The sequence below is a fragment of the Vicugna pacos genome, chromosome 8, assembly GCF_048564905.1.
Source record: "Vicugna pacos chromosome 8, VicPac4, whole genome shotgun sequence".
NCBI lineage: Eukaryota > Metazoa > Chordata > Mammalia > Artiodactyla > Camelidae > Vicugna > Vicugna pacos.
The window spans coordinates 51,696,778-51,840,956 of NC_132994.1; the positions used below are offsets into that span (position 1 = coordinate 51,696,778).

The 144,179-nt window shown below is 38.4% G+C and overlaps 4 protein-coding genes and 3 non-coding genes across 19 annotated transcripts in view; 4 read left to right on the forward strand and 3 right to left on the reverse strand.

Annotated features, from left to right (window-relative positions):
* The window catches only part of VNN3 (vascular non-inflammatory molecule 3), a 10,912-nt gene extending 8,839 nt beyond the window's left edge, over window positions 1-2,073 (reverse strand). For all 3 annotated transcript variants that reach the window (XM_072965886.1, XM_031680047.2, XM_031680048.2), the window contains exons 1-2: window positions 1,797-2,073; window positions 1,554-1,684 (exon numbers count right to left, since the gene is read on the reverse strand). In XM_072965886.1, the coding sequence (XP_072821987.1) occupies window positions 1,554-1,684; window positions 1,797-2,009 (344 nt within the window). In that variant the 5' untranslated portion in view covers window positions 2,010-2,073. The remainder of the gene's footprint in view (window positions 1-1,553; window positions 1,685-1,796) is intronic.
* Window positions 2,074-12,812: 10,739 nt separating this feature from the next.
* On the reverse strand, window positions 12,813-28,923 carry LOC102540292 (pantetheine hydrolase VNN2). 2 transcript variants are annotated; one of them, XM_006200067.4, is made up of 8 exons: window positions 28,850-28,923; window positions 23,184-23,415; window positions 22,932-23,062; window positions 19,191-19,383; window positions 17,699-17,987; window positions 16,091-16,464; window positions 15,213-15,383; window positions 12,813-13,433 (listed from the first exon to the last, which is right to left on the reverse strand). In XM_006200067.4, the coding sequence occupies exons 2-8, from the start codon at window positions 23,394-23,396 to the stop codon at window positions 13,242-13,244; spliced, it is 1,563 nt and encodes a 520-aa protein (XP_006200129.1). In that variant the 5' UTR covers window positions 23,397-23,415; window positions 28,850-28,923; the 3' UTR covers window positions 12,813-13,241. The 2 variants fall into 2 exon arrangements, with proteins under 2 accessions (XP_006200129.1, XP_072822417.1); XM_072966316.1 differs by lacking the exon at window positions 28,850-28,923 and adding an exon at window positions 23,900-23,980.
* Window positions 28,924-31,413: 2,490 nt separating this feature from the next.
* Window positions 31,414-65,908, reverse strand: SLC18B1 (solute carrier family 18 member B1). Of its 10 annotated transcripts, XM_072965888.1 has the most exons (16): window positions 65,714-65,908; window positions 60,013-61,044; window positions 58,577-58,611; window positions 56,776-56,915; window positions 49,499-49,594; window positions 49,082-49,155; window positions 48,190-48,337; window positions 46,296-46,452; window positions 42,509-42,645; window positions 40,467-40,568; window positions 39,097-39,188; window positions 37,527-37,622; window positions 35,723-35,797; window positions 34,932-35,025; window positions 34,783-34,835; window positions 31,414-34,544 (listed from the first exon to the last, which is right to left on the reverse strand). In XM_072965888.1, the coding sequence occupies exons 4-16, from the start codon at window positions 56,815-56,817 to the stop codon at window positions 34,478-34,480; spliced, it is 1,233 nt and encodes a 410-aa protein (XP_072821989.1). In that variant the 5' UTR covers window positions 56,818-56,915; window positions 58,577-58,611; window positions 60,013-61,044; window positions 65,714-65,908; the 3' UTR covers window positions 31,414-34,477. The 10 variants fall into 10 exon arrangements, with proteins under 10 accessions (XP_072821989.1, XP_072821991.1, XP_072821988.1 ...); XM_072965890.1 differs by lacking the exon at window positions 60,013-61,044 and having other exon boundaries at window positions 65,731-65,908; XM_072965887.1 differs by lacking the exon at window positions 60,013-61,044.
* A 202-nt stretch (window positions 65,909-66,110) lies between these two features.
* RPS12 (ribosomal protein S12) lies at window positions 66,111-68,788 on the forward strand. The gene is made up of 6 exons (XM_006200069.4): window positions 66,111-66,251; window positions 66,385-66,435; window positions 66,635-66,751; window positions 67,699-67,801; window positions 68,175-68,276; window positions 68,700-68,788. The coding sequence occupies exons 2-6, from the start codon at window positions 66,422-66,424 to the stop codon at window positions 68,760-68,762; spliced, it is 399 nt and encodes a 132-aa protein (XP_006200131.1). The 5' UTR covers window positions 66,111-66,251; window positions 66,385-66,421; the 3' UTR covers window positions 68,763-68,788.
* Window positions 66,966-67,038, forward strand: LOC116281689 (small nucleolar RNA SNORD101). The gene has a single exon (XR_004191146.1). It is a non-coding gene; the product is annotated as a small nucleolar RNA SNORD101 (small nucleolar RNA).
* Window positions 68,016-68,092, forward strand: LOC116281697 (small nucleolar RNA SNORD100). Its single transcript, XR_004191153.1, has one exon. It is a non-coding gene; the product is annotated as a small nucleolar RNA SNORD100 (small nucleolar RNA).
* On the forward strand, window positions 68,441-68,570 carry LOC116281696 (small nucleolar RNA SNORA33). Its single transcript, XR_004191152.1, has one exon. It is a non-coding gene; the product is annotated as a small nucleolar RNA SNORA33 (small nucleolar RNA).
* Window positions 68,789-144,179: the final 75,391 nt, after the last annotated feature.

A 144,179-nucleotide genomic window follows, 5' to 3' on the forward strand; every position in this document is an offset into this window, starting at 1 on the left:
ACAAATAGTGTACAGATTCTATGTGTACTACTTCACTTGACATTCATGTCCACTCTGTAAAGGGAAGCAGGAGAGGAAATTTTACTATGCTTGCTTTACACATAGAGAAACAGAGATGTCAAGTGTTTAGGTTGTCTGCCCCACGTCACTCAGCCAGGAAGTGGCAGAATGTGGTCTCAGAAAAGTGCCTCCTTTTTCAAGTTCTATACAATTTCCATTCACCACACTGAGTACATCACATGCCAGTATGAAAGTCCTCTGGAAACATAAACCCATTCATTTTCTTACCATCCCTACAAGGGAGGCAGATGTTCATGGGTGAACCAACTTACTTATATTTGGGAATACAAGTCCTAGATATCACAACTTTCTCACTTTGTTGAAACTCAGTTATGCACATCTATTATAAAAACTGTGTGTATACATACTATTAATTAAAGAAAACTACAATAAATAACCAACCAAACATCATCATCTCAAGTCATTTACCAAACAGGAGGCATGCCAGATGGTACACATTTGAAGAATTAAAGGGGTCTAAGTCCAATGGCATGGACTGATTATTTATCAGGAAGAATACTAGTCAAGCTTACTGAATTTGCCATTTTACAATATCACAAATTTTGTTTAAAGATCAAAGGGTCACAAAGACCTAAATAGACATTTCTCCAAAGAAGACATACAGACAGCCAATAGGTACATGAAAGGATGCTCAACATCACTAATTATCAGGTAAATGCAGATGAAAATTGCAGTGAGGTATCACCTTACACCAGTCAGAATGGCCACCATTTAAAAGTCCACAAAAGATAAATGCCAGAGAGGGTGTGGAGAAAAGGGAACATTCCTACACTGTTAATGGGAATGTAGTTTTGTGCAGCTAATGTGGAGCTAAAAAACTAAAATAGACTTACCATATGATCCAGCAATCCCACTCTTGGGCATTTATCTGGAGGAAACTCTATTTCAAAAAGATGTGTGCACCCCAGTGTTCATAACAGCACTACTTACAAAGCTGAGACAGGGAAGCAACCTAAACGTCCATCAACAGATGCTTGAATAAAGAAGATGTGATATACATATACAGTGGAATACTACTCAGCCATAAAAAAGAATGGAAATAATGCTATATGCAGCAACCTGGATGGAATTAGAGATTATCATACTAAGTGAAGTAAATCAGACAGAGAAAGAGAAATACCATGTGATATCACTTATATGTGGAATCTAAAAAATTACATAAATGAATCTATTTACAAAACAGAAATAGACTCACAGACATAGAAAATAAACTTATAGTTACCAAAGGGGAAACAGGGGAGGGATAAATTAGAAGTTTGGGATTAGCAGATACAAACTACTATATATAAAATAGATAAACAAGGTCCTACTGTATAGCACAGGGAACTATATTCAATATCTTGTAATAAAATTTAATGAAAAAGAACATATGTATGTTCAACTGAATCACTATGCTGTACACCAGAAACTTACACAACATTGTAAATCAACTCTACGTCAAATAAAAAAAAATCAAAAGGTCATGACATTACCTCTGGGGGTCTCTACATGGAATCCAGTTCACTTCAGGGTCTGGGATATCCTCCAGATAGGGATAAATGGTCTCTCTTGTGAAGACCCAGCCATAAATTCCATCTTCTGGGGTCACGATGATATGTGCGCCCTGCTCAAAACAAGTAGGAGCAAAAAAGTTTCTCCTAAATTCCAAACATTCACATTCTTAGCACGTTTCAAATTTTCTTTCCAACATCCCAGTCAAGGTCAAAAGGCAATACCTTCCTGGCTGCCAATTTAATTGCTTTCTCTAAAACATCGATGTTCTTGCTCATCAGGAGCAAAGTTTCTTCTTTTGACACAGGTGTTTCTGTTCTGTTTGGTAAAATAACAGCATGTTCATATACTGCTGCAATGAAAGTGTCCAGCGCACTGACACTCAGGACAAAGAGGGCCAAAACTGCCACATATTTTGGAAAATATGATATAATCATAGCTAAAGTTGAGTGTACTTTGAGAAAACAAACTCAGATTTTTTATATTTTGTATCACTGGAAAAACTTTCATGTTAAAAAATCTGTCTGTCTGCTACCAGCTATTTATACTTTCTCATGAATCTATTACACAACACAGGGTTAAGAAAGGATGTTGTGTAAGCAGTACCTAATCAGGTTGACTCAAGTGTGCTGTGTTGTTGTTGGCATTGTTCAGAGGTCCACCCAACTCTAAAATTAATGAGCCAACCTGTTAAATCCACCTCGTTCCTAAACACAGTGGCTGTTGAACTTTTTTCTTTTAATAAAATGTATTTTCCTGGTAGTTCAGTAGTTCCACTAATAGGGCCAATGTGGGATCATTGTAGTAGGAGCTGTTACCCCAAAAGGGGAGGCAAAAACCTAGGAAAGAGAAGAATTCAGATGGGAGACAAAAGCATTGTGTAGCAAAAGATTTTAAAGATTTTATTAGCAAAGCAAAAGTACACTTCCAAGAGCAGAAGGCAGGCTGATCCAAGGGAGCATAGTAGTGGTTTCTGTTTCTCCCTTCTCTTATACCTTGCTTAGAGGTGGTCTCTTGGTTGACGGCTCTTGCCTCTGGAGTGCTTAGTCACGTCCATCCCCTTTTGCTCATGTCCTTACCCATGATGCCCACAGAAAAAACCCATGGAGGTGGGGGTGGGGGGCAAAACCACAATGCTAATTATATTACGATGAGCACTGGGTCATGTCCAGTTAGGTCCGTGTGGATACCTAGCAGTCCCAGAGGTCAGGTTCTAAGTGGTTTCTTGCTGGCGCTCATTTAGAGAAGGTAAAGCCTCTTATGCCGAAAGCAGGCATATTGCCATCTTCTGGACCATCCTCCCTCTCCTCCACCTTATCTGGCCAGTGCCCCCACTTATCCAAATGCCTAACAAAGCTATCATAACAACAGTTTGTGAAAACTTACGTATTTGGCTGTGACAGATAAAACAGGGTCTAAGCAAGTCCTGGTTTTAATAAAACTCACAAAATGGAGAGAGAGAACAGTTATATATATGGTAATGACTGGGCTCACTGTTCATGACCAGTGGCCCCCAGTGTCTGCATCTTAAGACGCTATCAGCAGAAACCACAGTCGCCAGTTTTTCTTGGAAAGACTGCCTATAGTCTGAAATACTGGAACTTTACCTGAACAGTGTGTAAAACATAGATGCTAACATGGTCGATGATGGTGAGTGTCCACCAGGTCGAGTTCCTGGGCCTCTCTGAAATCCGGCTGATGCTAAGGAGTTTATGTGCAGAAAACCAAGAAGCTAGGCTTCAGGGCCATACAGTACAGATTCTTCATCATAACAAAATCTGCTCGTTTTTCAAGTGACGCCCTCTTTCATAAATATTTATACTAGCACATCACCCAAAATCTAATTTTCAGAAGATTGTCTCCTTGTGCTTTGTCTGATATAAGGAAACTGGTAGATTTTGGAATATTTGTGTCTTTTTTTTTTTTAGTTAGTAGGTTTGGGTCTATAATTTAAAAAACACTTAATCCCAGTAAACTTTTTCCATTATCTGAATATGCCTTCCTTCTCCCAGGCCCCCTGGTGAGACTCCATGTGTCCTTATGCCCTGAAATGATATTCAGGAGACATAAATTCATTTCAGAAAAAAAAATATATGAGGACAAGATGAGACCTGTGTAAGAGATGAATTGCTTTGTGATGAAAAGGAACTTACTTTCATATGTCAAGCTGAAATTCTACCTGTCATTTTGGTTGACCTGACTCTCTGAATAGAATCAAAAAGAAACAAGGGAATTTCCCTTCTCTCTCTGTAGTTCCAGGAAGTGTACCAAGTTTTTATTACGTTGAAATTGATGGAAACATGCACTGAATACTTCATAACCAAATGTGGTTAGTAATGCCTTTGCCTCAGATGCATGTAAGGAATAGGGGTTGTGGATGCAAATTATTCAAACTAGCTTTTAATTTAAACATTCAAGTAGATAACTTGAATGACAGTTTGAAATTATTGTGGGATTAGGAAGTTTAGAATCTTCAGTTTTATATTAAAAAAATGTAATTCTTCTTTTAAATATGTAAGGCACAAATTTTAAAGGAAAGCAGGGCTCCTAGAATAAAATCTCTAAGATTTCATCAGCCCTTCCCAGGTCTTTAATCCCAATATCCATTATAAAATCTGCTCTCTATTTCCATTGTCACAGTCCTGACTCTGCAGCCAAGAATTACTCTTACAGGCTCTCTATCAGCCTTTCTGACCTCATACCCCCCAACCTAACCTTCAGGCAATACTGCAAACCATTTAGTTCCCTTAACCCTGGCTCTCATTAACTAAAATGCTTCTAGTGTGTATATCAAATCAAGGCAGACACTCAGAGCCCTCTCCCACTTGGTCTCATCTTGTATTTCCTGTTTAGCTAAGACCATACTATTTATTATATTTTAATACACTCACTACTGCTCTGATCCTGGATTGATTCCTCACTAATCCTGCCCCTCCAGCTCAGCTTTCTCACCTCTCCAGTCCTTGTTGCTGTTCACTTCTCTGAACCCTGAATGCATTTATGGTCAGTAGCCACACTGTCAATCAGTTTTGATTCCTTCTCCTACTGTCTTGCCCCTATAGCAGATCCTTTTCTACTTCATACCTTTAACTACCTTCTATGAACTGATAACTATTGTGTCTCTACCTTTGGCTCAAAATTCTCTCCTGAATTGCAGAGGTGTTTATCCAACTAAGTGGACTTGTACAAGCTCCTACAAAGCATCAGTCCATTTGCCATTTTCCGTACCTATCGACACCACCTCCTCGTCTCCCACTGTGAATGACTGTTCATGCCTCTCTCTAAGTCTGTCCCCTATCTTTGTCCACCAGATCTCAAAGACATTGCTGTAAAAATTCTTCTCTCCCATTCCTTATCAATTTTTCTTTGTCTGTTGAGTTAATTCCATCAGCATACAAACACCCTGCTATGTCTCCTATCTTAAAAACAAAACAAAACAAAACACCCTCAATCTGACATCCCTTGCAGTTCCTGCCTCATTTCTCTGCTCCATTTCACAACAAAATTCTTTTACATTGTTGTGTATTTCTCTGTCTTAATTCTTTTCCTCCCTTCGGGATTTTGCCCCCATGACCACCTTGCCAAGGTCACCACTGATCTCCATATTACTAAATCAGTTGGTCAGTTCTCAAGCCCTACTTAGTTGACATGTTGGCAGCATTCAACACAGCTGCCACTACCTCATTCTCAATGTGCTTTCTTCCCCCACAATCTCCTGGTTTTCCTCCTTCTTCTTTCTTGGTTTTTATATGTATTTACTTTTGGAGATTTGTTGTATTTTGTTGTGTGTGTGTGTGTATGTGTGTGAGCTTCTCATTTTTTCTAGTTCCTTCTCATCACCCCTGACGTCTTAACATCGTTTTCCTTGGAGCCCAACTCAGAAATCTTCTGTCCTATGTGTGCTCACCCCCTAGGTGGTTTCATCTATTTCATGCCTTTAAACACCATTTACATGCTGATGACTCAGAGATTTACATCGCTAGCTCAGACCTCTCCTCTGAACTTCAGGCTCCTGCGTCCCAAAGATTTTGTCTGCTCAAAATCTCCAGTTGGATATATAAAGTCCTATCAAGTCAACATGAACAGAACTGAGATTTTGACCCTTCCCTCCCGACGTTCCTGCAGTCAGTCCTTCAGATCTCAGCTAACGGCCTCTTTAAACTTCCAGCTGTTCAGGCCAAAGCCCTTGGAGTTATCCCAACTTCTGTCTTTGTCTCTCACTCTACACATGTTTAATCAGGTCTCTCACTACTGCAGCGCTGGTCTAAGCCTCGGGCCTGGATTATTCCAACAGTCTATTACCTGGTTCTGGTACCACTACTTCTACTTTTGCACCGCAGTAGTCACAGTCACAGTGATCCTATTAAAATGTAAAACTAGTTGTGTCAATCTGCTCAAAAACTTTCAGTGGCATCCGACTTCATTCAGAGTGAAGAGCCAAGTTCTTGCAGTGCCTACAAGACCTTCAGTGATCCAGCCTTCTGCTACTTCTAACATCAACTCCTAGTAATTTCCCCCTTGCTCACTTGGCTCCAGTTATATTGGCCTCCTTCTTGCTGTTTCTCAAGCTTTTGTCCAGGTGCTATTCTGCCACCACTACCCAGGGGAGATTATTAAAATCTCCCCTGTCTCCTATGTGACTACCCAACATTTAGAATTTTCCCTTCTTCTCCATCTTCCAAACCACTATCAAAGTAATTTTTTAAAACTATTTAGTTCATTATGATACTTGACTCTAAAATCCTTAATGTGTCTTTTAGCTTCAGGATGAAGTCCAGACTTCATTTGTGCTTCAACAATCTGGCCCTTGCCTATCTTTCTGGCCTCATATTTTTCATCGTCTCTCCTAACCTTTCCTCCTTTACCCTCCGCCTGCCTCAATACATTGGGCTCCGCTTGCAGAATACTATTCTTTCATGTCTTTGCACGCATGACTAACTCTACCTAGAATGCTCTGCTTGACTTACCCAACTGGTCTTTGAAAACTCTCTTGTTTTGCAAGATGAAACTGACTCATTCTGGTCTTTATATTGAGCATGGCATTATCACACTCTGTGACTTTTATTCCACGTGTTAGATGAGATGCTTGGAAATTCACAGCACAATGGGAGGCACATTCTACTTGCTCAGCATTTGATTACTGTGGTAACAAATGATAATGATGACACTGATGCTTTGTCTCCTCATATAGACTGAGATTCTTAGAAAACAAATTTTGTTATTCATTATCACCATCCAGCAGAAGACCTTCCTGACCAGTGGTAGGAATACAAAAAGTTGCTGGACTTCTTAGGAATTCTACAAGAATTCTTGGAGAAGCTTTATTTATAACATGAAATAATATTAATGTTAAGTATAATAAGTAAACAGCCCAAGGGAAGGAGGGTGATAGCTCAGCCGTAGAGCGCGTGCTTAGCAGGCACAAGGTCCTAGTTCAATCCCCAGTACCTCCATTTAAAAAAAAAAAGTAAATAATCCAAAAGTAAAAAAAAAAAAGCCTAAGTTTCCATTGAGCTGGACTAAACCACAAAAACAAATCCAGGGACAAAGACTGCTGAAAATGATGACTCAAAGTCATCTACTATTACCTTTCGGTTTAGCTTGTTACTGAGGAACCACATAAGTCCCACAAGGTAAGTGTTCAAGATCAAAGATAAAAGTGGCCACAAAGCCTGTGTTCTCACCCAGGTGCACCTAAAGTTTATGGTTTTAGCAGCCCTCTTGTAGTGAAGAACATGGCAGGTCAGGGGAAGTCAGACAACAGGCCTGCTTCTTTTTTTCACTGGTGGTGGGATAAGAGGCCATGATAACATGCCTGGGACCACCACTGCACCACCTTTGAATGCTTCCACATTTTGCTCTCTACTACATCATCAGGCTTACCTAAGATTTCATCCTAGCAGGTTCGGTCATGCTCACTATATCCCTCAGTAGGGGAGAGGACAAATTAAAGTTGTTTTATCCGTTGTCTCAGGCAAGAAGCAACCAGGATAACAGAAATCCATATCAGTTATTTTAAGAGAATTTAACATAGGGATTTGGTTAAACAGGTATTTGATGAATGAAGGACAAAAATGGAACACTGGAGTAACACAGATGTACAACTGCAGAAAGCTGCTACCACTCCTAGTACTTGCAAACAATGGGAAGAGGAGCGTACCCCTCTAGCGCCCTCTATTCGCACAACCTAATAAAGAGCCAAGTGGCAAAGGAGAGCTATGTCTAGTTCCAGCCTCATCATCACAATGAATACAGAAAGGTGGGTTTGGAGCTGAGAGATAACAGCTGAATAACTGGCACATTCATATAACTGTACACTGTACGCCAGAGAAAGTGCATAAAATAGAGCGATGCTTATTTGCCTGGATTAAGCTCACAATTTCTTATATTAAAAGATAAGAAACATGCAGAATGGTATGTTTAATTTGATGCCATATATACAAAGTTTTAAAAGATGCAAAATAATACTAAGATATTTATGTACATATGTAATAAACTACCAAAGATTCATGAGAATGATCTAGAAAAATCTTAGGATAAAGATTTCCTCTAATAAAAGCAAACAGGGAAAGGAGAAGAATGCAATTGGAAGGAAATACAGAAGGTGCCCACTCTATTCATGACAACTCATGCCTAAACTGGGCAATGGGTATATGGGCTTTCATTCCACTTTCTCATCTTTTCTAATATATTTGGATTCCTTTCAAATCAGTGAGATGTTTAGTCAATGAATTGGTTCCTGGCCACAATGCATGATTTAGGAGTTACTAGTAAGGCACACACCTGCCCTTCATCTACACACTTGCTACTTCTATTTTCATGTAGTCAAGAGCATATATATCCTGGATATCTCCCAGCAGGAGTAAATTATAAGCAATTGCTTTTATGTTATGTCCAAATGACAGTGCTCTCACTAATTCACTGATATGCTCTAGACATCACTAAGATACTTAAATTTGAATTCATACATGGCCATATAGGAGGCATGATCTGGTCAATGAAATATTTTCATCTCATTCTGTAGGATCTGTAGAACTATCATGACCCAAATACAAACAGACACTCATTCTGGGAACCCATTCTCCCTTTTCTTAGAAATTTTTTTTGGTTCATTCTGCACCTTTGTTTCAGGCACTGGGATACACATTAGAAACACATCAAGGGAAATAAACATGATTTCTGTCCTTGAGAAGCTCATTGCAGTGGTAAATACATCAAATGGGATGATGTTTCTATCGTGGTGTACAGTGTTCCACAGGAGCACAAAGATAGTTATTTTCCATTTGTCTGTGTATAGTAATGGGTGTTGGATAAGTGTCAGGTTATTGAGTGAGTGGGACTTAGGCAAATAATTAGTTAATAAATAGTTCTCTACTTATGAATTGTATCAACCTTTGGGAACTTACCTTGCCCTGAACTTCAGTGTCCTCATCTGTAAAGTGAATTTACTAGAACTCACCAATGCTATGAAGGTTATAAGAATTTGTAATGGGTGTAAAGTCTTGCAGAAATAATTCATTTTAGGCTTCATATTCTTTGCTTTAACATCTACCATTTCCTGTATTTTTAATTAAATCTTAAATTTCTGTAGCTCTGGCTTTTCAGTTCTAGCAAATGGAACCTTACTTATAATTCTGAAGTTGCTACAGTAGACTTCTTAATCATTACTTAACAGAAGGGCAGGCTAAACGCAGGTGGGTGGGTGATGCAAGTCAAACCAAAAAAACACTTGATATGTATTTTATGTAAAGTCTGATACCAAAAATACTAAATTCCTGTCCTATAATTGGTAACCATGTGCATGTCCTTATAAAGTTGTCCATAAAAACCCTTATTTCAGCCTTCTGGAATTCAAATATTTTATGTTTGTTATTTCTGCTCCTGAGTTCTAAAGCGTTTTTGGCTCACTGGTCATCATGGGTAACTGTATTCAAATTTGCACTTCTAATTCTGGAGGATATGTAAACTACCATTTTTCCTTATCATAAAAAAGAGTATCGGCCTCCTTCTTTTGCCTTGTTTCTCTTTGTTTATAAAGGGTTTAAAAAAAATCGTTGACTGTTAGAAACCTCATCTTCAAACAGTATTTGTGAGATACTGAAAATCAGCAATCTCATAAAATGTTCTTATTATTTATTATGCATTTATTTAAAAGATTAAAATTATAATGTAAAATGACCTTAGCATAAGAATTCCTAGTCTCCAGCTCATGGATTGAACCTCAAGAGTTCAACAAGAATAAATGAAGGGTATAATTTTTTTTTAAATTAACATCTGAGATAAAAAATGAAAAGTACATAAGAGGAACAGGGGAGCAAAGGCTTCCAACTCATAACTGATCAAAGGTATCACCAAGATTGTTCGATTTGCATTTACAGAAGATGTCACAAGATTCTTTTTTAGGGGGGGTGGATAATTAGATTTTTTTAAATTTATTTATTTTAACAGAGGCACTGGGAATTGAACCCAGGGCCTCGTGCATGCTAAGCACACACTCTGCCACTGAGCTCTACCCACCCCCACAAGATTCTAGAAGACAGGTACGTTGATGTCACTCAGTTCATTCCTATTATTTTTCTCCCTTGACTTATTTTCAAGTGGGGTGGAAATTCTGTATCAGAATTATTGAAATATCTTCTTTCCTACTCTAAGTACTACTTCATGTCTCCAGATCTGGTAAGTCAAGAAGTCCTCTTCACAGTTATCACTGTTTCTACATCTAAATGTCTTTTCAAGAATGCTTTTGGGGGATGGGGGTATAGCTCAGTGGTGGAGCTCCTGCTTAGCATGCACGAGGTCCTGGGTTCAATCCCAAGTACCTTCACTGGGAAAAAAAAAAGAATGCCTTTGTTAGAGTATCTGTGTGTGGCTGCATGTGTGAGTGTGTGTACCTGTGTTCTAAGCATATTTACTTCAGCAGGCATCAGGCCTAAGATGCCATCATCTATGAAATACCTAGGAAAGATGGTCAGAATGGAGTTAGAGAAGGTGAATGGAATTTATGAAAGAGGTCAAAACAGAAAAAATGTCACTGGAAATCACTTATGTATATGATTGAGCTGACACCTTGAGGGTGGGTCAGAATGCAAAGAAAGAATAAAAAAGTAGAAAGTAGAGGCAGTGATCACGGCAGAGTAGGTGGATATATCACAGAATTACTAGACTAGATCATATCACAGGGGCAATGTCACCTAGAGCCAGGAGAATGCGCAGACAGTGTCCCAGGACCTAGTGCCTGGAACATGGTATGAGTTAAAGAACCAAGGACCGAGAGGTGCGCCGAGGGAAAGCTGAAGCTAAAGGAACAGTTTTGTAACACAGAAGCCCGTGACTGGAAAATTGTAATAGTGCATTTCAGGAAAAAAGCCTGGCAAAAGCCAGGGTAGGTAGAAACCAGGGCCTTGTTTACTCCCCCCAGACCTACAGGAACTCAAAAACTCACATGAAATCTTAAGGTGAGACAGGAAGATGTTTATCAAAGAAACTGGGTTCTGACCTAAGATTTTTTAGAAACAAAAGAGCTACTCCCTCAGGTGCATTTCCCTGAATCAAGGCCAAGTCAAACTACGCTTGAGTTGTTCAGCAAAATAAAACGTGTGTGTGAAAATCACTGGACAAGAGATGAGTTAAAACGTTGTGATGTGAACAATTTTTTACCACTGAGTTAAATACTCTTTATTTTCCTTAGGACTTGCTGCTTTTTGGTTTTTAGTTTTGTTTTTTGTTTTTAATGAACTGAAGCACAGCTGACAGGTCTGAGTGTGAGTCAGGGGAAGAACTGTCCTTTAGCAGGCGGGCGGTGTGCTGGTCCTGGAACGCCCCCTGCTTATCGAGACCTATGCGGGGCTGATGTCCTTTGTCAACAACGAGGCCAAGCTGGGCTACTCCATGGCCCGCGGCAAGGTCGGCTTCTAGGTGCCCTGCTCGAGCCCGTCCTGGGGAGCCGGGCAGGCGGGACTCGGGGCTTCGGGGCAGCTCCCCTGCCGCTGGCAGGCTCGGGGCCCTCACATAGGGGTCTGGGTGCGATTGGCGGAGTCAAATGAACTGTGTACTTCAGCCGGATATTGGACATCTGGGAACGCGAGCTACAGGCAAAGCAAGGTGAATCGGGCCGTCCGCGTCCTGGCCAGCGCCTGTTTCCTAGAACCTCACTTCTCCTGTTTGTCCTGGTGTCTCCATCCAGCTTCCTGCTGTCCTCCTACCCCAGCCCCCGAGCATGTTAGTGATAAACATTGGTGATCCCACTAGGACCCCCCCCCGCTGGCACCTCAGCTGCGTAGACGATCACACCCAGGGAGGTAGCGAGTACCCCAGTGCCTGTAGTTGCAAATATGTTTATAGTTGGTGTCAAATTTTGTATCTTGAGATTTAATCCATCTTCTTCAAGCAAATACAAAAGAAGCCAACGGACGTGAGCTCGGCAAGAGAGTCTGCCTGTCAGCTCCTGAATGAGCAGTTGCTTTTGTGTAAATATGTGTTTGACCTAAAGTCACACTTTTCCTAAAATTAATCTACATTGTGTTAATAATACTCACAGTATCTTCCCCAGGCCCAAAAAGGTTTGCAGAAAATCATTTTAAAACCAGTTATTAGTTTGAAAGAGTAAAAAAAAAAAAAAGAACTGTCCCTTAGAATCTATGAGGAGATCCTTGCTTGTATCTCCCTCACACCAGTTGTTTAGAGTCAGGAGTTGATAGTCAATCAACACTGAAACTTCTGGAAGTGAACTGTCATTGCCCAAGACTCACGGTATATACTGCAAAACCATTGCATAATGTCTCACTTCTTCAAGAGAAACCTGGCAAATCTGAAGTCTTTCATATTTTATAAAGAGAGAAAAGAACACACAATTTTGATGATTATGTGATTTGGACTATTTACATACATGTTCATTCATCACCACTGAAAACAGATTATTCAATGTTGAAAATAGTGTTACCATGAACAGTCACGGTCTTTGTGTTATGGGGTTTGTGTCTGTTAAGCTTCACCACAGCATTCAGGTAGGACTGTTTGGGGCTATGGAGTCCCTGGGCCAGTTACCTGGACTAGCCGTCATTTCTTCTAGGATGTCTCAAAACAACTTTCATCATTAATATAAAGTTCAGCCTTGGGGTTTATGTTTCCAGTGAAACTCCGATGAGTTCATGTTTCCATCTGATTAGAAAGTAAAGTCCACCGCCTCCCACCTCCACACCCCCTGCTTATTAGCACAGAAAACTAGGTGAGTTCAAATCGTCTTTAATGTCAAATGGAATTCACAATTCACTCTCAGTTCCCGTTATTACTGTTCTCTTCAAAGGCCACTGCTATATTTACAACGTCAGTGAAGCTTTTCACTCTGCTCTCACTCACACAAACAGGTACATACAAAGTTACACAGCAAATAAGGTTGGACCTAGGATTTAATCCTCATCTACCTGACCCAATCATCATCAATTACGCCATTATACCATACTGCAATATTTCAGCATTGCCACAAAAGAGGCAAAATTACCATAACACTTAAAAATAATCCTTGATGAGAAAAAATACACATATTGGGAAATCATTGGTCTATACTATTGAGCTGGCCATTCAAAGTTTCTTGGTAAACTTGGGAACCTGTTAAACACATTTCACAATCATATATTGGTACGATGCAGTGGTGAATGTGGTAAAGCAATGTCTTATACCATCACAGTATTTTGTAAAGCTATGATCATTAATGATGTGAATATTAACAGGTAAGTTGTTGCTGCGTTGCTGGTCCCACCTGAGATGGAGAGTGCATCTTTAGTGTACCACCTCCCAAACAGTGACACTGTTAGGATAGGCTCAGATGATCCATTCTTGTTTACCAAACGTCCATCATTTAGAACCTAAAGAAAATGTGGGAAAAGTATAGTCAAGTTGATTGAAATACACATTACAAGTAGACTCATGATTTTGAAACCGCCCTAGATAATATGGTTGATCAAGTAGGTTGCTAGGTAAGGGGGTTGGGGGTTGGGAATCTGGAGAATAGGTAGGAAAGGTAAGGGACAGCTGTTTTATATGTAATGAAGACTGGAATCATTCCAGAAGGTGCAATCATTGAATTTCAACAATCAAATTAATGAAAAGTCAGAAATATCAGTAGCAAAGATTTCTGAAGTCTAATTATGTGCAAGATAACCAGGAGCCCGAGGAGTACAAATAACACCCTTTCCTCACGAAGCTTAAAGGTTAATGGTGAAACTGAGCAGACCTTCCTACGCTCCCTTCTCTCACTTCCTTGAATTAGCCTCAGACACTTTCAACTCACCTAGACTTATTTGTGCCAGTGTAGCCAACTTTTAACTACTGGATTTCAGTTCCAGACCCCTTACTTCAGATCTGATCATGATTTTCTCTAGTTGGCATTTAAGCTTTTATTCCAGCTTCAATTTGCTCATGAGATTCTGCCTAACTGGGTTCTATGGCAGCCAAGGATTCCCATTCTCTGAGTTTCCCAGCCTTAAGGCTGCAGCAGATGTTAAACTGTGGTCCCAGAATCAAATACTTCCGTAAGGATGACATATTTCAATGTAACACTACAGGCAGACACAGATGTAGGACCATGGCAATCTACAATTTTAAAGATTTCCCTCGCTTGATGACTTGGATTAATTAGCCTAGATCTTATTTTTCTTTTATTAAAAAATGCAGTGATTTCACTTTAGTTACTGAAATTCCACCACAGTTTGCCACAGTTCAGTGGAGACATGAACGTCCAAATTTGTGGAGAATGTGTGTGTGTGTGTGTGTTTGTGTGTGTGTGTTTCTGTGCCATGTACTAACTAGGATATGAACCCGCAGAAGCTTAATTTTAATTTGAGATCAGTTTAGTTTGTGGATTAATTGATTATGGCCACTGTGATTTGTGAAATAAATATCTGATTTTCTGTTTGTCTCCACACATGACAAAAAGAAACTAAAAATCTGTAAGTAAATATTCTTCAACGAATGGTGCCTCAGGCACAGAGGTTCTAGGTATCTTAACTGTGTTATTCCAACAAAGTGTCATCACTTTAGAATTAGTTGCTGTAAATTACAAAAGTGGCCAAAAAATTTCTCCCTTTTTTATCCAAACCCTTTGCAGTATGATTTCACAGTTCTTTCCATTGAGAGTTCCACATCATTTATTTCTCCACCCTTTGAATCTACATTGGTCATGCGACCAGCTTTGGTGGATGAGACATTTGCAAACATGGTGCAAGCAGAGACTTGAAATGAATTTGTTTATTGTGTCTTTCCCTATTTGTGCTCTTGGACTCCCTTATCTAACATGTGCACATGCCCTGCTTGCTGGAAGGTGAGGGACCACAGAGAGAGAATGGCCCTAATCTCCCAGCTCATCACAAACCAACCAGCCCCAACTCACCCACCTGCTAGCAGCAGATGCATGTATGAATCCAGCCAAGATCAACCAAGCCCCTTCTAGTCTAGAAGAACAACCTAGCTACACCCAGTTCACATTGCCAACCACAAAATCAGGGCTAAAGAAATGGTTATTGTGTAAAGCCGTGAAGTTTTACGGAAGTTTGCTACACAGCATAAGTTAACAGATACAGCTGTCATAACCTGTTTTATGTAACTTCAGACCAGATAAAATGAAAACACTCTTAAAATTCTCCTACCTCAAATTTTCCAGGTGCCAGATGGATATTAGTAAGTAGCACTTCAGGAAAAACATACTCTGTTCCAAATGTGCCACTTAGGGAGAACATTTCAAATCTTGTCAGAGCAGTTTCTACCGGCTGTCCACATGTCGTCAAGTTAGTAGATTTGCATTTCACCAGGGTGCATACCTGTGTGGAACAGGTGCGGATAAAATGCAATGCCTGGAATCTAAGTAACTTGTACTAGAACTGTTGACTCAGTTTATAACCATAGCAAAGTAAATATTTGTCTCCATTTGATAAAGGGATTTGGATCATGTTTCTTTTAATTACCTGCTTTGTTGGAAATGGCAAATGATTAAGAACCAACCCTCATTTCCTGGGTAAATAATGGATTGAAAGAAGCCAGGTTAAAAGTAGGTTTGTAATAAGAAAGAAAAAAATCTGACTCCATATTAATTGTTTCTTTTACTTTATCCTTTGTATTCTATTGCTTTTGCTACAGTTAATCACTAAAGGGATGTTGCCTATAAGCTTAATTTACACATAATGGCCCATCTCTGGGAACCCTGCCCCATAGGAACTAAACATTAAGCTAAAATACCTTTGTTTAGCTCACAGGAAACATCCTGACCAGGCCCACCTGTGAATGGCTGCAGGAAAAAAGAAATGAATGCATCCCCTCCAGAGTCTGATTGAAACCAGGACTTTACCCCCTCCCCTTTTAGTATTAAAAAAAAAAAAGCCTGAATTTTCCCTCAAGGAAGATGGTTTTTTGGGAACAATGCATGGAGTCCTGCCAAGAAAAAGCACTTGGTTCCCGGGGACAAATATGAAAAGTTAACCCTGGAATTTACTGGCACCTAAACATTCCCCTTCACTTGAGCTGAGATTACCTGCCAATATTCTCTTCTCCTTCGGCCATGAAGTCCTGTAAAAGCTCCTAGCACATACACTTCATTCTCCTCTTTTCCCAGCATTCTGTAGCTCAAATGACAGCAGAGCTCTTTTTGACAGACTGTCAGGTTTCCTGCATTTTCAAAGAGCTCTGTGAAGTTGAACTCATCCCGGGAAATAAGTCCCCCGAAAGTGTGCTTCTGTACTGGGAATGGTTTGATGGTTGTGGCGTAGGCGCTCCAATTCACGGCTGTTGGGTAAGTCGGCGAGACTCGGGGATGCGAGTCCACCTCCGCAAGGAGAAGCTTTCCCAACTCTGTTTCCTTATCATAATAATATACCTTGGGAGAGTGTGGTGCATAGATACCGCTGCCTGAGAACAAAAGACAAGAATTTAAGAAATAAACAAACCAACCCAACACTGCCAATTTCCGCATCAGAATTGGGCATGTGGTCATGTCACAAGGTTAGTCATGATGAGACAGCACAAAGGCACTGAACACCTGAGTACTTCCCTGTCCTCTACTGGAGGAGATTCAAATACACGATCGGTGGTCTCATTTCAAATATGCTTTGAATAAAATACAATACAATATGTTAGCATTATGGAAAGTTAAGCCAAATATTAAAATCTTTGAATTCAGGAGGTCCTGAAATGTAGGGAAGGTAATGCAAATTTTTCTCCTGTCCTCCACTGTGGTGGTTTTCAAATAGATCCAAAAATTCTTCAACACTCCTCTCTCCAATGGGTAGATCTCATTCCTTTCTCCCTGAGTGTGGGCTTGACTTAGTGACATATGCCACAAATAGAATATGGTAGAAGTGATAGTTTGTGACTAGTCATAAAGGGCAATGCATGTTTCCTCTCTCTTTCTCTCTCATCCCTTGCTCTAGGGGAAGCCAGCTGCCATGCAGTGAAGAAACATCACACAACCCTATGGAGAGATCCGTGTGGCAAGAAATAAGGGTCTCTTGCTAACAGAGGGAATAACCACATGAGTGAGCCATCCTGGAAGTGGAAGCGGATTTGCCAGCCCCAGTCAAGCCTTCATATGACTGTTAGCTCAGCCAAAAACCTGATGTACCCGAAAGAGATGGCCTGAGCCAGAACTACCCAGCTAAGGCACTCCCACGTTCCTGACCAACGCCAGCTGTGAGATAATAAATGTTTGTTGTTTTAAGCCATTTTCACATTTTAGAGTAATTTGTTAGACAGTGACGTGTCAATAATACACTCCTCTGCCTTCACCAGTTGTAGAGCACATCTCGTTCAGTTTCCTGCTTAGCCACCGACTAGCTGGCCACCTTTGGCAAGTTATTTGTGCTTTTTGTGTCTCAGTTTTCTGCAAATTGGAATGAAAATACTCAGCCCATACATAGAGTTGTGAGGATAAATGAAATAATACACACAAAAGTCTAAACACAGCCACAGGTGTTATAATCTAGCACTAGCTATTGTGTGTGTGTGTGTGTGTGTGTGTGTGAGAAAGGATACAAACATAGTAAGAATTCTCAACAAAGAACAAAAAATTTCAAGTCATATCTGAAACATTAGTTTCTCTGCATTTAGAAACACGATTGGCATACCTCATCTGGTCATGAATTACCTGTCATTCTTAGGCTGACGTGATGTGTGTTGGCCACCAAAAGATTAACTCCCATGCCCATAGCCCAGGCTGAATGGAATTCAATAGCTGTCAAAAGGGGCAAAACATTCATCCACGCTGTGGGAAACAATACGGTGTCCACCTGGAAATCTTTCACCAGGGTCACAGCAGGATCATGGAAGAGTATATCGAAGCAAGTGAAAATGCCAAACCTTCCGAAGGTGGTGTTGAAAGTCACCACCTCTGGCTTTTCAGGGACATCAAACTGAGGCTCAGAGTAGAGGTGGTACTGCAACAAATGCACAGGATAAAACCAGGAAAGGCTTGTTTATTGAAGAAATGACTCATGAAAACCCTCCGAGGTTAGTAATTTTGAGATTTGGCTATGCTCAACAGCAGGGATTCTATAGGTGGTGGATGCATCTGGTGATTGGAAGTTAATTTCCAAGGAAAACAGAGAAAAATAGTGTCTGTCTGTCTGTCTGTCTCTCTCCATCCCACCCTCCCTCTCTCAATTAGGAGCCAATTACCATCTCATAAATCCCAAATACTACGTGCTTCTTGAAATCTGAAGACATACATCATTCTTCTTTGACTCCCTGATACATAGAAGCATAATAGATGCTCAATAAATACCAGTTAATCCAACGAGAGATGTCATCTCCCTTCCCGCAGTGTTCCATCAAAGTAATCTCAGGGACTCTTATCCAGCTTTCAAAATTGTTGAAAATAAATGTTTTATTTAATTCTCTCTGATTCCTTGGAGGTAAACTTGAGAAACTAACCTAGTCTAATATAATAATCAGGGTCAACAGCTTAATAAAATGATTTGCAAAGTAGGAAAGGCAAAGGGTTGGGAGCAATACTATTAAAACATTTCTCTCAGCTAGTAAGGGGGGAGGATATGGTTCACTGGTACAGTGTGTGCTTAGCATGCCAGAGGTCCTGGGTTCATCCCTAGTACTTTCATTCATAAATAAATAAATAAATAAATAAATAAATAAATAAATAAAACCTAATTACCTTCCCTCACCACCCCCCAAAAAGACAAAACCAACAAAAATTTCTCTCTCAGTTTATTTTCTACTTAAACATTCCAAAAGAATTTGAAATCTACTGGCATTTTAAGAACTGATAAACAAAAACACTCTTATCAGATCCACATGGGTCACAAACTGTTCCAAGGTACCCTGATGGAACAGTGAGAGTGTCTCAATTTAAGATGACCTAGGTAGTCACTAGCTCACCCACATCTGTGACCTGTGCCATCCTGCACTTTATCGGGCCTGGTTAAGTGGATTGACCAACTATGCTACCAGTTTAACTAGATCAATATTTACAGAATGGAAGAGTAGCTTGAAATGATTCTTGCGAAGAGAGTGCCTTAAAAAATGATACCACTTCAAAAACAAGAAAATGGAAGCCCTGACATTAAACACAGCATTCACCCCCCTCGCAGCAGGCTCCACTTCACACACACAGCCCCTCTTACCTTATGGTAACGTGCCACCAGCTTTCCCTGTGTATCATACACTACGTTGGTGTTGTATTGGTAATAGCCACTAGGAGGGCACGTGGAGTCCCTGGAATTACATGGCTTTTTGTCCCCAATATTCGCCAAGACATAGATAGAGTTGTTCTTGGCCAGGCAGCTGAGTCTTACTTGTACTGGTGTGTGACCAAATCTAAATCAAATTTTAATGAAGACATGTCAATAAGTCAGACAGAGGAAGACAAACACCATATGATCTCACTTATATGTGGAATCTAAAAAAGTCAAACTTGCAGAAACACAAACTAGAATGGCAGTTACCAAGGCCTGGAGTTTGGGGGCTGGGGAGGGTTTGTTCAAGGGTACAAACTTGCAACTAAGAGATAAATGAGTTCCAGAGATTGAATGTATAGCATAGTGATTATAGTCAACAATACTGTATCCTAAACTTCAAAGCACATATAAAACGAGATCTTAATTGTTCTCACACAATAGAGGAATGGCAATTATGTGACATGATAGAGATGCTATTTAGAAGTCACAAATTATACTTAAACTTGAAGTTTTTTCCACATCGTTTCTACTGCTGCAGCAATTCATTATTCACTCTCCTGCATTAACGGTGGTCATCTCTCTACCGGATCATTCCATCAACATGCAAGTATGCTCTAGTACTTCTCATCTTTAAAAAAATTAAAAATAAAAACCTCCCTTGACTCCATATGTCCCTCTAATTTATGCTCCATTCCTCAGGTCCCTTTTAAAGTAAAGCAAAACTTCCTGAAAGAGCTGGCCATCTTGCTATCCTCAGCCCATCCTTTTCCATTCTCTTTTGAAGCACTCAGATCAGGTTTCATCTCTTACCATCCCACCTGATAACTCTTACCAATGCCGATGATGAAATCCGCATCTTGCCTGGTCTCATCCTACTTACCTGCGGCATCCACACAGTTAATTACATCCTCCTCCCAGAAACACTTCACCTTGCTCATTGGACCCCACCCTCTCACTCTCCTCCTCACTGAGTGCTTTTCTTCACCGCCTTTTCAGGTTCCTCCTCATCTCCTCTGAGTGTGAACATTGGAATTTCCTACAGCTCAAGCCTTAAAGCTTTCCTCTTCTCTAACTCACTTCATAGGTAAACTCATCATGGTGTTAAAAAGACCATCTATATGCAGACTCCTGACTTTCTATCTCCAGCTCTGACCTCGCCTTTCATGCCAGACTCGTATATGCAACTGCCAAGGTGATACATCCACTTGGATATCTAAAGGGCAACTCAAACTTCAGATGCACAAAATTGATCCCCTGAGTTCCATCCCAGACTTGCTAGTCCTTCTGCACTCCTGAATCAAAGCAGTACCCTATGTGGCCTTCCCAAGACAGACCACCCCACATCTTCTGCCTGCCTCTTGTTTTAGAAAAGCTTTAGTCTCTTAGGCACTCCCTGAGTCGCAAAAGGCTGGCTCAAGATTTAATGATTATAAGAATGTAAACACATAGCGACAAAAAATAACAGTTGGATCAGGAGAACTTGTAATAATTTAAACAATAGATCAGTCACGTAGCAGAATCACAGAATCTGTTATTCCTCCCTAAACTACATAGATAACAATGTCTGACGTACTCCTGAGTTGTTTTGCAGATACTGACCCACTGACCCCAGATGGAAGAAGTCAACCGCATGATGACCATGAGTACAAGCTCCCAGATCAGGGGGAGCCTGAAGATTGATGATTTAACCCCTGTGACATCACCATGCAACCTCACTGTCAACCAGAGAATTGTGCAACAGCTGGACATATACCCTGTGACACTCTCCCTCACCTTGCCTTAAAAACCCTTCCCTGAAATCCATCAGGGTATTCAAGTCTTTTGAGCATTAGCCACCCATTCTCCTTGCTGAGCCTTATAATAAATGCTACATTTTTCTTCACCACAACCCAGTGTCAGTAGATTGGCTTCACTGCATGTGGGTGAGCAGACCCAAGTTTAGTTCGGTAACACTCCCTATGTCTGTAAATGGCAATTCCATGCCTCCAATTGCTCAAGCTTATAACTTGGGAGTCACTCTTGATGCTTGTCTTTCTCTCATAACCCCAAACATAATCTGGCAACAAATCCTGTCACCTTGACATCTGAACAGATCTATAATCTGGCCACTTCTTACCACCTCCATCTCTTTCATCCTAGTTCTAGTCCTCACCAGCTCTAACCAGGATGATTACAATAGCTTCCTAATGGTCTCCCTGCCTTGCCTTCAAGACCCTACATGATCTATACCACCCCACAACATGGCACCTTCTGACCTTATCTTTCCGTTTCCCTCCCTGGCCAACACACAAAGCCATACTCACTCAAAGCTCCATAATCAACCTAAATAAAAATAAAACAATAGATCAAACACATCATCTCACCCAAGCATCCCTTCCCCCAACTCTTACCCCCAAAGGACATTCTATATAATGAGTGAGTTTGTTTACATCTATCTTCTCCCACTAGAATATTCATAAGCCATGGGGAAGGCAAAAACTTTGTTTTATTAGGTGCTATATCCCATATATTCTTAGTATCTGGCACACAGTCGATGCTCAAAAAAGAATCATTAAATGAATTAAATGTGACTCTACTGGGTGACAATGCAAGCCCATTTTCTGTCCAAATGTGTTCCTTCTAGCTTAGAATTATGAAAGAGGTATTCACTAACCATATAGGATAAACCTCTCCCCTACCCATCGCTAGTTTCCACAGCTACTATGACATTTAACTAACCCATAAATTTGCAACCTTTGTTGTTTTTAACAGGAAATCCAGAACTTAATCTTACTGTGAGATGACAAACAAATGGGTTGTCCCAATTCTCAAAACCTCTAGGTAGAGCAAATGTCCAGCTATTGCCTCTCTTCTGCGCACACACAAAAAAGGTTCTTACAAACATGACTGAAAGCATTAAGCTCAGAACAGGAAGGATCAGAAGATGAAACTGCTGTCTGTCATGTAACCCGATACTCTCCTCCTTGTGTAGTTAGTCTCTCTGGAGCTAAGAAAAGCCATTTTCTGAGAACCCTTATATCAACTTCAAGACACAGAATGAGTGTGAGTGAGAGACTTTTTACTGCAAGTATACAAGTGTGCAATCTATACCTCAATACTTCATCTTAGCAGATGGTAGGATTTATATATTTATACACACACATATATATATACACATATATTTAAATATTTTATATTAGAAAAAGTTTCTAGATTATTTTTTCCCAGGAAAATTAGTTTCATGAGCCTAAGAAAATGTACAGTTTCAAAGCATAAAGTCTCATGATCCACCAGAAAGTACGTTGTGAGGTCTTTCTGCCTGGGACACAGATTCTGGAGCAGAGAGACTCCATGAAATCAAAATATGGTGCCTTCAATAGAGACCTTGGAATATCTTTCAATTACAACCTACTGTTCACTTCAGAAATTAATTTACTACTTATTTCCATCAGATCCTCTTCCCCTTAGTTTCTAATCCTAGTAACAAATGTCTTACTTTAACATTTTCTCTAAATTTCATATTAATTATAAATAATTGTTAAATGGTATCTAAGTGTAATTTTTTAATCTAATGGGTGCCAAGGGATATATAGCAATAACGAGCACCACATGCATGATCATTCAGGATTTATCATTTTGCTGTGGTGAACATGCACATTTTAGAGAATCACAGCACCTTCACACAAACAATTAGGATCCTTAAGATACCTGTTGGGTTGTTGACATGGAATCCAGTTCACCTGAGGGTCTGGGATATACTCAAGATAAGGGAAAATGGTTTCCCTGGTAAATTTCCAGCCATAAATGGCATCTTCAGGAGTCACAATAATTTGAGCTCCCTGTTCAAAACAAGTTAAAACAAAATTATTTCACTGTGTATATTGACAATTCACCACCCCAGTCTTCCACCAGCTTTCATGCCCCTCTCATAAATGATGATGAGCAGAAATAAAAGCATACCTGTTCAGCTGCCTGCTTAACTGCTTTCTCCAGAATATCTATATTTTTGTTCATGAGGAGCAAGGCATCATCCTGAGAAACAGGTGTTTCTGTGTTATTTGGCAAAATGACAGCATGTTCATATACTGCAGCTCTAAAAGTATCCAGAGCACTGACATGCAGAATAATTTGGGCAAAAACTGCCATGGAGACTTGAAAAGAGGAAGTGATCATGGCCAAGGTCAAGTGATTTCTGAAAGTGAAAGCAACATGCATGTAGTATTTCTAGAGAGAGGAACATTTATGTAATATATGACTGCCAGCTCTTATTTTGTAATCTTATAAATATTACACCTGACCACTTTGGAGGGAAAAAAAATTTCAGTTCCATGAATGCAGTTAAATAGTATTACAAGGATTGTACAGCATGTACTATTGATAAGATTCAACATCAAATTTCAAAAAAAAAACACACAACTGAAATATAGTACAATTGTACCCTTTTCTTAGTAGACAGAAAATAGCAACTAAATTAACTCTCATGTGAAAAATCAGAATGCAACAAATTTGATTTATTAAATTACAAAAAGTAGGTAATTTTTTTTCCTGTTCTGTTGAATGATCTACATCATGTTTATTTTTAGAAGAGGAGAAAATTTTAAAAATATTTACTGCTAGGAGAATGCACTAAGACAATACTATGAAAAAAATTCACCCAGATCAACCCTTTGACTTACCTGTTAAAGCCTATGAACATACACTCCATAAACACAAGACTTTGTGTCTGGTTGGCACGTTGCTGCATCCTCAGCGCCCAAAGTACCCATATTTCAGATACTGTTCCCTGGTGTTTGGCCAGAGGAGGAATCCCGAACTTCTACTTAGGGGGCCACAGCCCTTAGGGAACTAAGCTTTCTTCCTCCCTCACTCCCTCCCCTTCCCTCCCTGCCTTCCTACTTTCCTTCCTTTCTTTGGAAATAGATGCAAAGGAAGAGGAAGAAATATCTCAGGATAGTGATCATAAAGACCATCTCTGTCATAACCCAGTTAAGGTATAATTTTCATTTTTGTTGGAGGAAAATAACCACATAAATGAGTTGTTTCTTTTTAAAACACATACATTATGTGACGTCTGATAACCTCTTCAGACATCCGTATTCTCCTTTCCCCTGTCCTGATCTTAGCACACGTGGGTTTAGTTTTTTGTTTTTGTTTTTTGTTTTTAATCTAGGTCTCTTGGTAAAGTTTGTTTGAATACTTTTAGACATAGTAGAAGAGTAGAAACAAATAAATAGCATTCTTCAATGTTTTCCCTCATACTGAGATAAAATTCTTGACATGGACGAGGTCTAAGGGCTATAAACAAGGTCTACTCATACTTTCTCACTCCTGATTCTAGAATCTTCCCCTGATACCAAGACATCACACACATTTCTGAGCTCTGGTTCAATGTCTGCACCTAACTGTCAACACTCACTTGCATCTTTTAAGGAACCCAGTGCAAAGTGATCACCTTAAGATCACAGGAGACTCTAAATACTCAATAAATATTTGATTCAACTGATGCCCAGGGAAGACCCTTAAGCTCTTTCATCTCCACAAGTATAACTTGGATTGTGATCTACTTTCTTGCGTTTTAATCTCACCAATTAGTAATACTTCATTATCTCTTTTGCTTGGTAGTTAGGTACCTGGCAACAATGAACTAACAGTCTGGACGTCTGGAGGGTAGGAACAAAAACGATCGGACACTAAGATGTGGAAGTGTCCACTAAGATGCGGACACTTCCACATCTTAGTGTCCCCAAGTTTCCTGGATGTTTTTCTCCCTCTCTGATTATAAACAAGAGAAACAATATTTTGTTTATTAGAGTTTTTCAACTGGAGGGCAAAAGGGGAAATGGCTTCTGTTGTGAAGTCAAAGTCATCAAGTTCCCTTTTTTTTCTCTGTAGCATTTAAAAATTGTCTCACCAAAAAACAGAATGTGAGGAACAAAGATAATTGCATGGAAGACTCGGATGCTAGTAAATGAAATGGCAATTTCAATATGGAAAGATGTGTGAGATATAAAGAAAAAGTAAATGATCTTTATAAATATTTGCCATAGAGGCAGCTAATATTGTTTTAAGTCTTCAGCAGTCAAAGACCAAAATTCAGGACATGGAACTTCAAGCGTTCACATTTTCATGCTCACAAAGGTGACTGATTAAGTAAGCCTTAATTAACTTCTTTAGTTTAACTCAGTTATAAAATAATGGCCACAGGGAACACTGACTAACTGTAATTTACTGCTAATAGGACCTACTTCCTAATTTACCGATTGATGATTAATGGACTGCATTACAGGGGTGAAAAGCTACAATCAACTCAAAATTATTTGGTCAAAGAACCACTATTTAAAAAAAAAAACAGACATAGCTCAAATATTTGTTTCTAATTGTGAATCTGCTCATCTCTTAAAATAGTATTCAACCGGGCTTGGTTTTCCAGCTGTAATAAGTAAGAAGAGAGAAATGTAATTTCATGCTTTGCATGTGTCTGTGACCCTCTATTTCTAAAAGTTCAGGCAATCATACCTGCTCTGTCACCTTTGCAGAGTTATTCTGAGAGTGAAAGACACATGAAAGTCCTTTGCAAGATTATGATGGGACGACAATACTTAACAGAAAGGGGAGACAATTTAATAATGTAATCGTCCTGACTGCTTAATATCACTTCATTGTTAAACCCACATCACTACTGTTATTCAGTTAAACAAATCTAGTCTAGTTTGGGGTACTGTGCTGGGGGTGGGGTGGGGAGCACAGCACCTGGGCACCAGCTCCTGGACCACGCCCAGCTGAGCACAGCAGACACACATCTGTGGGGTGGCGGGGGCACTGCAAGAGCACCGAGACCCCAGAAAGGCAAGGAACAGCTCCGGGCTCTGATCCAGGCTGCCGTGCTTCCTGGTCTGGTCCTCCTCCCAGGTACAAAATGACAAGTGATTTGAGAACAAAGAGTTGGAAATAACATGTTTGGTTATTGACAGCATTTCCTCGTGGTAACAAAGATGACGCATCAAAATAAGTAAGCAAAAGTACTTAGTGGTAAAGAACAATATTTCTGTCCCTGTCCTGCTTGGAGTCTTGAATTTGTCTTCAACCAGACTGTTTGGCGGGGAGGGAGGGTATAGCTCAAGTGGCAGAGCACATGCTTAGCTGGCTTTAATTCCTAGTACCTCCATCAAACAAACAAACAAATAAACCTAGTTACTCCCTCCGCACCAAAAAAAATTTGAGAAAGGAAATGGCTGCTTGAGCAGAACCAGCTGAACTTTAAGCATCATTGAGTGCCACGTCCCCATCAGGTGAGGTGCTCCTCTAGCAATGGACTTGAGTGAGTATTCACCTCTTCAAACAGTTCATGCAGCTCAAAAGAGAGAATAATGATTGACCACACCCTGGTGCTCTGGGAATGGACGGAAGGGTTGTGCCATAGGAAGTTGCCAATAGCCACCTGTTTCAGACACCTAGCAAACGCAGTTTCACGTAGTTCAACTACGCTTCTGCTTTCTCCTCTCGGAAGTTGAGGACTGCGGTGTGCTGAGCTGCAGGAGCTCCTTTGAACCGGCAGCAGGCTCCCCTACTGTCTGTTGGCCCCACTTCCTCAAAGGAGAAACAATAACAAGCTGTCTTCTGGATTTCACTTGCAAATCTTTAACTTTAGCTCTGATCTAACTCTGCCAAAGGTTCTTTGACTTCGCCAACAGAAACATATAGAAAAGTCTCTTGGTGACTGGATGTTTGGGTCCCCCTGCCAAATCCCCAATGTGATCATATTGGGAGGTGGAGCCTTTGAGAAGGGATTAGATCATGAGGGCCAAGCTCTCATCAGTTTGATTCCTGTCCTTATAAAGGAGACCCCAGAGAGCCACCACACCTTCCCCCATGTGAGGACACAGTGAGGGAACCACGAAGTGGGTCCTACCCGATCAGAATCTGTCAGCCCCTCGATCTTGGACTTCCCAGCCTTCAGAACCATGAGAAAGACATTTCTGTTGCTTTTAAGCCACCTGGTTTGTAGTATTCTGTTGTAGCAGCTTGAACTGACTAAGACAGGTGGATTCCAAGCTTTTGGTAAGGTCAGGACGACTGCCACAACTGACCGAAACCCACAGGAGCTGGGTCAAAGTCATCTGTTGATTTATGTCGGAAGCTGTAGAAACCTGCACTTGAAAGGGTATGATACAAAACTAAAGCTGAAATCTCAGGTACTTAACTGGGAAAAAAAAAATGAAAAGAAAGGTTAAAAGTAGATCATCAAGCTGTGGTCCGTTTATTGTTTTTGTCGAGCAACATGAGGGCATCACAATAATTCACCTTGTTCACCGTGAGTGGGGATGTGGGAAAGCATGTCTGAGAGCTGAGATGACTGCTTGCGGATTCACTCTGGGGGAAGCCCTCCACTTGCCTGGAGCCTGCCTGCTTCCTTCTCTCCATGGCCTGTGGCTCCTTCAGTCACTCTGGACTTTCTTTTTCTTTTCTTTTTAAAAATTTTAAGGTTGTTTTTCCCCAAGCATAAATTTTTGTTTTTATTTGCTTTTGCATTTTGTTTGGAGCAGGGGAGGTAATTAGGTTTATTTATTTATTTTGATGGAGGTCCTGCAGATTGAACCCAGGACCTTGTGCCTGCTAAGCACATGCTCTACCACTGAGCTATATCCTTTCCTCATACCCCTTACTTTGTTTTGGTTTTCTTACTGGGTGGGCATTAGCTGGCCAGAGGCTTCTGACCCCTTAAGCATCAGGAAAGGGAGTATTTTATCCAAGACTGGGAATTCTGATTTCTGGGCATTCATGGAGGCCAGGTCACCCAGACCAGATGCAATCACACAGTTTCTACTGAACAAGGACCAAATGGCTAGGAGATGTAACACAGCAATAGAAGCTGGACATCTTCTAGCCCTCGAGGCCTAAGGGGACTCAAGTTTATGTCATATTCTTTCTTTTTAGCACAGGATTCCACTGTAATACATATTCACTCTAGAACTTTCCTCCAGTTAGAGACACCTAAACTCTGTATCGGCATGCATTTAATTATTGTTTGCTTATATGGCATAATTTTTTTCCCGCTGTAATGATAAGAGTCACAATGGTACCATTAATGGTTAAGGATATGGTCCCTGAGGCCAGAAGAACCCCTGGCTGTGAACCACTTCCTGGTGTGTGACCATGAGCAAGTTGTATGTCCTCTCTGGGCCACAGTTTCCCTCACCTGCAAAACGGTGATTATATATGCTGAACAGTCTTTGCTGTGACTATTACTATCTCATGCCCACAAGATGGAAGCCATATTGTGAGGGTGATGCCCAGTGCAGATGTGACCCAGGTCTTTAAATCTCTCTGGTCAGATCCTCACCTGTTCTTGGCCACCAACTTTTAAAAGAATGTCCATTAGCCTACATGCTCTGTTTTCTTAATGTTCTGGCGCTTTCCACAAAGTCTTTCATGTTTCCTCTCTTCTATGTCAATCTGACCTGAATGGCTTCTCCTGGAATTATTAACTTCGGGTCCCTTTCTACCAGCCAACCTTGATGGTTCTTCCTCCAATAGTACCCCAGACTCACCCTCTGATCAATAGCTCTCCATGTTTCAGACATCATTCTGTTTTCTCAACCTCACACACACACACACAAAAAACTTACCGAGAAACTGGATTACTGATACGTTGCTGCTGGGAAAGTTGTGAAATGGTACAGCCAGCCACTCTGGAAAAGAGCTTGGGAGTTTCCTTAAAAACTAATCATAGCCCCGCCTCTCCTGAGTTGGAGGGCAGGGTCACATTACCTCCTACAACCTCTCATTTCCTGTTCCGGAAGAGGACACTTAATATTCGTGAAGAATTTAGAGGCCCCAGTGTGAGAAGAATTTCTTTATGAGCTGCTGCTTCAGTTTCTCATAGGCTGAGCCATTAACCAAAGTGACTGTATGCAAAGACAGAGAAGAAGAGCTGAAGTCTGTGTGTGTCTGCTTTGACCACCCAGAATCTGAGTCTTGGGATTTACTAAGCAGAATTCACTTATAGGGAAGATTAACACATTCGCAGTATCTGCTTGGGCTTCTTGCTCTTCTGATTCAGCTGACCAAAGTCCTGAGAGCTGCATTAAGACAAATTCACCAGCTACAGGAATGAAGAAGTGTGGGCAGAGCTTCCTTTCCTGTGCTGATGTTTCCAATTAATAATGCTATTTTGCCTCGAGAATATTTCTTTCAGAGCGTTTGCAGTGGCACGCATAGAATTAAATCCGGCAGCTCCCTTAGTATCTGATGACAGTACCACTTCTTCACGTACATCCCTGTCCTCATACTCTTTGTGTTTCAGATCTAGAGGCTGAATGCAGCCCTGAGAAATGAACACATCAACAACCAGGTATCTCTGATTGTTTCTGGATAAGTAAATGAAAGAGGCAAAAGCAAACCAGGAACAGTGAGAGTAGAACAGAAAACAACAGAGGAATTGAATATGACCATTCATTTCACTTAAGTTCTGAGAGTGTAAGAAGTAAAAGTACTAGTATTACGCTTGTAAAATATTGGTAAACAGAAACCTCAATTAAACAGAATTGGGGAACCAGAAGGGGAAGCTCTCAGGTCCTACAACGGCAGCAGAGCCCAACAGGAAAAAGAAAGATCCACCTTCTTTCCTGGTAAGGACTCAGCTAAGGGAAAGCCCTAGGCTCTTTGTTTACCAGGTCCCTCCCAACTTCCTTCTCCCATCAAAAAAGCGCTCCTTCCCTTGCTGTGCACATGGCTCGCCACGGCTCCATACCCTGAATTGCTATCTCTGTTGATTCTGAATCTTTGCTGAATATCTGGTGGGCTATTTGTTTCAGGTTAACATGTTCAAATGAAATATTTACCTACACTGGTTTTAATTCCTTTAAAAGAAAAAAACCCTATTCAAATTCATCCAGCAACTGATTTCATGGCTGTCATTTTTGAAATGTATGATAATGTGACTTCACTGATTTGGCATTCAAATTTATCCTGGATGACAAAAACTTCAAAATGATAATAATGTACTACTTTCTGTATTTATCATGCTATTATTGACCATTTGTCAACAAGAAGTGCATTTTGAGTTATTTTAGTACTGATAATGCAATTACAATAAACTATAAATCAGAATTTACTACTGAACATCATGCTTTCTAGACTATCACCTATAAATGAAGCAGGATTGGAAGTGGGACTGTGGATTTTCTGAAAGAAACTAGTGCAAATATTTCAAGAGTTGCAAGTTATTACTAAGAGAACATTGAATAAGTAGGCTTTAGTTTCATTTGTTAATACTTTAGATACATTTTAGTTGTTCTGTCTAAATATGTTGTTTCTGAATGTTACTTTCCTGTGAGCTTATTTCATAAATTGAGGGCATATGATAGTGATATCAAAGGAAAGATAACTATCTTAACAAATCTTTGGATTGTTCTGTTCTGATATGACTGTATATAAATAAAAGAAAGCTGTTTCTTTACTTCTCATTAATTAGTTGTATTTAATGAAAATTAGTTGGCTAAGTCAGCATTTGTTACCCACTTCTTTTGCCAGCTATATTAGTAAGGGTATATTATGATCCTGTACTGTAAGTGTTGCAAGATGTTACCACTGGCGGAACCTAGGTGAAAAGTACAGATGATCTCTGTGTATTATTTTTACAACTGTGTGTGAATCAACAATTATCTCATGGAGGGAAGGGTATAGCTTAGTGGTAGAGTGTGCACTCAAAATGCACAAGGTCCTGGGTTCAATCCCCAGCACCTCCATTTAAATAAATAAATAAACCCAATTGCTCCTCCTCCAAACTAAAATAAAAAGTAAAAAAATTAAATTTTTTAAAAAGTATCAAAAATTGTTTAAGTTTTAATTGAAAAAAGATTTACGATTTTTTATTTGTCCTTTTAATTTGTCCTTTGGATTAATCTGTATATCATGTGTATAGGTTGCCATGTTTTATGTAACATAAAAGATACCTTTTTATTTATTATATTCTACAGTCAGTCTCATTTTTTAAAAAGTTCTTTTAAGCGGGGCATCTTTGTTACATTTAGAAGAATATAAATATATAAAAATATAAATAGAGATTTCCTTTGACAGTTTTGACATGCCTTTTGGTTTCATTGTTCAAAGTTCCTCTATCCTTTCTCATAGTTTTAACTTTTTTTTGTCATTTAATACTTCAAAATTATAAAATGAGGAAGGGACAAAGTTGGTTTTGTACAAAGCGTCTTTATATACACTGGTATGCACAGCACGTGTTGACAGCGGGGTGTTGGGAGCGGGACTAAAAGGTTCTCTCGCCAGAAAGCCTGGAATCTGCGTCGACCTTGAACTATTTTCAACAGTCAGCGGCGCTGGTAACGGTAATGGGCTGACAATCCTGAGTGATGCTCAATCCTGAGCGGGACGGTGCGAGCCCGGGCGCAGCAGCCGGGCTGTGAGCCGTCGGCCGATCCCTGTGGTGGTTTCCTAGCGGCCCCACGTGGCAGACGTGGGAACTGCAGAAGTGGGCTCCTCGGCCAGCGGGCGTAAGAGTAGCGGCCCCGCAGAAGCCTGCAGCCTGAGCCGGGCGAAGGAAAGCACTGGAGAGGCGCCAGGGCGATTTAACCGCCGCAATCCAGGCCTGGCCCTTTCTGCACTGCACAGGAGTGCAGTGGGCAGGGGTCACACTCCATCCTGGGGCCGCTCTGGCAAGCAGGGGAGTGATGGGCCATTCTGCTTGGCGCACACTGGACCATCCTCTGGAAGTCTCATGGCGAAGGGACCTGAGGGAGGGGGCGAATGAAGAGTTCATGGGATTTGTGAATATTCAATTTTGGTAATTAATGCTAAGCAGTCTTCTGAAACGGCCAGTAGGTCCAGCTGCTGTCCGTCTTCTGCAGCCTATTGTGATCCTTTCCTTTTTTCTTTTTCCCCCTTCTGGCAGTGTGAAAGGGCATCCCATCATGGTTTAATTTGCCCTTCAGGATCTGTGTGGTGGATCTATTCTTCCCCATCTCACTAAGAAGTACTGAAGGAGGATTAATAAAATGGCCACACTTAGGCTAACAGATTGCTTATCTTATACTTGCCCTTAAAACGGTCAACTGACCTGACTGACAGGTTGCTACTCACAGTTCCAGGCCCCTTGTTAAAACTAAAGCTATTAATCTTACTGTTTCTACTTTATTCCAGTAATCAAAAGCTATAATCATGCTTGGTCTCTGAGTTGATCTCCAGGGAGAAGGTCACAGGTCTTTAACCTTACAAAGTAAGCTAAGTACCAAGAAGACCACACTTTGAGTGCTTACAAGATAGAGATCTAACTGCTAGCCTCTAGAGAACTGGTCGCCGGGAGGCATCGTGACGCCATTCTGTCTTCTGATGAGAAAATGATTGTTGCTTGTTATTGATGATTTACTGTTTGCGCTATGGCTATATAACCACCCCACCCCATCCCCAGGGTGGGCTCACAGTTTTGAAGGCACTAGCCTGCTGAGAGTCCCCTTTGCCTGGCAAAGTAATAAAACTCCCTCTTTTCTTCTAAACTCCAAGACCTTGTCTCTGGGTTATTTGGCTCGTCAGGGACAGGGGCAGATCTTTCAGCAACAGTACCTCCGTACACCCACACCCTCAAGCCAAAACCTAGCAGTCACCCTAATCCTCTCTCCTTCTCCCTCCACATCAGCAAGTCCTGCTGGTTCCACTTCCAAACACATCCTTTTCTCTCCACTTCCATTACCATCTCCCCGGTCCAACCTGTTAATGTCTCTCCCAGAGCTTCCAAAGACCTCCCTCCTACCCTTCTAACCCACATGCCTTACACACCTTTGACACGCAAACACAGTGGCCTTCCTGAGACAGGAATCAAATTCTGTCATCCTCCAATCAAAAGCTAGTTCCTCCCCACCTCCCCAAACTCCTCGGTTTACTGGACTCCAGCCCTGTGGGCCACGGTCTCCTCCTTGACCTTCTGCACATGCTGGGGATGGCTCTCCCCTCAGAATGGCTGCCGCAATCTCCTCCTTCAGATCTCAGTTCAAAACCCACCTCCATGGATACATCTTATCTAAATAAGGATCCCCACACCTAGTCACCTCCAGCCAATTACTCTTTCACATCACCAGGTTTTTTTTTTCTTCCCTCCATAGCATCTCTGTATGATAATTAGAGATTCTGGTATTTATTTATTGTGTGTCCCTTCCACTGGACTATTATCTCCATAAGGGAGAGACTGTGTCTATGATGATCACAGCTAAATCCCTAAACCAAGCACAGTGTCAGTTCAGAGAAGGCATTCAACAAATATTTTCAAATAAATAAGTAAGTAAACCATTTCTTCTACTAAAAAAATAGTGGATATAAGTAGCTACTACACCATGAAGGTGGATTGGGAGCTATGAGAGTTGTACAGCAGAGATTCACTCACCAAACAACAACATGGATTTTACATGAAGTCAGAGGGCTCTCTTCCCTAACATAGAACAAGCATTTCTGTGGGCTCACTTGCTCTGGGAATGAGATACATCAACCAGGAGTATTAAATATATATATATATGTATATATACATATATATATATAATTAGAACTAAAACAAAGACATTAAGGGAAATGAATAACATTATACCAAGCATTATTTCTAAACCAGATCATAATTCAAAGTATGTTATAAAACTGAAAGTGTTAAGTAATACTATTCTAGTATCTTTCACACAAACAAAAGTTTTAGAAGAGCTGAGGGCCAAGGTATGCTATAGAGTTTTATATAGTAGGCTGGAATTTTGCCTTTTGAACAAAAAGCAAAAATCTCAGGACACAGAGAAGGCAAATTTTGTAAAACTGATTTCACAGTCATTTTTCTGTATATTTTGAGTTATCTTTATATTATTGTTAAGCATATCAAATCAATTCATTTCCTTCCCTGTTAATAAAAAAGGTACATTCACAGAATCAGTGCACTTAGAACAAAAAGTAAACACAGAAAACAGGAGACCTAGAGTCAGTAAAATCTTCAAGGCCAAGTCTGGTCACTGAAACCTACAAACTTTCACTGATTTCCAATAACTCTTCTCATACTGAAGGTTTCAAATGCGGCTGGTTCAGCAGGCCAGTTTTTCAGGACAATAGTAAGTGCAGCCCAACACAGGATCATCCAAAACTATGTTAACACTTCCAGGATGCTGGTGTGTGGCCCATGGAGTTGTGTGTGTCAAAGTAAGAAAACCCTTCCAACTCTGAAGTCCAAGGCCAACAGCATCCATCTCCCAGCCCTGTAACAGTCAGGACTCCTCAGGTCACATTTCCCCAGGTAAGAGAGCGGTCCGTTCCTCCTCTATGCTGAGGATATTTTGAAGTTTAGATCTACATTGAAAGAAGAAGAAGACGACCTCAATATTTATCACCTTAAAAAAAAAAAACAAAAAAACTCAATACCTACATCTCTACCCAACTAATTCTGTAAATGTGTCTACCAAATGATGAGGTTCAGGGTACCCAGAAATCTCCTGACTGGAAAATGGATATAAAATCACGTTTCTTTCCCACTTCTACAAGCCAACTTTTAAAGGGAGAAAAAAAAAAGCTTAAGAATTGACCTCACCTCCTCCTTCTCCGTGAGTGCTCCAACAGGTAAAACAAGCCCAGCACTAGTCCCTTTAACACAATTAAAGGCACTGGTTAATGTCAGTTATCCAAGCCACGCTTCTCCATAAACATAAGGAAAATGAAAGTAAGAGACTCATTACTCACACTTGTTAGAGCCCAGAGACCTTGTAGAGTGGCTGCCCATTCAAAGCCTAGTTTCTCATACAGAAACCCCCCCAGCGTTGGTCCTATGAAATCACTAACAATGAAAAGAAGAAAGATGATTAAATAGTGCAAAAAAGAAGACTTACTTCTTACCGGCGGCATGACCCCTTCAATTCATTATATTGAAACCATAAATACTAAAGAAAAAAGCTCATTCCTGGAAAGAGCATTAGGTATAAGAAAATATTTTACCTGATAATGATGATGTTTAAATTTTTTAAGCAATTCTAAAATTATAACTGCTTTTGAAAAGTTGGTGCCTTACATGAAAATAAAAAAAGATGACATGTATTCAAAAGAATCTTTATATTATTCTCTCCACCCTTCTCTGTATTTGTCTTTAAAATAACTCAGTACATATTTATCAATGATACCTACATGGCCAGCATACAGTTATCCCTCTGGCTTAGTACATAGTAAAAATAAATACACAAATACATGAATAAATGAATATATTTTCAAAACTGAGACATGCTCCTGTTAAAGGAACTTTAAAATATCACTTAAATAAGACAAAGTATATGATATCACTTTGATTAGGTATTAAAACTTATGGTATAACCACTGATGTTGAAGTCAGAGGTGCGGGTTAGAAATACAGATCTGCCCTAAAGGAACTATGTGCCTTCCGGCAAGTCATCTGACTCCTCAATGCCTGAACTTCTCCATCTGTAAAAAGGGGGTACTATTTTCCAGCTTGCAGCTGTGAATGAAATAGAATAGCTACTCACCCAACAGACCACACTGCACCAAAGAGACCTGACACAAGTCCCATGGTACTTAATCCTTCTTCAAACCCATTTTCACTGCAAAGAAAGACAAGAGTCTATCTGTGGTTAAAAGGGAAACCTGCATGGAACAAAAGAGCAGTATATGACAGATAAACTAAAAAACCAGGGATAATCTGGACAAACCCAACAGCAAGAACACTCCATTTCTGAAATAAGAAGCTATTCTAATTGGAAGACATTCTCATGGTTATGTTTACTTCATGGTTTGGTTTTGTTTTCTTTTTTAATGGACGTTCTGGGGACTGAACCCAGTACCTTGTGCATGCTAAACATATGCTCTACCACTGAGCTAACTACACCCCCACCTGCCCTACTCCACGGTTTTCTAAAAATACTTTATTACATATATAGAATATGATATTAAGAATCATGACTTGCTTACATTAAATGTTTATAAAAGGATATAATTAACTGAGAATTTCTTAAGATGAGATGAATGTGTAAAGAGAACAATGGGCAAGTTTTAGAAAATATAGTGGCAGCTCCTTACTGCTATGAGAACTGTTGAATTGACAACAGGAGAGCCATCCACACTCTCCTTGCTCAAATTCATTTTGTGCTCTTCAGCACCATGCCTACTAAGCTAACAAATGATGGCCAAGTGATGAACATCTGGTGTGACACTCTGATTTATAATAAAAAATATATATTTAGTCTTTGATCCATTTCTGACACAGAGGTCTTAAAACTCATGGAATTTCCTAAGTGATGAAAGTGATAAAAAGTTTCTTTTTTTATGTTATGAGGTGACTTTTGGACCTAAGGATGGGGCTGGTTGCCAGAACCAACATGTGATTAGAGGGTTGGAACTTTCAGTCCCAGGCACCCCTTACCCCCCACTTCTGGGGAGGGCAGAGGGGCAGACATGGAATCACTTGCCAATGGCCAATGATTTCATGAATCATGCCTATGTAATGAAGACTCCATAAAAACAAACAAAAAAAAACAAGTTCTGGGCCCCAAACTCCACAAGGACAGAAGCTCCTTTGTTTGGGACTCACTGCCCTATGGACCTTTGTCATCTGGCTGTTGACTCATATCCTTTAATATCCTTCACAATAAATGAGTAATCTAGTGAGTAAACTGGTTTCCTGAGCTCTGTGAGCCACTCTAGTAAATGAATGGAACCCAAGGAGATGGTTGTGGGAACCTCAGATTTATAGCCAGTCGGTCAGAAGCATAGGCTACAACCCACACTTGAACTAGCATCTGAAGTGGAGGGCAATCTTGTAGGATTGAGCCCTTAACCTGTGGGATCTGACGCTATCTTGGGGTAAACGGTGTCAGAATTAGTTGAGTTGGAGGACACCCAGCTGGTTTCAGAGAATTGCTTGGGGGTGTGGGGTTTTGGGGAAAACCCCACACATTGGAACTGGTGCTGGAATCATCCTACCTGGTCACTCTGTGCCCCTGTATGGACCTCCTCCATGAGAGGGGAACAATGCTGAGGCCTTTCCACTGTGCTCTGGCTTTTTAAAAGTATATCTGTACCAAGGTCTAAACCAAGCCAAGCCTCTATCCACAACCCTTTTTAACCTATCACTGTATTAATATTACTATATATTATCATTCATATTATATTTTTGCTTATCCTATTTATGTCACAATATTGTGTGACATGAAATCATGAAGATTTATTAGTATAAAAAATATCCAATATCCTACAAAACTGAGAGATTCAAGAAAGCTTGTGATGTTTACTGCTACTCACAATACAGCTCTTCAAGCAACGGAAGTTACTTACTATGCGCAACTGAGAACCTCCAGGAAAGTTGGGATTGAACTCATTCCAACAGAGATGCCATTTATGACTAATATCAGCACGAGCAGCCAGAGCTGACTGCAAAAGAGTTTTGGAAGAAAAGCAGATTAACATGTAAAGAAGGCAACAAAGCTTCATGCCAAGGAGGGCAGGGAGGATCCCACAGATGTTAGTTTCACAGATTCCATGACTAAGTCTGGTACTTGTTCCCATCTGACCCCATTTCATTCAGTGACAGCACCTTTGAGATCCTTACATTTTGAGGAGGTGAAACATCAATTCATCCTGCTATCCCAGTGTCTTTGGTCACACATGTCACTTGCCTAGACTCAACCTGCCTTATCACCATATAAAATCCTTTCTGAATTGGTTAAAATGTTAATATTAATGTTGCTCCTTCAATCACTTGGCTTTGAAAGTCCATTGACTGAAAAATGGCACCGAAGGAAAGTGGTAAAGAAAGTGTCAGGAAATTACGATTTGTTCCATGTCAGTTACTTACTATCCATTACCCTGTTTACTCTTTGCAGCAGCCTTGCCACATAAGTCCATTAAAAATGATTAAAGAAGACAATTTAGGTGATACAAATACTTTCGGAAGTGGACGGTCTCCTTTTGGAGAACTGTAAAATAGGATGGAAACCAGGAAGCTTTTATAGGATAAAGAATATAGAACACGGAAGAGAAAAATAGAAAATATCTGATTGGCTGGGACCACACAGTCCACCTTGTTTGGGGTGAGAAGGCCCAGAGTTGGCTTGGCGTCTGGGGATGACTGGCTGGCTGGATAGGCTGCTTTTCTGGTCAAGAGGAGCACTGACAGGGACGTGAAGGTTTTCTAAGTTTTGATTTGCTGACATGGTCCTCGCCTGCTAAAGAGTGGCTCCATCTTGAGCCTAGAAAGAGGGATTATTTCAACAGTTCTATTGGTGGCTCTTTTATGTGGATAAGGAAACTGAGGCTCTTGGGATTTAAGTGATTTGCCCAAGTCCACATACCAAGTAAGTGGTAAAGCCAGAATGCAAACCCAAAGCTGAAGGACCTTGAAATCCTTGCTTTTCCCATATCATGCTTTGTCCCAGAGGTACCTAAAAATCTCTTAAGTAGCTCACTTTATTTTAGCAAATAAATTGTAACAAGCTTTAGTAAGCAGTTACGATATGCTCAGGAAGATGCAGAAACAAAAAAGGTCTGGTCTTCACCTCAAGGAGCAAGAAGTAGAAAAAGCAAAAGTATATTCTAAGAACTATTAGCTAAAGCTAGGTAACAACAAATGCTATTTTTAAAATAAAGTACAAATGTGCATTTGAAACACAAAGGGAGAATAAGCATTTTTCTTGTCTGAAACAGATTTTAGGAATCCCTGTTTGCTTATACCACTGACAGTATCTAGTAATACTGTCTGACAAACAATTCAGTATAGTCCTAACTGCGGTAGTTATTTAAATAATAAGATACAAAAATCCTAAGTATTCCAGTGTTACACCAAAAATTTTTTGAAATAATTCTTAATGCTATTTGGCCACAAATACAAAAGAAGAAAAAAAGTTACCTCTTAATGTGCAAGACTGGGGCAGGTCCTAAGAGCATGTAGCATCCTGCTGTGATTAAGCTTCCAAAAACCAGAAGCCACTTCCTTAGACGCTGGTAAAGAAAGTCCAAAGAAACTCTCAGAGGTAAAGATCTTCCATAATCCAGGTACACAGAGAAATCATTGAAGAACACAAGTCATGATATTCAAAAATCCAAATACAGTGAAGAAAACAAAACTTTACATGTACAACAGGTAGATGGTAAACACAAAAGCAAGGACAATATACCCAAGGCAGGGAGTGAGGAAAGGACAAGTTTTCCTTGGAAAGGGAGTGTAGCACAGATTTTGCACAGGATGAACTATTTCAAATATAACACACTTAAAAAGCAGTCACTGCAAGAAACAATCAAGTAGACGCAATAACTAGAAAATTCACATTATTAACAAATACCAAATAAAATGTTCCTTATAAACTACTCAGATGCAGGCTAAAATTACAGGGGTACAGTATGTGTTCAGGTATATAACACTATGTCTTAAAACTAAGCTCCAAACACTGTTTAAGACACTTGCTTTTTGTCACCTGGATGACTAGGTAATCTCCACGTAATAGGCCTTCCTAAACGTACACACGAATCTAATGAAGAGGGGAAATACAAAAATAAGCACTAAAGCCGGAGAAGCCTGAGACTTTGCTGACAGGACTAGTTCTGTACGGAACGGTTTAGCCCGAGTTAAAGGAGAATAGAGGCATTTTCCATCAGGAAGGCCGTGGGATAACCGATGCCACCGATGTACATGGCCAATCCTGTCCTTCCCACAGAAACACTGAATTATATCCTCTCAACCTGGTCAAGTCCTAACTACCTCTGAGCTCTGCCCTAATTATTAAGGTCAATCCACTTTTTTTGCATCAAGGGAGCCTTTTCCTTTAGAAAGTCTAATCCAAGCGTTTTTCAATAGTTTTAGTACAAGACCCCTTTTCCCAGATGAAGTAATTAAAAAGTGAATCTGTTCAGGGTGATGGCAGGTGGGAAGATACTGACACTTCATGCTGGTCCCTCTCCATCAGCTCAAAAAATTGAATATATTAGAATTGAAATGTTCTTACCTACCCTTCCCCCCGCAAAAAGAAGATAACTGTGGTGATGGATGTGTTAACTAGATGGCGGAAATCCTTCCACAGTGTGTACAACACCAAGTCACCATGTTGTACTTTAAGTATCTCATAATTTTATTTGTCAGTTAGACCTCAATAAAGATAAAAATTTCTCGATTGAGTATGTTAATTCTAATCAGTGGACCTCTAGATTTCCAGAAGTACATTTTGAAAACCACCAGTCTAAACATACAAAAGTAATCCTTAAATATCAATGAAGTGTACCTACCGGCACTTTATCACTGAGTAGGCCCACCAGTGGTGAAGAGATGGCATAGGACAGCGCCAAACCCAGGAATACCAGTCCCACATATCCAGCTGGTAGATTAAACTGTAAAAGAAATCCTGTATTAAAGGTACATGGCTAAGTCATTTGAAAAATAAGTATCTATCTTTTCTGTCTACCATTTCTTCAGCTTTTAATATCTACCACGAGTCTACCACTAACATCCAGCATCCTTCCTAAATTTGTCTTACTCTTATAAATGTATTACTTTTTCTCTATGAGGGAAAAAAAATCTAACCAGAGGTCAGAAGTCCTAGATTTTTTGCTTTGTAGTGTTTGACATTAAACATAGTATTATCATCCTTCTATGAATCATAGCATTTTCACAAGTAAAGTGATGCTCTGCAAACGTTAGGATGCACAAAAATTACCTGGAGAACATGTTAAAAGAGGGTCTTAGACCTTAGCCCTAGAATTTCTGATTCAAAAAGTCTGGGGTAGGGCCTGAGAATCTGCATTTCTGAGAAGCACCCCTAGGTGATGCTGACAGTCCACAGACTGAAGTGCACTGGTGTAAAAAATACTGACAGTAATATCTCTTCCATCCATCTCTAAGGGATATTAATATCGAATTAAAGAGTTAGATGATAAGGCATATTTTTAAAGGCTTTCAAAACAGTAAGCTACCACACAATTCTGCTACTGTTACCATTACCAACATGATATAAACGCCTTTCTTGGTTATCTGAGTTGCTTCCATTTTCCTTAATTTCTTTAACTAATCCTTAATTAAACTCATGAGATCTATTTATGAGTCAGTACATATTTTTTTTCAGTATATGTTTTAATAATTTTTATGACATAACTCAAGCTAAAAATTAGCCCTTTAACAATAGTAGCAAGATACGAAAGTCAGAAATGTCCTTTTCTGAATTTACAACTCTGGGGAGACGGTGGACCTCTTCCTACAGTAAAAGGCTGGGTGACCAATGACTGGACAGCAAATAGCCAATTCAAAAAACTGGTAAGAAGGCAGAAAGGCAACAGGAAAAAAAATGCAATAGAAAAAACATGAAAAATCTTGAGAGATTTTTTATAAGGCAGACATGAACAACTTGGGTTTATGAGAAATTGATTATGAGTTTTTTGCAGTGTCAGAACACAACTTCTTAAAAAGACAGAAAAATGACTCTTAAAGAGACATTGCTGATAATGTGAATGGAATGTATCACCGTAAACCCAAAATATTTTTCTTATGCATCACCTCATATTTGCTCACTGCCTCAGTGTGATATTATATTATCCTTCAAACCTTGGGCCAGACACTAAAATTACAGTCCCCAAATTTATCTGTGAAATACCAAAAACTGTCTTTAGCGACTTGAAGGGGTTGTGTTTCTGTGCTTTATTCATTCTAGTGCCTCAGCTAAAGTCAGTACGGGCTGCAGTGAGTAGGTTTCAGTCTTTACAGACATGGATTCATTCTCCAGTGTAATAACTACCAGACTTGGTAATATACTTTATTGCATTATTAATCATCTTTTTTCAAAACTATCTGAGAACAAATTTCTATGACATCAAACTTTTAGAATTCAGTATTTATTTTTCAGCCCTAAAAACCAGGAGAGACTCTCGGTTCCTTACTTCCATCTCAGAGTAACATAGCCCAGTCTTTAGAACATAGGCAGCAGCCTAAAAGGTAAGTGGACCCAGAGGGGATGTTAGAGAAGGACACCTCTCATTAAATGAGCCACAAAGAACCCCGAATGCCTCACTGGATTCGAAACAGAGGAAGTGTCTTTCCTGACTCGAGCGAGGTCTTCTGGGAAAAAAGGAGACCAGATGAAAGGCTTCTTTCATTTACACTAAATCAGACCTCTAGTTACAGAGATGGCACACAGGGAAGGTACAGGCTGCCTTGGTGTGTAGTTCTCATTCTGCCTCCTTCCTGCAGCCACTCACCACCTCCCACTAAGCAGGGCCCGAGGGCAAACAATTACGTGCACCTGCTACAATGCAGAGGCCTTCAACACCAGGCTACTCACCTTCTCCAAAACAAAGAGAGACAGCGTAGGATCAAGGAAGCCAAAACAGGAGCTGAGTGAGGTGATGACGAAGGATATTAGGGCAACCTTGGGTAAAGTGATGAGTTTCCAGAATGAGTGTTTCCCTGGATCAGACTCTTCGGGGAAAAAATTAAAAAGGAAATTAAGAGTGACAAAAATTGCTTAACTTTACTTTTCCACCTATTTTGAAAAGCAAAATTGGTAAGGTCATCTTTATCTGGTAATCCAAATAACTGCATCTCTGAGTTTGCCTAAATTGCATATTATCTATATTTGCAAAAGAAGTTATTCAAACCCACATGCCATGTTCAGTTTTTTTAAAAAATAATTTCTCAAACTCAGAAAGAATCAACTAGAATCAGAGTGTGAGGAGAAAAAGGGGGCTGAGGCTATAGGTCGTACCCTAGAAGTCAGTGAGGCCTTCCCCGAATGGGGCAGAAAACATGGAAAGTTTGATCTGGTGCGTGGGAAAAGCCAGAAGCTTTATCAGAGAACAATCTGTGTGTGCTGAGGAATCTGAGTTAAGCAAAGAACACAGGACAATTTTTTTTTCTGCTGGCAAAGGAAACACTGGATTGAAAGGGATGCTAGTGAATCATGTGTAAACTTCATCTGGTGTTCAAGGTCAGCTGAGCGCCAACCTGACTTCCCACCATTCCCCCAACAGCAACACAACTTCTTCACTGTCCCAAGCACCAGGCATGGTTGTTTCCAAGCCTCCAGTCATATCCTATAACTCCTTTCTTTTTCCTCTGCTAATTTTTCAGGTTCTATTCACTCTGTAAAGTCTGGTTCTTACCTTAATTATTCCACAAAGGTTACCTCTGTTTCCAACTGCACTTCTAATCTATGCCATGTAATTTAGCACCTAAACTATATTCCATTTTGCATTGTTTACTATTGTTTGATGACTTTTCTATCTTCCAATTAATTTATGAACCTTTGCTGAGTCAGGCAGCACGCAAAATGCTGGGCAGACAAAAAGCAAAGAAGATAAACCCAGACCCTGTCTTCACAGAGAGGCGATATTCAGGCGTGGAGAGAGCCAGGACGGAGCTGGGAGGGCACCTGTCGGAGCATATAAGAGCGGTGCCTTAAAACACAGGGAAAGCTGGATAGGAAAGTATTTCCAAAGGTAGTCATATCTAACTTGGTGTCCAAAGGGTGAGCTTGAGATAAGCAAGCAAAGAAGGAGGAAAGAATAATCCAGGCACATTATCCAGGAATGGCTCATTCAAGACTCAGAAGTGAAGAGAAACTGTTCTGTTTGAGGAAATGAAAGAACTGGAGGAAAGCAAAGGTGGAGGATGGAGAGTGGAGTAGAAGACACCGGTGTAGTGAAGAGAGAAGACACTCCAGAAGAATGTAGTGATGAGATTATGCAGGACTTCATAAAATATACTAAGAAGCCCGAGAAATAACTAATTATTTTAAACCTGAAGTGGGAAAGGGAATTGCCACAATAAGAACATATATAAAATGAACACATAACGAGTTAAATTGTTGAAATAATGAAAACTTAAGAGTGATATCTGCTTCAAGAGACACATGGCAAATCACCTAGGGAGCCTTTCCAAGCTACTCAGGCACTCTCTCTGCTACCCCCAATTCTGGTACATTCTCCTTGCAGGGACATGACTTCGAGGCTGACAACGCCTGCCACACAGAGGCTGTTAAAGTCAGGGAAGGGGAGCACCCCTCAGGTGTGAAGGGGCAGGAAAAACGCTGAGCACTGCAGTACTCCTTATTCAGCATTTAGATTAATGATTGAGAAGGTTCAGAAAAACTTCCCAGAAGAGGTCGTACAAATTAAGTTTCAAAGGATGCTTAGGAGTTAGAATAGAAGGGGAGATTTTCTGGTTCATGTGACTCACCTGCTGAAATCTAACAACAGCTCCTAGTGGCTTTCAAACTAAAGTTCATACTTCATGGATTTAGGGATTTTTCTTAAGAGAATTGTCATGTACATGACTGTGTTTTAGAAATATTTCTTCAGTATAGTACAGAAGAGGGGACTTGGTGAGAAGATAAAAAGGATGAGGGGAATTTATAGGCTGTGATTGGAGACTTGGAAACAATCATGCCTGGTGCTCAGGATGGTGAAGAAGTTGCACTGCTGTTGGGGGAATGGTGGGAAGTTGGGGACTAAAGTTGACTCTTAGCCACCCAAACCTAAGGCCACATTGTTTATGGGTCTGGAAGGAGGTACATGAGTGGGGCAGAGCTTATAGAACACAAAATTCTGCCAATGTCACCAAAATAAAAGAAAATGTAATTTTCTAGTTTCTGTCTATATGCTCTCCTAAAACAAAAATTTTTAAACGTATTCCTGAATGGGGACACCTAAATTTATATTTATAACCCTAACATTATCAATTTTTGAGTTTTTTTAAATAAAAAAAATACTAGTTTTTGGAAAACTAAATATAAGATCCTTCTGTGAATAAACAGTAAGTTTGTCAAACCATTCTGTTCATAAAAACATAGCTAACTGGGACTTTGTCAAGTTCATTGAAGATGCAGGGAAATTTTAATTGAGGAATAACAGAAATGAAAAGAAATAAGTACTAAGTAAGTAGGCTGGCAGTGATCAGAGGGGCTGCAAAAGATCCCAAGTTGTAGGGGTGAGGGTAGAGATGAGGAAAGCCAGGACCCAAAGAACAACTGATGCTGGGGCCAGTCGGCACCTAACCACAGACCTAAACACCTAATGGTGGTTCTAAATACCATGTCCACGATTAATTAGTAAACAAAGCTTTCTTCCCCCCATACTTGTTGATAAAGAGTTAACTCAATTCTTTCTCCTGCTGCATGAAAATCTGATCCGGTGTCTCAGTTCCTTAGTTAATAGCCTCGTTTTCCTCTGTGAGCCAAGTCCGAGCACAGGCCAGGATGCCTTACTACAGAAACAAGCATCACCACACGCAGAAAGAGGGCAGGCTCTCCTCCCACTCTCTAGTTAACGCTCTAGCTCTGTTCCACTCGCAAACTGATAAGGGTAAAATGCCAACCACGTTACTAGGCAATCTTGCTTACAATGAAAATAACTCCTGGCTGGTAAATTTCTCTTGTACAGAAGGAACTAGAAACAAATCACAAATACGTGATGCTTTGTGCCTCCCTGAGTGTGCTGACTCCTGTACCCAGCACGTGCCTTATGGAGACCCTGGCAGTTGTGCCCATGGCGTCATTACAGGATTGGTTGACTCCTATGGGGCAGAAGCTTTGAAGCCAAGATGACTCCCCATCACTGCCTGATGTGGTCCTGTGTCCTGGCACTTGAGCTCTGCTGCACACACAGCTTCAAGGACCATGGGGAAGGAAGGTCTGACCCTGCCCTCTTCTCACTGAGACTTGTAAGAAGACGGTGAATCTGTAATTAAAACCAAGAAGATATTGGTGGGCACTGCATTTTTTTTTCTTTCTTTTTGTATGGAGGTACTGGGGATTGAACCCAGGACCCTGGGCATGCTAAGCCCATGCTCTACCACTGACCTATACGCACTCCCCCACATATGTTTTATAATCAGAAATTAAATATTTGCTAGTTCTAAAGGTCAGAAAGAATTTATGACATACAGAAATTCATATACACTGATTGCCTACAGCAACATTTCTGAAAAGAGAATCAATTCTTTCAGCACGCTCTAAAAATCTATAACTGATTATATAAAATAAATGTGTATATGTTAAATTGGTCTCCTACAAGGGCATGGATATACTTAAATTTAAGATTCTTAAAATGAGTAACAAATGAGGGTCTTACCATAATTAGGTAAAATGCACATGTTGAGGGGAACCATCAGCAGAACTATGCATCCCAGAAAAATGAAAGGCACCTCGTAGCCGAAGGACTGATACAGGAAGCCACCCAGAGGAGGCCCCAGCACTAGTCCCAGTCCAGAAAAAATCTCAAGACATCCCTAAAAATGAGGAAATAAAAGGGAATTGAGTTAATATAGTTTCTTTGAAAAATTAACAAACATGTAATGCGCTGGATCTGAAAAATAACTCTCTCTGCCTCATAATTTACATACATACACCCAAGGTGGACCCAAAATTTAAGCACACATATTGAATTCATAAAAAATAGAAAAATATGAGTTTTTTTGTTTTCTAATCCCTATGATGGGGAAGATTTTCTAATTATGACATAAAGACAGATGACACAAAAGAAAAGATTGATAAATCTGATTACATGAAAATATGAGAACTATGAAAGGCAAAAAAAAATCAAAAGACAGATGAATAGGAGAAAAAAAATACTGACAAAGGACTAATTTCCCAAACTCACCAAGAGAGTGACTGCTAATCAATGAGGGGAAAAAAAGAACAATCCAATGAGAAAAGGGGCAAGTGATTAAATAGACTGTAGACACATAAAATGAAACACAAATAGTTCTAATGTGAACTGGTCATCTCTAAGTTGCAGGACAGCAAATCCACACTCCAAACATGTCACAAAATCTTGTTTTATAGAGCATGTCAACGGACCGGTATTCTTCTGAATGCTTTCTGAGAAATATATTTCTGGGAAATGTAAACAGTACACCTGTCACAGCAGCCACCACTGCATGCCAAATGGATGCAGAACCTAAAATGAATCTATCCTGATATATATACAAAGATATACTTACATAAGTGTATATATTTAACGAAAAGTGTGAGGATTTATATTTATACAGCAAATAGGTTATCTGATGGTCAAAACTTTTAAATTACTATAAAATATATAAACAAGTTCATACTGTATAGCACAGGGAACTATATTCAATATCTTGTAGTAACTTATGATGAAAAAGAATATGAAAATGAATATATATATGTTCATGTATGACTGAAGCACTGTCCTGTATACCAGAAATTGACAAAACATTATAAACTGACTATACTTCAATAAAAATACATATATACAAAAAAAAACTTTTAAACTATTAATACGGGTAAACAAAAGAATTTTTAGCACTGAGCTGATTAGACCCTGAAGTCTAGAGGACAATTACAGCTCTGAGGGTGGTATCTGTTCTGATATTCAAACCAGGAGTCCTTCAGGGATGCATGGATCCAGAGGTGAGAGCTATGGGAAAGCTAGTTGGGGTCAGGGAGGCAGCAGCTTGGAGCTGGGACAGGAACCTGGTATGTCACTAATATCCGGGGTCTAGGCATCTAAAGCAATATGTGAGAATTATGTCAATATGATGCTAAAGGCTCTGGATTTTTATGGTAAAATTAGACGGCACTCCTCAGACCAACGGCATTGAAGCACTTAGGGACTTCAAGGAGATCTCTAAGATCCTTTCCATGAATCCGGGAAAAGTGGAGGAAGGACTCTAGTACAAATCTGCTTCAGGCAACTCAGCCACAATCTAGGCTACAGAGAGACAGCAAAATACCACCAGAGAGGTGTAAGAAGAAAAAGGATGAAAAGAATATTTGCGTTTGCCTTCTCGGGAGCTTCTAAGCCCAGGAAGAGCACCTAAGTAGGACTATGGTACATATATTGACAGCCAAGCAGAAATTGGCATAAAAGGTAACAAAAACACAGAGAGTAGAAAAAAAGCAAGTCTAGAAGAATGGACCCCAGCTTTGACTTGCAAGGTCAAGCAAATATTTTAGCCCACACTAAAAAGGAAAACAGGAAAAATGCATAAAATACCTACCAACACTGTAGCCACATTGTTTGGAAAAGCTTTTGCAAGGATCGAAGACGACGCGGTTATCGCTGCAGAGAAGCTTACTGCATCTGTTATTCTCACTAGAAAACACATAGCAATAAACACCGGTCCTTCTGGAACTTGGTCCAATACACTAAAAAAGAGCAAGACAATCCTCAAATGCCAAACTGGTTTTGATTTATTTTTTTCTTTTGAGCTGTACTCCCTGAAAACAGTAGTACTGCAACCATAGTTACTAAGACAAATCTCTTCAGAAAATGAATTTTTGTAGAGTGTCTTTGTTATACTTTTAGTAAGAGAATTTGAGTCATAATGACAGCCTCACTGCCCTTTTCTACTGACACAGCTGATGCACTAAATAATAATACTGAAGAGGCCTTCTGAAAAATGTGGAGTCACTCTGACAAGAACGTATGTAGAAGAAAGACTTCTCAGTTTTAGCTCTTTCCCCAAAGAAAAGTACATGAAGAGGAAAGCAAAACCAGGAATCTGAGAAAGACTTCTGATGGCATTATCTTAACAGTTGTATCCCGATGTTCTTCAGCTGCTTCTCTAGGTAAGAAATTCACCTTTTGCTTAAGCCAAAAAAGTTTTGTGACTCAGAAAAGAGAGTTAAGTTTCTGTCACTCACAATCACAGCAGTCCTAAAGAACAGATTCAGTAGCCAGCTTAACGGTGATTCCCTTAGAGGATTCTTTTCTTAAGATCAATGTCATTCAATCCATTCTCCACATAATCCAATTCCCTTCACCATTAGTCACATGCCAGGTACTTAACAATAATGGTACTGATTGATTTAAAGAAACCATAACACTTTAAACTGAAGATAAACTATGAAATCTGTTCAAGCTCCCAAACATATCAGAGCATGACTTACCCAAAGAGAATTGTAACTCCTCCTGAGACAAGTAATCCTGCTACAAACATAAATTTTGCTCCAATATGTACAAGCTATAACAAATATCAAAGAAAAGTGGTAAATTGATGACTGCTACAAGTTAAGACTGACATAAACAAATCCACTATATCAGGAAACAGAAGATTTGGGGAAGGTATGTATAGTTAATAAAACATTACAATACTTCTCTAGTGGAATGACAGCACACATTGCTTACAAACATGGAAGAAGTTAAATATCAATCAACCCTAAGAATGGAACTGTCAAAAGAAGCACAATTCATAAAACATAATGGTGGTTATTTCTGCATCAGTGGAAATTATAGACCAGTAAATTAGAATAACACATTACATAATTTTTAAAAATTAAAATGTGAATATGAATGTTAATACTTACATATTTTCCAAACACCAAAGATGCCAGCAAGTCAAACAAAGCATAACATCCAAAGATCATACCAGTAACTGTGTTGCTGACTCCTTTCTTTTCAGCCTTGAAAGTAACAGAAAAGGAAACCAATATTTAAAAAAAAAATGGAGCTATTGGATCAGAGCATCATCTTCTTGTAAACTTTGTGTAGCAGTTTCAAAGATTATTATTTTAAAGTAAGCAGGGTGAGGAAAGAAAGGCAGCTAGTAAAAGCTAGTCTCTAACATGAAAATAATTCACTCATCAAGCCTGTAACAAATTGTTAGCTTTACGATCTAGCGAAAGAAGAACAAAAGTGGAGGCATCACACTTCTTGATTTCAAAAATAAATTACAAAGATACAATAACCAAAACAGTATGGTTCTGGCATACAGACAGACATAAAGACCAATAGAACAGAATAGAGAGCCTAGAAATAAACCCACACACATATGGTCAATTGATCTTCCACAAGGGTGATCAGGACACACAATGGGGAAGAGACACTCTTCAAGAAACAGTGTTAGGAAAACTGGAAAAGAATGAAACTGGACCCCTATCCTACACCACTCACAAAATGAACTCAAAACAAATTAGACTTAAACATAAGATCTGAAACTGTTAAACTCCTTGAAGAGAAGATGGGGGTGGGGGACTCCTTGACATTGATCTTGGCAATGATTTCTTGGATTTGACACCAAAAACCTAGGCAACAAAACAAATTAGACATATGGAACTACACCACATTAAACGTATTCACAGCAAAGGAAACAATCAACAGAGTGAAAATGCTACCTACAGAATGGGAGAAAATGTTTGTAAACCATCTCTATACCCAAAATATATAAGAATTTCCTACAACTGAATAGTCCAAAAAAACCCCACAAAGAACCTGACTTAAAAAATGGGCAAAGGACTTGAATAGACATTTCTTTAAAGACGACATGAAAAATGGCCACCAGGTATATGAAAAGCTGCTCAAGATCACTAATCGTCAGGGAAATGCAGATCCAAATCACCATGAGATATCATTTCATTATCTTTTAATTATCTTATAATGGTTAGGATAGCAATTATTGAAAAAAACAAACGATAACAAGTGTTGAGGATGTGGAGAAATTGGAACCTTTATACACTGTTGGTGGGGATGTAAATTGCAGCCACTATGGAGAACAGTATGGAGGGTCCCCCAAACATCAAAAAGCTAACTCCCAGACAAGCTTCTGAGTATATATCGAAAAGAATTGGAAGTAGGGTCTCAGAGATATGTGCACCCCCTGTTCACTGCAGCATTATTCTCAATAACCAAGATGAAACAGAAGGAAACCAAATGTCCATCAACAGATGAATGGGTAAAGACAATGTGCCATATATATATATATATATATATATATATATATATATATATATATATACCTATATATAGATATAATGAAATATTATTCAGCCTTAAAAAAAGGAAAATCCTGGCATTTGCAATGACATGGATGAACCCTGAGGAAATTGCACTAAGTGAAGTAAGCCAGTCGTAGAACAGACACTGCAGATTCTTATATGAATTATCTACAATAGTTGCACTCACAGAAGCAGAGACTAGGATGGTGCTTCTCAGGAGCTCTGGGAAGGGAGGAGTGGAGAATTACTGCTCTTTGGGTATAAAATTTCTGTCATACAAGATGAGCTCATGTTATGTTCTCACCACAAAAAGGAAGGAAGGAAGAAGGGGAAGGAAGAAGGGAAAGTAAGAAAGAAAGACAGAAAGAAAGGGAGAGAAAGAGAGAAAGGAAAAGAAAAGAAAAGAAAAGGAGGAGAGAAGAGAAGAGGAAAGGAAAGGAAAGAAAAGAAAAGTAAAAGAAAAGGAAAGGAAAGGAACCCAGAAAAGAACACATGGGAATTTTCTGATGGATGTGTTTAGGATTTTGATTGCAGTGATGACATCACAGGTGTGTGCATATGTCCATACTCACAAGATGGCTATATTAAATATGTGCAGTTATTTGTATATGAATTATACCTAAAGTCCCCTATGAAAAAGAAAAGAATTGTTAGCTTTAGCTGGCAAAAATCAGAACTAGAGTATAAACAAAACAAAAAACCTTGACTGAGAAAATTTGGGCTCTGCTTCACCAGTGGAACTAAGCAAACAGTTGAAAAATCTTGACATACTTGCTTTTTGGTATCTGTGAGATAACAGAAAATATATATATAGGTTTCTGCCCTCAGTTCTTGGCACAAAGCTCCTAAAATCCTTACAATCTCCTAAGTGATAAGAGCTCTAGCAGCAATGTTGTTCTAATATTTGGTCTTTGACCCTGGCTCCTGATACTGGGCTCCTCAACCCCTTGGCATCTCCTGGGTGATAGGAGCTCTAATGAGGCAACTCTGGGTGCACTCCTGGATAGGGGCTGGTCACCAGAAAGACTAAGCCATGATCAGAAGCTTGGAACAATCAGTCCCACACCCCATTCTCCAGAGAGGGGCTGAAAATCGAGTTAATGACTGGTCATGCCTATGTGATCAAGCTTCCATAAAAATCCTTAAGGTGTGGGGTTTGGGAGCGTTCAGACTTGTAAGCACATGGAGATGCTGGAAGCATGGTACACTCAGGATATGGAAGTTCCATGGCACCTTGCATATACCTTGCCCTGTGTATCTCTTCCATCTGCATGTTCATCCATATACTTCATCACATCCTTTTATAATAAAGTGTAAGCCTTATGCAAGTGTGTCCCTGAGTTCTGTAAGCCACTCTAGCAAATAACTGAATCAAAGGTAAGGAGAACCTCTGATTTGTAGCCAAGCTGGACAGATGCTACGGGTAACCTGGAGACCTACCACTTGTGACAGGCATCTGAAGGTGGGGGGCGGGGGGCGGTCTCATGGGACTGAGCTTTTAACCTATGGTGTCTGCGCTAATTCGGGTTAGTGTCAGCACTGAATGGTAGGACACCCAGCTGATGTCACAGAGAATAGCTTGGTGTGGGGAAAGAAACCCACACATCTGGTGTCTGAAGTATTTTGAGTGTGGCAGTAGTGTGAGTGTAAAGGAGAAACACAAGAGGAAGGTTTTCCTACTCAGTATTACATTTTGGTACAGGATTGAATGTCACTAAAAACAACAACAACAACAAAACCACTTTGCTGCGCAAAAAACTCAAGAACAGGAAGTTCCTCAAGCTGAAACATGAGTCATCCCAAGTCTGGTTCTCTGTTTCTGATACCAATATCAGCCACCTGACAGGCTCGAGAAAAGAGTTTTCTTTCCTGACATCAGCAACACAGATGAAAGTAGCTCCCCCATCTCCCCACAGTCTACATGCTCCTGAAACGTCTGGAGTAGTTTATTATGCATCAACGATCCCTACTAATATTTCTAGCCCATCCTATCAGGAGCTCCTAATATAGCATTTATTCTAAATCTACTTCTTCTGAACTTCAAATGCTACTATTAGTTGTGATGTACAATTGAATAGAAGGCTTGAAAAAATGTTAAACCCTGGAACTATGGTAGATCCTTCCATCAGATTCTAGCTATAATCATTTAAGGAATTAAAATGTGAGCTTAATTTCAAGATGGGCAACTTGGCATGTCATGGAGTACTAAGCCTAAAATACACAGTTCTCCATCCTATCAGGCAGTCAGTGGTCATTTATGGTCATTTATTGAACACCTTCTGTGTCAGGCGTGGTCCCTGGGAGACAGCAGTGAATATTATGGTCAGAAAATCCGATTTAGATTCATCCTTTCGCCAGAGCTTCAGCTCTTCCACAAATGACTTTACTCTGAATACAGAAATGCACACACACACTCCTACACCCTTTAAAATCCATTCTCTACAACAGCAGACTTGTATTTCTTTACGTCTTCTCCCTAACTACACTTTTACAATGAAAATTTACTTCATTGTTTCCCATATGAAGTTATGATCTTCATTCAATCTTTGTCTTTTTTAAAAATGTTCTTCTTGTGTCCTTATGTCTCTAAATAAACCCTACATGTCTCAAAGCATCATATCACAGGAAACAAGATGGGTGAACTCTGTTTTTGGCTAAACCATAGGAAGGAAGGGAGCCCTCATTCTAGGAAGCAACCCCAACCCGGAAATGTGGTCTCTAAGTGTCAGGTGGTAGGAGAGAGTGAAAAAGTTGAACCTACAGCATTACAAAAAAAACTGCTTGGCCAGGATTTAAGCCTATAATTTTATGAAACTCAGAATTAGTTCTTCTCCTCCCATTACCGATAGTCACCTGAGATAAGTGTGGAGAAAAGAGAAATCTCACTATGAAAGATGCTTTTAATGGCATCCTCGCAAGAGGTTATGCAGTAGGTAGATGGGAACATGGAGTCCACACTTCTTCTGCACAAGGGTCAGGTAGCATTAGGGGGTTAATTGTGCCCCTCAAACTTCTTATGTTGATGTCCTAACTCCCAGTCCCTCAGAATGTGACCTGATTTGGAGATAGAGTCTTTGCACGTGAAATCAGTTGAAATGAGGTCATGAGGGGTGGAGTCTAATCCAATATTACTTGTATCTTTGTAAAAAGGGGAAATTTCTACAAAGAGACACATAGAGGGAAGATGATGTGAAAAGAAAGGGAGAAGTCAGCTACCTTCAAGCCAAAGAGAGAGGCGTGGGGTAGCTCTTCCCCTCGCAGCCCTCAGGAGGAGTCAGCCCTGCCAGCACCACTTTGATTTTGGACTTCTAGCCTCCAGAGCTGTGGGACAATACATTTCTGTCATTTTAGCCATCTAGTTTGTGCTGCTTTGTTACTGCAGCCCTAGCAAAGTAAAGCATGCACCTCAAAGAGAAGGTGTTATCAAGGGTGTCAATCAAGATGTAGAAAGAACATTCATTGGTCAAGTCACCTTATCCACGTTCTTTGCTTCATAGCTCTGGGAAGCATTCACTTCCTGAGTCTTGCAGAAAATACATAATAGTTTGAGCAACTAACATTTACCAGACCCTCACTATGAGCCATGCTGTTTTATATGGGTCCTAACAACAATTAAATAAGGGATGTATTTTTAGCTGGCCCCATCTTACAGAAGTCTTACAGAGGACACAGACTTGCAAAAGTTACTTGTGGCATGGTCACAGAAGCTGTAACAGCTTCCATCTTGCATAGGATCCCACATTCTCTGCAGAAGCAGGATAGTAACTGAGGATGTCCTAGAACCACAGACCACAGCAAGAACTGAACACCACTCTTGGCATGTGGATCCCGCTTTGCCTTAGGAAAGCAAGAACAGCTACTGAAAGCAATTTCTAGTTCACTTATTAGTCTCTGCCAAAGGAGGAAGGAGCCAGAAAAAAGGATGAGTAGAAACAGGAATCCTGCACCAGAAATTAAGAAAAAGGGTTTTGTTTCCCTTGGCCTGGTGACCACCAGCTAATAGGAAGGATAACGGGATACGCAGGCAGAGGGGTAAGTTCTAACAGGGCATTTGTCAACCTAAAGCTTTAATAAGAAATGAAGAAAAAAAAAGTCCACTCTTCATATCTACAACTTTTAAAGTTAGAAAACTCTCTCCCTTGCCTCTTCTAAGCAAAAAACTAAATCAAAAAAAAAAAAAAAGGTACACACCCACAACCCGGCTTTCCTTTACTTGTATTGCACGAAGAAGAAACTAACACTAGTTGCCCTCCTTAAGTTACAGCTGAGCAGGGAAATGCCCTAACTTACTCCATCTGAATTCCACTGGCTCCACCCATCACTATATTTTTCCAAAACCCATATCTGCTCAGTCAACTCTGTCTTGCTCAAACACCTCTGATGACTTCTCACCAACTGTGTCTTTGGCATGAGTGGAAGGCCCCTGGCAATCAGGCTCCAACCTGCCTCCTCAGATCCTCTGCCTCCATGAGACCTCACTCCACCCCAGGCCCAAGCCACACCATTGTCTGCAGTCCCCTAGGAACATGCTATTTACTTTGCTAATCTCATGACTATCTCACCTAGAACAGGTTTGGCTCTCTTGTTCAACATGGAAACTATCATTTCTCAAAGCTCATCCTGCGAAGTCCCTTCCAGTATCACCCTTCCCTCCCACACGCACCATCCCACTCATGCATGGCAAAATTAAACTTTCTCTTCTCTAAAGCTTCCTAGCATTTAGGACAACCTCTTCTTCAAGGAGGCCCAAATACTCTGCAACTTTTTTTTTCATATTTTTTCATTGCCAAAGGACAGATGAGAGAGGGACATTTTGCTAATTTTCCTTCCAGCCCTAACACATCCAAATGGCCCAGCACACTCCAGGGTGGGAAGTCTTTCAACCTCCTCCTCCCATTCAGTAAACAAAACTGGACTGGGCCAGTCACTTAACTTCTGAGTCTGTTCCTTCATTTGCAACACGATCAGGTTCTCACTATTCTGCCTATCTGATGGAGTTGCTGCAGAGACCAAATAGGATTAAACGTGTGGGAAAGCACACTGGAAACTAAAGGCGCTTATGGGTTCAGAGCTGTACTGTTCCTTTAGCAAAGACAAGTCATGCTTATCCTTTTTTGTAGCACACAGAAGGAAGGACCACATGTGGCCAAAGCAGTTAGACGACTGGGAAGGGCCAGCGCATCACGAGCAGAGGCTTTGAAGAGCATGAAGTAAAACACACGGGCACATTATCTCCACTCAGCCAAGACAGTCCCATTCCTTCCATACTATACCCCATCGACCTCCAGATTTCAGGGGGCTTCTCTAGCTGTTATTCCTTCAAGTTTGTACCATTATCTGTAGACCCTAACGTCACACAAAAGGCTATGATTAGAAGGACCTAATAATATCACTCATAATTCTTCCTCGGCACAAACATTGATAGTAGGGTTCCATACAAAATTCAAGTCAGAAAAAGAGAATGGACCATGTCTTCTTAACACTAAAATATTAATAAACCCAAACTCCAGGAAACAGAGTTACTGTCTTAAGAGGTTTTGTTTTGCAATAACATCAAAATCTCAGTTATTCAATACACTTCCTTTTTTTTTTTCAGTTGCAGAAACCGAATAAAGATGAATCAAAGTACTTGGTAAGCGAGGTAACTATCAGAAGGTCAACTATATTTAGATGAATTACCTCCCAAGATGATGGGGTTTTTTTTGACTAAATTTTTTTTCAAATATTCTCTAAGAAGTCTTCTGTTGGCTTAAGTTCTAAACATCATCTTTACTACATGCAGATTTTTAAATATTCCATACTATCAAATGAAATATTTCAAAGGCTTTTTTAAAACATTAGTAGTTCATAAGGATATGAAAATGTCTTACCTCCGTCGGGAAAAAGGGTCCAAGGATAGAATAGCACATCATGGAACTGAAGTTAATGGAAGCTGCTGAAATCAGTACAAAAATCTGTTCTCTTGAAAGTCGCCTGGGGATCTCCCTTACACTTCCTGGAGAGCCATCACCTTGAAGGCAAACACACTGCAATTACAAATATGTAATTGGGGTTACGGATCAAAGTACAGAAATGCCATTTCTGTGCACGATGCACTCTGAAGATAACATTTGCTGAGCTAATGGCTATTTTGAATATAGCACATTTGATCAAATGTCATGCAATCCTTGTATATCACTACAATTTTCAAAATACATCACTTTCATTTACAAGCCATTCCCTATTAGAATTTCAGTGCAGAATTCATCAAACCATGCTCTGTTTGCCTTCACCATAAGGCCTATTTCTTTCACCTTTAATGGATTCCTTTGAGAAGGATGAGGCCACAGGATGAACTCCATAGGGTACTGTTCTCTGAAGTATAACAGACTTTCTCAAGTTACTAGCTTCACATGCTACGTGAACTCGATGTTTGAAGCACATCGTGTTAGCTGTTTATTAATCATTCCAGGATACTATCAAAGTCAAGTGAAGTGTAATCAAAAGAAAACAAGGCAAATCCTTCAACTGGAAAAATAATACTTACAATGGTAGCTCCTGGGAAAACAAGCCCCATAAATCCATAAATCAGTACTTGTTTACACTAATTACTGGTCTTTTGCATCAATTATTTTAATACTTATTCCCACCATTTAATTTAGACACCAGGCCAATTACTCAGTTTCAAACATCCAGTGAATCTAATTGATACTTTTAAGTTAAATGGTTTTAAGAAAAAAGAAATTTAAGTAAGAAAGATATATTTGAATTGCTCTATTTTTTCGGGAAGTTGCCATTGCTGTCTAGAAAAACAAAAATTTGTGCAGCATGAGGAAGTCTCAAGAATCTTTGTAAAAATTTTGGTAAAGGATGAGGAAGGCAACTGAGAGAAAGTTAAAGGCGGGGGACAACAGTGGATTTTCATGTGTCTAATGGCATACTAATTTGAATACATTCTTAAACACAATACTTAAAAGCAGAGCTACCGAGAGAAACTATTAGAGACCGCACGCCATCCCAGTGCTCAAATTTTAACCCCCTCGCAGAGAGAAAAGGCACGCTGACCCGAGCCCCAGGCCAGGTCCCCGTCTTTTCGACCTCTCGGAAACAAATCAAGCTACCGCTACTTCAGTCGCTTTTAAAGAGACAGGACACAAGCCACCAAGGCGGGTCCAGCCGAGCTGCTCTTTGGTCACCTCCTGGGGGGCGCGGACCTTCGGGGTCTCCCGGCGCGTCCATGAGCGGTACGAGGACTCCGGCGCCCGGGTTCCCGGGTCCAGGCCTGCGTCCCTGGACTCGAATTCGAACCAGCTGAAAAGCGGGCAGCGACTGCTCAGCCCGGCCCTAGCATCCTCGATTCCGTCCGGATAGCGCCGCCCGGAGTTCCACGCAGCCTGGAGGACACCGAGGAGCTCTGGGGGGCGGGGCGGGGCGGGGGCGGAGCAAGGCCTTTTTTTTTAAAATGCGGACTGTTAATGTCCACCACTTAGCATATGCTGTCCTTTTTTTCTGTAGGAGAACAACAACAACAACAAAGAGTCTATATTTCATATAGTTGAACCCTTTACCTTAAAATGAGCAAAATTTAGGAATTCTGAAAGTGAGAAAGGAAGCTTATGTAGACATAGAAAATTTAGGGAATACCTAAAGTAAAAATACAAATGTAAATTAGAAAATTAGATTCATACTTACCCTTTAAGAGTGAGTTATTCTTCACAGTGGGTAACCTAGAAATGAATTAACTGGTGTGAAGCACCCAGAGTAAAAATATATTTGCAAGAATTATAATGAATATTGAAGACACAAGGTGGAATGGTTGGGGGTACCACTTTTGGAGGCCGATGCTTGAGGTTCGGCTCAGGGCACTTAAAAGTCAGCCCTCCATATCCTCTTTATGCATTGCTGGAATTCAACCAAGGAGGGAGGGGGTCGAAAATATTTTTTCAAAGTTTTTTCAGAAATTTCCAAAAAGTGAAATTTGAATTTACCAAGCAGTGACAACTATTTACATATCATTTAAATTTTATTTACAACTATTTATGTATCATTTACATTGTATTGGGTACTGTAAGTATTCTAGAAATGATTTAAAGCGAACGGGAGGATGTGGGTAGGTTATGTGCAAATACTATGCAATTTTAGATAAGGGACTTGAGCCTCTGCGTTGGGGGTCCTGGAACCAATATCGTCGAATACTAAGGGACAACTGTACTACTTGTTTGTGACTTCGGGTGATAAGGTCATTTTCTCCATCTGTGTAACTGAGATTATAATACTTAGGTGGCTGTGAGCACTAATGATAAAACGTATGAAGTGCTTGATGTGCGAACATGACTGCTGCTATGTCACTCCCACCCTCACAAATTTCTGACACACAAACAATAGGGGCTTCACTTATCTTCACTGTATTCACTATTTAGGAAGGGTTAATGTTTGAGGACTGGGAAATTCTTAATCAGAGGCCAAGGGAAAAACAATAGTCTTGAGTGACTATATTGTGCCAGGCATTGTGAATTGAAAGATGAGTGAGCCCTACCAAGTACCAAATCTCTTGTCTTTAAACAGCATACATACCTCCTTCCAGCAGATAAAACAGACATGATTAACAATTTATTACAATGCAATGAGTTTTACAGGAGAAACATACTGGAAGAACTGTTTACTTTGGCTAAATGAGCCCAGGATGGCTTCCAGAGGAAGTGATGTTACATTGGCTCTTGAAGTTTATGTAAAAATTCCCAAGTGAGCACATAGGTAAGGAAAGCCCTTAGAGCCACTCTAAATAGAAGGATTAGCTCTAGCAAACTTCCCTTAAAGTGACCTTCCAGAATCTTTATGATCTAATCCCTGCCAGTTTCTCAAATCTCATTTTAGTCTACGTTCTCTCTTCAATCTAACATCAAACCATAGAGGAGAAATTTCTTGAATTATTTCTTTGATGACTACATTCCCTTACACCCATACAGATCCACTTGCCCATTACTAACCTCCAATCATTGGTTTTAGTTTTCACATGCATTATATCTACAAATGCTATGAAGTCTATAATGAAATGTTATATTTGTTTAATCATACTTTCTTTAATTAATTAGAAAAAAATAGTCTTTTAAGTTTGCTGACATACTTACCATTTCCAATCTTCTTTATCCCTTCTGGAACATCTGAATTTTCAATTTGATATATTTCTCTTCAGCATAAATGCCTTTCTGTAACATTTCTTCAAGTGTGATCTTCTGGTGATGAATTCTGTTATTTTTTGTTTATCTCTGGATGTCTTTATTTTGTCTTCATTGTTGACAAGTCTTTTTAATTGGATATAGAAATATGAGAATTGTCTTTCAGCCCTTTCAAGACACACAGTTCTACTGCCTTTCAGCCCTGTAATTTCTCAAGAAAAATTCATTTAATTTTGTACTATTGGTCTCCTGCATGTTATGCACTTTGTTTTCCTGGAAGTTTTTGGAATTTCTTCTTATCTTTGATTTCAGTAGTTCACTTATGATGTACCTAGGTATGTATGTGTTTGTATTTCTACTTCTTGGGCTTCACGAATCTGTAAATTTATGTGCTGCATCAAATTTTGGACATTATTTGGACCAAATTTTGGATGCTTTTGGACATTATTTCTTCAAATATTTTTTGTTTCATTCTCTTGACTCCCTATGGCACTGGAATTGCATATATGTTAGCATTATGTATTCAATTACATACATGTTGAACCTTTTGATTTTGTCCCACAGATCATTGCAGCTCTATTTTTTTCAATTGCTTTCTTCTCTCTTTTCTTCAAATTAGAAAATTTCAGGTTGATCACACTTCAAGTTTACTCACTCTTTCATCGTCTCCAATCTGCTGCTAGCCCTTCCAGTGAATTTATTTCTCATATTTTATCTCAGTTCTCAAATTCCTACTTGATCCTCTTTCATAGTTTTTGTTGTCTCTATTTGTTCATTCATTATGAGAATTTATTAAACATTTTTGAGCACATTTTTAGTAGCTGCTTTAAAATTCTTGACATTTTGAATCATCCTGGGGCCAGTTTCCATACATTGCCTTTTCTTTTTAGTGTGAATCATGTTTCTGTCTTCTTAGCATATGTGATGATTCTGGATCATATCAAGGACATCATGGATGATACATTGCAGAGACTCGGGATTCTCCTGTATTGTTTTAAAGAATATTGGTTTTTTTTTTTCTTTTTTAACTTCAGCAGTTAACCTGCCTTGATTCAAACTTTGTTTCTTAGGGATGAGAGGCAACTGAATTCTCTGTGTATTTTGTTTAGCCTTAACTATGTTGCTTGGAGTCTGCCCCATGCACATGTAGTTCAGGGGCCAGTCAGAGGTTTAGAAGCATCTATACACAGAATATTGGTCTGTCCCTCTGCCATTTTCGGCAGCCATGATTGCTCTAAACTCTTTCCTCTGGCATTCAAGGCAGTAAAGCTGAGGACCTCTGACTATTAGTTGTCCCATGTGGCACTGACGGGGGTGTTCTTCCCTCATGCTAAAAGCCATAAAAGTGGGGATTCAGCCAATGCCTTCAGGTAGTTTCTAAAAATTTTAGACTTACATTGATTATCTGCAAGAGGGTTAGTCTTGCAGAACCACTGGTAATTCATATTTGTTGTATGTTATTAAACTAATCATCTGTGATGGATTGGGCGGGGAAAAAAAATCTTCATTTAGTCAGACAGCTAGGCAGATAATTTGAGAAGCACTGACTTAAGAGACTTTGTAAAAGTTCCTGTAACAAAGATCCCTGGAATCATCCTGTTTCTACCATTACCTGAACCTGATGGCTCAACAAACCCTTTTATTCTGAGCCAATCAGGAGCTTTCCAGTATATTCACTTTTTTAAAAATGTTGGCCAAAGGTTATTCTGTTGCATGCAAAGAACAACAATTGATACAATATTATCCAAATTTTCTATAATACACATGCTTACTTGTCCTAATACAAAAAAGCAACAGCTGTCATTTACAAAGAGCTCATCTACAACCTGGAGATAGAGAAGGGAAGCTGGCACCAGTGCCAAGTGGCTAAAGTCACATGACATCACCATTTTACTGATAAAGAAAAAGAAGTCATTTGCCACACAGAGTGAGCTGGAATTTGAACTCAGCTCAGCTGGGCCCCACCACTCCAAGATATAAAATCTTTCGAGTGTATGAACTAGTTTAACTTCTGTTCCCAGCTCTGGTCTTTCAGGGAAGCTTTCTGCAGTTCAACTCAAAGATCTTTTCTAGCATTTAATCTGTTCTACATCCCCTTCTTCTTTGATATCTGTCATAGGTTGAATTGTGTTCCCTAAAAATACATATGTTGAAGTCCTAGCCCTAGCACCAAATATCAAGACCTTATCTGGAAATAGTTGTTCTAGATGTAATTAATTAAGATGGGGTTTTACTGGAGTGGGGTGAGTCCCTACTCCACTATAATTGGTATCCTTATAAAAAGGAAAAAATTTGGACACAGGGACAGATATGCACACAGAGAGAACAGCAGATGAAGACTGGAGTTATGTTGTCACATGCCAAGGAATGCCAAGGCACATCAACATTGCTGGCAAACTTCAGAAGCTAAGAGAAAGGTATGGAGCAGATTCCCGCTCACAGCCTAGAACTAACCAACCCTGCAGACACCCTGATTTCAAACTTCTTGCCCTCAGAACTCTGAGACAGTAACTTTGTTGTTTAAGCCACCAGTCTGTTTTTTAATTGGAGTATAGTTTACAATGTTGTCAATTCTGGTGTACAGCATAATGTTTCAGTCATATGTATACATACACATATTCGTTTTCATATTCTTTTTCATTATAGGTTACTACAAGATATTGAATAAAGTCCCCTGTGGTATACAGTAGAAACTTGTTTATCTATTTTATATACAGTTAGCATCTGCAAATCTCAAACTTCTAATTTATCCCTTCCAACCCCCCTTCCCCACCAGTAACCATGTTTGTTTTTCTGTGAGTCTCTTTCTGTTTTGTAAATAAGTTCATTTGTGTCATTTTTTTTTTTTTAGATTCCACATATAAGTGATATCATACGGTTTTTTTTCTTTCTCTTTCAAGCCACCAGTTTATGGTAATTGTTATGGCAACCCCAGCAAACGAATATAACATCTATACTTAGATGATTCAGAAACATACATTTCCACTGCCCTTTTTCTGCATAATACTGCAATATTCCCTTTCTCCATTTATGCAACTTTTTAGCACAGTAAGGGAGAGCCAGTTATATTATTGCCAAATGTGAGATGTAAAGTTATCTTTGAATTCTGTGATTTCCTTCCCACATTTGGGCAATCATCCAAATGGCTGAAGTGCTAGAAGCATGAGCTTTGAAGTCAGCTGGGCTCAAATATCAGCTTCCACATTTAATAGCTGTGTGATCTTGGGCAACTCTCTAAGCCTGGGTTTCCTTCCTTGTGAAAGGGGGCTAATACCACCACTACCATAGAGTCTCAATGATGATCAAGGGAGAAAATATATGATAATACTTGAAGTGCTCAACAAGAATACCAATTATTTTCATTATTGTTTCTAAAACACTTCAAAATTTATTTATTTTTCCTCTGTATTTCAGATGCACATTATGTAAGTATCATATCTGCAGGTGTAAGAGTGACCCTAGCCATTAAGCTCTATTTAGTTTGCCTTCCACTTTTGTCAATATCTAAAATTGAGAGGAGATGAACTAGGAGAATCTATATTACAGAATCCTTAAATCACCAGTGTGCCCTTTAACTTCATCCCCGGGATTAGAACTGGTCATGTAAGTAGGACATCAAAAACAAACAAACAAAACCCACAAAAACTACAAAAAACAAAAAATAAGCTCAGAGAAAAAAATGTGACAATGAATATATATATATGTTCATGTATGACTGAAAAGTTGTGCTCTACCCTGAAATTTGACACAATATTGTAAAATGATTATAAATCAATAAAAAATGTAAAACATAATAACAATAATGAGGTGGATTTATGACTGGAGGGATAGAGGGATGGATAGATGGAAGTATGATAAGCCAAGTCTAGTAAGTTGTTAATGGTAGAATCTTGGTAGAGGATATAGAGTCATGTACTGAATCTTAATTCTTTCAGCTTTGCTATGTGTTTGAAAATTGTCATAATAAAATCTCTTAGTAGTGGTTATCCACAGAGGATGGGATGACAGAAGCTTTAACTAACTCTGTGTTTAAATTTTTTGCAATTATATAATTAAAGAAAAATGAAAATAATTCTTTTTAAAGCTACATGAAACTGTCTTCACCTGTGACATCACCAAACTATTGACTGAATTACTTTTCATGTTTGAAATTTACATTAGGCCATGCTAAAAAAAAAACAAAAAACAAAAAAAAGTAGCTCCAATTCTAAGAAGGGAAGTTTGAAACTGATAGGCATTCGTTAAGGTGAAATATTAAGGCCTATAATACTCGGGGCTACAGAATAAATTATGAGCTCCTAAAAAGACAAAAGCCAAGTCAGTGTTGGATGGTACTACACTGGAAAAATAGCATATGCTTAAAAGTGCTTAATCATTATTCTCCTGTATAAATACGTTGTTTGGCAATGATTATTTTCTCATTTATATTTCCCAAGTCTTTACCAAATTTTGTGCCTCCTCCGTAAGATTTGGAGGGGGGTGAGGTGTGTGGTTAGATCTACTAATATGTTTAGCGTATTAACTTTTATTAACTTTAGATGAAAATTTGCTGAAACACTCATGTTTCAAAAATACAAATGTGTTAAGGTAACTTTCAGCAAAGACAAGGAAGCATCCATGGCTCTGTCCTTATTTTTTTCTTCACTTAAAATAATTTTTTATTTTTATTATTATTTCTTTGAGCCAGTTTCAAATGTTGACTCGAGCCCTAAGTCCTTCTCTTCCCTTTCCACGTTAACCCCACTTAGTACCTCCCCTGTGGCCTTTAGGTTGTCTCATCTTTGGCTCAAAACTTAATCCCACACCACAAACATGAAATTAGCAGGAATAAACATTCTCATGTTTATAAAACTCGGCAGCTTTTTTTTTTTTTAAAGCAAAAGCTCAGTAGTTAAATGAACAAGTAAAGTGAACAACTTTTTAGGATGAGTATGGGTGGAAAGAAGCAGGTTCATCATTTTTAAAATGAAAACTTGAAAGCTAAAAATGAACAATAACAATCTATTAAAATTACAGTTTATCACCCTTCTGGTTAACTCTACCTCACACTCTTGTCACTCACTTTAGTTTTCTTCACAGCAGTCAAAGAATCTAACAGTACCTGTTTTGCTCTTCGCTGTTCACTCTATACGTAGTGCTGGCACCTATCAAACGCTTAATAATTGCTAACTGGCTTGGTGACTTGTCAAGAGAAGTTAAAGCTGAGAAAAAGGACTGTACTGATTACATTCGGCTGTATTTCATGTATGTGAGTTGGAAATGCGGGTAGGGGAAAGGCCAATCGACGTAAAACTCATAATGTTGCTTCCCGGCGAAGTCAGTTAAAACTGACAGTCAGGTTCCACTCCTAGCTCTGCTAGTTCTGGACGGCGAAATTGATGCCGGGTTTTTCAAAGCCTGCATTTTCCTAGACCCTATCCCTCTGTCCACCTGTTGAATCTCCATGTAGGCGGGAGTACGAATTCAGGGAACAACTTAGTGTTTAAACCGAAAAAAACCCCTCCATTTAGAACCAACTACACTAGGAAACCGTAGCCAGCCACCTGGCGGGCGTTCCACTTAACAAAGTCGCCGGGAAAGTGGAATTTGCGAAGTGCTGACAATTAGCGCAAACGTGTTGGCTTTCGTTTCATGAAAAGACATACATACACACCTACGAGGATCACTCACAGAATGACACATTCACGGACACTCAGAGCGAGTTAGAAGCCAAGGGCCTCAGGAAGCCCAATCAGTGGGGTTGACAGCAAGTTACAATTACGGTGTGCGGGCTAAGAGTTAGAAGCCGTTTCTACCCAGCCAGGGGCCGGAGGCCTGAAGCCTGAAGAGACCATGGAGAGAGGAGCGTCTGGCCCTTCTCGCGCTCCGTAGAACGAGCTCTCTGGGCCTCAGCAAGCCACGCCCCAGGCAGGGAGCGGCTGTAGGAGGCTGCCCGCGTTAGTGCCTGTTGCGCGGAGCCAATGACCGGCCGAGCCCCGTCAGAAGAACAGCAGGACCCCTGCCTTAGAACCGCCTCAATCCGGAAACAGAAATTCTCGAAGTCCGGCACTACCAGAGCCAGCTCTTTCGTGGAAGGGAATGCACATGCGCCGGGGGGGGAAGGGTCCTGGGACACCCTTAAATACCGTCTTGCTAGCGTGCTGGTCCTCTTTCCCTGCCGCCGCCGAGTCGCGCGGAGGCGGAGTCTCGGGGTGAGCTAAGGGAAGGGCGGTGGTTTCGGAACGTGGTTCGGCTTTTTTTGGGCTATAGGACTATTTTTGAGTATCTGGGCCTAAACTGAGTCGTTTGGTTAACCAATGTCATTGTTTTTTTTTTGCATTGTAGTGCATTCAAGATTCGGCTCCACCCGTAACCCACCGCCATGGCCGAGGAAGGGTGAGCCCAGGGTCGGGGTCGTGATGCGGGGGGACCGGGTCTGGGCCGCGTGTGGGCCGCGAGTCGGCAGCGCGGGCTCTGGGTCACTCGTGGCGCTCAAAGCGGCGTTTGGCCTACCTCGCCGTTGGCTGCCGAGTCTGAGGTTCCAGATGGCATGCAGGTAGCGTAATGATTGTTTTAATATTTTCTTACGTTTTAGCATTGCTGCTGGAGGTGTAATGGACGTCAATACTGCTCTACAAGAGGTGCTGAAGACCGCCCTCATCCATGATGGCCTAGCACGTGGAATTCGCGAAGCTGCCAAAGCCTTAGACAAGTACGTGTATCAGTCTCAATACTGTGGGGTGTTGGAACCGGAACAAAACTGCAGCCAAGGGAAGAATGCGTGAAGTTCATGATGTTAGCACAAAAGTTCTGAATGACATCCGTTCTACAGGAAACCTAGGAAAAGGTATCAACTAAGATCTCTAGTGGCCCACTTTAAGTGTGTGTTTGGAATGGGGTTGAGTACTTAAAAGTACAACTACAGTGTTTGAATGATGACTTAAATTGTCGGATACCCCTTCACTCCTTTTATGAGTGAAAGCTAACAGTCTGACAAACCTGTAGGTTGTGGGTGGGGCTGATTTCATGTTATCCAGAGAACAGATAGGAACCTTCATTTAACATTTTCCAATTTTGAGTTTTTATGTTAATGAGATTTCAAGCTAATGTTTATTGCAGGAGCATTTGGGCTTTTACATGAACTTCGTGTATTTACAGTAGCTGTGAAGATGAATGTGAAAGTAGGATAGTTGGAAATTTATTCGGTTTGGTTTTTGGGCTAGTTACATAGGCAGAGCAACTGCTGTGAACTATTTGAGCTGAATTTAAGTGCCCTTTAAGGGTTACTGAGCCAGGTGAATTTAAGTCAGTTCAATTCCCTTTGGCGTGGACTGGCCAGTTTGATCCAGTGGAAACAGCACTCCTTGTTGGAAGGTACCTGGCACGAATTTTTTGCACTATTTGTACCTTGAAAATACTGCATGGTAGTAAATGTCTGAGACAGTAATGGGGAACGAATTGATGAACTAGCTCCTACGTATAAACTTGGTATTTTCAGGAGTTTCAATAGGTGAATTAAATATACAGCCTGTGGCAGCTGCAACAGACTGAAAATGGGTGTGCTGCTTGCGTTTTGGCCAGTGTAGAGATGACTTACAAAGTGCGGAGTGATGGATTTAGACCTGAATTTCAGCTTCTCTTGTTTGATTTGCATTTCAGGCGCCAAGCCCATCTTTGTGTGCTTGCATCCAACTGTGATGAGCCTATGTATGTCAAGTTGGTGGAAGCTCTTTGTGCTGAGCACCAAATCAACCTGATCAAGGTAAGTAATCCATCTAATTTGGTTTACCTGAACTGTTTCGATATCTTAGCTTAATGACAATTGGGCCAGTTAGGGTCGTGTGTCCAGCTTTCTGTGGGTGTGAAAAATACCACAGACTGGGCATTATGGGCCATGCTAAAGCTACAGCAGCATTTTATTGAACATTTTCTTTATAGAACGAAACTTAGGTAGAGTGCTGACAGGTGGGCTTGGTGCTGTACATGATGACAACTGGCTCCCTCTACTGAACTGCTGTGAGGAAACTGCCATGTCACCCTATCTGATTACAGCTGCCTTTCATTTAATGTATTGTCCGTAGCACAACTGCCTACTAGTGTGGTGATGTGTTTTTTTTTTTTATTCCTTCCGATAGGTTGATGACAACAAGAAGCTAGGGGAATGGGTAGGCCTCTGTAAAATTGACAGAGAGGGAAAACCCCGTAAAGTGGTTGGTTGCAGCTGTGTGGTTGTTAAGGTAAGTCAGTATTTGTGTGGGGTGAAGGTTGTGCTGGATGACCATGCTTAACTCCGTAATGCATTTAGGTAGTAACATAAGTCAGGAACACCTTAAAAGCAAAACGTGTGATTCTCGACAGATCTAGAAAGTTTTCGTACAGAAAAGGGAAATGAGCCGTAATTAAGCCAGCCAAAGAATCTGCTTACCTGAATGTGTTTCTGCAGAAATTTAGAAAATGCTGGCAATAGGAAAGCCATGTTACGAGCCTTAAAGACATTGAGGTCATTAAGGTCCCTGAAAATGGCTACAAGGTATTTTAATGATGAGAAGCATTTTCATGAGACATGTGCTAGGTTTTTTTTTTTTAAAGCTTCACTCTAACTAGAGCTAACAATTTAGTGGAGTTTCTAAATTAGTAAAATCGCATATGATTTTTTTTAGGACTATGGCAAAGAGTCTCAGGCCAAGGATGTCATCGAGGAATACTTCAAATGCAAGAAATGATCAAATAAAAAAACTGGGCTCTTGTTTCTCATTTCTGTTCTTTGGGGGGAGGGCAGTAACATAAGGTCCCTGTTAACGAAGGACAAAAGATAAAAAATCATGGACGTGTGCTGTTCGTCTCCTGGTTTCTGAATGAAAGCCTGTTATCCCAACCTGTTACTTGAGTGTTGGCAGTTAGGACAGCCTAGGCGAACGTAGGCTTAACAGTAATATGCTGGCAACAGCCAGGGGTTCTTTCTTGGGTGAGGATGTTCATCGGTATGGCTGGGTCAGCCTAGAAACTGGAGAAATGAGTTGAGGCTAGTCAAGTGGGTGTCAGTAATTTAGAACTCTGTTCCCACAGCAGTCAATCTAAGTCAAAGGTGAGCGGATTAGATTTAGGCTGTGGGACTCAAGAAGGTAGGTACATGATGTTGGGAGTGCTTATGCACATGCCCATTAGGAAAGGTCACGGTGTCTTGACTTCATTTACCTAAATGTTAGACACAGAAGCACGATATGCTTCCAAGACTAGTGTGCTCAAGTCCATGAGAATCTTAGCAGGGAGGAGAGTAATAATGACCCATTTGTTTCAAGCTTGAATCAAGTTGGGTTTGTTGGTATGAGTATGAAGTGTTGAGCCTGCTAGTACTGATGGAAGTCTTTAACTTGGAATCTGGTAAATTGCTAACCAGAGTCCTTTTAATTTCTCCTAGTTTTCCAGTCTTTTTATGTAGCTTCAGGGCACATGTGAAGCTTGAACTTGAGCCAGGTCTGGTTTTAAATATTTGTATGGAGTGTATGCATCTTGGGAATTTGCAAGTTTAAGTCCTCCAAGATGTGTGACATCTTAATGTCACTAAGGTTTGATTGTCAGCGTGGTGTATTACACACTGGAGTGAATGCCTCCTGTAAACTCTAGAGCTAGCCTTACAAAACAAGTCCATCTAGGGGTAACCTGTTGCCATTAAATGTCAACCTAAGCTATTTGGCTTTTATAAAGAAAATGATTTTGATTCTAGTTTCCCAGTATCAGCATCTAAAAATTGTAAGTCATTCTGTATTTGGTGTTGCTTGAACTGTTAATGCAGTAGAAAAAACCGTATATATTTTAAATTACCTGAAGTTTTTATGTTTATGGGAAATTACTTAATTGAGGCTAGGGAAAATGGCAGTTTAATTACAGCAAAATATATGCATTTCCATATATTAACTCACTGGTCCCTTTTTGAGATGAGTGTTGGGAAAATTTTGTGAAGCTATTCTGTAACCTAAATATTCTGACATGGAATTTGACTAGTGTTGGTTTTTTGACATTTCCTTATTTGCTATCACCTGAGCTACAAAATACAAGAATTTTCTACCTTTGACCCTATCTTAACAGTAAGTACGCAACTGTTCATTGATGAAATCATACTGCTCAACCGTCTCCATCCTTAACACTTTCTGTTGATGTTTTTCTGGCTTCTGTCCTGGAATGTTAATACCAGTACTTTGTGGTCAAACAGTGGCTCTACTCCTTTTGACCTCTTGCTTAACTTTTAGAAAAGGTATATCTGATCTATACTTGTGACTTGCCACACACTCCCTCAGGCCCTCATTTCTCCCTCTTCCCACCCTTTGCATTATAACAGTTCCAGAGTTCAGGCTGTAGTCCTATGTATTAATCTTGAGGCCTGCCTGGGACATTCTTCTACTTCAGTCCTTTTTGTCCTTTGTCTTTGATCAGCTGTAGACCATGATGTGTGCTACACAGCACCCCATGAAAAACACTTAACCTCTCTGGTGTGTTGCATCTCAGGCAATTTTATTACTTTCCCCTTAAAGTCATGTTTTTGGTGAGAGGAAGGGGAAGGGCTGTTGAGCAGTTAAGTGTGTACCAGGCTCTGCACCAAGTGATTACTTACATCTTTGTGTTACTTTTTACCAGTTTCCCCAGCCAGAGCCTTCTGGCATCTTGTGCTCCTATCTTGTTTTTTACCTTGTTTTGCAGCCCATAGACTCCAGGTTGCACTGGCCTCCCAAACTGACTTCCTGCAGTGAGCCCACTACTCACTTTAGTTTTTCATCCATGCTGCTCAGTTGCAAGTGAAGTGTTGGTGAGCTTTCCTCCACAACGTTAGGTGGTTCTGCTGCTACCTGAAGTGCCTTTTCTCTATCTGGCAATCATCAAAACCCAGATCAGAGAAACGTAAGTTTAGCCTTACAGTTATGTCTTGCCTATATAGTTTGAGGGAGCCCATCCATGCTAAAGTGCCAGGGCAGAAGCAGGCATCCTCATTTTTACTGAGGAAGATAGGCCATCCTTCATGTGCCTAGAACATAACCTAAGCCAAGCATTTGATACTGTTATGCTCACGTGGGCAATGAGACTCGTGCATCCATGTAAACTTTGCTGCAAGAAAACCTAGCCAAATCCATTTTATTTCTGTTCTTAACTCTAAAATTTTTTGCCTGGACCTGACATTACTAAATTTTTATTACATGTATTTTTTGTAAGCCAGTTTAAAAAAGTGAATCCATAGAAAAATTGTAAAAAGGCTGTGGTAAGTTGGTATCAATTAAAAACTAGGAATTGACCCTTTTATCTAACCTGCTTTCTCTAGTCAAGGGGGCAAGCCGGCAGAGGGTGGTATTTGTTCTGCTGATAGAACTTTAACCAGAGGCAATGAAGTAGGAAAGGTCTGGCTTTGGAGAGGAAGGGCAAAGAAGGAATCAGTGGAAGCGGGTATCAGAAGTTGATAGTTCAGAAAGTTTTTCTGCCCAGCCTAAACATCTCTAACTGGATTATTGAGGCAATGAAACCATTATATGGGCAGAGGTGTTACAAGCCCTAGACAAATGTGGGAACATCTGTTAGTCTGACTGAAGGTATTCAGAGCTTGCTTGTGCTTAGAATATTCTTTAAGCCCAACTCTATAGGTATCTAAAAAAATTCAAGCTTTAAATGGAGCCGGAATTTTCTTTTTAGATGAATATACAGAGTTGGGCTTAATATGTTGAGCACAAGCAAGCTTTGAGTGCCTCTTCCTGCACTCTACCCACAGAGGAGGAAGGAGGGGAAGTGAGATCACAGCCTTGACCTCTCCAGGCTGAGGATGGGGCATTGCCTTCCCAGCTGAGCTCCTCAGAAAGCCCGATCCACAAGGCAGCAGTTTTAGTAGCAGTAATTTCTGGCAAGAAAATGGAGGCATTGTGGTTGGGCTATAGAGATGCCCAGGAGAGGCCACCAGGCTTTCCCAGCCTCCCAGAGATCCTGTTGGGTGACATCTGATTGATTGCTGGGGGCCGGGGGCAGAAGGGTGGTTGTGGTCAAAACTGATGATTGATCTTAGAGAGTGATCAGATATTAGGACTTGGGCAACGTAAATATTAACACATTAGTGTTCAGAAGGACTGGTGGTACCTGTGCTCCTCAGGCAAAGTTAAAGACTTTCAAACATGGTTTGCCCTTCAAATAGCATAAGCATAAATTATTTAAAACTGCTCTATCACAAGTGAAATGCTTCAGCCAGCTTTCTAATCTAAACCCTACAGAGCAAAGTCCCAGTATGCTGATGAAAGTTGCGGCACAATCTGGCTTTTGCTTGGAAGAGCTTAGAAATGAGGGTGATGGGTGACCCCTAAGGCTTCTTGAGACCTAAAGAGGCAATTTTCTAAGTTCTCTTCTAGTTTGTATGAACATCTCTTAAAAAAGTGTCTTGGGTTGTTTTGTTTCATATTCACTGACCATCTTCACATTCCTAATTTGATTTCAGTAGCAAGTTGGCTTTGGGAAAGGAATGAACCAGAGGAGAGACAGAAGTGCTCTTTATAGGAAGAAGGTGAATCTCAAGTTTTCTCTTTATGAAATAATCTGAATTGTGAAACATGAAAGTGGGGGGACCCTGGTGGGATCCTGTGTGCCAACCCGGGGAGATTCTGTTAACCTTGCATTTCTGATGATAAAATGGGGGAGAAAAGTCTTAAAGCAATTCAGAACAACGTCCGTTAAAAGAACTCATTTATTGGCCAGTTACAAATGGAAGAATGGTTATAGCTGTAAGTATATTTACCACAGAGCTAGACTTTAGTTGGTTGAAGGAGGGGAATGATTAAAATGTGATACTCTGCATAATGGGATCTTATGGTGCCATAAAAGTGGACAGCATGGAAAATATTAGTATATTTTTAAAGCAATATTCAAAATATGTACCCTAAGACCACATTTTGTAAGACAAAAATGAAATGAACATAAGGGTGCATTCCTGCAGAGAAGAGAAGTTGGAAGGACATACATCAAGGTTTTAATGGTGGTTTCCAGGAAGGTGAGTATTCTGGTTTTCCTTTTGCTTACTTGTTTTTCTTTTTTCAGTAATGTATTGCTTCTGTAGTAAAGAAATGAAATAATGGTACAGGACATCCTTAGGGTTGATTTTAAGTAACAATATAAAGTCTAAAAATTTTTGTTTTGTGCATAAGTTAATTTCTTTCCTTGCCTAGTAAAATAGCACTTGGAATAAAACAGAATAGCTTAAAAAGAGTGAATTCAGATCTAGCCAGCAGAGGGCAGTAAGAAGCTAGTGTCAGAGGGACCCATCAGTGGAAAATAAGCCAAGATTAGCGCTGACTACGGCAGGCTCCCCTTGGGAAAAGTTTCTTCTCCCATTCCTTGAAGATTGTTGGGCTTCAGTTTACTACTTCTGGTTGCATTTACTTTTTGCCTGGATAATGCAGAATCTACACCCCCTAGCTGGTGAGGTCATTTCACCATGTGCTTTGGGAGTTTGTCCATAGAGATGACTATAATTTTATATGCAACTAAGAAATTGAAACTCTGCAACATACTCCTAGGGAGAAGGTTTAGCTCTGATAGTGGATTGTATGGGTTTTTTTTAGGCCCTTTCCCTTCTACTGTATTGAGAATTTGTCTGGAGCTACCTAAAGACCAAAAAGTTTCAGAGTGGGCCCATTCTGGAAAATGGGCATAATTTGTTGAGTACCAAGGCAACAGCCATGCTTTGGAGATTTAAAACAGTGCTGCTCTCTGGAGACACTGACTTTGTTCTGTCCTGTACTGTATCTCCGGGACCTAGAATAGTGCTTGGTGTGGTTGGCACTCACGTGTTTTCTGTTGGATGAATAGATTTGAGCTGCCTGTTTGTTAGCTGATTTGTGGGTTTTCTTCTCAGGCTTAAACTCCCCAGCCTCTTTGACACTTTAATTTCTCATATTCCTTTTCTTCTGGCAATAAAAGTGAATCTCTCAAGCTGGGCCTCTGGTAGACAAGAATAGTGCCAAGCTGTCTCCACTTCCCTTCCCTCCAGCTCCACTCTTGGGAGCAGGGCAGAGAAACATATCCTGTCACAATATGGGGCACATAGCTCTAAGAGTCTGAAAAAATAATTTTAAAAGCCATTATGAGATCTGGAGACAGTAAAAAGCATATGAATTCAGGGGAACTATTTTTACACTGCGGTAATTTCTTTTTTGAAGCTTATTTATTGAGACACATGCCAACAGCACAGTATTGTATGAGTGATGTGAATTAAACCTTACACAAATGTGGTATTTGTCTTTTTATTTTTCCTTCTTTCAACTCAACTGCCCCCCAACTAAAATTTACAAACAGATGTAAAAATCCTGTTTGTACCTGATTGGCTTGTTAGAAAAATATGGGGTAACAGGCCTGTGATATTTCCCAGTGCTGCCACCGGGTTAAAAGGAGCAAAATGCACATAAAAAACTAAATATGAGATCCGTAAAGGGAAAATAAAATATTAACATACAAAATGCTGCAAATTAAAAACCCTGTCTTTTTAGATTTGATGTTCAGCTACATTTAGTGAGTTGCAGGGGTCAGCAGATGTTTTGCTAAAGGGGGGTGTGTTGTGTCCTGTTGGGAGGTGGTGCTTACCCATACGTGGATAATAAAGTGATGTAATTATGCCATTATTTCAGGAGGGCGCACATGTACAATTTTTAAAAAGAAATAAAACCTCTACCCACACGCACAAGCTGCTTTGTGAAATAGTTATTCAGCTCCAAATTTCTGTCATGTAAAGAGTGTAGAAATTTTACTCTCAAGTAAACATGAAAATGATAATGTGAATGATGTAAATGTGAAAAAGCAAAGTTCAGAGCCCTGTGTGGAAGGAACAGTGTAGTTTTTTAGATTTTTAAATCCCTGTGATCAAAGCATAAAAATTAGGCTCCTTATAACCCTTACTGGTGCCGAATGTTGTCCAGTGGAGTGAGGCTCATTCAGAGCATTCCTGGTTGTGCTGCTGCCATCTGGAGTCCTGGGGAATAGGTCACAGGGCAGAAGGAGGTCTAGCCAACAATCGGTCACAGTTGGAAACTTTCCTTTTGGGTGGTAGTTAAAGCAGCTAAGAAATGAGGTGGTCTTCAAAGAAACTGTTTCGATAAAAGCGCTGAGTGCATTTCTACTGTCAGCAGTAGAACAGCAGGCAGCAACAGTTTCTTTAATGAAGCAGAAACCTGCCTGTCCAGTGAGTCCCAGGACCCTCCAGCTTCATGACCATTTACAAGTAAGAGGGCAGCCTATTTATGGCAAATTAAAGTATGTTTTAAAAGCAAGCAGTATTTCTGAAGGATTGGGGAGAGAAGAAGAGAAAGACGTGAGGGGAACAGGGGAGGAGATGAAGGAGGAAGAGAGGGGAGGGCGAGAAATGACATTTAAGTTATTGTAAACTAGTACAAAGGATTGATTTATTTACTCCACACATTTTCTTCAGTTAAAAAAAAATCAACACCTTTGATTTTGGAAGGTCAGCATTCACTTAAATATTACAGTTCATCAGTTGAAAACAAGTATAAGTGAGTTGAATATTAGTTGACCAGTTCTACTTTCATTGCATCGGGTAGAACCCCGGTAGTTGTTTTGCCTGGTGAGTCTCAACTGAAATGGTCTTTTACTCAAGAGAAAGTGCTCACAGTCACTGCCAGTCCCCAGGCTTGTGCTTGTGTATTGAGATTTTTTTTTTCTTAAAGCAGCAAAATATTTTATCCTTCCCATACAGTTTAACTTTACCTATCTAGTAAGGCATTCAAATTTGGAAATTAACAACCAGTTTGGATAAGAGATGCAAACTTTTGTTTGAGGGAAAAATACATTTAGTAGCATTTATATTGCCATATCTAAACTGGAAAATAACCAACATAGAATCTTCCCAACATAGAAACAACATGTATCAAAAACAAAACTCCTGTGTCGAGTTGAGTGGAAGAACATGTAAACTGTTCCTTTAACTCTATAATTCTGATTGCTTGATTTTAGCTTTTACTTTGATCATGAGAGTTAAACAATTGTGCAAAGGAATAATAGACATTTTTCTTTTGTATTAACATTTTGTTATCCTAGGCAGTTCCCAGACTGCTTCATGTTTGACTTTAGTCCTTTGAGGAGGGTCTACCAGGGAGAGGTGGGTTCTTATGCAATTCTGGGTTTTATTTAAGACTCATCATTTACTGTAAAAAAATTATATTTCTGTGATACTTATCACTATTACCTCTCAAAGGTAGCTTATTGCTAAATGATACACAGTTTAGGGAGTTGAACTATTACAGTCTTCTACATAGTGACACAAGTGATACTCTTTAGTACTGTCACCTAAAGTCATCATCAGTGGCAATTGTGGTAAATTATTTTCTGGAGTCGGTATCTACCTTGTCTCTTTTATCATTACCGGTTGTGTTATTTTCTAGAAGTAACTATGTGGGCTGACCAAAGTGGCCTTGCTGCTTTCTTCCTGTCCTGGAGAAGATGCTGTCTCTTACCTGGGTTGAACTGGGCTGGGAGTTTAGGCCTGATGTGACAGGAGGCTCCCTTTGCAGACTCTACTTGCAGTTAGAATCTGAATTTTTCAGATGGAAGGACCTAAAAAATGATCTTATTTGATTCCCTCATTTTCCAGCTGAAAGACAGAGCCCCCCAATCCCAGGATATGCTCCAAGAAGCCTTTGGACTCGTGGGTAAACCGATTATAGGATTTGTCATTTTGTTAAGAAGCAAAATATTCTGTATTTAATATTTGTGGAAGGAATACACTTTGTAAGTTGTATTGGCAAAGAATATCAGGGGTAAGGACAGCAGACACACTGTGAGTGCAGAAACACTGAAGTGCCTGAGAAATAAGCTGTCAGGGACAATTCATTGGCTTCCGCAGGAGGCATGTATAGATGTGGAAGAATGTTTATACAAAGCCAAAGTGGACAAGCTTCATCTCCCACAGGCCACCATTTGCAGTGCTGTGCACTTCGAGTTTGTGTAGTGTTTTCCTGATCTGCACTTGTTCCATTTAATCCAGGCCACCAGCAGTGATGCAGAAAGGTGAGGTATCCAGAACTAAGGCTCTACAACAGAAAGCTTGTTGGGTCCCCAGTACACAGGAGAAACTGCCTAATCCAAGGACATGCCTGTAAAGAGAAGGGAAGACAAGGGGAGTCATTTGTCCAGAAGGAGTGATTTGAAGATAACCTGTCTCAAAGTGAATAATGAGGATGTATTTTACAAAAGATTGCAGCTAGCTCTTTGCCTTGCCATTAAATAAAGTGAATAAATTAGTCTTAATTTTCAGAAGCAGTTGTAAATCCCTTTAAAGAGGCTGGCTGTAGTTGGTTGGAAGGGGAATTGGATTTTTAAAAAATAATCTGGATTAGGTACCCATTCTTCTGAGACACTGGGCAGAATATTGCTAATGTTTGCAGAGAAGAAACTGCTTCTTAAGGACCTCTTTAAGATGAATGAGCATAAGATATGGTTTCTCAGCCTAGACTCAAATACAGTTCCTATCCTTAAAAATCTGGGCGGAAAATTGCATTAACACACCAGTGTAATAACAAAAAATTGATTTATAGGATTAAAAAGAGCAAAGAGAAAACTTTTTCTGAGATATAGAACTCTGGTGGATATGATTTTCAGATTCTGAAATTTAGAAATGAAAAGAAATTTTGAAGTTACCTTATTTTCTTACATCTGTTCTTCAGTAAAATTTCAAAGTAAAACTAATTTCTGTTGTTAGCTTTTGTCTTCCACTTACTTCCCTGTGAGTGTTTCAAAATTTGGATTCATTGGAGAACAATTTCCTGAGATACTTTAGACAAAATTAAAATGCAGTATATGATTGCTACTTTTAGTCTTTTAAAATGTTTTATTTAATAGTTTACATTGTACAAAACAGATCATTAAAATTTAGGTAATATGAAAACAATACTCAGAAAAATCAGAACTACCTACCAATTTAAAAACTTCTCTAAAATAGCTTCACTCTAAAACATTGAATTTAAAATTATTATGGCATTGCCATATTGAATAAAATTGGCTTTAAACTACTGGCTAAAAGCATTTTATAAAAGTGCTAACAGTCTCTGGCTCATGGTTTTATCCAATTCCGCTTCTTTGATTCCCCTTTGAGGGTCATTTGGTTACATTCTGTGCAGTGAACAGGAGGTGGCAGCATGACTTCAGCTGCTGGAAAAGAAGTGCAAATGAACCCCTTCTGAAGAGAGAAGGTTGGGAGCTGGGGAAGAGCAGAGTTACAGCAGCAGGTGCTACAGTGTGTCTATCAAGCAGGATACACAGGAAACAAATGTGAAATAAAACTGTTTAATGCCTCTGAATGCTGCAGAATTTTACGCACATTTTCCAGAGTAATAGCCCCTTCCCTTGTAAAAACGAAATGGGTCAGATGTTGAGATTTTTATGGGATTTAGAGAGCTGTACATGCCTGACAAAGAACTTGGCTCTACAGCCGTGGGATTTCTAATCTCTATTTTTTTATGGAATAGTAATCTAAGTACACTGGACACTCATCTTCCTTATTTCTTCTCAAATTCCTAAGCTGATATTAAGAATAATGAATAAAGAACTCGGATTTCAGGTCAATAAAAATACATGTATGCACCTGAACTACTACTGCCTGTTTTGTTGCAATGTCAGTGCAGGGGAGAGAAGATTAAGTCAGTAAATCCACAGACTTGGTAAATCAAGGTCTTAAAACCTCAGCTTATATTTAGCATGCAATTTGGTAACTTTCCTTGAGGAGGCAGCTTCCAGGGAATAGAAATCTGTAATACGCAACCTGGATGCATTTTGCTGAAATACGTTATATCTCTACGTATCTATCTGTCTATCCCTATCTGTCTGTCTGTCTGTCTATCTATCCATCTAATCTGTAAATAAATGTACATATGTGTGTAAAGAACTTGTATTATTCTTAGCTTCCTTCAGGAAATTTAACGAGCTACCTGGAGAAGCAACATGTATTGGCTTTAATAAAAAAAGAGAAGTAAATGAAGGCCTAAATAAAAAAGTTTTCTTGCTACCTATGTTAGGTCTTTACCCTAGTTAAGAAAGAAAAGATTCAGAGGATTACTTTAAATTGATGAGTTGCATCCAGCCTCCACTTTCATTTAAAAATTCTGTATTCTTTGAAGTCTTGTTTAGGAGATACTTCCCAAAACCTTACCTTGAAAATATGGATTTCTGTTGCTCATTTTTGTTAACCTTTGAGCTTTAATTTCCTCATACCTGCATGTAATCTTCCTTGGGCAATGCTTGCTTTTTCTTCTTTCCTGTTTTGAGAAAGCAACCCTTCCATAATGGCATAAATTTGACTTGTGTGTACTAAACAGAACATTTTATTAATATGCTAACTCTTTTTTCCATTAAAAGCCTGGGTTAACAAATACATAAATACTGCATTTATGGGTTCACCAGAGACCCAAAGGTGAGCATGAAATTTAGTCTACCGCTTGGCAGGGTTACTATATCAGAAATAATGACTTGAGTGTGAGCTTGAATAAATGAAAACCATAGACATTTAATCATAATGCAGTCAGAGGTTTATCCTGGCCTCCATAAATAGTAGGGAGGGAATATCTGATCTTAAGATGCATTTTACCTTTATCAGTAGTCTGGGCCTCGTCATTAAATAATTGTGAACAAAGACACTGGTACTAATTTTCATCCCTTTTGACATACTGAGGACTTTCAAATGGATTTGACAGATTTTTAGTGTGTTTGTAGGGCCAGCCACTAGACAGAATTGGTTAGTACAGGTTGGTATGGTATCCATACCAATCCACTTGAAAAGTCGTAACTCAGAAAGGGGAATGCAATTGTGTGTACATACACCATATATATTGTGGTGGTGGTTCAGCCCGCACTGGTTTTATAGTCAGAGGGGCTTGGATGTGAATCCTGGCTTTGCTGGTTAGGGATTGTGAGACCCTAGAGAAGTCATTTAGCTTATTTAAACACTAATTCTTTTTCTCTAAAATAGGAGTACTAATACTGTCTTCTACTTTTTTTGGTTTTTGTGAAGATTAACTGAGATGTGTGAAGTGCTTAGCCCAGTGTCCAGAGCATCAATGATAATAGTTATGATGGTGATATGGAATTATCACAGCATACTTAAATTGCAAATTTTCTTTTTTTCCTTGCAAATCCCTAGCCTACATAAAGATAGCTTTAAGATCTGTTAAAAATTCAGATATCCCCTAAGGAATAGGTTTTAACTTTTCGTTACACAGTGCTTGAGACAATATATTTGTGTAACCTTCTCAGAAAAGTTTTATAAATAGCTTTCATAGGCCATGGACTTTATTAGAGTCCCAGTCCTAAGGGATTCATAGAAGCTGGTCTAAAGATTATTTAGAAAGACTACAGAAAACTGTTCTGCCCAGTGGGAGTTTATGTCTGTTCAGACTCCTGTTCTTGACTTCAGCTCTCCACTGTGGCTTTGTGCCTCCACAGATAGCATGCATGTTAATTTAAGAACAAAATTTCCCAACCATGACCTCCGTTTTTGCACAGTACTTAACATACTGAATGCTTAACACAATGTATTACTTTTATTTCTGTAGAATTTTGTTGTTATCCTAGAAACAAAATGAGCTTAATTATTTTGAAAATCTAGGTCTTCTGCCTTGAAAGCTCTGATTTCGGACCCTTTGTGCTTTCTTTCAATTACAATTTGGGTCTCTGAGCAATCAGTTCAGATAATCATTCTTCTTTCCTTGCCCTTTCTTGCCTCTTCTGGTTGCCCATTTGCACTGCCCACACTAGCTTGTAAGATTGCATACTTGAGTACGAGTTTCTTGAAGGTAGGAACTGCTCTTCTTATATGCTTTCCCCAATGCCTAATGTGATGTTTTGTTCAAAAGGTGCTTAAAAAATGAGAATGTGAATATGAACTGTGGCCGTATTTTGTGTATCAGGAGTACAAGCGTTGCCAAATATGACTGGCCTAGGATGGAGGCTGTTCACTCTGGAAAGATGACAACTGAATATATGACAGGGATTGTATATGGTACAGATTGAACAAACAGCCTTCTATTATAATTTAGGCTAATCTAGGTAAGAGTTAAATAAAACAGAAAGCTACTTTATCTGTTGAGTAGATAACATTACTCCAAGGAGTGATAGGAACTGAAAAGAGTACGTTTGGGTAAGTGTCGAGGCAAGATGTAGAAGGAGTAGGTAAGGGAAGCCACATGTTTTAAGAAATCTCTGAACTTTAAAGCTAAAGTGAGCTGCCACCATCTTGGCATCTCTGCCAAGACTGCATCATCCCATTAGACTGGCAAGGCCCTGGCTTTGACAGTAGGGAATTTCTTTAACCTTCAGGAGTCGAAAAGAATGGAATGTATCAGTTTTAACTTTATAATTATTTTGTCCTTTTCTGGAGCATCCTCCATCATCCTCATCTAGCAAAACCCCAACCCTGGTTAGTACAGTGCTTCTCCTTGTGCATTCCAACACCCACATAGCTAAACACCATTGCAGAAAAGCAAACAAACCAAGCCAACTGGTCTCATGTTGAATATATAAGGACATAGGTAGAAGATTAGAAATCGTAAGGGCAACTTGGTGTTTCTTTCTGATGGTTTCTATTTTCTCTCATTGAAATGAGAAAGCAAGGTAACCAGTCGGAATCAGTGTAAAGGGAGGAAGTGATGAAATTTGAGGTGAGAGAAAAGTGACAGAGTTAATAGTCAAAGCATGTGATCCCACATCCCCTTTAGAAACTGTCCTCATTTCTCATTTATCATTTACAGCAAAACTCCCCACAGGAGTTGTCTATACTCCCCGTCTTCAATTGTGCTTCCAGTTCATCTTGAAACCACTCCAATCAGGTATTTACTCAAAATTCCTCTGAAACTTCTCTTGTTAAGGACACTGGTGAATTACAGATTGTTAAAGTTAATGGTCAATTTTCAGTCTTTAACTTTCTTGACTTGTCAGCAGCATTTGACAGTTGGTCACTCCCTCCTCTCTGAAGTACTTTCTTGTCTTCTGTTTTTTGCTATTTCATTGGCTCTTCCTTCTTGGTCTACATGACCAAGTCTTCATCCTATCCCTGACCTAATATTGGACAACTCAGGTTTCATTCCCGGGATCTCTTCTTTATCCACATTCATTCTCTTGGTGGTCTCACCCATATAGATGTGGAGGGTGTTCAAATGTATATCCCTGTCATAGACCTGTCCCTTGAACTCCAAATGCATATACCCAGCTGCTCACTTGACATCTCTACTTGGATGTCCAATGGGCGTCTCTAACCAAAATTCTGATATTTCCTCAAAAAAAAATTACTCCATTCCTGATTCCTCCCCATTGCATAACTTTATCTTCTTAATTGCTCAGGCTAAGAACCTGGGAGTTAACCTTGCCTCTTCTCTTTCCTGTATATTCCACATTCAATTCTGTCAGCATGTCCTGTTGTTTTTACCTTCAAGATACAGTCAACTTATGGTCATCTCTTGCCACCTTCATATAGAGTATAAAGCAGCCTAATGTCAAATCATCCCAGTCCATGCACCATCACAAAGGTAGGAAAATGAATTAAGATACATTTTGGAGAAGTTAACAGACGGATGTTGCTGTTTCCTCAGTGCTAAGCTCCAGCCAGTCACATGGTCATGAAGAGGTGATGATTATAACTCCCTTTTTTTATTTCCTTGGCATCTACACCCTCCAGCCTTAATATCTCCTTCACTGTTACATTTATTTGGTATGTCCTGTGATTCTTGCATGATATTGATTTGTAAAATAGGATTAACGTGCAGACCACCACCAGTTCAATTGTGTCAAAATAGCTCTAAAGGAGAAGCCATCTGTGGACGATAAATGAGGGGCACTTACATGGTCAGAGGAACCTAAAATAAACAGAAGGAAAGAAAATAAACCTGGGATGCTGCAGAACTTGGGAAGCAATTTATGTATCAATTCAACAATGGTAGAGGGACTTTCAGGAGAAAATCTCATACTCACCTGTAGTGGGGACAGCAGAGGGCTGGGCGCTCAGGGTGTCAACAGGCATAGTTTTTCAAAAGTGTGTGCGTTGGTCTTGGAGTTGTATTTGTGAGTATGCACAGTGCTCATAGACTGAACATAAAGAACAAGTTGTGCCTTATTAATACCTTAGCGTAACACCTAACAAAGGGCTTTGCCTATTGAAAATGCAAGCAGTAGTTGAATGAATAAATACAAATCTACTGAAAAATGAGCACAGACCACAGCATATTAATAAGTTGACACTTGTTCTCACTGTCATGTTTTGTGTATTTAACTGATTGCTGTTTTGATTGAAATCTATTGGTTGAAAATAGTCAATTAATAGTCAATTATTAAACCCATCCAAGACATACATTGAGCACCTGTTTGCTTTTCTAAAAATTAATTGCTGTGATTTCCAATGCTTTTTGGATCTATCCCTAAAAGAGTTACAGAAAAATCTATTAATTTGTTAATCATTAATATACAGCCATTGTGACTTGCATGTGTAAATACACAAATTAGATACTCATGTTGTCAAGCTACTACTAATTTATAATTTGGATCCTGAGCTTCCATGGCCACTTGTATAACCTGAGCAAAAGTACAGATGACAGATCAGTGAAAATCCAATGCCTCTATTGGATGAACAAGTAAAAGATGTGTCTCTGGGTGGAGGATCAGTAGCATCATTTTATGTATTTATGAATTTGCATGTTAAATAATTCAGTTTTCAATTGAATTATTAGAATTTTATCAATGCCTCTATAGTTACTTCAAAAGGTGGTTTTGTACCATCTGAGGTCATTAGGTAAGAGGAAAATGAAAAAAATGTATTTCATATGTTAGATTCATATGTAAATTTAGGTGGAGCTTTAGGCTTGAGAGGAAACACTGGGCTGCTTTAGAATTTTTTACATACTGTATAATAAAAGTCTGCAATCTGATACCTCACACATCTACATTAACCTCTGACATTGAATTTGTTCTATTCTGATTGTTTTTTCATTGATACAAGTGTTTGGTGAGGAATTAAGGAGTTTTCCTTCACAAATGTTTTGTTTGATTTACAGCATTTGGGGCTGTGATATTCCTGGTCAGAATACTTTACTGTTGAAATCTTAAAAAAAACATTTGTTGAATTCCCAGAGGATAATGTGCATCAGTTCTATGTTAAGCTCTTTGTTCAGACTTATTATTTCAGCCTCCAAAATGTGTTTTCACTAACATTATAGCGTGATAAATGCAAAAAGTGTGTGCACAGCTTAAAACATTTGGAAATGCTTCTACAAGTTGCTTTCATACTGAGCAGTTTACTTTTTCTATAAAGGTATTTTTATTCCATATGCTACTGTCTCGCAGGTTTCCGAAAGGTGAATGTAAACTGTATAGGAATTCTGTTTTGGGACTTAAAAACTGGAGTTGTGTAGTAGACAGTTTTTACTCTTGTCTAATTGAGTTCTCCAACTTCTCCCCTTCTTGTTTACATAGACCTCAGTTTTATTTTTCTTTGATCATTTATGTGCGCTTCCTTAACTTACAGCACAAAAGCCTTCCATTTAAGAGTTAAGTGTGTTTTCATCCCTTATCTTCCATGCTGTTTCTTTCTCTTTTTTGAGCTTTCTAATCACCTTCTTTCCTCAAGCACTTAGTAGTTGTGAACCATCAAAATATAGTACCATCACCAAGACAGTCTACGTCACTAAGATGATTTACCCCTTTACACCCTGTATCTGCTCTTCCCAGTAAGGCATCCAGGAGCCTTTTGTGGCTGTTGAGCACTTGCTGTGGGGCTTGTCCAAACTGAGATGTGCTGAGAGTGTAAAACAACCCTGGATTTCAAAGACTTCGTGCAAATAAAAAGAATGTAAAACATCTTATTAGTGATGTTTATATTTATGACATGTTGCAATGGTAGTATTTTGAGCTTGATTTAAATAAAATGTCTTATGAATAACTTTTTTTTTATTTTTTAAATAAGGCTACTAGAAAATCCTTTTTAAAATACGACTACCAGAAAATGTGACTTGAATTATATTTAAATTAGACAGTACTGCTCAATATTAATCTTTCTCAAACCTGGTTACCCATCAGAAGCATCTAAGACACTTTAAAAAACCCACAGTTTCCTGTGTCCTACCCCAGGCCTACTAAATCTAAACACTGGACATGGGTCTCAGGTATCCGTACTTTTAGAAAGCCCTCCTGATAATTTTGAGGATGCCGGTTAGTAGAGCAATATTTGAGAGCTTCTGCTCCAAATGCCTCTCTCTTGCTACCTCATGACAACACTTTTCGGTCCTGAATCTCACATAATACAGGAAGTGCTGTGACTGAGTATGATTGCGGGTAAATCACAAAAATCAAGTACCTACCTGCTTGCTAAAGTAGCTCCCTTCCCTTAACTTATGTAAATTTAAAACTCTAAGCAGGTGCTTAATGAGTAAGAGTATTTGCATAATGCTGTAAAAACCCTTTTATCTGATTCAACTGGAACTAACATTTACTTTTCTTTTCTTTTTTTTTTTAAGACTTAATTATTTTTTTTAAGAGCAATTTTAGGTTCATAGCAAAACCGAGAGGAAGGCACAGAGATTTGCCCTATACTCCCTGCCCCGACACATGCATGGCTTCCCCAACTATCAGCGTCCCCTGCCAGCCTGGTACATTTGTTAAAAGCGATGACCCTACAATGACACATCATCGCCCAAAGTCCATAGTTTACATTAGGCTTCACCCTTGGTGTTGTGTCATTTACTTTTAAAAATACCATTGAGGGGAATGATATATTCATATACCAAACATTTTATTTTTACTTAAAAAATATGTACAGACATTTCATTATCCATTTTTTCGTGTAGAACCAGAGCGTTTTCTTGACATATTGGTCTGCTAGTTAGAGCTCTCCTTTATCTTTCTTTCATAAGCAACATACAAAATTCCTTCTTAACAATTTCTTCTTCCATTTCTTTAAAATGTAGGTTGATCTTAAATAGACTTATGAGGCAGTCTACATGCAGTACTTTCTAAATTGTGATTTTTCCCCCTTAACCTTCTGTAGTTTTGTCACTTAATCTGGCAGAAATTTTTCTACTTATCTTTCCAAAGCATTTAACTTAGCTTCCACAGAGATAACAGCTCTTTGTTTTTGCTCTTATGCTTTATAAGTTTACATGATATTTATTAAATTACAAAATCCCGGTAACAATTACAACTGTGACAATCAAGTTTGGGAATAAATTTATTTGGCTTTTGTTCAGCATGAAACTCAACCGGCAAGAGAAGTGTTGGACAGACTTTCTCAGATGTAGTTTGCTGTACAGACATGCAGGATGCCATGGGCAGCAGTCTGTATGCTAAACAGAAGGAATGGACGGTACGCCATTAGTCTGGCAAATCAGCTAATGGAAAGTCATTAAGAGAAACTCTACTATAAAAGATAATAATATAAATAATAGTAACAATAACTAATATTTATTGAACATTTACTATGTGCCAGACATTAACACTACATATCATATGTCACATTCCACTCGCAAACTTCCTTTGAGGCATGATTTATAATTAGCTTCTTTTTACACTTGAGAGAATTAAGACTTCTGGAGATTGTCACTTTAAGGTCATACAACTTTAAGTTTGGAGATAAAATTCAAAACCAAGTCAGTCTGATCCCAGAATCTGGGACCGGATTTTAGCTTCGAAAACCTAACCTTGACGAAAGGGTTCATGCTGTCCCTTGCTGGAGTCCTCACTTGGCCTGACATTGATCTATAGGACTGGGTCAAGGGCAAAGACTCTGCAAAGCCAGCAATCACCATAACAAATAACTTGCATGTGTGTCTTAGATCAGAAGACAACTCTATAAACCTCTTTAGAATATGATGAAGCATCATGTAATTAATATACCTAATGTCTTAAACCAATGAATAGATAGTGTTTTAAAGCCAGCTTAGCTGAGAATATGATTTGCACAAGAGCCCAGGCTTCAAGGAGATAAAGAAATTCTTATCCTCATTTCTGGACACTCTATCCTGGGATTCCCAAACTAGGTATTTATCATGCTGTCTCCTCTGTGGTGCTTTTCCTTGGTGTGATGAATGTGGCTTCCGGGAAAGGATGCTTTACACCAGCCTTGAGGCAGAGCCCTTCTAGCTCAAAGAAAAATAAATTGGCTTCAGGGAAAAAAAAAAATCATTGTCAACCTTTTAATCCTTCCTTTTCCATCTTCTTTTTCCTGACTATGGTACCATGCACAGTTCAGTCTTCAGGGATCCATTGTTCATTTCTAGAAGAGCGTCAGGTGACCCAGATGTGCACTTTGAGTGCCTTTTATATGCTTTGTCACACCCGTATTTGTATGTAATAATTAATGACCCATGGATCAATCACCTACAATACTGCCCCAGGCTATCTCTGCCCCCACTACAGTTTTCCTCCTGCAGGAAAGCTGGGTGGATAGCTTTGCCAAGGTGTCATTTGGTAATGAAATATTTTTCTAAGAAGTTTTCCAGTGAGCTCTGGAACACTTATACAGCGATTTACACCTATTTTCTTGTCTTTGCAAGTGAATAATGGCATTTACTTTCTTTGAAGTATAATTATGCCTAGAGAAGTCCTCCTATTTATTTGGTGATTCTAGATTTTCTGAGACTTTACTTTTGAACCTGCCGCATTGGAAATTTTTTTTTTGTAATGATAATTTTGATCTGAATGTTAAAAAAAATCAAGCTGTGTAGCTTCTCTTTGGCACTGGTCAGAGCAATCAAAATTATTCTGTGAAGTATTCACTTCATAAAAACTTGCTGCCAGGGAAATGAGCAACTTTGTTAGTGCCTTAAACTCGGTTGGACGTAGATTGCCCATGCCGTGTCCTTTGAAGTTAAAGATTTCTGACTGCCCCAAAATAGGTAGCTGCTACAAGTAGGTCCAAAGAGAATAAAAATACTGAAATTTCTCTTCTGTCAAGCCTGTGTCTGGGTGTCTGTGAGACAATATTAAACATGAGTTTCATTTAATTTAAAAAAACTTAGCTCTATGGTTAAATCAACTTCTTGGCAAAAAGAAATTCTGTCATTTTTCCCATGTCAGGATCAGAAATCAAATTGAATATTAAGAGTGGGTGGGAAGCTTGCAGATGTCTTTATAGTTGGACAAATTCAATTTGCAGAGGGCACTGGAATTTGGATGATGACTCACATGTGTTTTGTAAAATAAATAACTGCTTATGTAGTAGACTGGTGATTCTCAAACTATGGTCCCCAGACCAGCAGCATTAGCATCACCTTCATCCTAGGAAGGCAGATTCTCAACCATCACCCAGATCTTCTTAAATCAAAACTCTGGGGTTGGAGTCCAGTGATGTGAGTTTAAACAGCCCCTCCAGGTGATTCTGTATACTGTCTGAGAACTACCGCCGTACACAGTTATTTTATTTGGAAGGAAATTTTGGCCTCCTCTCTCCAAACTTTATGTGGTTTATCTAAGGTGTTGTTTCAAGTTGCAAAGAATAAAGTCAAACCATAACGATTCGGTTAATGGATGTTTTGTAGGGTGTTACTGATACCAAGTCTTAGAGTCTGTCATGTGGACTCTGGCATCTCTTTCACTGCGTGTTATTTCTAATACCTCTGACTAGTGAGTGACCTGCTCTTCCCTCTTTCTGCCTCATGGCTTCTGCTTACATCTTTTGTTGCCTCATTTCTTTTGCTTAATGCCTCTCCATCAGTAGTTTTGTTTTGTCTTGTTTTTCAGTTTCTGCATCAGTCTGCTGCCTGTATCCCACTCTGTGTGTTATTATTTAAAGTCTCTAAGAGAGAGAATCTGGTATAAATTAGGAAGTTCTTCTGTTTAGTCAGAGCTAGTGCCAGACTCATCCATTCATTAACTCATTCCCTCAACAACTGTTTGTTGAGATTTTGTGTCTTTCATTATTTTGGACTTTGGAGACACAATGAAAAAGACAAACAAAATGTTGAGGTCTCCACAGCTCTTAAATCTTAGTTGTGAGGCTGTATAGAAAATAGACAAAGAATAAATATTTACAAGTCCATAATCTCTTATCTGAGATTCTGAAATTCAAAGAGCTCTTCAAATTGAAATGTATTTCCTCATTCAATTGGCAGCAAAACCTGACCTGACCTGAACTTCTCTGGCAGTAAAACATGACCTGGGGAAAAGTGAAGCTATTTGTAGTCTTTGTTTATCCCCCTCCGTTCGAATTCCCATGCACTGCATTGAAGAGATCTTAATGTTTGATTGTGGGGAGCTGTCACAAAAGGCTTCTTAAAAATTCTTTAAAAATCCGAATTCTGAAGCACAAATGGTCTCAAGGCTTTTGGATAAGTGTTGCAGACCTATGAAAAGAGTTGCTAAGAGCTATGAAGAAAAATTAATCAAGGAAAGAGGATAGAAGCAAATGGGAAATGCTACGTAGATCCTAAACATTAATGATCGTTATGGTCCTCCTTAATGTGCATCTAGCTCTGGGAGTGGTCACTAACATGGGGAGGTACAAGATGGAGGGGCTTTTGCAAATAAATCATGAAAAAAGCACTTAATTTCAAAACTTCGAATCCATTCCCACCAAGTAATTCCTTGAATACAGTGGAAAATACTATTAAAATGATGGCCTGATGTAGGACATTAATGCTTTTCAAGCATATTGAGTCCAAGGAGATGGATTTAAATTATGCCCTTCTGTCGTGAGAGCATAAATACGTTTAGATAAATGATGACTAAGTGGATTAATTAGTGACATGGAGACGACAGGATGAAGAGAAAAGGAATCTGAGTTATCCCTCTGTGTGTGTGGTTCAATTTAAGCAAATCTGTGGCCTTTTTTTTTAACACGCAGAAATGGCAGGTGGAAATCTCCCATACAATGTTAGTGATAGCACCAGCCTTGCTAACTTCAAGTTCTGTGCCACTGTTTATATTTAAAATTTGTCTCATCTTATACTGCATGTAATATAGTCTTCACCTGCTATGAAGTATTATTACTAAGCTGTTATCAACAAGTTTAAAAATGTAAGTGGTGTCTGACTCTGTTGCCTTTCCTTATTACTTTATCTTAAGTGTGTAATTCGTAACAATATTTACTGTGCACTGAACTGTATTTTCATAAGCCGAGGATAAACTTAATGAATATTAAAGGATGGATACGCATCTCATCATATGCTGGATTTAAACTTTCAAGTGATTTTCGGGTTTTTTGATCTCTCAAAATTTTAAATAAAAAGTTATGTTTGGCAAAGGATCATGCATTGAGATCTACAAAATCACGGTGTTGGGTGAAAAGTTAAGAACCTTTTCATCATCCCCCTTGGCACATGATCACATGCTCTCTGCTTGGATGCGTGAAGGAATACTCAGTCACCTCTCTTTCTGTTTTGCCACTTCATTTTTGTTCTATGTGGAGAAAAATATGATATTGGCAAAACTGCCCAGTTGTGTTTTCTGAAGTTACAGAGACTGGTCTGCTTTTCTAGTTTTGACATATACCACCATAGTCTATCCTCAGCTTTTCTTTCCCAAGTTGTCACAAAAATAAGTTTTTGCAACTTTTCTTCCTAGTACATGGTTTCTAAACCAATTGGCCTCCAGTAGACTCTGTCTTGTTTTGAATCATTCCTTTAAAGATGTTAACACCCAGACCAGGTCATCTAGCAGTATTCTGATCCACATAGACAATAATGAAGCTAAAAGTTTCCTAAATCCAGAATGATACTGTTGTTTTACAATTCTCCCATATGTTTTCTTATTTAGTTCTTACTCAGAGCTGTTTCTTTGGCACTCTCCTGGCACCTCCCTTGGGCTACTCTCTATCTTAGATATTTACATCCTTTCCCACAGATTCATGGTTCATGGTGTAAGTGACATGTAGAAACCAGCCTGTTTACTTGTAAGTGGGTAAGCTGATGTGAAGGCTACACACAGGAATAGTTCCAGAAACCTGGAAAAACTCTGATTACATTAATTGGAATTTTGAAAGCATGATTTTCATTCTGTTTTAAATTTTGAAATGTAAGTCAATTGTTAACCCTGCCTTTCACAATATTTGCATTACTTTGTGCCCTACATTTATTGATTTCAAAAAGTGTCAGTGGGGATTCATGTTCAAGATATTGAGCCCTGGGCTAGCAAGTAATAGCTTCAAGTTGCATTGATGTATAAAAACTTTTCTGAGGGAAAAAAAAAAAAACCTACCTTATCTTTATAGTTATTTTCCAGAATTGACCATAAGGATGTTAGAGGGTCTTTTTTTTTTTTAACTTATGTGGTTAGAAGAATGAGTTACAGTGTTGATTACAGATCTTCATTGCAGACCCTCAGCTTATGAGGTTAGGAGAGTGATTTATCATGTTGACTATAGGTCAGATTGTCTTTGAGAAAGCCGTGCTTTCAACACCACAGGATTAAAAGGAAAAACCGAAAGGAAAAACACAGTATTAAACACAACCCTCCTCCCAGCTCCTATTCTCAGCCTCCACGCTCCCCAGTATCCTGGTTTATAAACCAGTATAAAATTGATGCTGGTGACTGATGTTCTTTGCCTCCACGTGTTGATGTCCTTCCTGACCGTTTAACTTCCCCCAAGTTTCTCTGTCTGTGCTCATTACTCTCACTCACCCTGGTTCTATCAGGATTATTAAACTGGTTGGGTCCTGCTTTGTGGTCTCTTCAAAAGGAAACTCATAGCTCCAGCCAAAGACAATGGAGGAAATTTCACTTTCCTGGTTTTAGCACCACATTGCTTAGGGAGTTATGTTGTGTCATGAAAAATTGGTTGTTTACCAGATTTCCAAGACCTCACTCATGGATGTAACCCTTGTGAAATATCAATAAAGGCAAGAATCCAAGAAAGCTATATTAAATCCCACAAAGGGTGTCATATTTTCAAGATAATAAACTTTGAAATGTATTATGTGTGAACCTTGTAAGTGTTATAACTGACTTCCTTATTATGGAGAGTGACATGGCCAAAAACACAAGTGAAAATACAGAAAATAATAGGAAAAACTGCCATTTAAGTATTCACACTGACTGGATATGGCAATAATAGATACTGCCTATCCTTTTTATAAATTGATTAGGTGTGTATTTTAGATTTTAATCGATCTTACTTTTTATCTTTTATTTCAACCTCTTCCCTTATTCTAGAGTTTTTAAATTGACATAAACTTTCTTAATTGTACCTCTGTCTAACATGGATAATTTAGAAATTAGAAATTCTAATTCATCTGATATCTTAATAGAACCAAGTTACCAACATAAATGTGTGATATTATTTTTCAGAAAGATTATTCTCCTGGGAAAAACCTATTGACAGTGATAAACTGCCCAAGATTTTGTTCTTATAGTGGGTAATATAATCAGAAGACTTTGGGGAGTCAAATCCTTAAGAAATGTAAAATACTTCTTTGGAGGAGTCTAATTATTGACAAATTATAAGAGTCTTCTAATGTGCCCCACTGTACATATAGAATGTATTTCCACTGAACTTGCCTAGTGACCTTCTAAACTTAAAAAAACAAAAGTCGAGTGGTTTATCAATGTCAACAACACTCATTGGATGAAACTTGAGTCACATAAGCACTCCTTGAATGTAAAATATGTTTTTCATTATACTAATCTGCTTTTTAAAAGGCACACCTACATTAAATGTATATGTGAAATAGAATTGCCTTCTGGAAAGAGATAACCAAATACTGAAGTGTAGCCCAGGGGTAATTTGTTGGTTTTTTTTTTTTTTTTTTTTAGTTTTTAAGTTTTTATTGAAGTGTAATTAATTTATAGTGTTAGTTTCAGGTGTACAGCAAAGCAATTCAGTTATACATATACATACCTACATAGTTTTTTTTTTCAGATTCTTTTCCATTATAGCTTATTACAAGGAATCAAATATAGTTCCCTGTGCTAGACAGTAGGTCCTTGTTGTTTATTTTATATACAGCAATATGTATCTGTTAATCCCAAATTCCCAATTTATCTCTACTGCCACTCCACCCCTACCTCAGGGATAAACTTGAGATGTGAACCTTGGATGGTAGAGGACATTACAGGAAAGGCCAATCACCAAACAGCTGAGTATCATTTAGAATTATTGTTGATTATCCCTCCTATCAGTTTTAGTTTCTCTGGTTCTTTGGGTAACAGAGTGAAAATTTTTGATTTAGAACAGGGATAGAAAATCTATTGTAATTCAAACATGGGCTAAATTTCAGTTAATCTTTGCTCTCTCTATGAACAAGTAATTGACTAAAAACAGTGAACACGATTATAATGGAAATGTGTGCTTTTGGAATCAGACTAAAAATCTTGTAGCTATTTAAGCTAATCTTTCTAGATGGTCATTGTGCTACTTACAAGTCTCTCCAAGTCTTTTCATCCAGTTGGAATTATTCACTTAGAACTCTCCTTTTTCTCTCTTCCTGATTCTGAAAGCAACACAATCCATTCTTAAAAACAAAAACAAAACCAAAACTCTATAATAGTTTTGATATTTCCTGATGCTGGTTTGATATACTAATTTTAATTATTTCTAACATTCAAATTCTCTGTTGAGATTGGCTGTGCTCATTTCCGTCACCTGGTGGCACAGACAGCAAAGCTTGGTGTGGGTTTTGGGGTGGGCACTGGTGGTGGGTAAGGGAGGTTCAGAAATGGGCTAGCTGGGAGCTAACGGGCTCTCAGGTCAAAGTGAAGTTAAGAAAGTGAATCTTCTAACTTTCATGTCCCCAAACTACCCTCTCCCTAGTTGTTTCCCTACCTGGGAGTGGGCCAGTTATTAGACCAAGCCCAAATAAGGACAGAATAATATGGTAGAGGTCCCATCCAGCCATGGGAAACTGTGCAAAATCTCAGAGGTCTAGGATGGGAGTTGTCCAAGATTAAGATGAGGAGTGCTCACTGCTAGAGGCAGAGCTGGATCCTTCCAGTACTTCTTTTGGAAACTGAGGGGAAAAAGAGAACAGGACCTAATCCCAAAGATCTGCAGCTTGGATAACAATGTGGGAACCATGGGGTGTTTGGGTGGATAGGGGAAGAATGTGGCTTCCCTGGGCAGCTGGAAGAACATACAATAACTTCGAACATTATCAAAACTCCTCATTCTAGTCCATGGATAGTACTTCTTCCATGTCTCACTGCACCCCCAGAAATCTATCAGATATCCTTCTGTACCCTGATTTCTGTCTTTCTTCCTTGAGATGGATGACAAGATACTGATTTTTATTAAAATAATTAAAGATTTCCCCCAAATATCTGAATACTTTTTAAGGTAACAAGAGGCCACTAAGAGAAGAGTTTTAGACTCATTACAACCAGAAAGTATTGCAGTCCTGAAGCAGCACTGAACTGAGTGCTGTGGGCTGCAAATCAGTGCAAATTACAATCAAGGTCAAAATGGGATTTGTTCAAAGGATGAATGATATGGGAGTTCAGAAAAGGGAAAGAACTACACGGACTTGAGTGACCAAGGGACCTGCATAGAAGGTGTCACAACTGGACTTTGGGTATTCAGAGAGTAGACCAGGGATATTTTTATGTTCCCTGTTGGCAGGGAAGAAGTTATGCTAGGAACTTTGGCTAAAAACGGGCGAATTACATTTGGGCTTTGAAAGTCAGTCTGAGGAGTATAAACTTGATACTGAGGGTAATGATGAACTATTGATTTATGGACTGAATTTTAAAGTATAGCATCTTGATGAATTAAAGGTTTTAGGAAGGTCATTTATTTAGCAGGAATGCAGTTTGGTTTGGAGAGCAAAACTGGAGTCAGGGAAGGCACCGAGGAGAAATCCAGGTGGGGCTGACAAAGCCCTAGGGAGGGTTAAGAGGATGAAGTGAGGTAGCACTTTCTTTGCGTTGCCACAGTGATGAAAAGTTCGAGACAGGGCCACAGTTCAGAATGATCAGGGCTTCAGAAAGTGACAGTCATGGTGCTCCACCCTGGGAGAAGAAACCAAATTTATATGTTTGGAGAAAGCGACTCAGAGTCTTGATTTTGTGTGGTGGATCTGCATGACACAGCTAGTTTCATTACGAGGCTCTGGGCTCCAACTGGCTTCACTAACAGGCATTCTGGAAAGGTTCTTCTAAGAAATTAACTCCATGGAATATTGAGGCCTGTCGCCTCTCTCTTGGTTCTAATCTTTCTGACATGGTTTTACTTGCCAAGAGTATGCATGTCAGTTTTATTTTCATCACTTTGGATAAAAATGCTTGGAGCAGGAAAACTAATTCTGTAGCTGGGGCTTTCTAGGTGCATGGATTTTGGTGGTCTTAGATGGTTGCCACACCTTAATTCCTGCAAACAACTAAGCTCCTTGTCCTTGAAATTCTTTTTTTTTTTTTAAAGCCTCAAAACCCTAGGAGATAATTTAAGCAATGGGTCATCCTTCTACAGTCCTCTCTTCTTGATCCTAAACTAAACTAACATGATCTCATTCATTCTCCAAACTTTTATTGACAGCCTATTACAGATCAGGTTTGCCCCCATGGAGGTCACAGTGCAGTGAGAAAGTCAAATAACCAGACTGGCAATTAAATAAACCCTCAGACATACCATGACAGTGCAGTGTAGGGTAAGGCTCTGGAGCCAGACTGCATCTGAACTCTAGCTCTGCTACTTACTGGCTGTGTGACTTTGGCCAACTAACTTTACGTCTCTGTGTCTCAATTTTGCTATCTGTAAATGAAAATAATAATAGTACCTAACATAGGATTATCTTGAAAGTTAATTGACGTGATTGAAGAAAAGTATTTAGAACAGTACCTGGCACAAAGGAAGTGCTCAGTAAATATCACCTGATATATTCCAGCCCAGCGGAAGGGTGGTGTGCAATGCAACATAGCATAGAGGCAGCTGATTATTGACGGTACAGACTCATATATATGAGACCTTCGTAGCTGGAGTCCACTTTGATTGGTCATGGCATTTGTCCTGATTGGTCACTATGTCCATTTTGATTGGCTGTATGGGTTGTTTGTTGTTATTTATATCATCCCAGAGTTTGAGTCATTGGTCCTGAAGCATTAATAAATGCTAGAATAAGCAGAATGCTTGCTAAAAATATAGTTTCTTGGGCCCCAGCCCAGAGAGTTTGATTCAGCCAACATCAAGTGGACCCAGAAACATTTTAAACAAGCCCTGAAGTTCTGCCTTCTGAGAAACTGATTTGAAGGGCTAGGGAGGGCCATCTAGAAGAAGTAACATTTAAACAAAGACCTGAAATTCTAATACCAGTAGTGAACAGGTGGGGAGATTAGGATGGAGTAGGATGTCATTCTTCTCAAAGGGAAGATTGTGGGCAAAGGCACAGACATTAAGGGAGAGAAGTTGAGAATGGCTGGAGCATTGAGAACAAGAGTAGAAGCAGTGGGGAAGGCTCGGCTCATAAAGGTGAAAGTCATGGATTTTTATTCTATCTTCAGGACAATACATGGGAAGTCACTTCAGATATTTTAAGGAAGGGTGACGGGATCGCATTTACACCCTGGAAGAGCTCTGGTTTTGTGCAAAGGGAAGGAGACAAGCCAAGTCGGAGGCAGGAGGCCAGGCAGTGGGCTCTCTAGTGAGAGCTGTTACCTTGTCTGTCCCCGCTCGTGCACTTGGCTCTCTCCCTGACTCTTCTCTCTCTCCTTGACCTCTGGACCTCTCTTGACTTAGCTATTCAGGCCTCATTGGCTTCCTTCACATCAGGTGTGGCCTCCCTGCTCCAGTCTCTCGCAAGACAGGAATAGTAACCAAGCTCTGGCCTCAGTGCTTGGCTACATGGGTACCTGAGGAAGAAGAGGAAGAGGGTGGAGATGACTGGAATGTAAACTGTAGGAAGGCAAGTCATGTGCATCTCTCTGTGGCTACAGAAGTGGTGACGTGTAGTGTTAGTATCTAGGGGAGTAGTGCGTGGTAAGTGCTCAGTAAATATTTGCCAAAAGAATGAGAGCTCTGTCTCCAACAGTGGACCCATCCATGAATTCTAACTGCTACAGCCTTGTCATTGTCAGTTAGGAGTCATTTTTATTCATCCCTTTATCATACTTTCTTCTCTTTTTTCCTTCTTATCCTTTGCATATTTCCTAACAGGGAAAAGGGATCGACATCATTTTTTCATTAGCTAGTCAGCCTCAAAATACTGTATTTTAGCTATGCGTGTTATCCTTCTGTTGTGTCTTTGGCTTCTTGGAATTACTTTGCCGAAGCAGAGAAAGTACAAATCCTAGAAACCTGTTACTCTCTAAACTCACTTCATAAACCTATCCAGAGTCATTTTCCACAATGGGATGGAAAAAGAAAGAAGAACAGGCAGAAATAAAGTGTAGCACTTACTAGCTTACCCCTCAGATCTCACCCCTCAGCCAGCACTTTGGTGCAGGATCCCAGGAGGGCAAGAAGTAGAGAATGAGGGTTAAATAAACTTCTAAAATGGTCATAATTTTCCAAGGGTCTTGTTTTAAAACCCTGGGATTAGTCCCTGGAAAATCATTTATTCAATTATTAAAACAAAGTTATGGATAATGCTTTTTCCTCTACCGGCTGACTGCATGTTCGCTAAAGCTGAGCTGTACCCATTGACAATAGGGATTGGGACGGCTTTGCTATTAAGTACCAACTGTGTGTTTAATTGTTACTGCAAGAAAAATATAACTTACTGGTAAACTGTGCAGAATTTGAAACAAAGTATCCTTTTTACTTTTATAGGAATGTGGATGCTAACCAAATGTGTCCGCATGGTTTCAATTAAGCAGAGGAATGTTAAATGTAAAGCTAAATTGATGAAAATAACCAAACTTTCTGACAAACCAATAAATTGGAGTCTAGAACTCATTGCCCATACTGTATGGCAGCCAGAGAAACATTGCTAGATCATCAATTTTTACTTAATTTTTTGAGTTAGTTTATACTTAAAAAGAAAAAAATGGAACGCTAGGCAAATAATTTAAATTCTTCCCAGCTATAAACAGAGAATATGCACGTTGGATGTGGACCTTATTCTTCACTGTATGCAATTGAACTGATTGTTTATTCTTTTAGCAATTTCCTCAGAGAAATTGTTGGAAACCTAAGACAGAGTTTTCGGGGAACTCTCATGTCAACATTTTGGCAAATGATCTGGCAAAACGCTAGTCAGTGGACTATTTTTCTAAACTCCTCAGACTACTCCATAGCAATCCTTAGTCTTTTAAAGTGATGTTTTAGTTTTCCTTCCCCTCCGATTTTCTTATTCCTTCAAGTTGCTGTCATGTTGAGATGACAATGTTTAAAAAAAAAAAATGAGTTTGGAGAAAATTCTGTTTCTTACTGAAGACAGAGGATAAAGTTACGTAGTCAGAAATCTAACACTGCACATTTCTGCGTACGTTAGAAATTTCTAATATAGAGATTTGTCTCTGAATAGGTCTTTTTATTCTGTGGGAAATGGCAGGAAATAAACTGTTTAGACCAAAAAAAAAAAAAAAAAAACCCCAAAAGTGGAAGCTGAGGCCATTGTCCTTTCTGTTGTGATCTTTATGTGATGGAAAATAGGTGCCCACTGCTGAGACATCACCTAGGAACTCAGTTCCCCACCGTGGTCTCTACCGTCCTGCAGGTTTAGAGGTCTCCTGAGATTCTCTTGCTTAGACAGTGAAACTGCTGTCCAATGTAAGATGGAGTCTTTGGGTTTTTGTGGCCCTGTTTCAGGTTCAGAGATTGCCAGATGGACTCTGTTCTAATTTGGTACATCACCAGCTAAGGGCCTATTCAAAACCTATCTTATGCTATAATGTTAGCAACATTGGAGAACAATCTATTTTTTTTTAATTAGATGGTCATTTAGCACATTTTGTTTGGTGACAACTCAACAAGTGTTATTTTTGCCAGATTATTTTTGGGGAACTGTTATGAAATGTCTCCTTTATGTGCTTTTAGATCAAGTTTTCAAACTTTTTTTCAAATTCTCCTGAAGTTTAAAATCAGACATAATTAAGCACATTACATATTTACTTAGACTCTTTCAAAGGTTCACCACCTATTTAAATGGCATCCAGACCCGAAAAATAAACTCATCTTGTTCGAGAGCCTGCAGCACAGTTTTCCTGAAATTTACCTTTGGACCAAGTTGTTTCTAATGGTTCTAACTTCACTCAATTAATACTGCTGCTGCTATACCCCATTAATGGCTGTATTTAATATGTTTTAAGATGCTTTATTGATCAACAAAGTATTCATAGCATTTTATGTTACAATAACCATCTAAGCATTGTATGATCCACACATTTGATGAGCTGCTTCAACCTCTAAGGTATTCATTCACATCACAGATAAAACTGTTGAACATCTGAGTTCTGTGGTGAGCCTCTGGGTATCTCCTTCCAAGTTCAGCTGATATGAAAATATTTATTGTGCATCCTTTGCTCAGCCTTGGGATGCAAAGGTAAAGAATATTTCATGGTCTCTGCTCTGTTGAAAGTTCGATGGAGATGATAGTAACGCACTGATCAATAAGTATATTCTAGAAGGTATGAACCCATTTAATATGGTATTTCCGAGGTCACATTCCTGATTCATTCAGTTTATTAAGTACCTACTATATGTCAGGCAGTATGATAGGTCATGGGAAAAAAAATAAAACATGGTCTGTGATTGTGATTTCATCCACAATTTATCCTGAAAAACTGTATCAAGAGTCTATAATCAAGACCCGTTATGCCAGTTTATTTAGAATAGTTTTTACCATGTGACTTTACCAAATTCAGACAGTCATAGGTAGTAGGCAACAAGCCTAACTCCCCTGTTTAGGAAGATCCCTGAAGCTTTCTGATGCTCTGGCTCCTTAGTCAGACATCGTCCTGAATTTACTATCCTTTTTTCTAGATTTTATATTTTTGTAGTTACTTTGTTTCTGGAAAAATCCATTGTTTTTTGTCAATGTTTCCCAACCATCCTTTCTTCTCCAGTCTTTCAAAACTCCCTGCCCTCCAGTAGCACCCAGCACTGCTCAATTTTCACACCAGTGTTCAACCTTTAGTCAAATTTACTGCCCATTCCAACATTAGCACTTTCAAGAGATATATATGGATGTCTAATAAGTGTATTGGGCATGATAATTATCAACTGTTATACATTGTCTCTCTCATTACATTTGCTTTATATATACCTGAAATTACTTTTGTCTCTAGCCAAATAAGTTGAGTCATGTGTAATATGGGGGCAAGAAACATCACACCACAAACTCAAGGCCTGATAAATGCAAGGTTATTAGGATGGTGGGACAGTGTATTTCAAGAAGGTCTCTATGCACCATCCTGCACTGAAGTAATACCATTAAGCCCACTTCATCCAATTTGCCCTTCAAGGCCCACCTGGAGTGCTTACAAACTTTCCTATCGCAGTACAGAAGTTAATGCAGTCCAGAAGATTTCCACTTCTGGGACAGTCAACCGTTTTATAACCCTTTATTTACAATCCTATGTTGTCATTTGGTAAAGAAGTGATAACATTCAGATTTGACAGTCATTTATTATTAAGGGCCTATTGTGTGTAAGGAATCCGATAGGCACTTTCACAGTAAATTCTCATTCTTTATTTTAACAAGTATGTATCTTGAGAACTTTGTTCTAACATTTTGGAAAAAATTCCATTGAATATAAAATATGAAGTTAAAGCCTCTCAGAATTAGGCTGTGTGTGACATGAGCTGTTTTCTTTCTCCATATTTAGCTTTGGTAAATTTATACTGAATAACAAACTTCAGAGATTCACTAAAAATAATTTTAATTTTAAGAACTTTAAAATAATAATGATAATAAAACAATAATGTCAATAATAGTAGCTAACATTTATAAGGCTAAGCATTTTATTTATTTATTTATTTATTTATTTTTACAATGCTAATATTTATTATAAAGCTAAAATGTACAGACTGTCATACATCAAGAACTCTTACTTTACACATGACTCATTTAGTCTAACAAACACCTTATAAAATGTGTACTATTATCACCATCCCTATGTTGCAGATGAGGAAACTGGGACATAGAAATTAAGTGACTTGTCCAAGGTCAAACAGCTACAAAATCATAGTTAGGATTCAACTCAGTCTTGCTTGAGGATGTGCACTTAAGCACTCACTTTACTGCCTTCAAATTACAGTAAGTTAATAGACAGGTTATTGGGTAACACTAAAGATGATAATTATGAATAAAGTATAAGCAAGTGGACCATATACAAAACACAATATTAATAGCCAAAGGATATTAGCCAACATACCTGGCTGTTATGTGCATACATATGCTCTTGATATATAATATTTTGTTATAGGAATTGAAAAGTATTATGTAATAATCAAAAGGTGGTTTCAAGGGGTGGAAATCCCCCCTTCCCAATTAAATGTCATATTTATTCATAAATAAATAGATTAAAGCAAATTACATTAATGCACTGATTATTCATATTTATTTTGCTGCTAATACTGTAGATGATGTCACTGCATATATTCTATTAAGCTACATGGATATACTGTACAGCACAGGGCATATAGCCAGTATTTTGTAATAACTATAAATGGACTATAATCTTTAAAAATTGTGAATCATCTGAAACTTATATAATATTGTAAATCAACTATACACCAATTTTAAAAAATTATAACGTAGAGAGAGACTTAGTAAATGGGGGTATCTTTTTTTTAACTTTTTTTTTATTGAGTTACAGTCATTTTACAATGTTGTGTCAAATTCCACTGTAGAGCACAATTTTTCAGTTATACATGAACATACATATATTCATTGTCACATTTTTTTTTGCTGTGAGCTACCATAAGATCTTGTATATATTTCCCTGTGCTATACAGTATAATCTTGTTTATCTATTCTACATTTTGAAATCCTAGTCTGTCCCTTCCCACCCCCCACCCCCTTGGCAACCACAAGTTTGTATTCCATGTCTATGAGTCTGTTTCTGTTTTGTATTTATGTTTTTTGTTTGTTTGTTTGTTTGTTTTAGATTCCACATATGAGCGATCTCATATGACATTTTTCTTTCTCTTTCTGGCTTACTTCACTTAGAATGACGTTCTCCAGGAACATCCGTGTTGCTGCAAATGGCGTTATGTTGGTTTTTATGGCTGAATAGTATTCCATTGTATAAATACACCACATCTTCTTTATCCAGTCATCTGTTGATGGACATTTAGGCTGTTTCCGTATCTTGGCTATTGGATAGTGCTGCTATGAACACTGGGGTGCAGGTGTCATTTTGAAGTAGCGTTCCTTCTGGATATATGCCCTGAAGCAGGATTCCTGGGTCATATGGTAAGTCTGTTCCTAGTCTTTTGAGGAATCTCCATACTGTTTCCCACAGTGGCTGCACCAAACTGCATTCCCACCAGCAGTTCCCTTTTCTCCACAGCCTCTCCAGCATTTGTCATTTGTGGACTTTTAAATTATGGCCATTCTGACTGGTGTGCGGTGATACCTCATTGTAGTTTTGATTTGCATTTCTCTGATAATTAGTGATATTGAACATTTTTTATGTGCCTATTGATCACTTGTATTTCTTCCTTAGAGAATTGCTTGTTTGGGTCTTTTGCCCATTTTTGGATTGGGTTGTTTGTTTTTTTCCTATTAAGTCGTATGAGCTGCTTATATATTCTGGAGGTCAAGTCTTTGTCAGTTTCATCTGCAAAAATTTTCTTCCATTCCATAGGTTGTCATTTTGTTTATGGTTTCCTTTGCTGTGCAGAAGCTTGTAAGTTTAATTAGGTCCCATTTGTTTATTCTTGCTTTGATTTCTATTGCTTGGGTAGACTGCCCTAAGCATTTTAAACATACCCTCTTTTAATCCTTACAACACTCTATGGTTGTAGGTTCTAATATTATCTCATTTTACTGCTGAAGAAACTGAGGTTTCAAGAGGTTAAATATCTGCCGTGTTCTTTTAAAAAATTTTTATAAATTTTTATTTAGGGAAGTAATTAGGTTTATTTATTTATTTATTTGTTTGTTTATTTAAATGGAGATACTGGGGATTGAACCCAGGACCTCATGCATGATAAGCATGTGCTCTTAAGAGGGTATACCCTCTCCCCCAACCCTGCCATGTTCTTAACATATATTTTATTGAGCCTCCTTTAAATTTTTTTTTAATCATCATTTGGTATTTGTCTCAAAAGAATAATACAGTGATAATAGATGTATCTGTAAACCCGAAGCCAGTTCTCATCACCATTGTTTGAAAGATTTTATGTAAATATGTGTCTGTATATATATATTCATACAAATGCTCACCTAAGTAACATATAAAATCTGATGTAACATATAAAAATACTAAAGAAATGCTAAATTTCAAATCTGAGACTAAAAATATTGTTCAATGACTAGCAGCATCGAAGAAGCATTTGAAAATAATAAAATAGAAGGTTAAACAAATGGGAGAGGGGTTACCATCTCAGGCGGTCCCAGAGATTAAGTAAGACCAATAGGGTCCTTGGGACAATCTCTAGAAAATGCTTTTTTTTTTCTTTGGGCTGTAACAAAGGGCATTTTGTTAATAGAGCAATTTATGTCAAATCCTTTTCTGAGCCCAAGAAGACCAGGCTTCTGCTTCCAGATTTTATTTCTCTCATCCTTCCAAGGCCAAGGCTTGAAAAAAAAAAAAATCTCTGAAAGCAAGATTCAATAAATACATGAGCTTGCTAGGAATATTTAGCCGCTTGCTCTTGGGACTACGGCAGAGCATTCACTTGAGCAGAACCCAAAGGGCTTTTATTTCCCGTTATGGGAAATACAATCTGGGTGAGATGGAGACTGTTCTTTAAGGGGAGATGTTTGTGGGTCACTTCAAAGTTACGCATGCTTACCTCGGGCTCTCTCCTTGAGGAAACTGTCAGCATCCGCGTCCATGTTTCTGTTTTCAGTTTAGAACGCACATTTCTCCTCCCCACTCAGCCCTCCCTTCCTGTTTTTTTCTGGTAGCTTTGCAGACTCAAAATGCCTCTCTCAGGACATAGTGTAGAGGTCTGGGATGTGACGCTGAACAACCAGCCATGATTTAGAACAACCGAGGCCCCCTGAACATGTTTTTCCACTTCACCAGCAGTCTGATAACTAAGGACTATAAACTTGGAATGGTGATTCCGAAACCCTGTAGGCTGGCTTACAAGTCACTTTCCACACTATTTTATAGAGAATGACACTAGCTCCTGCCTTTTAAAAAAAATGTAATTTCTTGTTTTTTTAGAAATATGGAAACATGATATTTTGTAAATGCTGAGAAACTGTGATAGAGGAGAAGTCTAATTTGACAGTATTCTTACATATGAATTTCTTTTTAGGAAGGCCTTTTCTTAATTACTTTCAGTAGCAAATACCCAGCCCGAATAAGTTATTTGAATGTACATATCCATCTCATAAAGCCCATTTAAAAACTCATTGTGTCCTTTTGGTGTAGAGAGAGAATATCTTTTCTCGTGCAAAAAAAAATGGGTGCTTTTGATTTTTAAAAAATTTAACAAATGTTCACTAAGAATTGGCTAAATGCCTTGAACTGTGCTAAGTGTTGGAGAGTAAAAACAACAGTTCCTGTAGTCAGGAAGCTTCTGGGCTAGAATACTTAATTTCTACAAAAGTAGTGCTATGCTACGTTCTACTGTTAAATATTATAATCAAAAAAGACAGTCATTTTCAAGATATATTCTTGGTGGAACTACTGTTTGAACTGTAGTGTGTTAATAAGCAATGCTGCATGAAAGTGCTCTGCAGTCAAATAAGTTTGGAAAATGCCGATGAGGCAAAGTTAAACAGGATTCTTTCTGTGACCCTCCTCCAGGAGGTGGAGTGATCTGCATCGTCCCCAATTTACCCGAGCTCAGAACCCTTTTTCTTTAACATCTCCAGGGACAAGTTCTTGTGGAACACAATTTAACAATGAAGTATTCATTTTTAATAACTTTAAAACTTTCATTAAAGGAGGCTTACTGGGCTAGAAAGTTCCAAGTGATAGTTCTCAGGGGACCGAAAGATCTGCTAGGTGACACTTTGCTTTCATTGTTGGAGAGCACCTACAGCCTGTCAACATTTTATCTGACATGCTACCGCTCAGAAAACCCCGGCTCCTGCCTTGGCTTGTTTGCTCAATCGTCCCACAGTCCTCCGCTGATGAGAGACAGGAATGATGGAAAGGGAGTGACCAGGAACGTCACAGGGCAGTGGCAGTTGCGCCGACGTGATGGCAAATTCCTTGGCTTGAATTGGAGAGCAGCTGGGTCAGACATCCCCCCATGAATCTCCTGGGATAACTCAGCTCCATGCCACTTCCATAAACCTGAGCATTTAGTTTTACCAAGTGAGATATTTCCCTGAGGGTTTGTTTGTACACAGAGATGGTGGAGGCAGCTGTGAGAGGAGTGGCCAAGACATTCCAGGTACCAGGCTTGGCCCCTTGGATTTTCCTTGGATATAGATGCCCAATTTAGGAGAGACTTCTAATGGTATGCTATAGCTTTCACAGTGCTTTCCCATAGTTCACTGCATTTGATCCTTTTATCAGTCCCCTGAATAAGCATGGCAGGGATCCTTTCCACTTTAGAGATAAACAATTTAAATTTAGAAATTAAAGGATGTGCCTAGAGTTACTTGCTAAGGAAATAAGGAAATCAGCATTAGGACACAGACACAGCGCTTCCCAAGAATCACCTTGAGGTTCTGATTTAGTGGGTTGTTGATGTGGCCAGAGGTTCTGCCTTGCCAACAATCTTTTAAGTGATTCTGTATTTGCTGATTCCTTCAGACCACACTTTGAATAGCAAGGTTCTAAACTAATTGCCTTACATAAATAAAAACTAATTGGAAATGTATAAGCAATTAAATTCTCAAAAGCCATCTTACCAAGGAGTCCCTTGAGTAGCCATGACTCATGACGGTGCTCGATGTGACTCCATGGCCACCTAGCTATGCTGCTCATACTCTTTCAGCCAAGTCTGTCATTGCTTTCGGCAAAGACTCCTGCTCTATGCTTCACATTGAAGCCCCTCTTCTCTACTTGATGTTTTTAATTCACATCTGTCCACCTGTCTTCCATGTTTAGTTTATCTCATCCTTCTACCAATTTGGATCCATCTAATTCTTCAAAACTCAAAATACATTCTTACCAAGAATTTCCCCCAATTGAATTAAACCACCCAATCCACCTTTCAGGGACTCAATTAACATACAAATATTATATCTATTAACTTTTTTTGCAGCCTACAATATATTCTGTGCAATCCACACATGTGTATAGAGTAATATTTACTATAAGAAAGGAATAGATTTTTAACTATAGTTTTCTTGTGGATTAATTTTCCTAGGTAGGAGGAAGTGTATCAAAATTGCATCTTGATTTAGTAAATGTGCCATGGTCAGGTAACAATGTTGGGTAATGGTTTCTGTCTGGCTTCTGGGATCACATAAGCTTGATTTGAATCCCAGAACTTCTATCAGTGTGACCTGGGCAGTTTATCTAACCTCTTCTATACAGTTGGAGTAAATGATCATACTTATTTCTCTAGATTAGATATTCAATAAATGTTAGAGCAACATTGTCTTTTTTTACAGAGAATAATTGATGTATATGTGTTATTGTCAAAATATAATATGGTGAATCTCACCATAGTATCAATTTCATAAAACCATACATGAGGATAAGGTATGAGTGAACAGATTAACGATTAATTGACAACTATATACCTTTGAGAGCTGCAGTATATGATCCTGGAGTCCTTGCTTTCTAAAGCTGTAAGATTTATTTCCTTATTAAAAAAAATTAAGATTATTATGTATATTTACAAAGCCCCAAATAGAATTCTTGTGTTTTCAAAATAAATGGAAGGTCCTTGTTAAAAAATTCAAAACAAAAATAATCTGTGACCTTTGTAATTATTAAGTTTTTTTTTTCAATAAGGTGTGAAATATTAAACAAGGTAACTCGTGTTGACATAATTAATATATACAAAGCCTTTGAAAGTAATTCTAAAACTTTTGGGGGGGGGCCAAAAATCTAGAGAGAGTTTGAATGTGTACCATGTAGCAGAGAAGTGGGGACACAGATTCTAGGGGGAAACTGTCCTTTTTAATTCATAACATGCCTCTTAACATTCATGCATACATTACTACTTCATGGAAACAGTGTAAACACAACAATTTTTATTACTGGATAAATTTTGAAAAATAGTGATGCAAAATTGAGCAAGATTACTCATTCTTGATCAATTAAATTTGTAGTGTGTGAGGAAATAGTCACAGTCTTTTTAGCAAATAAAAAACTTTTAGATTTCAGTAATAGCAGTGTAGGAGTAATTATAAAAATCATGCAATATATTGAGTGATTGTCACAGAAGCACTTGTATGGATGTGGATGAGTTGTCACTCTTCTAAGACCACCTTCTTCACTATGTCCCATGCTCTCTCCTTTTGCAAGAACAAACTCCATCAAATCTTTGTTTTCTAATGGGTCATTTACTGTCAATACACAGACATATTATTTCTTCAGTCTTAACCTGTTATAAAGAAAAACTTCCTCAGTCCCACTTTCTCATTTGAGTTTTGCTCATTTTCTCTGCTTTTAGAATAATTTCTCAAAAGAGTTGACTTGTTGCCTTCGATTCCTCTTTCCCCACTGCCTTTTGAATCCACACTGATCAGCCTTTCAGTCTCATCCTTTCACTTCACCAAAACAGCTCTGGCAAGGTCACCAGTGACCTCTGCATTGTTGAATACAATAGTCAATTCTCAGTCTTTATGTCATCTAGCCTCTCAGTAGCATTTGATGCACGTGATCACGCCTGTGAAATTCTTCCTCCATGTCCCAACCAAATTTAACTTTCCCCAAACTGAAGTCTTGATCTTTCAAACACACTCCTCCCATAGTAAATGGCAACTCCATCTTTCTCATTTCTTGGACTAAAAACCTTGGTGTCATCCTTCTTTCTTTCTCTCAAACCTCATATCCAATCAGTTGGCAAATCCTATTGGCTCTACAATAAAAATACATCCAGAAATCTCACCACTTCTACCCTTGATGGAAAACACCATCATCTCCCACCTTGGTTATTACAAGTATCCCTGTTTGTCTCCCTGTTTCCACCCTGTCCTTTCCTGTGGTCCATTCTCCATACAACAGCCAGGGATATTTGTAAGAAGTTCAGAGATTTCTTTGTTCAAAATTCTCCAGTGACTTCCCATGTCACTCAGAGTTAAAGCCAATCTCCTCATGATAGCTTATGGATCCTGTATAATCTGGTGCCTGCTACTTCTCTGATTCTGATATGCCTGATAGCTTTGATACCCTCTGGTCAGAGATACTGAATTTGATGTGCCCTTTGTTTGGTCTCCGTGTGGCTCAATGTCTCTCAACTTCCTTAGGAATTTTTCAATGAAGCCTTCCTTGACCTGCCTATTTAAAATTGTAAATCCTAGCCGTTTATACCCCTAGTCCTCTTCCATGCCTTATTTTTCTTTACTGAGCTTTCTACCATATGACAAAATATATATTTTTTGTGAATGCCATCAGAGTAGGGATTCTTTTTTCCATTGCTGTATCCCAGTACCTAGAACTTGTTCTTACACATAATAAGCATTGAGTATGTGTGTGTGTGTATGTGTGTGTGTGTGTGTGTGTGTGTGTATACATGAATGAATGGATCAAATTAAAAATAAATTCAGTCTAATTTGGTTTAATAAAATTACTTGCATTCACTTTATATTGAACATCTGGAACACTGTTCATAATGACCATTGAGTATTTTAAATTCCAATCCAGTGATAATCCAATGATAAATTTCAAAGTTGTTTAGGTATTTTAGGAAATATTGGTTTCAATGGGAGCATTACTTTAAGGGAAGTAATCTACATTTGTACTAAATGCATCAAGGAATTAATATATGTGAGAAGGTCGTGGTGTGGATTATCAGTGATTATTAGCTTCTCAACAGTGTTCTCCTGGCTATAAATATGGTTCACTTTTCATAGTCAATGATTTAAGGAGAGGCACTGTAGTCAAATGGAAAGAGCCTGCAATTTTAAGAAGCCTCGGCTACCCCTCACCTGTTTTGTGACCTTGGGTAGATTAACCTCTCTGGGCCTAAAAAATATGGTAACAACAGTGAGCTAATTGTGATGATTAAATGAAATCTAAAAAATTCTTTGAGAGCAGGAACTTTGTTTTGTTTATTGTTATATTCTCGGTAAGTATCACATGTGAACAGTGTGTGTCACACAGTGTATTCAACAAAATAAATGTTTGTTGATTGAATGAATGAATAACTTGTGCAAAACACCTAGACTAGTGCATGGCACAATGCAGGCACTCAATAAATGCCATCTATTATAGTGATTATTAGAAATTAACTATACATTTTACCTATGCAAAACACTAGAGACTTAAAAGCATATAACAGATTCTAGCTGACTTCAACTGTTTGTTCCTTATTGGAAAAAAATGAAGATGTGTGATTGAGTTTACAGATCAATATTTTAAATGCTAGAATTAGAAAGTTTTTATTTGCTTTTCTCTTGGTGACAAGAACCATTCAACATTGAAACTATAGCTGTAGTTAAAATAGAAGCTGCAATACATTTTGGTTAACAGTAATGTCGAAATATAATTTCCTTGGGTTTTCCTACAAATTTGATGGTAGAACAACAAGTTAATAGTTCTGACACTTAACTGAGTTGACCACCCATGGTCTCCTCACATGGTGCTACCACAGCAGAACTCAGATGTAACAATTATCCAGTTACACTCCTTGTAGACAGATGTCTGCTGATATGTTTAATGGCTACCAGACAGCATTGGCCATATTGACACCTGAGAACAGAAGAGTTAACAGCAGTGAAACTGGAGTTGAAAGATCTAAGTTCTAGTCACAGGGCTACAGTAAGTAATCATATAATGTTGAGTATTTGACTCAGTTCCTGATCTACTAAAGGTGGATAGAAATACATGCCTTATCCATCTTTTAATGTGATTTAGAGAGGAAAAGTACTTACTTACCCAGAGATGCTTTGGTTGCAAGCAACGAAATAACATTTAAAGTTGGTTTAAATAAAGATACAGTTTTAATAAGACATCATCAGGCATATCTCATGAAACCTAAGACGAGGTGTGTCACTAGGTATGAGTGAGGTTTGGGAACAGAGAACTAGGAAGCCCTCAGAAACCACAGATCCTTCATCATCTGCTTTTTCTGTGCACCACTTGTGTTCTGTTCTGTGCTTCTATTGCATTTTTAAATTTTTTCTCTGTAGATTGTCTCTGCTGTTTGGCTCATTAACACACTACCTCTTCAGTTGGTAGTCTCAGCCACTAATCTAGTAACTTGACAGGTAGAGCACCCTCAGAAAACCAGTTCAGCCTCTCTGTGTTTTAACAGCAAATTCTCAGAAAAGAGAATCTCAGAAACCTCGCATGGGCTCCGAGTCTCTCTGGTCCAGTTGGCCATGGCCCAGGTTTGGGTCACACTTCTCAATGCCCATTCAGTAGGTTCTGAGGCTATATTCTCTTTGAGGAGGGATGCAGGCAGACTCTAAAAGAGTGTTAATGTGCCAACAAAATGATCGGCTTTTCCAGCTCATGTCTTTAAACTTAGTTGGATATTAACATTAAATATATGAAAAATTTAAATCGACCATCTGTGTATTTTTCCCAGTGTATTAATTTTCGATGTAAACCATTTCTATAGTTAAAAAAACTGACTTGATTTTCTATGATTTGAAAAGTTTAATTTACTCGAGGAAGTGTCTATTTACAAGTATGGAGTTAACAGTGGGGAAGTGTATGTGCAGAGTGGGTGCTTCATTTGAGGTTTTAACACCACAACTTCTTTCCCAACCCCTCCGTGACGCCCACTCACTTAACTCTCAACTCCTTTTATCTGAAATTAAACAGAAAATGAAACAGAATGAACGAACAAACAAAAAACTCCAGGAAATATTGAGATCCTTATAAAAACACAGAAGGAAAGAGCTTGCTTGGAAAGTTTTCAAAAAGTTATGCTTGGTCTCTCAGGTATATGATCTATCTCAAGTGAGTTGTTTTTATTTCATTTTATGTAAACACATATATTTATATGTGTATTACCAAATTAGCACTGAATGGTCTCCAGTGTGTTTCTGGTTACCTGAGTACTCTGGAGAGCCTCTTCTTTTTCTTTATTAATGTCTTTTCAAGCATTTCTAAATGAACTTTACTCGTATCTCACTCACAGTATATATGGCTATAGAGGACAGTTTGTGGCATATGTATAAAAAAATAGAAAAAAACCCCATAGATAACCACACTACCTACAGGCACCAATTGTTCTTATTTTGGGATATTTCATTATTCTTTTCACTATTTTTAATGAATTTTTTATACTGTCTATATGGCTTGGTACTCTGTTTTTCCCACTTAGTATTTTATTATATGATGTTTCTGTGTCACGAAAGTCTTCATAAATATATTTAATAGTGTCATAATGTTCTGCCAAGTGGTTGTGCCTTGCAGTAAAAAGTCCTGTTCACCTTTACCCTAATAGTGGACATTGAGGTGGTTTTCTATTTCACTTTATTCTAATTGTCATATGTGACAATGCAAATTTTTAGCATACAGTGTTCCAATTTTCACTAGCCACATAAGAGAAATTGCCAGAAAAATAATTGCTTGGTCAAAGTTTGTACATGCTCTTCATGCTCTTGAAATCATTTCCAAATTTCTTCCCAGAATATCTGTACCATTTCACAAGTCCATCAACAATGAAAAGATGTCTCTCCTTGCACCCTTGTAGTGTTAAGTATGATCATTAAAAACAAACAAAGAAGAAAACAAAGACACTCTCTGCTACTTCTACAGGGAAAAATAGGATTCTGTTTTCTTCAATACCTAACGAAGCTGATATTTTTTTCTCATACATTAGTCACTTGGACTTCTTCTGAGGAGCATCTGTTTGCATCCTTTGCTCATTTTTGTCTTTTGAGGTCCTAGCGCTTTCCTTAACAACTTTTATGAACCTTCTTTTTATTAAGTGTATAACCATTTGTCATATATTTTAGAAGTGTCATATCATTTTACGTAGAGATGCTTTACATTTTTAGCTCATTAAATCTAGAAATTTTTCCTTCTGACTTTTTATTTTAAAGGTGTCAAACCTACAAAACAAAAAGAAAGAATAATCCAATAAGCCCTGTATACTCTTCAGTTGAATTCACTACCTGACAATATTTGGTCAATGTTTCCCCCCTGTCTTTCTGACACATACATGTATATGGCACACACCTGTATGTGTGAATATATATTTGTGTGTGTATGTCTCTGTGTGTATACACACACAATGAGAGAGATTTATTCATTATTGTTGAACTATTTGAAAGTAAGCTTCAGATACTTGGCTGCTAAATTCTTCATTGTGTATCTCTTAAGAATAAGGATTGTCTCCAATATAACTACAATGTTATTGCAGTTAAGACAATTAACAACAATTCTGTAATATCCAATATCCAGTTTATATTTGAAATTCCTCCTTTCCCCCAAATAAATTCTTTTGTATTCTTTTATTTTTATCCAAAACCCAATCAAATTTTATACATTACATCTATTATATGTTTCTTTGGTTTATTAAATATTTTTAAAATTTTGTTTAAGAAAGTCTTTTCCTAAAAAGAGATTAAACAAGTTTCATCTATATTTTCTATTAGTTTTCAAAAATTTTTTTCAATAGCAAATTTTTATATCCAGTTGAAATTTATCTGAGTTATAGTGACTGCTGTATATCTCAGATTATTTTTCTTTCTAAATAGCTTATTTTCTTCCAGCAAATTTATAAGTATTTCTTGAATTTCTCATTTATTTCTAAAACCTTATTTCTAAGACCTTGTTCAGCATTTATTAAATTTGTATACGTAGTAATTCGAATCTGTTTCAGATTATGTCTGTATTCCACTGATCTTGTACCAGATCCACATGAGTTTAAAGATTGTAGATTTGTAATGGATTTTAATATATGAGTCTAATCATAATTATTCTCATTTTCCATTGGCTTTTTAAAAATTATTACACAAGTTTTGTTTCTTAAATAAATGTTAGGATCTTTTTCTTTCTTCCTCCATTGTATAAGGAATGTTGCCTTGATATTTTCATTGAGATTCTAGTCATCCTCTAGAATTATCTTTTATTAAAGTTACATATTTCTCTTACTTGATAATTCTTGGTGCTTGATAGGAATTTTAATCAACATGTACACATTACTCAATAGCTTTCAAAAGTATAGGTAAATATGCGTGGACTATTGCTTGAAATGTGTGTTGTTTATCCAGTCAAAAATGTTCTAAATTCTGTCCCAAGATTAAGCCACAGAGGGCCACAATTCTGCGCAATGTTTATTAGCACCTCTCTCTCCCCTGTCCAAATCCATCCTCATCACTTTTATGAAATTGTACTTTAGCATGAGGTCATTTGATTATTAATAAGATGCTCCTATCAAACGTGTTGCCATGTCAACATTAAGGGTGCTGTTTATTACATTATGTAGGGTCTTGCTTGGGAGAGCCTGCAGGAAACTTTTCTCTTTAACCTCACTATAAGGAGTGCTTTTCCCAAATAAATCTTATGTTTCAGTCTTTTGGATACTGACTCTTTTAACTTACTATGTTTGAATTTGTACTTTCATTGTTTGAAATCATAGAGCAAAATTTGTGGACTCCATCCATTTATTCCTTCAGGTCTCCAACCATTAATAAATGACTTTTTAAAATTTCTAATTTCTCTACTTTTCTTCTATGAGAACATACTTGGATCCAAAGGGTGTTTGTGCTACCTGTTCAAATTGCTGCTTTAATTGGTTCATTTTTTTATTTTTTTCCTTTCTTTTTAAAGTATTGCAAACTTACCTATAAACTGAAGGAATGGTTTCAGGGAGCAGTAAAAGAATGGAGAGAATACCCACTATGGCAATAATGAGCTTGAGTCTCATGTTTTAAAGAGACTGTAAGTTTTAGCCTTGCTCTGTCACTGGAGCAGAAGTGCTGTAAACACTTGAAAATCACTACATCCAGGCCTAGGCTGCCTTTGCTCCATTCATTCTATAAACCTTCACTCATGCCCTTCAAAATATGAGAGAATTGACCTCATTACTATTTATAGAGATTTTACTTCCACAAAAGCTCAAGGCTCTTCAGGGACTCTTAATATTACAGCACCTATTGCAAAGATTTAAATCAGTGCATTATTATAGTAGATTTCAAAATGTTCTTATAAAGGAACATGCCAACCACATTCCCTCTTCCCCAATTCAAGGAGGGGAAAGAGTTCTGATTCCGTATTTAAACAGCTGTATGAAAGGAAAGGATATTCTAATCACATTGGGCAAAGTCTCTTGACATGTCACAGACCATTCTGCCTTCAGACAGAATAAGGTGATGACAGACTATTTACACACATGCATCAGGAGAAAGGGCTGTGTATATTCTTTTCCCTCTCCTGCAACTTTCTCTTTTGATGAATGGTTTTCTTTAAAAGCTAATATCGTCATTGTAATAGGAGGTGCTATAAATATATGTATGTGAACATATTTACATGTACCTCTTCTTTCTCTTGGTCTTATATAATAAGTCAAAAGTCATATTTATCGTGACATCCCTTCATGTAGAACAAAGGATCTAGAAAATTTTTTCTATTAATAAGTAGTATTGCTAGAGGAAATAAAAGAGATTACCTTTTCACAAGCTGAAGTAACAGGCTGATAAATTCAGGACCAGAGGTCATGGAAACAAATGTTTGATTTTATTCCTAATCCTAAAAGGGCAGAGTAGGGTTATCAAACCACACACCATTGCATAAGAGAATCAAGCCAATCCCTATGAAGAGCTGGCCGACATTTCTCTTTTCCCCTGGGGGTTAGGCCAACATCTAGATTTTTTGTTGTTTCTGTACTTTAGAGTTTGTGTGTACATAGTGGAGCTTTGAAGAAGTTCACTCAAAGCAATTATATCTCTGAGCTTATAGAATATTTTGGGTTAAGGTTATAACTATTCAGTTGCCCAGCTTTTCTTTCAGTAAAAATGGTGACAACCAAATTGACAAGACTCAAGAATTTCTGAAAAGCACTTGGCTGAACTACATACTATCTGCAAGTTTTAAGTAAGGGAACCGTTCATGGAAACAAAAGGGAGGTCTTTAGCAGACAACTTTAAATATAAATAATATTTTACTGTTTTGCCGTAAAGCTTGGGTTCCATGGCAAGGCTCTTGCTTGATTCTGAGTTAGAATCTATGTTTATTGTTTTAAGGTGACACTGTGTAGAAATTATGGATTCATTTCCTTGAAGAAACACCAAAGGTGAAGGGGTCGGGGTGGAATTTTCATTATACTTTATGATCAAAGAGCTGCATTTCATTTTATACTACTCAATAAAATTACACTTGAACTTCATCATTGATTTTTCACACTGACAGTCGAGCGTTGTTGCTTTTCATGATTTCTGTAAAGCCTGGTTCTGCCTTGTGAGGGTTACCGTTGTTAGTGGGATTTCTCCTTCAGCCACATGGAGTACCTCATCGAATGACAATGCCAAAGCTGGAAGTGTCTCCTATAGCTCCAAAAATAAAATGTGATGTGCATTTGGTACTTACTGAATGTTCTTATAGCCTATATTTTTTGAAAATAGTTAATGTAAAAATAGCGTATGAATCACTGATAGCTTTCTTTAACCTAAGTGTTTAATTGTCATACGTACATTTCTCCAAAACTCCTGGGTAGGAATTTGTGGTAATCTGGGGGGAAGTCATTTCCAGGTGTGTGTCCAGCCTTGACAAAGCAGCAGGAATAGAGGCCATGCCAGATTATTCTAAGCCAGTATCTTACCTGATTGCTTTCTCTCAAGGAACTATAGATCAGTCAGGCTTGATGTTTAAGAAATGCTCTGTTATGTTCGAAGCATAACTATTCACTTCTTTTTAATAGCAAAACACAGGAGCTGGAAAGGAGTTTTTTAAATAGAGCCAGCCCATGTAACTTCTGAGCATAATCTTTTTATAAAATATTACAAAATCCTTCCTTCCAACTTCTGCATTCCAGTGGAGCTAATCACTTTGCAGGTTTTGATGATGAAGCAGGTATGAACCACTATACATTAAATGTAGTGTTGACAAAGGAAATTCACTAGCAAGGGTTTCATTAACTGGGGATTAAGCTAAAACCCTTTCCCAGAACTGCCAATAAGTGAGACTCTAATCTAAAATTTCACATTAAGTTTAGTACAACTAAGATGTGTGTGTTCGCACGTGTGTGTGCTTGCTGAATGAGTGTGCATATAAGTAAGGGTAAATCCTAAAATGGGCTTTTAAAAAAAATTATTTAGTTGGCTGGAAAAGTACAGATTTTTCTGGTTATTTTGTAAGTGTAATGTCCTAAGCGAGAGAAAATTCTACAACTTAAAGCATGCTCTATATATAGATCTGTCCAAGCAGATGCAGAAATATATAATTAAGAGATTTGAAAGATGAACTCTTTACTACATTTTATGGGTGGATTTAGGTCTGATTTGAAAGAATATTTTTAATATTCATTTCACAGAATGGAGTTTTTTTTTTAAGAAGGCTGTTTGTAAAGTTGATCCTGAAAATGTCATTTGGAAAGAACACTTAACAATTTTTCTTGTATTTTCTATTATACTTGGATTTGGTTATGATTATTAAACTACCCAAAGGTTAGAATGAAGATAGCTCAGATTTTGTTGAAATTTTTTCTTTTACATCAGATCTTGTTGATTTAAGCATGGATTTGGTTGTAATTGCACATATCAATGGAAGCCTAATTTTTGATTAAATTACAATAGTTGGCTATTTATTTAATCATATTTTTTAGTTAAGGTATGAGCTTTACCAACTGATATTTAAGAAATTTGAACTGATACTTAAATTCAATGGATAATGGCTTTTTGAACTTCAGTTTGTGCTGCTATGATCTAATTTCAATCACGAAGGTTGTGATGAACTTTGGAGATGAATTTGGAGGTATTTATCAAATAATTGTCCTGAGAGCTTCAAGACAACTCCATGGAAAATCTGGTTTAGTTTCCCTACTCTGAGGCTGATAAATTTTATCCCGTCTCTGCAAGTGGGTCAACAATAGCTTTGAGAAGTTAAGTGACTTGCTCTTGGCCTTGTATTTTGTTTGTGTATTGTAAAAGGGGAACTAGGGTGCAGGCAGGTCCCCCAACATCCTGTTTACAGTTTCCTTTATTGCATCACATTGCATTTTAATTAATTAATTAATTTTCACTTAAAAATGAACTAGTTCCAAATATATCCAAAATCACAGAATGTATAGAAACCTTCAACATCCAGATTAAATAATTACCAACTCACAGCCAGTATTTTTTCCATCTACATCCCAGTTTACTTTCCTTCTCCCATATTATTTTGAAGTAAGCCCTAGACATTACGCACAACACACACACATATAGAAAGATAAAATTTGTTTACACTGATGTTTTTACAGAGCTATAGGATTTCAGTCTCTCTAGGAAATGTGTGTCTCTTTTCTCTCAGGCTGAGATTCCTGCTTCTCAAGAGTTTGTCAGAATTAGAGAATGATCTAATTTGCTAATCGCTAACTTGCTTTTACACATTCCCCACGTAAGAGGCTCTGAGTAACAACACCAACAATATCACTGATAATATTATTGCTGAGGATTGCTTAATTTGTGTTTGTGTGTTTGTGTGTGTACGTGTCAGTGTGTGATTCTTTTTGTCCTTGGGGTATAAGCTATTTAATTAATTCCTGTTCAGTTACTTGGAAATGACAATAAGCTACCACAAAAATAAAACTAGGTCTGTTCAAACATAGGAGAAAATTCTCCAGGGAGCTTCATATATGGCCACAAAGTTAAGCACAATGTGAGGAATTGAGTAGGCAATGAAAAGCAATTCCTTTATAGTTTGCATTGGTCGGTTGAGGTGAGATCATAACTAGAATACCATGTGTACTCCCTAGTTCTTTTCTGATGAGGCAAGTGAAGCCATTACCAAAAATTTTAAAAATATTCTTAGAGACTAGGAAAACACAAGTAGGAAGGCCACTCGGGGGTGGAAAGCTAGAATTACTCAAAGTGGAGACGTAAATGTTAGGGAAACAATTGAGTCACAATCCTCAAGTCTAAAATGTTTCCTTCTCCACTAAGAACAGAAAGCTGATGAAAATGAAAATCAATCAACCATTCTGGAGTATTTTCACAAACCCTGAACAGGGCTAAGGGAGACAAAAATATATGAGACATAATTTCTGTGTTTGGAATCAATGCTGTAATAGACATTCTTGGGTTATCTTCCCAGTTCCTCTTCTCTGGCATGTGCTCATGGAGGTGGTCTCAAAGCAGGTCTTATTTTGTAGTGTGGTCTGTGTCTCTGGACATAGCTCAACTCTCCAGCAGTAGATATATATGGACCTCCTGGGATTATCTTATTGTCTCTTTGAGGAAATATCAATTGAGACTAAAAGAGTTAGGCCTCCATCTGGGTTAGTCTCTTGAATCTATAGGAGGTGTATTAAGTCTGGGATGGTGCCATCATTTTTTGTCAGGTGGGCAGAATTGCGACAAAAAGAGAATAATAAAGTAGAGGGAAGTAGATGGACTGAGAGAAACAGTGAAAAGAGTGGAAACAGCTGTCCCCTGACTCCCAAGAGCCTCCCAGGCTCCACTTTGATTCTTTCTGGAGGCTTAACTATATTTCTGCCACTGGATTCTGTGAGACAGTCTGTCCACTCTATATTTATCGTTATCTATGTATTATTTGATCCTTTCCTTACTCATTACCATATACAAAGAGCATCAGTTACAACTAACGTGCTAGGATTCACATGGAGTTATGACCAAATTGATTACACTTTGCAATTATACAGTAACTGGTGGGACTTCTTGAATTCCTTGTGTTGGTGTTTTACACCTTTCACCCAGCAAAGAATAGGAATGGATCCTAAGAAGTAAAAGGGATGTATTGTGCTGGACATCTTCTGTTTGCTCCTCCAAATCTATTCTCTACCATTCTTTTGCTCCCATAGAGCTTACCTGTGTAGACCTGACTAGGTATCAATGTCCTCATCACTGTACAGATTTTTTTCCTTTCAGATTTCATTACTTTATTAACCTTTCTTCCCCTCTTTCCTTTGGCCCAGGATGGTAAGCTCTGTGGTGCTGGACTGTCTTTATTGGTTCCCCTTTGGCAACGTGTTTGTAAACACTATCTTTATAATCAACTATCCTTAAATTATCCTATTTCAGATGTTATCAGCAATTTCCTTGGGGACACTGGCTGATGAAGATGGTGAGTAGTTTGGGATGTGTTGAATCTGAGGGTCCTGGAGATTCACATTGAGGAAATTTTCAAAGAGAAGAGATAGGGAAAGGTCTGGACTGGTGACATACATTTGGCAATGAGTCAGAGATAAGAAGATGAGATCACACATGTGGAGAACCAGGCTGAAGATAGAATACTGGGGACACAGACGTTGATGGGGCAGGTGTAGGATGGGGATCCCACCAAGGAAGGAAAGATGGCAGAGGCATCAAATTAGTAAGGGGACCAGGAATTTGCAGCAAAAGGGTAATAAATGGGGTGGAGGGTTTAAAAAAGGAGACCATCATCATCAGTGTCTATATGGAGTAGAGAGAACTAGTAAGATAATGATTTAGAAAAGAAAACTCTATTGTATGTGGCAACTGCAAAGCCAAGATTATAGAGGCAATTGAAAAGTCAGTAGAGACTGAGTAATGTTGTGAGGACAGAAGATAGGTCGAAGTTGGTCGAGGAATGGGATGGAAACGAAGAAACAGAGCCATCTTCAAAAAACAGCTGTTAAGAAAGGAAGAAAAGTAACTGAACGTGATAAAACAGCATGAGTCTTGGAAGAGATTACACTTTTTAGGATAAGGAGCACTTCAGCGCTCCTGCACGTTCTTGTAATACACTTTTCCCTCTTTTCCCGTGCCCCTCCCTTCTCTCTCTGTCTATTTTTTATTACCAAGTTAAATTAGTCTCTGTTGTTTGCAAACAAAATAACTCTATTTAAGACAAGCATCCTTTTTGGAAATAACAGAACGAGTTATCCCTTCCTACTATGTGTCAAAGGAACTTTAGAGAAAATTCAGAATCGTGGAGAAAGAAACCAACATGAAAGAACAGTATTAATAGAAGTTTGCATTTATTAAGAGTTTATCACATTCCTGGCACTAAGCTCTTTAAAAATATCATCATTTATAATTCTCATACAGCCCCTTGACTTTGGGGCTAAATATAAATACCAGGTATAGAATTGGCTTAATTTGAAGACCTCAATCAATCATTTAAACAATAACCTGTAGATGGGGGAAGATACAGTCAAAGTTGAACCATTTTACCTGGTTAACAAACTGTTGCTATGCAATAACTTGGACTGTGTCAGATTAAACATTTGAGAGTCATAACTGATCAGATGAAAGAAAGTAAAAATATACCTGAAGAACGTTATTACATGGTAACACTTCAGTACTGAGTTTGTACAAAACTTTTGGAAATAAAATGGCATTTAAATTAAAAGAAGGGAAGTTTCTAAAATGTTCCAGTAGCAGATCGAGTCTGCTACTGGATATAATTTGAAAAATCACAAACTACTTCTTTTTCACTTCTTCCTAGTTCTCAGTACAGGTTTCTCTCTTTGTTGGGTGAGGAGTATTTGAAATTTAACTTTAATGTCTTTTTTCACTAAAGTCAGTGGAATCAAAACTCCTTGGGATCAAAAAGACATAAAACAAATGTACATGAACAGTACTTTAAAATGCACTCAAATTCATTAGAATCATATCCACTGGTCTTATTTGTGTCATATAGAAAAATGAGATGGTTTAAAAATAATAAACAATTTTTTTTCTCTCAACAAAAAGCTCCATTTTCTACCTCAGATAAGGGTGGTCTCAAGTAAATCTGAAATAAATTGCTGCCATGATAATCCCTCTCTGGTATGACATGCTGGTCAGGAAAGAAATCACAAGTGTCTCAGAAATGAGCTGACTTAGCTGGTAAACAATACATTCATTGTCATCTGATGAGATGAATATAATCTATTATCTTTACACATAAAAATAAAGTTTTTTTAAGAAAGGACTATGTTTATCTGGATAAAATAAGTTATCACCTAATTATCTTTAATAATTTTGAATCCCATATAAATAATTTAAAATGAATACATTTTGTTTGATCTTTTATTGATTTAAATTGCTGGTGATCTCTGTATGAAATGTCATTAGATAAAATAATAGTCATGCGAAACTCAAATAAGGCTTAATTAATGTATGTAAGTTTACCGAACAAAGAAGTATCTTTGTTCAAATGTCTCTTGGGATGAAAATGGAAAAAAAATGAATTTTTAATGCCCAAGTTTGATTTTCATCCCTGATTTTGTACTGAAATGATCATCTTGCCTTCTAGAATCATATTTTATGTGATGTTTCAGGACTCCCCTAGTAATACCATAATTACTGACAAAATCACAGGTCTAGTCAATGAGACAGCAAGAGTTACATCACAGGCTAAAGGCTTGACCTGGAGAATAGAAGTAAAAAGCCTTTTTTTTTTTCATTCTTAAAAAAGTCTTTATTTTGGTTGCTTACATTTGAACTTAAACTTCTTTTTATTTAGTACATTTCATTTTTTTTAAGTCCAGACCTTTGACTAGCTCAAGAAATTATTCCAAATAGAGTTACAGAGGGGCTGTTTCAAGTGGATTAAAATATGGTACTTGTGATAATGTTAAATAGCTTATGCAAAAACAGTTTTTGATGCAGTAAACAACTTTTCTGAAAATATGAGAAATGACTTAAATATAGATTAGGTTTGAAAACGTATCATACTAAAGCCTCAGAAGCAAGTTTTTTTTTTTAATTCTAGGATTTTTAAAAACTCTTCAATAGTATGCAATTCGAAAATACCAATTTTGTCTGGGCAATTGATACAGATACAAATCCAAGTGTACCAAAAAATGGTACTTAGATTTCCTGGCAGGCCAATTCATGTTAAATTTCAAATCTAGCAAGGAAGACCCAAGTGTGTTTTTTATTAAAGCTTAAACAACCAACTAGTGTAATGTTCCTGAAGTTTCATCCATCATGCTACCAATTTCTTCATACTAAGGAAACATTATATTCTCTTGTTATGTCTCAAAGACAAGAAATACATTCAAGAAGTTTTTCCAGTGACAAATGAATAATTCAGAGAATGAAAGTCATAGACAGCATTGTGCTTGCTAGAAGGTATTCAGAAGGGGCAAAGAGATTTCCAAAGCATTTTACTATAGTATGAACCATGCCTAGTTGAGCCTTAAGTGGTGAAATCTAAGGACTTATGTTTGCATTTTTTTCTGGTCCCACAGAATTCAGAGCTCATTCACCAGTGAGCAGTGGGAAATAGTCCCAGAAATCACCATGCTTTCAAGGCAGGGAAATATGTCTTTATGGAGAACACATAACACAATCACAATTAGGACATAGTTTCTGATAGAAATTATAGCATGATGCAGGTTTTGTAAGAGAGCTCGCTGTTCTTGTATTGTTGGCAGATTGAGAGAGTTTGGATGTTCTTAAACAATGAGAAAATATTTGAAAATGAAAAATCAGACAAATGACTGTGTTATGCTTCAGTAAAAAGGATTTAAAAATTTTAAAAAGTAATGGAGACTATAGCAACATTGAAAAACGCTTGATTTTTCATTGACTATAACTATGAAAAGTTAAGCTTATGGACAAAGACACAAATATAGAAAGAGTTGCATTAGTGTTTTGGGATGTATGTATAATTTTTTCCCCAAACAAATACAGTTTGGCCATGGCAATTAGTGTCCTTAGAATAAAAAAAAAAAAATCAGGCAAATGAGGTGAATTTTGCTGCTGGAGGAATTATTTTAGTTCAGTGGAAGGAGGCTGTTAACATCTGACACGTTCAAGAAAACTCACGTTTCCCGCTGGTACTGGCCCTGCTCTGATGTCTCATTCTGGGAAGCAGAAAGTTTTGATCTCAACATTCTAAGGTTCTCCTCTGCCATTTTGACTCAGGAAAAAAATGGTCTCATCAAGTAATTAACAAAAAAATCAAATGGATGAAGATCAAATCTGCATACAACTCTTCCTAACCCAAATTTAGATATGCAAAATGAGGTCAAGGGACATTTTTCTTGGACCAATAACAGCCAAGCACATAATAAAAAAACAAAAAACACACAATGACTTAGGTAAAAATTGATAATAGGTAAAAAAAAAAACCTATAAATTAGCTAAATCTTCATTGATGACTTATATTATAAAATTATTTTGAAAATAAATTCATTAAATCTGAAAAAAGTAACCAAAAATGGAAGTGGGTAACTGTGCCACTTCACAAATTACCAAGAGATTAAACTAACAATACATTTTATAAGAAATCAGTGAATATAAAGATTGATCTTTAAAGGTAAAATCCTGATGAGAACATTTATTTTCATAAACATGGATTCAGACTGTACTCAGATATAATATGGTAGATCCAAAATAACCACAAATTATAATATTCTACATTCAATTTTTTGAATTATTGTTCACTTATTGACAATTAACTTTTCATGTAAAGCCAGTTACGAAGATAAGATCAACTATGTACTTCAGTGTTTCACCCAAAATAGTTACGTTCTGTGAGTTCACTGAAAGCTCTGGCACAGTAAATATCTGCTGCTTTCTGATGTGGTCACTCTCATCCAGTTTTGATTTGGTTAAACATAACAATCATTTCATACTCATGGCATTCTGCCACTGTTAATTTTTAAAAAGAAGAAAAACTATGCCTAATTAACATTCTCTATATTGCTAGACCATAATAAATTCAAAGAGATTTTCTGTATTTATTTGAGTATTTAATAAAGAAAAAAAAATGGAACCATAAAATTTAATTTCAGCAGACCAGGGCAAGTTTCATGTTTAATAACTGAATTCTTAATAATAAATCTACTCAATATATAATATTTTTAGAATATTTAGGACTAAGGTTTATTTCAGTTGTATTGTCACCATTTTCACGGTTATCCAGGCTTGAAAATGTAGTCATCTTTATTTTCTCTCTCTTGTTATTAATATCCTTTCTGTCATCAATCTCTTTATGTATCATTAATACATATTTCCCTCCCTTTCCTCACAGCCACAGTCAACCTATACACAGAATGCTTCATGCCTGGGTTACTCTGATTTGCCTGCCTCTAGCCTTTTCTCACTCTTCCCAATCATTTATATATTGATTCCTTACAGCTTAGATTTCCTTTAAGTGTCTATAAAGACTCCGTTTGTATCAGACTCAAACTTCTGGTTCTGGTATTTAAAATGTCCAAAGTCTGGCTCATTTGACCATCTAATATTATCTTCCCAACTTAATCAATCTTCTTTAATCAGCTCACTGCTCTCAGAATTCCCATGCATGTATCCCATCATCGCTTTGTTCACACACTGTCTGCCTCTCTTCAACCAGAATGTCCTCAGTCTTGTTATTGCCACCCTATTATTCCACATCAACCCACTTTTGAATATGCATTTCAATTTCCACCTCCTCCTTAGAGTATTTTCTTGACAACCCCAGCTTACGCTGAAACTCTACATATAATTGTCTTTACCGTGTAGGCTTAACCATGGAAATTTCTTGAATTGCTTTTTATTTTTTCTCCCCAGATTTTAAATTCCAGAAAGAAAAGTTAATGCGTCAGCCTCTGCTGAGCAATGGAAATCATTAAGTCAGTGAATAATAGATGGAATTGAAATGAAGTTGTGAGATCTAAAGAATCAAAATGGCTTAAAGTGTTCTGTCAATCATACCAGATAGGCACTGTTGTCAGGTTTTACAGACTTTATATTGGTAAACAAGAGAAAGGACTCAAAATGGAAACCTAAATTGCAGGAATTCACATATTCCCTTGTGATTACACAACATACAACAAAAAGTTAGAATTTAAATTTAATACAGAAGAAAGTTATTCAGTGAATAGGGCTTTTTCTATAAGGATAATTTATTTTATCAGAAAGAGTAATTAGAGTTTATCTCAAGAAATGAATTTGTACTGATTTTAGCAACCCTAGTACTTGACATAAGAAAAGTTCTTACAAAGAATTAATTTAAGAAATTATGTCGGTATACAACTATCTGACATCACAACTATTTGCTTGAGAAGGTGAAAGTCATAAATTAAAACTAGACTTAAGAAACGTGTTTTAGTGGCTTCATCAATTCTCTGAGAGACTAGGAAGAACAGATAAACTGAACTAGATTTCTCTTAACTCTTATCTCTAGTTTGATTTATTAAGATCAAGCATTAATTTCAGTGTTCCCCACAAAAATGTTTCATCTCATATGGCAATTTAAAATACGTTTATCACTTTTTACATGCTCAGTTGACGCCACATTCGATATTCTTTGAAAGTTAGAAATGCCTTGTTTCTTATCTCTACTCTGACTTCCAAATCATAGTCATCCTTCATTTTACAGCAGAAAGAGTTTATTCAGTGTTTTTCTTTCCCTTTTTCTTTACAAGCACCTTGGTTTCTCACCTTTAACAATCAAACTGATTTGAAAGTATAGAACTCATGAGTCCAAGATTATCCAGATTTAGTCTTTGGTAGATATGTTAACCTCCCCTTTTTCCTCTAGAATCTGAAGACCAGAGATTCAAGCTTACTTCTGCCACCTACAAACCACTGACCTTAAGCCAGATAATATCTCGTAGGCTCAAGAGTGTTTATCTGTAAAACCTGTGAGTGATAATAATGCCTGCTTTCATAAAGCTATTGGGGATGCTGAACTCTAAAGTTTCTGGCTATGGTGTGCCTTCCAACGTTGAAAAAATATATTTAATGACTGAGTCTGGATATGTTGTGATGTAAAAGTTACTGAAAATTAAATTACATTACACACTGATTCAACCTTTAATACATTTTTGATCTGATCTTCTACATGTGATGCAGAACCAAGAAAAGAGTCATCGGTGCTCACTGAAAAAAGGAAAAGCAAAAGACAGGAATTTGGATGAGTTTACAGACACTGCATGAGCGGTTCTGTATCCATCTTTCCAACTTTTTCCATCACTGTTGGCTGCAGTGTGTTTGCACACTTCATTCATTTATTCAAACATGTTTATTTAGTGCTTACTATTTGTTAACGCTCCCTGTGCTGTTAAGACTTTTTCTAATGGTCATAGGATAACATTCAGTTGTTTCTAAGAAATATCAAAGTTCTGACCTGTTAACTGTCTGATTTAATACTAATCGGTTAACTTAAAGTCCCTGAGCAAAAATATGAAGAAAATTTTAGAGAAAATAGTATTATTATTGAACATTTGATAGTTTTAAACAAATATATCATTATTGTCATATATAGCAATTGTAAGAAAAAAATTCAAATTAATCTCTATTATTCCTTCCTCAGTGGCATATCAAAGCCAGGGTGGTGGGAGCAGACTACCTTGAGGGAAAATAGCAAGGGATGCGCTGCCCTTGGAGAATTTAAAAACAATATTACAATCAACTATAATGAAAAAGAGTATGAAAAGGGATATATGTATATATATATATGACTGAAACATTATATTGGACACCAGAAATTGATACAACATTGTAAACTGACTATGCTTCAATAAGATTTTAAAAAAGAAAACAACCCAATTTTTTAAAAAAGAGTTTAAACAAAATACATAGACAGTCAAAGATAGACATTGTTATTTTTTAAATTATTTTCTTGTTGAAAGACAAGACAAGGAAGTACTAAGCCAAGAGCTCTATGTGGAGATAACCACCATCATTTGAATGGCTAGTCATTATTAAAATAATTCCAAGAATTGTTAGGTAGCATAATTGGTGCCATGAAAATTTTTCCCCATATTTCAGAGATGCCAGTGAAATGACTGGCTATGGACATTTTTTAAAAATATTTTAAAATTGTGTTCCAAAATTTATGTTTAACCCAGGTTAAAAAATCCAAAGCAGACACTGATTGCACTTCATTTCCTTTAGTAGATTTTATGTTGTAAAACACAAAACAGATTAGAAAACTTTTTTGTCCAAATGTGGTTTACTTCCTTATTTTCAGTTCCCCAACCCCTAATTTCCCTTCTTTTCACTTCCCCCAATCAGGCAGGCTAGACTAAACTAGATTCAATCTTCTCTCTCTCTCTCTTTTTGGATCTCTAAACCAGAATGGTCTTACACATGATTTATTTTGGTGAAGCTATTTGACATATGAGGAACCCAAAGCAACAGAGAGATGAGAGCCAATTGTAAGCCTTTGTACAGCAGGTGAGAGCCCACGGCCAATGTCTATATCTTTCTAAGGCAGACAGACCTGTCTTCAGGTTGTTTGTGCTGTTGTTTCTATTTTTCTGGTGTTTTTTTTTTTTTGATTGAAGTATAGTTGATTTACAATGTTGTGTTAGTTTCTATTGTACAGCATGGTGATTCAGTTATACATATTTTTAAGCTTGGAGATCTTTCTTAAGTGATTAAATAGCAGGTAACATGTCCTATCTCATTAGGACTTGCAGATTTTTCTTAAGTGTTTGAATATCCCAGGTAATGCAGCCTGTGCCACCAAGGGCATGGGGAAGACTTCCAGGTAAGAACAAGCCTAACTCCTTCCAAAATGCTTGGAACTTCTTTAATGAGAAGCCAAACTTTTCACTCCAGAATTAAAAGAAGGCTTAAAAACCAAAGTGCAAGTAGTTTGCATCAGATCCTTTCAGATGCTTTTCCCGAGTAGAGTATTTGCTAAGGAAAAAGGTAGTAGTTGTACAAAGGGACATTGACTACATGATGGGACACAAATGAAGAGGGATGGCATGAAGGAAGGCAAAAGTTGAAGACTGAAGACTTAGCCTTCATACACTCTGCAGTGCAGGTCATCTTCAGTGCACCTGTTACCCCTCTCTTAGATACTTGATATCAAGTTGCTCATTGGGTGCCTAAAGCCTTTTATTTCATTACATCACATGGATCTGTTTTGCTGGCACATTTCAAGCCCTAGAACATTCATGACCTCTTCCTAACATCAGATTGACTTCTGCATCTGATTACTCAAAGAAGGCCTTGAGGAATGGGAAATGACTAATCTGAAAAATGAGTCTCTGTCAGGGTAATGGTTTAGGGGCATTATCCCTTCCCAGCCATCTGAGACTATGTGTCCTGAAATTCTCGGTCCAAAGTCATTCCAATGGCCAAAGTAGGCAGATAGTTTGGTTGGAGTGGGGGCAGAGTTCTTAAACAATTCTGAATCAACAACTTCTTACTCTACTATGGATGGAGCTGGCCCTGTGTCTAGATAGTCTGTAATAGTATGGAAAAATCTATACCAGATTCATGCCTTTTGCAGCCAAGACTAAGCCTTTCCCAGCAAGCCAGGCTCTTTGGTATGAATCTAGTAGTCTATCATCTCAACAGAGACTCAAAACATTTTATTAGACCCACGTGCTTTCACGGTAGCTTACATAAAAGCAAACATCTAGGGTATCCTAGGCATTGATTTAAGTGTTTCACAAGCATTAATGTTGCTAATCCTTACAACAATTTATTGTTATTATTTTATTATCCCTATATTTTCCCTTTCTATATATCCCTATATAAAGAAGCCAAGGCAGATAGAGTTTTGATAATTTGAAATGGAGTTGCTGGGATTTGAAACCAGATAGTAACATTACCAGAATCCATGTTCTCTCAGCCACACTCTAAACACCCCTCTGCCCGCCTTAGAGAAAGCTTCATTTGCCAGCAAAGGAGAAGTAACCCCAGGCAGGTATCCCCATGACATTGTTTATCCCTACAGTTACAGCTGCCACATTTTGCTATAAATTGTACCTTTGTGCCCACTAGAGTGGGGTCTTCTTGAAGACAGATATTTTTACTTTATTATTCATCTTTGTTTCCTGTTTGTAAAATGGATCAGTTCGTGTGATTTTTTTGTGGAAGGCAGTTGCAGGAGACGTCAGAGTTACACAGGAGAAGATCTGGTCTGTGTCCGAGGAGCCTACATTGCTGTCACAGGACCCCTGGAGCTGTGCTGTAACTGGCTCCGTAACCAAGTCTGAGCTGGGCATTTCTCTCACAGTAAAACAAACACATAATGGACCTTTCATGACCCAGACATAAGTCTTGATAAAACCCTCCAAGCATCAATCTTTAGCAAAACAAAAAAATTTAAAATATACCTAGAGTATACCAACTTTCTGGTTATCACCACCTGAACACATGGGGAACAGGAACTTGTTAAACCAAACCATAGAAATACAGCTGGCAATATCCAGACTATGAGAAATTGGACAGGCGAATGACTAGGGCTCTTCAATAAATAAAATACGAGGGAAAATTAAAACAAGAGGGAGAGCCCATAGATTTTTTAAATGATAGAAGCGGATAAATCAAAGTAAATGTACTGTGTGAATCCTGACTAACAGACTGAAACAAAGCAAAACTCTTTAGAGACAGTTGGGGAAATCTGAACAGTGATAGGCTACTCAGTAGTATTAAGGAAATGTTAGTCACTTATTGTCAATTTCTTTTTAGATGTGAAAATCTCAATGTTACATTTTTAAAAAGAATTGTGGTCTTTTAGAGACACACTCTTAAGTATTTAACAGTGAAATGATAGGATGCCTTGGATTTGCTTTAAAATCCATGGTGGATTTACCATGAGTTGATAATTATTTAGACTGGGTCTTGGATGCATGCATGATGGATAGACTCATTTCACTATTTTTGTATGACTTAAACTTTTCCAGAATAAGAAGTTAAAAAAAAACATTTTCTTTAGCAAAATGGCTTATAAGTCCATCATGGTTTTCTTACGTGAAAATTTGGTCTGGAACTGAGCACTTTCTTGTCATTCATTAGCAAATTACCTGCTCTATCAGTTACATATTGCTGTGTCCCAAACCACCCCAAAACTTAGGGTAAAATAACAACCAGCATTTATTTTGGTCCCCAACTTGCAATTTTGGCGAGGCTAGTGGGACAGCCCATCTTTATTCCATGCAGCATCTGATGGGGAAGCGTACCAAGGGTGTTGAGGATTTACATTCAAGATGACATTCATATTGGCTGTGTTAAAGAAAAGAAAAAAATCAGTGATATTTGTTAATGATGGAAAAGGCAGACTTTATTCAGGACCATCGCCGTAAGGGTAGGGACCACTGTAGTTAACTTGACAATGAGGGGGAAAGATTAGGCTCAACTCTGAACACAGCAGAGGCAAGTGGAAACTTAGAGCCAGAGAGCAGGGTTGGGGCCAGTGGATGGAAATTTACTAAGAGGAAACATCAGTGGTAAGGGAGATTCTGGCTAAGTTAACCTAACAGGATTCCTTCTGAAGATCAGACATCATCTGGGTGATGATAGCAGATGAGAAACCTGATCAGATAACAAGGGTGATTAGAGATCAAGGGTGGGAGGGGAGTCTGGTTAAACTGACTTAGCAGAGTTCTTGCTAAAACTAGATTTTATAAGGAAGTTCACAGACAGACCCAGGAAAAGGTTCAGGAAAGTTTGTTCAAGGCAAGAATCTTGGTGGCAAGATGGTGCTGGCAGTCAGGTTAAGACTTCTGCCAGGGATGTGAGCTGTGGGCCTTGGTTCCTCTCTACCTGAGCTACTTGGACTTCCTAGGGGCATGTTCCAGGAGCAAGAGTCCCAAGGGACAGAAAGAAGAAATTGCCAGTTTCTTAAGGCCTGAGTGCAAAGTGGGCAGGGCAGCATTTCCTTTGGCTGTGGGTCTTGCAATCACACCACCTAGATTCAAGAGGGAGGAACACAGATCCACCTCTCAACAGGAAACTGTCAAGAATTTTGAGGCCATGTTTTAAAACTGACCTATCAGCCTTTACAGTCAGTCACAGAGCCTCAGGACAGGTGTCAAACCACAGAACCATCTTATGAGAATAACTAGAATAAATGTTACTGATATTTGGGGCTTGAAACAGCAGCAGCTCTCCGGGTGGTGGGTCCAGCCAATGAGTAGAAATGAGCACAATCTTCACGTAGACCATACTCGGGCTGAGGTAAGGAAGGGTGAAACACATCACTGCAATTGTTTGGTGTGGCTGAGAGTTAAATGTGGTAGCAAGGAAAGTAAACGATAGCCGATGCACTGAGTGTAACTGCCCTCCCAGTATCCTAGCTGGGTCATAGAAATGTCCTCAGCTGGCTGGGCCATCAGAGGCTGCCCTCACTCCTTTTTTCTACTCTAATTGTGTGAGATGCCAAGTAGTCACTGCCACTCAATTTTGCCCATGATTTTGGTAGAAATGGGATTTGGAAGTAGGGTGGAAAAGTTGACAATGGAATGTTTTGTAGACAAGATCGAAGGCTAAGAGAGTGACTAGGGAAAGTCGGGTAAACTGAGAGGTAGTTGGTGTTCTCCTTGATTTGTACCAGACAATGAAAAACTCAGACTTTCCCCTACAAGTCTGAATACATTCATTCAGCTAAAATGTTCTCAAGGTTAGAACCACAAGTAAATAATGATTTGAAATACACATTTTTCTTCTGAGACTTTTAAAAGCTCCTTTTAAATTGTGTTTTGTGCCAACCATCTCTTTTGGGAATCTTTTTCCACTTAACTGATTTCCATCCATCTGTCTTTAAGGAATTAATTTAATTGATACATTTGCTTTGTTACCTGCTTCTGATGACAGTGTCATTTTAGACACTTCTAGATTCAGTTGTCCAATAGACATTTGTTAAGTGCCTTCTGTGAATTGTGCTTAGCCCTGGAGATCCTGGCTATTGAGACTGTAAATGAAAAATATATTTCACGGAGAGGTCCAAAAACATTGTGGGAACACAGTGGAGAGGAATAAACTCTGCCTTGGGAAGTAGGGGAAAGCTGCATAGAGCAGGTGACATTTGAGCTGAATCTTGATGGATGGGTGGAAGCCCGCTCATTGGAGAGAGAGGAAATAACATGTTCAAGTGTCCAGAGCTGTGAAAAATTCATGGTATGTTGTGTGATAGAGAGAAGTTTAATGAAATGACTCAGTGGGAGAAATATGATTGGTGAGGTGCTCTTTTTCCTGTTGTTGGTTTTTTTTTTTTTTCCCTCCTGACCTAGACTGAAAAGAAAAAATTCCAGAGAACTAAAGCACTCTACATCACAGATTAGCAAAACACTGGCCCCAGTAAGCATCCCCCATGCCTGTCTTGGGTACTGGAAAGAACCATATATGCTGTACCAAGGAACTTCCACTTACAGGCAAAGGAGATGGGAAACGTTAAGCAGGTGAATTAAATGATCCTCTCTCTTTAACAAGGCAGTGGCTGGGCGGGGACGGGCTGTATGGATTTGAGGGAAATGGAAGAGGCAGAGTCAACAGTATTTACTGTTTCATTGGCTGATGAAAGAGAGAAAGGGAGGCATTGAGTTTGGGCACCTGGTACTATGGTGATGTCATTTTCAGACAAAAAAGGGGGAGCTTTTTGGAGAAGAGGGCAGTGAAAGAAATAAGTTCATCCCTGGGCAACTGACACCTGAAGAACCTGAAGTACATCTAGGTATTGTTAGGGATCAGATACTCAGGAGGGGTCAGGATGAAGTTTATGTGCATGTAGGGAAGGGGCTGTTGAAGTTGTGGAAATAGATCCCTTTTAATATTCTTTTCTTTCAAAGACATCTTGAACTTCTTCCTTCTATTTAAAGTAATGCTTGTGAACTTTATATATATTTCTGGACTTAAAATTGAGTTTTAAATGGGTTCTGTAGAGTTTGGTTAATTTGACAATACATCATTATTTCTCAGAAACTTACTACCAACAGCTCTAAGCTTTAAGATGGTTTGGGGAAGTCACATCCCTTTAATGGTTGTGTACTCTCCTTTTAACCTCTAGATTCAGTGGTTCTTCATGAGTTCCTACTTCGTTTCCTTGACAAGCATTTTTTTTTCTTTCAATTTTCTCTTTCTCTTTGTTCTCGCGACTCTTACGAAAGATCATCTTTAGTCTAAGGCTTTTCTCACTCGGTTTGTCTCAGAAACCGTCACTCTTAGTCACCTTAAGATTCCTCTTTAAGAAATGCTTCTTGCCTTTTTCCATATCGGTGAGCTTCTCACAGGCCCTGGGTTACTACTTCTTGTTTTGGAATGAACTGAGTTTGCATTGTTAAATTAATCTCTGCAACCTACTGCCATTTTTTAGCTCCTTCTAGAAATTATAGCAGAAGTTATAGGTAAGTTGTAGCTGTTACGTACTGGGCCCCACCGAGCACTACTGCAGTAGCAATAGTAGCAGTGACAAAGGCTTGTGTATGTGCCAGGAACAACTTTAAGGGTATTGTATATATATAATTTTTTTATAGTCACTTAATACTTACTGCAGTGCCATCAGGTAGATACTTTTATTATCCTCATTTTACAGCTGAGGGAAGTAAGACACATTGAGTAATTTGTCCAAGGTCTCCAAACTTTAAGGTCATCAACCAGATTCCTGTCTGCAAACTTTATCACTTTGGCATCCATAAGTTGTTCTTGTTCAATCATAGCATCTTACAAATGTGCAGCACTGGTTTTAAGTGCTGAGTGTGCTTGGCACCTTTTCTAAAATCTAAATAATTATATAGACGCAATAGGTAATTCCATTTACTAAGGTCAAACTCACGAATACTCTGGTTGACTTGTCATAGGAAACAAGTCTTGAATTTGACCTCTGTGAGCTCCCTGCATTACTTCTCATCACCTGTGACATTTCCTCCTAAAATCCCATGTGGTGAGGAACGCTTATTGCAACCTCATTCAGTGATTCAAAGAAAGTCAATGAGCACTTCCTGTCAAACCCTGCATTCTCAGTGTCAAAACACACAAAAACTGTGATAAGCATCAAGCGACGTTTGGTGTCTAAGATCTTTCTGAAAGTGTCTAAGGAAACTATCCTTCTGAATTATCCTGAGGATTTATTGGATGGGTAGGTTATTACTGATCATTCTGATTACAATATAAGTTATTATGACCACTGAGGCCTGGTCAGTATTATGAAGATTACACTGGTTTTTGGTTTTGGTTTTGGTTTTGGTGTTTTGGGGAGGTCACACCTCTCTTTTAAGCATTGGATTCATTTGTAAGCAATACTTTTCCCCTAAATTCGCAGACTAGCCAATGTTACTATACATAAAGTTGTGCTTCCTGGTATCCCCGCAATACTATTGACCAGCTGTTCCATGTGAAGAGCAGTAGTGAGACATCCTGTTGGGCAAACTACGTGGATAAGATTCTGTCACTGTGTGGTCAAATGACATTTCTGTGTGAAAATCTGAAATATCAAATTCACTATTCTTCAGAGAATCATGGTTATTTATAAACATGACTTTTTTTTTGCAATGTGACTATTATATTTAGCTATTTAAGAAAGATCTTTGCCTTCTAATGTCTTTTTTAACATCCCACGTAGAAAAATAAACTTACTGTGGCAATATGTTGCTCTTGACCAATTTCGACTGCCTGTTACGAGAGAAACCCTCTCAAGAGCAGTATCACATGCACCCCAGTGTTCACAGCAGCACCATGTACAACAGCTAAGACATGGAAGCAACCTAAATATCCGCTGACAGACGACCGGGTAAAGAAGCTATGGTACATACATACAATGGAATACTACTCAGCTGTAAAAATGATGCAATCCCGCCATTTGCAACAACATAGATGGACCTAGAGATTATCATACCAAGTGAAGTAAGCCAGAAAGAGAAAGAGAAATACTGTATGATATCACTTACATGTGGAATCTAAAAAAAAGAGACACAGATGAACTTATGCACAAAACAGAAACAGAAACAAGATCACAGATATAGAAAACAAATTTATGGTTAGCAGTGGGGAAAGGGGGTGGGGAGGGATAAAGTGGGAGTTTGAGATTGACAGATACTAACTATTATATACAAGATAGGTAAATGACTAGGTCCTACTGTATGGTACAGGTAGCTATATTCAATGGCTTGTAGTAATTTGTAATGAAAAGGAACCTGAAAAAGAATATATATATATATATTATATATATATATAATATATATATATATAAAACTGAATCACTATGCTGCACACCAGAAACTAACACAACATTGTAAATCAACTATACTTCAGTTTAAAAAAGCAGTATCAAAGTTTTATACATTCTGTGAATCACATTTATAATGGTGAGAGTTGAAATGCAGATGGTCAGTAAAGATTTCTTCTATTTTCTGATTCTATTAGTGCTTTAAGGGCAAAAATCATGTTGTCTACTTTCTTATTATTATGGGAAACAAGATCGTCTAGGATATTTCTCTTGTGCTCTTTTTTAAATCTTGTGACTCTCCAAAGGGTATCAATCACTCCATTAAATCTTATTTTTCATTAAAAAAAATTGCCAGGGGTTTCCTTTCAATTTTGGTCAAAGAACTCTTTACTTGATTGCTTTATGTCAAATCCACATAGAGTTTCTAAAGTGGGCTCCACGCCGTCTCCTTACCTAAGAGAATACTAGATTTCCTGCTTCCTCATTTACATGGCTTCTCAAAGTCAGCATTTTGATAATGACTTATAATGAAAACGATCCTTTTAGAAGGAATGGCTTGCTATTGCTGTGGGCAGGAGGCATTTTGGGTGACTGAACAGCTTAAGTCATCTTTTTATTTGAGAATAAATGATGAAGGGGAATTTGAATGGGTTACCAAGTTATAAATTCATCTTGAGGTACTCAACTGATTGTAAACCACCTGAGCTTTCCTCTCAGCTTTTAAATCATATGATATCAATCTTTGCTCATTTTCCTCTGGGTAATTTGTTATTATGCTTATGGTAACCAACTCCACGAGACATTAACCGGCAGTCCACATTACCAGTGAGTATACATTACAGCACTAAAATAAAAATAAACTCATTGAAGAAATAGCTGGAGACCTCAACCATGCTTCTCTGTCTGCAAAATGGCATGACAGTTTGGGGATTTGTAACTGAAAATAAATTTAATTATGTCACTACCTTGCTGCTGCTAATTAGTGCCTGAGATGTGTATCAGAAGGGCAGCCCAGTACAGATTTGGAAAAAGAGGGTTTGTTACAAAGCAGGATGAAGAAATGGGCTGGCTCTCTCACTCTTACTATCTAAAATGACTTTTAAATTAGATCCTGGAAATGACGTTTTCTGTTTATATTAGCAAGATATTTTTCTCTTTTCTTTAGGGGAATAGGGAAGCAGCTTTGTAACATTTTGCATTGCCTGCATGAAGTGCTTTGCATACCTGTAACCTTTCAATTAATGTTATTTATGTTTCAATAAACCACCATGCTACTTTTCCAGATGTTCTAATCCTTCATGTAAATGAATTTATTAGATCCAGCCACCAGACTCAATGAAATCTGCCAAATTCACTGTCTGGGCCACATACCATGTTGTTTAAGCTGTATTTGCATAAGCTTGTCCTGTAAGTGTAATCTTATGTATCATCTGCAGAGTTAAAGTTTCACTAATGTAAATCCCTGACAAATCAAAGACAGATGTAGCTTTTTGCCCTCAGGGTTGAGCCTGTCAGTTCTCCCCTCTCCCATCTACCTCCTCCTCTTGGCACTGGGCCCCCCCATCCTCAACTTTTTTTTTTCCCAAAAGGGCTAATCTTTTAAAATTGTTTATGTAAATACATTGCAGGTACTAAACATGGTTGTGCATGGTTGTGAACAATGGTGGCCCCGGTCTTCTTTTAATCATTCTGCCAGACTGAAATACGGTTGGCAAGTCATTTGAGGGGCGGTGGTTGTACCACCTGGAAAAATTTGCCCTGCCAATCAGTGGATGGCAGACAGATTGTTTCAGTTTGCCCAGAGATGTTTTAGATAAGGAGGAGTCAAGCTCAATAAATGGATTAATGTCAGCCGGCAAATTCCATAACGTGGCCAAGGCAAATTCAATAATGGACCAATAGAGAAAGAGGAGGGGGTTGGCTTGAAGAAGCGGGGGTGGGGGTAGGGGGAGGGTCTATCTATTCATGCCCAGTCTTTTTGGTTATTGTCACAACCTCAGTGAAAGGCAGAATTCTACTTTAGTTTCAGTGATTAGCTTCAAAAACTCTTGACAGGTTTAAGCCCTGTATAAAAAGAAGGAAAATATGACTGCTGAATGTGGAGGGTGTTAGTGTTCTTTGGGTTTGTTTTTGATTATTTTAAAGTCTAAATATGTTTCCTCTGCTGGTGCCCAGTTGCTATTTATTTGGCTTTAGCCTTTGATCCCCCTTTTGCTGGCACATCATAAAAAACATATTCCTGCTCAAGTCTTATATTATGTAGTTTGTTTCTGCTCAGGGTGTTCACCAGGCAGGGCTGTACCCACTGAATAAACCTCTCTTTGTTTTTGATAGACTCCAGGTGTTTATCGCTATAAGTTAGTAATGGAGTTAACCGCAAGAAGCAAACTGAAAAAAGAAGGAATTGAGAAAAATTTTGAGTTTGATAACTTAGGAGTCTGCCTTCTGGCAAAACCCCTAGGGGAATAAATGCTCTAAGAAAAAGGGGCCTTCCTTTTGCTTTCTAATCTAGTTGGATGAAACTGGAGTTTGAGTATGCAGAAATGTTCATTCATTTTATTTCTTCTGTGAGTTTCTTTGAAAGTGGTGCGCAAGCCTTTCTTCCACCCTTGCATTTTCATGGTGGTACTGAAATGAATAATGACGGTGATTGCAGAAGAGATTACTGTTATCCATATTGCTGATCTGAGCTAGAAGGATTAATGCCAGAAGCAATTTTCCACCTGTGTTAACTTTTCCTTTCCTCTTTTGAGTGGAGGGCAGGGGACAGCAATAAGGTTGGGAGGAATGTCTGACAAATAGGCAGTGAAAGTGATCAGAAGAGTCCCCCTCTTTTCTTTTCACTTTTCAACTATGGTTCTTATTTTTGCATTTCTTTTCTGTTCAACCAGACATGGTTTTAGTGAGTTAGAGACCAACTGAAGGGCATTTGTGATTGTGAGCAAGATTATTGAAAAGCTTTCCCACTGGGAGGAGGTCTACCTTCTCTGTTTATATAAATGTATATGGTCCCTTCTGTTTTAAGGACCAAAGCTTCATTTTGGACACCTTCAGGACCCAAGGACTAAGGTCAGGGCCTCTGAGAAATGCAGATTTGCTTTTTATCATTAAAGTAAGACTCTTGATTTTTCATAAATTAGTTTTTCATCTTGTTTAAGTATTACGGTCTTAGGCATAATAAAAATGTATGGCCAGATAAGAAAGTTGTGGGGTTGAAAGAAATTTTCATACAAAGCGTATGACAAAAAGGTGCAGTTGTCTAAGGAATATGTATTTCATAAAGTACTACTATTATGAAATAAGAAAGTACTATTTTAAGTAATTTTTAGTGTGTGCTAGACATTGTTCTAATGTCTTTTCCACAAATTAACTTACTTAATTCTCTCACTGACAGATCTATGAATTTGTCACTAATATTATCTTTATTTATTGACAAGGAAACTGAGGCACAAAGAATTTAGCTCATTTGCCCCAATAGCAAGAGAAAGGTGTAGTCAGGAATAAATCATAGGCAATTTGGCTGTAAAGCTTGTGCTCTGTACCAGGTTTGTGTAAGATGCAAATAAGAATGGATTAAATTTCCTAACTTCCAGAAAAGTATGCTGCTAAAACAGAATTTCTAGTTACCAATATTTTATTTAAAATATTTAAGACAAATAAGCTCCATAAAACGTATAACTTAATACTAAATGTTCTCTTATCTTGCTTGACGTTTTTACTACACAATATATAGTGGGACTGACGTGGTAAGTCAACTCAGAAGTTAACTTTTGTTCGGCTTTCTCTGAATAAGTTTTGCTAATATCATTTAAAACTCAATTTGGTATCTACTTTCTTTGTCTAAATAGGTGTAAATAATAAATATGTATATTTCATCTCAACCAAAAATGGTGCTCATAAGACTACAATTGAAAAAGACAAAAACCTATTCTTTCTTTGGTCTTTTCAGGGCAGTAAGTTGTTTGCCCTTTCTTCTTTCCCTCCTTCCTTCCTTCCTCTTTCTCTCTCTATTTCTTTTTTTCTGGACTGCAGTGTTAATCTAATCCAAAGTTGTGAAGCTCAAATTAGATTCTTAAGTTCCCCAAATAAAAAAAATTGATAAATTCCTAGTTCTTTATTATCATAGAAGGAAAGGGTAGCTATTAAGAAAGTAGAAATTGGAAAGAAAACCAAATCCTAAAGAAACTCTCCAGTTCACCTTCCCAAAGGAAAAGGAATATTTTCAGCAATCGGGTTGAGTGTTTGAGCCTGCTGTTTATGTGCCAATAAAAGGACTAGGTTGGCATTCTTGATAACCGCAGGTCCCTACTTATTGAAACTCCATTTCCCTGCTGGGAGCCATATGGCTGAGAAGGAAGGATTGAGAGAGTGGCAAAAAGTTCCCTTTTCAGGATGCACCATTTGGTAGCACCTTGCTCTTGGTCCCTCTTCACAGACATTTCTGGATCCATATATATTCTGTTTACAAAGATGCATAGTCCTTTTGGATATTCTCCCACCTCTCTACTCCACAAACACAAAGTTTAAGAATGTTTTAACATATGTCAACAGTGGCAGAGTATAGCATTTCTTTATGTTTATGCATTTCTTTCCTCTTTGTGTTTCTTGGAATATATATGATGGTATTCAAACATGTGTGGAGCACATCATTAGGTCTCTCTGTAAAGGTCAATACAAAGATTTGGAATCACCCCTGGACGGTCTTCACAAGATGCCTTTTGAGGTACCTTGCAGTTGTGGGGTTTACATGGCAAAGACTCTTCCCAAGGAGTGCACCTGGGCTTAGCACTCAGGTCAACAGAAAGTCTACCATTTAATCAGCTGAAGCCCCACCAAGCAGGCTTGAAACTTAATGGTTCTCCCTTGGAAAATACACACAGCTGGTGCCAGAAGACCAAAGTTCACTCCAAACAAGACCAGGGCTGCTTGCACATTTGCAAAATGATGACAAGCAGAGCAGTAAGTTCTAAGCTGCTACCTACCGCAACACCCCCGGCAGCAAAGATAACAACACCCAGCAGCAGGACAGCAGCCCAGCAGCACGTAAGCCACACAGCCTTGTGGTGTTTATTGCTTCCTCTCTGCCTTTTCAGCTGCTCAACTCTTGTCATAGATTTTTGTTTCAAGAAATAATATTTGGAGAGCAGTGCAATTCATCTACGTCTCCAATTTTTCTAATATTTGCCAGCCTACCAGACAAATTGCTTTGTCTCTCTGTGGAACTGTTTTTACAAAACTGCATTTGGCATCATGCCCTCGGTAAGCATTGAGATGGGCACGGAGAAGCAGCCATAGGAAATGACTGTAGTTTTTATTGAAATGCTGTTCTTAAGTGTATTGTTTAATCAATGTCTTCTTTATGAGTCCCGAAAGAGACATTTGTGTTAAGCATGGGCCAGGAAAAGCTGTCCTCCTGAGCAACTGGTATGTTTCTATCTTACAGACAGGAGGCATCTTGTAACTGCTAACTCAACATGTATTCAAGTAAATAAAATCTTAAACTTATAACCAGGATACATGATTTTCATGTTATTGCCGATTTTTCATTAAACAAATGAGCTCCAATTCTTTTGAAATAAAACTGTTTTATCACTGATTATGGAAACTGCCATTCTTTAAACATGATGGGGAAAATTGTTTGGGTTTCAGCGTCTCCCTTTCCAAGAGATACCTGTGCTTCCAGATAGATGAGGCTGCTGCTGCTGATGAGGTTTTAGGAGTTTTTTTCTTTTTTCTTTTTTTTTCTTTTTCAACCTAGTCATATGATTTCAAGGATTTTAGTTTTGGTTAATTGATAAGAAATTGGAGGTGATGAGGAGGTAAATGGTAACTGAGAAACTCTGCTTGGGGTAAGGCAGGGAAATTTATCGAGGTAAAGAAAGAAAAGAAATCCCAGGGACTACAAGGCTCCAGAGATTTTACTCTCGGTATTGAAATGTTAATTGGCTGATTTACTTTGAATCCAAAAAGGTATAGGCTTTAAAATGAGGAAGACTCAACTTCTAACGGTAAAGGACAAAAGACCTGGAAAATGGAGGACAAAAATCAGCTTCAGTGCCCGCAGGATAGTGGTCCAGGAACAGCAGCTGTGGCGTCACCATCATCTGTGGACTTGTGAGAAATGCAGATTCATCCACCACAATAGAAACTCTGGTGGGGGGGCAATAATCTGTGCTTTAGTAAGGCCTGCCAGTGATTCTGATGCGAGATAAAAAAATTGGAGAACCACAGCCGTAGAACACATCTCAAACCACTCTATGGCGATGGCACCGAGTCTAACACTTTCTCGCCCAGATTGATTGTCCAAAGGCTTAGTTTCTCAGAAGGAATTGTTCCAGGCCCTACTATAAAAAATTACCTGATGAAGAGAGTATCACTGATCAATTTTACGTTTCCGCCTGCATGACAAGTTATTGACTCAAACAAATAAACAGAAAAGTTATTCAAGTTTGTAAATCAATACATTGATCTTCATATGGTACTTTTTCTTCGAAGAGGTAACATTTTGCTGTGATCTGGTGAGATTTTCGGTGAAGATATATTTGCAGTGGCTGAACTGACTGAACTGTCATCCTGAGACGTCTCCTAGGGGAAAGATCTGACCTTGCCATTTAGAATTGCTGAGCAACACCTCTAGAAACATACAATATTCATAAAATGGAAGCGAGTCACACAATGCCTATTCATTTTGTCATTTTTCTGCAAGCTTTCGAAATCATAAAAATAATGATCATTATATAAAATTTAAAAAAACAGTATAATATTCTTTCAAAGGGAAATTAAAGTCTTTTATTGTCCCCACCACTTCTCGCCATCTCACCAAAGTCCTGCTTACTTATTTACTCCTCAGAGGTAGTTACTGTAAAAGTTTGGGGTGCATGTTTCTAAAACGTTTCCAGCCTATGGAAACACAAAAAGTTACCATATTGTTAAAAACACAAATTCAAATATACTGTACATCTTATTCTGCCACTTGTTTTTTCTGTTAAAATATACTGTGGGACAAGTTTCTATAGCTAGAATTGACCAAAAATATAATAATGAAGAATCAACTAGGGGGAGGATATAGTTCAGTGGTAGATTGCATGCTTAGCATGCGCCAGGTCCTATGTTTAATCCCCAGTACTTCCATTAAAAACAAACAAACAAACAAACAAACAAATAAATAAAACGAAACCTAGGACCCCCCCCCCAAAAACACAACAATATAGTTTTGGCATAAAACAGACACAGACATCAATGAAACAGAATAAAGAACCCAGAAATTTCTTTAAAAATCAGTGAATGTACAAGATGTGATCTCTCAAGTTGCCAGGCTAAGAGAGGACCAAATTGCTCTCTGTAGGTCTAGCATGTAGTTAGAAAAAGAACACCGATGTTACTGAATCAGACAAGTAAGAGCTGGGCTGGCAGGGACTAACTACTTCATGTGTAGTTTGGTAATGAAGACGTGTGAGAGATACCAGTACAGCTCAATTGCCAAAAACTTGTTCATACGAGAAGCAGCAGATAAGATGCAAAGCATCAGGACAAGCAGAACAGAAGTGTGTGTGTTGGGTAGTGGTAGTAGGGAGTTTGAGTTAAACTTTTCAGGTTTTCTCAAGCAGGAGCAAAGTCACAATAATAATAGTGGCAGAACTGAGTATGGCATCTGGAAGCATAAATTAAAAGACTGGTCTCGGGGGAAGAGGAATGTTTAGGATTAGTGAGAAATCCACTGGGTTAGTGACAGAGTGATCGTACATTTGATATGAAGGAGATAAATTTAGACTTGATATCTTACAATATTTACATAAAAAGAATGAAGACATTAAATAACATGGCCAAGAAGGGACACCTTTCCTTTTTCACACTTATCCAATAGATAACCTCATCTTTTTGAAAAGCAAACATACACATAGCCCTTCCTTTTCAAGCAGTTTTGTAAAAAGAGGAATTTTTAATAGTATCTAATACTGTAGAATAGATATTTCAGTAATTAATATCAAAATTTGAACTTGCATGATTTTATTATGTGATAATCTATAGCTAAAGTATTGATTTGTATAACAGTTAAACACAGGAGATTAGATGCATAGCTTGAGAAACTCTTGAGTGTGTGTTGAAGTATAATTTGATTCCATATTTTTTGTAATAAGAGGGTTCATTCTGAACCACAATCAACTCACTACTTGTCGCTCATTAACAAACACTGTTCATGGTAATAGTTTTATTTTAAAAATATATAAATGGTAAATGGCATATGTTTGATAATTTTCCAAAATGAAACTTTCTCTCCTTCTCTCTCCCTCTCTCTCTCTCTCTCTCTATGTATATATATATATATATATATATATATATCTTTGGCCCACAAGAGTCACTGAACATAATGGCATTAAAGTATAATAATCATGGCATTAAAGTATAATCATCATGGCCTGAGAGTCCAGCACTGGGGATAAGCTGAGTGTTAGCTGATTTTGAAACAGACTGAACAGTTAGCAATTTGTTTACTCTTCCTTAGACAAAGATCAAATGAACCAATTCCAAGTGAATGTTATAATAGAAGGAGATGAGGGAAAATGAGCAACAATATTCCATAGCTGAACTTTCCCTCTGTATTAAGATATGATGTCCCAGACTTCACAGTTTGTCTCATGGTCCTGATTCATTCAAAGGATAAGTAAGATTTTCCCCAAGGAAAGCAGCAGAATGTCATGGTGTCACAAATGTGTATTTCTATGCCTCTAAACCTTTTATAATGTAGTTGATTATCTTCATAAGAGAACACAGCACCACACTAAAGAGCATCTCTAGGCTTTATCCAATAACAAAAGAGGTTGAGTGCGTTTTGTTTATTCCCTTTCTAAGTACTACACAAATTTAAATACGCAATTTGTTTAAAAAGTTCTGAAAGGATGAATTAAATTGTTTCCAATAGGATGGAAACACATGAAAGGGAGCAATTTGGAAAAAGCCAAAGAAAGTCAATCTATGCATTCTTCCCAATCTAGCTCTGCCTTGTTTTTCAAAGTCCAGCTTGTATTTTAGGATTGAAAAACACTGTAAGTAAAACCTTCCTCTCTCCCTCTTTCCATTTGGGATTCTGCCTCTCCCCCCGCCCCCAGCTTTACACTGTT

Coding starts and splice junctions, on each gene's coding strand:
- SLC18B1 (XM_072965887.1), bottom strand. CDS start 65,742: ATGTGTCATTCTGTGAGTGATCCTCGTAG. Junction 49,595..56,775: donor GACCCTTTTTCCCGACGGAG/GTAAGACATTTT, acceptor GTTACTTTCAAG/GCTGAAAAGAAAGGAGTCAG. Junction 34,836..34,931: donor GTCTCTGGGCTCTAACAAGT/GTGAGTAATGAG, acceptor ATTGTGTTAAAG/GGACTAGTGCTGGGCTTGTT.
- LOC102540292 (XM_072966316.1), bottom strand. CDS start 23,967: ATGCAGCAACGTGCCAACCAGACACAAAGTCTTGTGTTTATGGAGTGT. Junction 19,384..22,931: donor CCATGTCAACAACCCAACAG/GTATCTTAAGGA, acceptor AATTTGATTTAG/ATTTGGTCACACACCAGTAC. Junction 17,988..19,190: donor TGGTGGCACGTTACCATAAG/GTAAGAGGGGCT, acceptor CATTTGTTGCAG/TACCACCTCTACTCTGAGCC.
- RPS12 (XM_006200069.4), top strand. Junction 66,752..67,698: donor GCTGCCAAAGCCTTAGACAA/GTACGTGTATCA, acceptor TTTGCATTTCAG/GCGCCAAGCCCATCTTTGTG. Junction 68,277..68,699: donor GCAGCTGTGTGGTTGTTAAG/GTAAGTCAGTAT, acceptor GATTTTTTTTAG/GACTATGGCAAAGAGTCTCA.